We start from the raw sequence: 119,768 nt of genomic DNA, 5'->3' as shown, positions 1-119,768 counted from the left end.
CTGCAATTATAGAAGGAGTCACCATCATGAGCTTTGCTCTGTCAAATGTTTCCCTCAAGTCCAGGAACAGTGATCTGCCAGGTGGATGAGGGTGCGTTTGACTCCATTAATATTGTGCTAACTAACTGAAGGACTCAGGTGAGGGCCATCGTTTCGTGCAGTCTGTGCAATTGAGACATTTTATCACACATGTATTTAATGTTAATGTGTCAGGGTTCAACTTTATATTGAAGACCTTTGACCAGTTCTCTTGAAAAACAGATTCTGTCAATGAGACTAACCTGTATGAAAAAAAAATATATATAATTGTAAAAACTATAGCTCAAGACAAAGTCATAACTTAACATTATGCGTGTCAGGCAATCAGACAACGGACAGTACCATGACAGAATAGTTTGGGGCAAGTCATTACCTGGGAGCAATGTGCAAAGCTGTCATCAAGACAAAGGGTCGCTACTTTGAAGAATATCAAATATGAAATATATTTAGATTTGTTTGAACACTTTTTTGGTAACTACATGATTCCATATGTGTTATTTCATAGTGTTGATGTCTTCACTATTATTCTACATTGTAGAAAATAGTAAAAAATAAAGAAAAACCCTGGAATGAGTAGGTGTGTCCAAACTTTTGGCTGGTACTGTATGTCACTCATTTGTAGATAATAATCAAAAGTGAACTTTTGTATTTGTAGTGTAAATCACACATATTTGGGTAGGCAAGTCATCTGATCCCAATATTAGACATTCAGAAGCACACAACCAGTGAGTTGATGGCTAACCAGGCTAACTAACAGAGTTCATGTAGCCTATTAATACACTAAACATGTAGGTTAGAGGCACATAGCTCAGGGTTGACTGCTCTGACCGGGTGGTAAGCAATAACTTTAAGTAAATAGAGACCAGCTTTAGAAGGAAGCTCCTCCTACTTTCCAGTAAAAAAAATCCTTCCCTTCTCATCAGCCACTCATTGCTTCATATTTATGAGTTACCATGCGGTCTGACATTGGTCCGTGGGACATTAATCAAACACTCCATTACAGTTGGCTGATATTGATTTAATCACTCTGCAAGGTCTAGTGTTAATCTAAGCAGATTTTAAAGGAGGAAGACCTTTCCTGAGTTCCTGGTACAATAACAATACGTTTGGTAAATACTTATATTGAACCATTTCATGATTGGCCTATGCTTTATTTTGGTAATTATATTGGGTTATTATTTTTTAATGGGGTTATATTAATGTGTTGGAATTTTACTGAATCAATATTAATGACATAATTGATATTTTTTCACTAATTTGTAGGAATAACTATCAGTGTTGGCTAGAGAACTGATTCCTCTAAACTACTGGTACAGTAGGTACCATTGTGAAATAAAGCTATGATTTTTTACACCCATAGAAACATAGAAGGGCATATTTCCTCTATGTTAAATTACAAAACAACCCCACATAGTAAGGAAATATTTACGAGTCAAGGAACCCTGCCAGATATGAATGTCAGTGATGGCGATGCACCTCAGAAAAAGAGGTCAAGATCAAGATAAAGACAGCAGTCTAACAGACTGACCAATGAATTACAAACATCATAAATTAACCCCTCCAGCAGAAAGAAGGCATTCATTACCTGAAGTTTGAAAGGGTTAGTCGCAATTGCTGGTCTCCAGGAAGCATTCCATAGCCTAAGTATATGCCACCCAATGTATACAGTAAACAAAGTGGAGGCTAATGGAATACCTTAGACATTTTGTTATCAGAAAATACGATATGCCACAGATAAAAAATAAAACAAATCCAGAATCTTTATTGAGAAAAGCAACGGCTTCTGAAAATAAAATGTTTTTATTTCATGTTTCATCAGTTGGAATTATTCAAAATATCATAAAACATTGATAAAATACCAAACTTACTGTAGGCCATAGCAGGGGTTCCCAAACATTTTCACTCTGGGCCCCTCTTCCAGCATTGGGGAACATCCCATGCCACGTCTCTTTCTATGGGCACAAGCACTGTTCATGACACAAACTGTTCAAAGTCCTCTTGTTGGTGAATAGAAGTTTGCAGGTTTAAAGCTCATTTCCTGCAATTCCACACATTTTGTCATGGGGTGCAAATAACATTTAGCAGTTTTAAAGCTAATTCACTTGCAATTCTATACATTTTGCCATGTCTAATGTGTATTCAAATTACAACAATATTTATGGGCTAAAAAAACGACAAAAAACATTAGCTGACATGAGCTAGCTGATCTGGACATTTCTGACAAGTTATAAATAGCTCTCTAAGGTATGCTATGACTAACATGAAAAGCAGAAGTGATGAGGCACTACCCAATTTTGAAATTGCACCTTGTGCATTCTACTATTACAACTTTCAATAGTAAGTTTAGTTTGCCCCAGGGAGCGCGCCCCACAGTTTGGGAACCATTGGCCTATAGAACAACAGTCAAAGGGTTCACTGGTTCACTTTGATGAGATGTCAGAATATGTCATCCACGACAATCAGATATACATTTTCTTAAATATTGGCAAAGAAAGTGTTGGCTGATAAGTCAGGTGTAAATATAATGAAGCAATAACTCTGAAGCCAGTCAATATTTATTCATTACATAAATGTTTACTCCCTTCTTGTCACTGGATACAATTTTACTAAAACTATTTGTGGTGTGGGAATAAAACTTGATATATTTCCCACGTGAAGGGAATGCCAAAACAGTGAGTTACCGTTGGTTTTGTAGTATAAATGAAGGATTATGAGGACTTGGGGGACTGTACTTAACAGCCATGAGCAGAGTACTGTGTCTTATGAGGGTTAGTAGAAACATTCAGTCATGAGAATTAGTATGCAAGAGGATTTTCATCTCAGTCAAGGAAGATGAAGCAGTTCAGTCCCTTGTGTAAGGCATATCAACACGTCAGCTGGTCTTGAACAGATAACAGCATCACCTCCACTAACAGGTACAGCTAAACGTTTTTAAAAGATGTATCTTTAAATGTACTTTAAAGGTTCTCCATTGAGCATTTTAGCACATAAATAGGTTTAAATCTGGGTCCTTGAAATAGCCCCCTAGAATTGCATATCCTTTTTTAGTTTTGCTATGGAAATTTGAGCATTTCACTTCCCAACACCACAACAGATCAGGTGGTGAGCATGCCAGAACTAACATAGAGTCCGTGTTGAGAAATATCACGTTCAATTGGAATTTCCTCATTTTATTGCCCACAAATAGAGAACTATACATAATGGGCAGGAAATTATTGGTTGTTGGTATTCTTCATCTGGTTGCTTTTTGCCGATATTATTAATACTTTGCTGACTTCTACACTAAAGCCTAACTTGAAAGATGCACACTGTTGGACCATTCTTCACTGCAAGCATGTTACTATTCAACCTGTAATAATCAAGACAGTGATGGTAAACATGGATGTAAACATCAAATCAAATCACATTTTATTTATCACATGAGCCGAATACAACAACCTTACAGTGAAATGCTTACTTACGAGCCCCTAACCGGCAGTGCAGTTTTAAAAAATACGGAGGTAGAGTTATTAAAGTGACTATGCATAGATTACAACAGAGAGTGGCAGTGGTGTGGAGGGGGGGCATGTGAATAGTCTGGGTAGCCATTTAACTAGATGTTCAGGAGTCTTATGGCTTTGGGGTAGAAGCTGTTTAGAAGCCTCGGACCTAGACTTGGCGCTCTGGTACCGCTTGCCGTGCGGTAGCAGAGAAAATAGTCTATGACTAGGGTGGCTGGAGTCTTTGAGAATTTTTAGGGCCTTCCTCTGACACCGCCTGGTATAGAGGTTCTGGATAGCAGGAAACTTGACCCCAGTGATGTACTGGGCCGTTCGCACTACCCTCTGTAGTACCTTGCTGTCGGAGGCCGAGCAGTTGCCATACCAGGCAGTGATCCAACCAGTCAGGATGCTCTCGATGGTGCCGCTGTAGAATCAAACATGTATCCATAGACAAGAGTGTCATGGCGATATTTCACAAATCCCTTCTCTTTGCTTTGAAACAGAAATGTGTGGGTAATGTTGGGCACAGACACATAAATACTGGGTAACATCAGAGTGAAATCCATTTTCTCCCTCCCTATTACCTCTAGTTGTAATTGAGGATTGAAGGACGTAAAGAGGAGACTATAGTCAAACTTCAAATGATAAAGACCTAGAGAATGCAATAGAATGCAATCTTGTCATTTGTTAAACTTGACATATTTTTACATTCCTTTACAGATCCAAAATGTACATACACACAATGATTCTACTGGGCTTTGTGTGGTTTAGTCCACCACTTCTTGTGATCCTTGCCTCACCAACCCCTGCTTCAAATGATAAGAGAGGCCCCTGTCAAATCTACAACTCTGGTCGCTCCGCAAACTGCCTTGGTCAGCGACTGGATCATGTTCCATGGAAGCACCTCCCTTCCACGCTTGAAAGGATAGATCTCTCCTACAATGAACTTCATACCATTCATGTTAATTACTTTTCTCGCCTACCTCATCTTCGTGTCCTTGAGCTGCAGTTCAACAACATCTCTGTGATTGAGGACCGTGCCTTCCACAACAACCCCCTCCTGGAGCATCTTAACATCTTTAACAACTCCCTAGAGGAAATCCCTGCCAATGCCTTGCAGGACCTCTTTAATCTAAGGGAACTCCTTATGTCGAATAACCTTTACACCCAGGCTACATTGTCAGCTGATGTTTTCTCCAGATTGACCCACCTTAAGGCCCTGTCCATGGGCGGCCCCTTGGTCAAGGGTCTAAGGAAAGGGGACTTCCAGGCATTGAGGAACATTCAGTTGCAGGACTTTGCCATTAAAACTTCATCAAATATCAGTTACTATGAACCGGGTAGTCTGAAGGTAATCCAGACAGGTAGAATGGGTTTTGACATGGCCATAGATCAGAAGCCGAATTTCCTACCTTTGATTCTACGAGACTTGGCCAACAAGACTTTCAGTCTCATCCAATTCAGGAACCTCTTTGAGTTCATGTATTACTTGGGAGATGAGGATATTTTCAGAGGCTTGCAGGACATCAAAGTAGATTCGCTCATTTTTCACCGTGGAAAATTCAATGAGAACCTTATGAGGATGGCTCTGTTTAATCTACAAATCACAACCCTTAAACGTCTGACACTTCAATACATTGACTTTGCTCGCTCGCCCAACTTTGTGGATAATGGCTTGGGCTCCAGTATCAAAGACCTTGCTCTGAGTAGACTAAATCTGTGGTAAGCATATCTTATTCTACTATTCTATTACAAAAGCACTATGCAGACATTTCTACCCAGAAGATACAAATAGGTTCAAAAAGGTTCAAAGTTATAAGTGTATTTTTTCATCAATTGAAATCTGTTTCTATATCTATGTAGTGTGAAAGTACCAATTATGTTATCATCTTGACCACATGTTTTTTTTCATGCTTACATGTTTTGTCTCCATTACTCCTCAGGCACATCAGCAATCCAGATATTTTGCGATTCGACTGGCGCTTCACATGGTTCAACAAAGTCCGACTGTTGTCCATTCAGAATGTCAACTTCAAATCTGTGCCTTGCGATGCCTGGCTTAATATGGAAGGCATGGAGGTTTTGGACATATCAAACAACCGCCTGCAGGACAACATCCTCTTCAACCAGAGATGCGACTACAGGGGCACCATGCCGGCTCTTCGTTCCTTCAATGTCAGCACCAACCAACTGACAAGCCTTAAGGACTTAGCCTCCCTGACCAGGGAGTTCAAACAGTTGAAGGTCCTGGATGTCAGCCACAACATGCTTGGCTCTGCTGAGAAGAGTCGCAACTGTAACTGGATGCAGAACATCACCCAGGTGATCGCTCACCACAACCGATTCGAAAGTGGTGCCGTCCAGTGTCTGCCCACCACAGTACAATTCCTGGACCTCTCGTACTGTGACCTGGACCAGCTGGACATGGCCTACTTCCAACAAACCATCAGCCTCAAGGAGCTCCTGCTCAATGGGAACAAGATCAAGTTCATCCCCTCTGGGTGGAGAAGTCGCTCCTTGCAGTCACTGGCTCTGGATGGGAACTCCTTTGGGCTCATCAGCATGGGCTCCTTCCAGGACATGCCCCAGCTTTCTCGACTGACAGCAGGGAACAACCCATTCCACTGCACATGCGACCTCCACGCCTTCATCCAGGACACAATTTCCAAGAGGAAGGTCAACATCACTGACTGGCCAGAGAACTACAAGTGTTACCACCCAGAGGCCCTGCTCAATACCGCTGTGGCAAATTTCTTCCCGGGTCACGTGGCCTGCGATATCAGACTGGTCATCATCATCTGTGTGGCTACTACTGCTGCTGTGGTTTTAGTGTTGATGCTTATATGCTACATATTCAATGTTCCCTGGTACACCAAAGCCACATATCAGATCCTCAGAGCCAAATACAGGGCTCATCAGGAAGGAACATCTGGAAAATCACAAATCTATGCTTACCATGCATTCATCTCCTATAGCCACCCGGATGCAGACTGGGTCAGGGACCAGTTGTTGCCCTGCTTGGAGAACAGCAAGCCCCCCTACCGACTCTGTATCCATGAGAGAGACTTCATGCCAGGAAAATGGATAATCGACAACATCATTGAAAATATTGAGAGCAGCGAAAAGGTAAGGTTGAGGACCCACGAAGACAAGTTAGAGGTGTTTTAACAAATAAATAGTAACAGACTTTTGAATATAAATGGTCAATTGAACAACCCAAAATGGCAGATGTATGTTTTGTTTAGCTTTGTATCCTAATTCCTGCACTGTGCATTTGCCTAAATGAATACACCCTATCCTCTGAATTTTTTGTTTCCAAATCCAGGTCATATTTGTGTTGTCACACCACTTTGTGAACAGCGATTGGTGCAACTACGAGCTCTACTTTGCCCAGCAAAGAGCCATCAGCAAGACCTTCAGTGATGTTATTCTGGTGGTTAAAGAACCCATCGACCCTGAATCTCTGCCCAGCAAGTATTGTAAGCTCAAGAAGATGCTGAACACCAAAACGTACTTAGAGTGGCCCCAGCAAGTCAAGCAGCAGACCTTCTTCTGGGCTCAACTTAGGAGCTGCCTGGGCAAGCCCACAGTGACTAGAGAGCAGGCTCTTAGTGGTAGGAGCAGCAGTGTATCCTCAGTTGGCGCTGTGCCTGTGATAGAGATTCCTCTAGAGGATGAGAAGCCAGCGATAGCTATGCCAAATTTAGACAGAGAAGCAGAGCTCCACAAAGTAGTTCCTCAGGAGATCAAAAATCTTTTCAGTGAGAAGTGCAGAGTTTTGTGGGCAAAGACTGATCCCTGTAGCCGTGGCATGAGACAAAATAAGCCAAGCATGTAGCTTGTAATGTGCAAAGTGTCCCAAGACCAATCTCTCTCTGAAGTGCTGAGCTTGAGTGACTTCTTGGCCATGCTGTGGCAGATAATGTGTTTCCAAGCTGCTTGTGGCATTAGCAAGTGTTTCATAATGATGACAGTGCATAACATGATCCGTCTGCCACCCACCCTTCTGACATGTACAGTGCTTACTCCCCCTTGAACTCTTTACATTTTCTTGCGATACAAAGTGGGATTGAAATAGATTTAATTGTAATTTTTTTGTCATTGATCTTCACAAAATACTCCATAATGTCAAAGAGTTATACAAATGTTTACAAATGAACACAAATGAAATATTAAATTAAAAATCATCTTAACAAATCTCATAATAAGTTATATGGACTCACTCTCTGTGAAATAATAGGGGTTGATGGGATTTCTGAATGACTACTATCCTTTGTCTCCCACACACACACACGCCACACACACACGCGCACACGCACACGCACACGCACACAACATCTGTAAGGTCCCTCAGTCAAGTCTTGAATTTCAAGCACAGATTTAACTACAAGGACCAAGGAGCTTTTTGAAAGAAGGGAAGTGATTGGTAGATGGGTAACAATAACAAATCAGACATTGAATATATGTTTAAGCATGGCCAAGTTGATAAGTATGCTGTGGAGGATGTATCAAACAACCCAGACACATCAAAGAAACAGTCGTCCTTCTGAACTGAGCTGCAGGATAAGAAGGAAACCGCTTAGGGATGTCAACATAAGGACATTGCTGATTTTAAAACAGCTACAGAGTTCAATGGCTGTGATGGGAGAAAACTGAGGATGGATCAATAACATTGTAGTGACTTCACAATAAATGACAGAGAAAAAGAATAATACAAATACACAGAATATATATTTTCCCCAAAACCTGCATATGTATGCAACAAGGCACTAAAGTAATACTGAAAGAAAAAGAAACAAGGCAAAGGAATACAGTTTTTTGGACTAAATGCAAATCACTGAGTAACTGCCTCCTTATTTGCAAGCACGGTGGTGGCTGCATCATGGTATGGGTATGCTTGACATCGGCAAATACTGGTGAATTGTTCAGGATAAAAAGAAACAGGATGGAGCTAAGCACAGGAAAAACCGTAGAGAAAAACCTGCTTTAGTCTGCTTTACACCAGACACTGGGAGAGGAGTTCACCTTGAAGCAGGACAGTAACCTAAAACACAAAGCCAAATCTACACTGGAGTTGTTTACCAACAAGACAGTGAATGTTCCTGAGTGGCCAAGTTACAGATGACTTAAATCTGCTTGGAATTCTAGGGCAAGTCTTGAAAATGACTTTCTAGCCATGATCCCCAACACCTTCCCAGAATTTTGAAAAGAATAATGGGGAAATATTGCACAACACAGGTGTGCAAAGCTCGTATAAGACTTACCCAAGAAGACTCAGAGCTGTAATCACTTCCAAAGGTGTTTCTAACATGTATTGACTCAGGGGGTGACAATGTATCTAATCAAGGTGTATGAACGTTTTATTTTTCAATTATGCTAAAAAAAACTTTGACAGAGTATTTTGTGTAGATCGTTGACGAAAAAAAGACCATGAAATCAATTTGAAATCCAGTTTGTAACACAATAAAATGTGAAGAAATTCAAGGGGGGTGTAGATAATTTCTATAGGCACTGTAAGCTCTCTGCCCCATGTGCTCTCTAAGCGACCCAGGCCAAGGGCCCTGCTGACAGGTGTTGATAGACCACAAACTCAACAGCTCAAATGGGATCTCCCGTGTCACACTTCAGATAACAAGCAAGGTGCCAGGAAGATATGGTGACAGGTGTCATGCAGCGTGGTTACACTCCCAACACCACTCGGCCAATGATCACAATTACTGTAACACAAAATGGATGCCATTTAGCAGACATTTTAATCCAAAGCAAATGACATTTTATGTGCACGTGCCACATACACATGCCATGTAGAATCTGCTCTGGGTATGCAAGCCACAAATCTCATATGAAAGAGGGAACCAGTGGGGACTGCATGTTAAATGACAGTTGTTTAGAATGAAAAATGTAGCTTATGCAATGTATTCATGTCCAGTAATTTTGAGAAAAATGTGATCCAAATATTTAAAACAATATAAATACATTATAATAATGAAATATAGTTTCCTAAATATGTTTTACTTTTCTATACTCTTTACATGCTTTAATGTACATGTGAATGTTATTGTTAATGTGAATGGTATTTACTAATTAAGTAAATAACAAACAAGTTAATTGCTTATCATAACATTTTTCCTAATGCAAATGCATTTAAGCCAATAACTCTAATAAAACAGTGGTGTGTTTTATACTTGACTGTTGAGTGGGTATTTAGAAATAGGGATGTGTTAAAATGCAGTGTAATTCTGTTTTACAATATCAGTGTGAAGGGCTACTTTGTGAAACAATAGATGACACCCTTTTACATTTTCTGGAAGTCACATTTATTTGATGTGTGTGTGTGTGTTTTGAGGAAGAGATCCGACTTATATCACAGACACTGGCAGATGTCAGACATGATATAACAAACAGCATCTGCCTGTAGTTATATGCCCAGCAAGACAACAAACATGACATAATGCCACAGGGGTCACATGAAGTTCAGATTGATTCTGGGAAGAATATGCTGAGATCCTTTCGCATGGGATATTACTATCTGGGTGTATATATATTTTTTATTTTATACCATTTTGATATCTTGCAATGCTTCCAGATTCAATATCCAAATATTTGAACGTTGATTTGATGTACATCATTAAATATGGCTGTTCCTATTCTAGTACGTCTCCTTTTGTGTTTTTCCAATTGTTTAATGAGAAAATTGCTACCCAGACTAAATCCAAATGTATTATGTGCTGAGCACAGAACATAAGAAGAAAACATGGTATCACTCTATGCATTTTTCAATCCCATGTGCATTATCATTGCTACCTGTATTGTCAATATTCTGGAATAATATGTGTGAACTGTGTTTATCAACAAGATAATTGAAGGTACGATTAAGTTGAAGATTGCACAGGCTGTAAGAGATTCTAACAGTTGGTTCTGCTTCTCTGCACAGTAATGAGAGACGGTGGCTTTAGTTTCCCACACAAAAGGGAAAGGTGAGTGCTCTTTTTCCGGGTCACTCAGGTTGACATCTACTTAAGTGAGATCACCTCGGAAACGCACTCCACACAGCCCGCTTTTGTGGCCTCGACATGGCCAAGCCTCGATGAATGACTTCCACCAGACTTGGAGCTGGAGCTGTCTAATCTTGGAAGGTTAAGCAAAGTATAGCTATAGCCTATAAAGTAATACACAAAGTAAATGACATGTGAATACTTATGACAGAGGTCTGTATTCTGACAACATGGACAGTTAACACATATCAGGCCTAACACCTTTGCCAAGATATCCTATAAACGACGGCTTCTCGGGCATTATCACTTAATTGACCCCTTGGTTTTGTATTCTGCAAATATACTTCTGAAGTAGTGTTTGTTTTATTGCGTGTGTTCATCTAATCTACCATAGTCATAGCATAAGAGCATGTAATCTTGAAAAAGGACAGAAGGACAGACACTGCATGCCAATGTGTACATTAGCATATGAATGAATTACAATCTCATAGAATATAGCATGTGTGATGAAAGATGGCTCATTCATCAGCTACAGCTGATTTGAATTTGGTAGTTAGCGTCTGATATGAGCGCAGAAGGACAGAGGGAGATTATTTCCATGTGATGTCATTTGAGGTGATAAATGCTGGCAAACCATTTTGGGTGCCCAGCAAGGGACAATGGTGTGTTAGAGAGAGTGAGTGTGGCACATGTCCTTCGCATAGAGTTGATCAGGCTGTTGATTGTGACCTGTGGAATGTTGTCCCACTCCTCTTCAATGGCTGTGCGAAGATGCTGTGCGGTAATTGGCAGGAACTGGAACACGCTGTCGTACACGTCTATCCAGAGCATCCAAAACATGCTCAATGGGTGACATGTCTGGTGAGAATTCAGGCCATCGGAGAACTGGGACATTCCAGGACTTGCGTACAGATCATTGCGACATGGGGCTGTGCATGATCATGCTGAAACATTAGGTGATGGCGGCGGATGAATGGCACGACAATGAGCCTCAGGATCTTGTCGCGATATCTCTGTGCATTCAAATTGCCATTGATCAAATGCAATTGTGTTAGTTGTCCAAAGCTTAGGCCTGCCTATACCATAACCCACCCACCACCATTGGGCACTGTTCACAACGTTGACGTCAGCAAACCGCTCGCCCACACAACGCCTGCCATCTGCACGGTACAGTTGAAACAGGGATTCTCCAACCTATCTCCTGATTCTGCCTCCTCAACCCTCCTCTACTCCCTTTCTGCATCCTTTGACTCTCTATGTCCCCTATCCTCCAGGCCGGCTCGGTCCTCCCCTTCCGCTCCGTGGCTCGACGACTCATTGCGAGCTCACAGAACAGGGCTCCGGGCAGCCGAGCGGAAATGGAGGAAAACTCGCCTCCCTGCGGACCTGGCATCCTTTCACTCCCTCCTCTCTACATTTTCCTCCTCTGTCTCTGCTGCTAAAGCCACTTTCTACCACTCTAAATTCCAAGCATCTGCCTCTAGCCCTAGGAAGCTCTTTGCCACCTTCTCCTCCCTCCTGAATCCTCCCCCTCCCCTCCTCCCTCTCTGCAGATGACTTCGTCAACCATTTTGAAAAGAAGGTCGACGACATCCGATCCTCGTTTGCTAAGTCAAACGACACCGCTGGTTCTGCTCACACTGCCCTACCCTGTGCTCTGACCTCTTTCTCCCCTCTCTCTCCAGATGAAATCTCGCGTCTTGTGACGGCCGGCCGCCCAACAACCTGCCCGCTTGACCCTATCCCCTCCTCTCTTCTCCAGACCATTTCCGGAGACCTTCTCCCTTACCTCACCTCGCTCATCAACTCATCCCTGACCGCTGGCTACGTCCCTTCCGTCTTCAAGAGAGCGAGAGTTGCACCCCTTCTGAAAAAACCTACACTCGATCCCTCCGATGTCATCAACTACAGACCAGTATCCCTTCTTTCTTTTCTCTCCAAAACTCTTGAACGTGCCGTCCTTGGCCATCTCTCTCAGAATGACCTTCTTGATCCAAATCAGTCAGGTTTCAAGACTAGTCATTCAACTGAGACTGCTCTTCTCTGTATCACGGAGGCGCTCCGCACTGCTAAAGCTAACTCTCTCTCCTCTGCTCTCATCCTTCTAGACCTATCGGCTGCCTTCGATACTGTGAACCATCAGATCCTCCTCTCCACCCTCTCCGAGTTGGGCATCTCCGGCGCTGCCCACGCTTGGATTGCGTCCTACCTGACAGGTCGCTCCTACCAGGTGGCGTGGCGAGAATCTGTCTCCTCACCACGCGCTCTCACCACTGGTGTCCCCCAGGGCTCTGTTATAGGCCCTCTCCTATTCTCGCTATACACCAAGTCACTTGGCTCTGTCATAACCTCACATGGTCTCTCCTATCATTGCTATGCAGACGACACACAATTAATCTTCTCCTTTCCCCCTTCTGATGACCAGGTGGCGAATCGCATCTCTGCATGTCTGGCAGACATATCAGTGTGGATGACGGATCACCACCTCAAGCTGAACCTTGGCAAGACGGAGCTGCTCTTCCTCCCGGGAAGGACTGCCCGTTCCATGATCTCGCCATCACGGTTGACAACTCCATTGTGTCCTCCTCCCAGAGCGCTAAGAACCTTGGCGTGATCCTGGACAACACCCTGTCGTTCTCAACTAACATCAAGGCGGTGGCCCGTTCCTGTAGGTTCATGCTCTACAACATCCGCAGAGTACGACCCTGCCTCACACAGGAAGCGGCGCAGGTCCTAATCCAGGCACTTGTCATCTCCCGTCTGGATTACTGCAACTCGCTGTTGGCTGGGCTCCCTGCCTGTGCCATTAAACCCCTACAACTCATCCAGAACGCCGCAGCCCGTCTGGTGTTCAACCTTCCCAAGTTCTCTCACGTCACCCCGCTCCTCCGCTCTCTCCACTGGCTTCCAGTTGAAGCTCGCATCCGCTACAAGACCATGGTGCTTGCCTACGGAGCTGTGAGGGGAACGGCACCTCAGTACCTCCAGGCTCTGATCAGGCCCTACACCCAAACAAGGGCACTGCGTTCATCCACCTCTGGCCTGCTCGCCTCCCTACCACTGAGGAAGTACAGTTCCCGCTCAGCCCAGTCAAAACTGTTCGCTGCTCTGGCCCCTCAATGGTGGAACAAACTCCCCCACGACGCCAGGACAGCGGAGTCAATCACCACCTTCCGGAGACACCTGAAACCCCACCTCTTTAAGGAATACCTAGGATAGGATAAAGTAATCCTTCTCACCCCCCCCCCCTTAAAAGATTTAGATGCACTATTGTAAAGTGGCTGTTCCACTGGATGTCATAAGGTGAATGCACCAATTTGTAAGTCGCTCTGGATAAGAGCGTCTGCTAAATGACTTAAATGTAAATGTAATGGATTCTTCCTTGTAGAACACACTTCTCCAGTGTGCTAGTGGCCATCGAAGGAGAGCATTTCCCCACTGAAGTCGGTTACAATGCTAAACTGCAGTCAGGTCAATACCCTGGTGAGGAAGACGAGCACGCAGATGAGCTTCCCTGAGACGGTTTCTGTCAGTTTGTGCATAAATTCGGGAGGTTATTTTTCGTGGACAGATTTTGGGCAGAGTAAAACCTCTTGCTTCGCCTCTTCCTCTCTGCTTACAGTCGGTCCCTGTCTTGGGTTCTCCGCAGATGGTATGGAAGACAGCTGGCTCCATGTGAATTACAATCCTGACGCTCAGTTGAAACATTTAGAAACGTTAACAATCCTCCCTTGCGATACGGTTTTGGAAACATAAAGCCTTTCACTTTCACATCAAAATAATTTCACAAATGCAAAACAAATACTTACTGTACACTGTTTTAACCGGTTTTAACACAGTTGCAGCCGACAGTATTTTTCAGTTACAACACTATTACACACAAATGTTAGGAGATGCTTCGATAGCTAATTAGAAGAGGTGGTCACATCTTCTTCTCTTCATCATCTTCTTCTTCTTCTACAAATTTGTATTGGAGGACCGCAACAAACTGAAAGGTACATACACCGCCACCTAGTGTACTGGAGTGTGAGGCTGGTCACAGCCTACCTATTTATCTATTTCTCTTATCTAGGCCTGTGTTTCCGCCTAATATTCTGGAGTGTGAATTCATTACACTTTGTGACACAAAAAGGGAAGGGGACGGGGAAAAGGGACCAACTAACCTTATACCCATTTAAAAACCTCACCACCTTTCCACTACTTGGCTCTATCTGATCCGACACCAGGCCAACAATCCTGGGAGGACGAGACACTATCATTAAACACACCATGTAAATCTTCTGCAGTAAAATCTCATACACCCAAGTACTTCTCTGCAGCTGCCACCACAACATATTTTTTTGTGATTTGCGTTCCATTTCTGTGGTACAGTTGATAACCATGGCTATGCCTCACTCTCTGTTGGCCTCAGCCTCCTCACAGGGATACTCTCTGGATCTCTAGCCCTGTACCCATTTTCCTCTCCTACTCTCTTCATTGTCTCAGCATACCACACCTTCTGTACTACTCTGATCCTGGCAACTTCAGTCTGCCTTTCTCTCACTGGAAACTTCTGATCCTCAGCATCATGGGTACCCCCACAGTTAACACACAACTGTTTCCACCGATACTACATATTCCTTTGTTCCATGCCCTCCTGCACACTTCTTACGGTTGCCTCTGTCTTCCGTGGGCCTAAACAAGCGCTATAACATGGAAATATGGCCGCCCGGAATGGGAACTCTAATCCTAAAAATGTGTGTAGTCATTTAACCGTTTGTATTTATTTTTATAAATACTTTCTCACAGACGTGAAAGTTATTCCAAATCTTTCCAAAACGGTATCCTTCGTGCAAGGCATAGGCCTATTTGCATTTAGACAGAGCATTTGGGAAGCGTCATGGCATTTCCCTCAGAAGACAGTCTGATGGCTCACGTGATGCAATAGAATAAGTGTTACATGGGGTATATTCATTCACTACGTTCATTCTGTTGCAAGTTTCTTGAGAGTTTCTATTGGCCACATTTAGTTAGGTCCCATTCCCGTTTCCTTTGTTTCCATCAGTTTGGTTCTTTAACCGTAAACGGTTTCCGTTGCAACTTCAAAACGTAATGAATACAAACCTGCTAATAAACTCGGAATGGAAATCCGTCGTTTTAGTTGCTTTAAACCACAATAGGCCCCATCATTTGAAGACGTCGTTGTTAAATACAGCCTATACGATAGTATACTGATACTGTATTGTTTATGCGGTAGGCTAATACATTATGTATAATAATTGTAATTAGTAGTTGCACCGCCAAATGTAACCTTACATGGTCAAATTAATTTGGTCTACCCGTGTCATTTGTATCCGTGATGTTGCAGGTTTCACCGGTGGGAGGCGCCTGATTAGAATTTTCTCACAGGTGAGATGCATAAAACAGGTAAGATGAGGATCGACGCCACTTCTGCTTCGTTTGTCATTGGCGTTGAGGTGAGTAGTGAACGTGTTTGTGGTCAATAGATTTTTAACATAACCTGCATTCCTATTTCTTGTTGAGCATATGTATATTTCTGTGCCATGCCAGCCTATAGGCTACCTGGTGAGAGAAATCATATTTCCTTTTTTTTGTGGGTGGGGGGTAGCATTGAGTTTATTTTATAGTGCTTCTCTTGATTATTGCACATTTTGCCATCTGTTTTCTAATTGCCTACATTAGGCCTGTTGATAACTATACAGTGTACAAAACTTTAGGTACATCTTTTACCCTAAGGGCCTCAATTTGTTGGGGCATGAATTCTACAAGGTGTCAAGTGCTTCCCACAATTGTGTAAAGTTGGCTGGTGGGCCATTCTTGATACAAATGGGAAACTGTTGTGAGTGGAAAAACCCAGCAGTGTTTCAGTTCTCGACGCACTCAAACTGGTGCGCCTGGCACATACTACCATACCTGGTTCAAAGGCACAAATCTTTTGTCTACCTAACATTCAGAGGGTGAATGTAGTCTAGTAGTTAGTGTTGGGTCAGTAACTGTAAGGTTAATCTGTCGTTCTGCCCCTGAACAAGGCAGTTAACCCACTGTTCCTAGGCTGTCATTGAAAATAAGTATTTGTTGTTAACTGACTTGCCTAGTTTAATAAAGGTAAAATAAAATTAGGCACCCCCCCCCCAGAGCTTGAATTACTAGGATAGCTGCGCTCATCACTTCCCCACCGCACACAAAAGACTGAGCTTCATTATTTATGCATCTCTGGGGGTGACAATCAATTGCTTGGAAACCATCTAGAAAGTTACTGAGATACCTGATCGTTTTGCGGTTTATACTGGACCCATGAGAACCACAAGGTCTGACGGTTTCCTCTGTGTAGGCCCACCAGGGCTGTATTGGTGACGTGTGCTCACCTGGGCAACCAATAGCAATGTCTCATTCTCCTTTGGATCAATATTTTTCAATTCTAGTTGCTGCTGGAGTCAATATTATTTAAACATTTTAATTCATGGGTTGCTGGTTATTGGCTGCCTGTATCTAGATCATAGTTTAGCATGTACTTTGTTTTTCAAAGAGAATTTGAAAGGTGGCTAGATTTTAACCTACATGATCATTTGGAACTGGATGAAATGAAAAGACAACTTTCCCCAGTGGCTTTTGCATACAGTTTACAATAGTCTACACAGACAAATGTGTTAAAATAAACAAGAACCAGTAAGTGGTTCACTTCATGCAAATTGACTTCTACTGTGAAATCTAATTGTCCATACAGCTTATACACTGTTGTGGATTGACCTATCCCTTTTTTTTTAGGTATCCACAGCTCTGTAAAATGGGTTCCAAACTCGAGAGTGCAATGGAGGGGCTAATTCGAGTGTTCCACTCATACTCTTCAAAAGAAGGGGACAAGTACAAGCTGAGCAAAGTTGAGCTGAAGAATCTGTTACAGGGGGAGCTGAGTGACTTCCTGGCGGTGAGTTTGATTCCTAATGCTGTCGAGGGGAGGGATATGTGTGGTTTCAATATGACATTCTGCTCAATTACATTTTTATGGACATAAACAAAATTAACTTTCCCAAAGCAAGTCATACAAACAAGTATTGGGGAAGTCTTGATTTATTGAACAGTTGTGGGACCCATCACCTTCAAGACATATTCTACTAGAATAATTTAAATAATTCTATGGCCTTGAAACAACGCTTATCACCTAGACATTTCTTAAATCTGAAATTATTTCACGGGTATAACAATATGGCATGACATCGATCTTTCCATCTGATTGGCTTTGCAATTTTCTGTGTATTGCCTATTCCAATTATTTCATATCTACAACTGTTCTAAGAGTCATGTGGCTGCTTCTGGTCTGGACCTACATTTCATTAACCATTCCTACTCTTCTCCCTCAGGCAAGTAAGGACCCTATGGTAGTAGAGAAGATCATGAGTGATCTGGATGAAAACAAAGATGGTGAAGTGGACTTTCAGGAGTTTGTCATCTTGGTTGCTGCGCTGACCGTGGCCTGTAACGAGTTCTTTGTAGAGAGCCTGAATGAATGAGTTTGGAAACAGTCTGTGACCTCTGTTCAACTTGTTAATAAAACATGTATGCTTTAATTTAAAAAAATAATTTTTGACAAACCCACAATGGTTTCAATATTGTCACATAATGGTTATTTCTAACAGGCTCTTTTGACTTTTGTAAAATGATTGCCGCTGTTGAATCCTGCAATGAACTGACCACTTTCAGTGTACTGTCATTGCACTAGTAGTTAACATTCTGCTCAGATCAATAAAGGTGATTGCTGTCTAAATATGTTAAACTCAGCTCATCGTAGACTTGAGTGCACATTACCGGTACATGCCTTTTGCATGTGTAATCTGGGGCAGTATGAATAAATTCCCAGGAGTGCTGATTTAGGATCAGTTATGCCTTTTAGATCACAATGACAAAGATTACATGGACAGTAGAGACCTGATCCTAGAACAGTACTTGTACTGAGACTCTTCATATGGCCCCTGGTCTGCTACCTATGCTTAAACATGGCAAACTGCACCCAACGTTATCGTGAAGGATTTGCACTGAAATGCATAACTCCTTCTGTTTGGCTAAAAACAAACAGTTCCCACACAGCAGACTGATTAGAATGCAGCCAGCCAGCCAATCTTAATTACATGCAAGGCTTGCTATAAATCTGTGTGTGACGATGTGTTGGCAGCAACAGAACACTGGCGTCTGAGGCCCAAGTCAGGATGCTTCAGTCATGTGTTAAACACGCCCTGTAACAAACTCATGTGTGGTGCAGACTGTAAAATTCAAACTATTTTTGGTTCAATAGAGGTACATCAAGATACTGTCCATATGGCACATTTGTGGTCATGAGTCATGGACACAAGTAGGATACGACCAATGGTATGTGGCGACTGTTCTTATAAAATGTGACTGATCACAATGTACTTGGTGTAACTCTAGCGGGTTGAATAAATTGAACAATAGCACCAACACACAAGGTCTGTGGATAAGGTTGCGACGTCTAGAGCTTGCCGGCTTAAAATGAGCGTGCACTGAGCAACAGGTTTCATGTATGGCTGCTGTGTAAAATACATTGGCTACGTTGGACTAATCCTTCAAAACTACAGGTCGATTTTGAGTGTCAGTGACTAATGTGTCAATCCCTGAAAAAATTAATGAACAATGACTACTGGAAACAGGCTTTGGAAAATAACAATTCATCTGAAGTCTAAATACTAGTCTTTATTCATTTACACAATTTGAAAGGGGCACATTCCATTAAAGCAAGTTTGTCCAGACATGAATATGAAAAAGCAATTGCATTGTGTATGGTTGCGTGCCCTTCACTTCTTTCCACATTCTGTGATGAAAGTCATTTGACTCTGGCCATGTCTGAATACCCATACTTGCATCCTAAATATTTTGATTATGCAAAAAAAAGTTTTATAGTATGCAACATTTTGAAAATCAAGTATCCTTTAAATAGCCAGATCCTTATTTCAGCTTTGACAACCAGATATGGGGATGTGCTACCAAAATCAACCAATAACATGAAACAATGCAATTTTGCATGACGAAATTCTGAGTATGGGAAAACAAAGTTTTATAGTATGCAATTTTCAAATATCAAGTATGGTTTAAATGTTACTCATTTCAGCTCATCTAGTTGAATTCAACGCACATTTTTCCACAATGCATTGGAAGAGGGGGGCTGTGAGTGATTGGCTACTTAGAACTAGGGCCTAACAAAATTAATCAACTTAATTAGGAAGATGCTGAATAGCAACGCTTCTGCAGTGGTGTTCAAATGTAATGTTGGCCAAGTAGCTTTTTGTTCTCTTTAAAGTGATCATGAGTGTAGTGTCATAGGCTACATCTTTTGAATTTTTATATTTCCCAAAGTGGATTTCTGTTCTCAGTGTTCTGATGTCATTCCCAATGATCAGTGCTTTAGTTATGTTGCTGTCCAGCAGTTTTGAATTTGCGATGCACCTGACTACGTTTTTTTTTGTCGATTTGAACATTTGAAAAGTTTGTGTGTGTACTAGGGTATTTGATTTAATTTATATATGCAACTATAACTCCATTACTATTCTATTCAGACAGTACGTGCAAAATAGTTTGTGACAATGAGTACATAGTATACAGTTGAAGTATGTAGTACGCTAGTATGGATATTCAGACAGCTACTCACTTCTAAACTTACACTCAAGTCCTTGAGCACCAATGAGTAAGGGTGTAAACTCTGAACACAACACACGTTTCTAGAGGTGTCCTTGGTTACGGAAGGGTGCACTCAGTCTCTTCGTCCCTTGTCGGCTGCTTCAAAGCCATCAGTACCAGGTTTCGGGGAGAGAACGCAGGGTCAAAGAGTGGCACCAGCTGACTCTTTATACCTACAACAATCAAGCAATAACAAATAACACCTTTACTGTTAGCACTGGGCCCACAAGAAAAGATGTATGGAATCCAGATACAATATCAGTATACATTAAGATCTGATAATACACAGTCTCTGTACATTTCCTCACCTTTCTCCTGCAGGTATAGCATCCTGTCCAGCAGCACCAGTGTCTCCACCACCGGTGCCAGTAGCAGAGCCAGGCTGAAGTAGACCACCACACGACCCTCCTGCCTCAGCATGGCCCCCACTCTGCAGGTGTCCAGGGGCAGGTCAGGGGGCAGGCCAACGCGGGGCAGACCCAGACGGGCATACCTGTGGGTACATGGTGAGAGGGGTTCAAGGGTACATATAAGATAGATGATCATGTTTGATCTAAAAGCGATATAGAGAGAACGCAGATATTGAATTCCTAAATGTGATCATCAAAATTCTCCTTATACACAAGGATAATACCAAATAGTTTCTGAGACATATGCAAATGATGTATTTCTTAAGTTTTCATCCTAACATACAGTGAAAGCTGCTGCCTGATGATAGACTGAAGAGAGACTGAAGAGGTATGGATACAAACTTGGGTAAACACTCACTCTGTAAAGGGTAGTAGATGTGCTTTCTTTATTGCCTGGACTCCCGGCCTGCGCAGCTCTGGCTTCGCCTCCCTGATAACTGTCTCTAGGGTTGCCCGATAACAGTGCATCCTTAGCAACCCACTCTCCTCCCGCAGCCTGTGCATGTAGTCCTCTATGGCGTGACATGCCCCCTCCCGCGCCTTATAGGACAGCTGGTGTCCCGGCAACCCCTGCACCCAGGAGCTCATTGGGTAGCCAAACTCTAAGTGAGATGCCTCACTGGTGGGCAAAGGGGATAGGGGAGGGGCTATGAGGCCAGGGGGGTTGGGGTTCTCACTGGTGGTGATCTTCATGTAGCAGCACGCCACGGAGGTGATGCCACGAACGTGAGGGCAGCTGGCAAAGTGGCGAAGGAGGGTGGCACTGAGGTCCCCGCAGGCATGGAGGCCCGTTAGGATAAAATCTGGACATTCCTGCCCCTCTTCTACAGGGCAGACAACTTCTGTGGATGAACTCTCTTGGCAGAGTGGGTGGACATATGGGCCTTGCCCGGCTTCAGTGTTGCATTGACGTTTTGGAAACAAGAGTGAGTTAGACCGGGGTTCATGTTTTACACTAGTAAAAGAGTTTGTACATGTATTGTCATTATTCTTGAGTGGGGATGCAGCCTGGCCATTGTCTGAACAACCCAGGAATTCTGATTCTGTAGTCAACACAGGATGGTCTCCGTGACCATGTTGCTGATCAGGTTCTGACATGGACTCCCGCTGTCTCTTCTTACTGGATCCAGCCGGAGCGGTCTGATCCTCACAGACACATTTACCATTTCCTACCTGCTTGACGAAGTCTTTCCATGATGCTTTGGGGTTGACCCAGCCAGCCACATGGCAGGGTGAGGGGCCAGATCTAGAGATCGGAGGTCCATTCTGAAAGAGTAAGAGCAGTATAAATATTTAATTCTTCATTACATTGCATATTAGCAATATTCACCTAATTTCTTAACTCTGGTTTTACAAAAAATGCCTAGTCTGAGCCAATCAATTGTGCCTTTTTTGCACTTTACTGAGTGTCCTGGTGCATTACCTTCCTCTGCCGCTCCTTCTCCAGCATCCACAGAAGCTGTCCATCATATTTGGATGCCATGGAAACTAGAGTGGGATCAGCCTCAATTCCAGTCACAGACAGACCAAGCCCAAAAGACAAGAAACGAGTCAAATGGCCCTAGGGAGACCAGTAGGGATACACAATCATGTAGCGTGACAAATCTCATTGTTAGGCAGATTACAAAAAGTAATAATGTGTGACACCTAGGTCTGATCACAAGACTGAATATTAGGTTACCTGTCCAGAACCCACATCCACCACACTATTGCAGTCTGTCAGGTCACAAAGCTGTTTCACCAACTGTGGAGAGAGATGAACAGATCAGTATCAACAACAACTGAAATGCTTATTTAAATCAACAGCATATATAAAAAAGCAGTATGCACATCCATATTTATGCAAATGAGTATGCACATCTTTACCGTTCCCAGACTCCGGATCTCATGCTGCTTCTTGGGTTTCACATGTTTCCTAAATATGTGTCCCAGCAGTGAGCTCTGACTCTTGTTCTCCAAGAACTCCTCTGGCTTCAGCATGCCCACTTCATGTCTCCGCTTGCCCTGGGGTGTCCTGGGGAATGTCAGGGCATGCGCGGTGGCCCGGAAAGCCAATAGTGAAAGAGGCCATACACAAGAGTAGCTGAAATAAAAAAGTAAAATTGTACAAGTTATTTCAAACTGTTTTATGATATAGAATCCAATTCAAATTGAACAAATACACTGGTATGACCGAATACCTTCTATTCACATTCAATCTGTCCAATAGGAGGTCAGCTATTTGTGGGGGTGACAGGTCACAGAGGATCTGTTGCCATCTGGTAGGCAATGTAGCCCATAGATCCTCGCTAAAGAATTCCTATGGCAGGAGAAAACATGATCAATAACACATTAATTGAAGAGTAGCTAGAGAAATCGATTCAGGGGCCCTTTGATCCAGGGATCCAGCTTCATCGGAGCGTGTAGGGTGAAGTTGCCTCTAGACGCTGACTTTTGGTCAGTTTAGCATTTTTCCAAATAATGGTTTTAGGTCAGGATTGAGGGAGGGGAAGTTAATCCTAGATCTGTAGGGGAAACTTCAACCTGGAGCAGAGGACGTGATCATCTTATAATCAAATAACATTATAAAAATCTGCAGCAACGTAACTTAGAAAACAGAGAAATATAACGAGTTGTTTGCTACGTACAATTATGAAGGAATCGGAGATGTGTTTGTATGTCGACAGAAAATATGTAAGCTTTCTTGCCAACTCTCTTTGCTGCTCTTCTGATAGTGTCGGTAAGCACATCATTCGACCGTCAAATTGGCAACTGACCGGTTATAAATTGTGAACATTAAACATTTCAACAATACACTATTACAACCGATTGAAAGAGTTTTATATAACGACGATAAGTAGTGTCTGTTTGTAGCTCTTCCTCACAACACGACCTCTGAACCGGAAATAGTCGATTGTTTGGCTGTTAAGGATGTCGGAAGCATGGTGCTTTGTTTATAGGTTGGTGTATATGTGTAATTTGTTGTTTAACGATGATTTGTTCACCATATTATCAGGACACAATATAAGTTTAGACATACAGTTAAATTAGTCTGTCTGGAGAATAAAGTTGAATTCCTAGCTAGCTAATGTTCGAGTCACTGTTTCGGGTAGCTTAGCATCAGAACTAGCTAGTATTACTGTAGCTTGATAGCAAGCTAGCCAAGGGCCCAATGCTAGCTCGCCTAAGCCGTATTTTCTACTGTAATATCCTGACAGCTATCTAGCAAGCTAACATTTACACCTCACGGATTACACATACTTTTCGAAAATACCTAAAGTTAATTGTGGCTAGTTAGTTACGTGGCCTCAATGTGTTTCATGCTAAGCTAGTACCAAACTAGCTAGATTATATAAACGGCGAACTAACTGGCTAGTTAACTTCTTTGTTGGTCATGACTAGAACGTTTTCCCACAATTTCAGACATACCAGCTGATTTGTTAACATAAATCAATTTTCTTTCTGTCCAGGTATCACAATACCGCTTCAATTGATGTCATGACAATTGGGTCAGAATGACATTTGATTAAAACAAATATTTGAACCTAATTTTGCACAGCAGTGAAGGCCTTTATGTCCAGTTGGAGGGAGTGGGACGTCAACCGTTTTAGTCCAAGACCAAACCTAGCCCCAGCTGAGGAAGATTCCCCTCCAAGATGTCGGACATTATGTTAAACCTGGACTGTTCTGGCAGTAGAGGGCCCTGTAAGGACTCATCGGGAAGCAACAAACACAAGGCATTTGACGATAGGTGGCGACTCTTGGAGAAAAAGGGTTACCTCAACAAGAAGCAGAACCAGCACAATAATAGACAGGGGAATAAACATCAGGGCCCGCCTCCCTGGGCCAATCGGCCATCTCAACCCAATGCTGCACACAACAAAAGCTCTGCTCAGACTCAGAATACTCACAGTAAAAGTTCATATCACATACCCAGTTCAGAGCATGCCAGAGGTGTTGCTTCCAAGCCTGCAGCATCCACAAGCAGCTCAACATCCTTGACCAGTACTGTGAAGAATTCCACCCATCCTGAGCAATCCACTTCAACTATCACCCTGGGGCACCAACCCCCACCCACCAGGACTGTTGCCCACTGCGCCCCTGTCCCAAGAGGGTCAGCCCCCTTTTGTAACCCCCTGAAGTACCTTGCCATGGACTGTGAGATGGTTGGCACGGGCCCCAAGGGTCGCAACAGTGAGCTAGCACGATGCAGTATTGTCTCCTATGATGGAGACGTGGTGTATGACAGGTACATCAAGCCCACCAACGCAGTCACTGACTACCGGACTCGTTGGAGTGGCATCTCCTGGCATCAACTGGTCAAAGCCATGCCATTTCAACATGCCAGGAAGGAGGTAAGAAGCCTCCCGGAGGAGAATGTTCGAAAGAGGATGAAAAATGTTTTTTTCCACCGAAAAGGACCTATGAGCATATCAAATTCGGTGTCAAATGAAAGCAGAGTCTATATTTTGAAGGCATAGCTACATTTTTCAACCATTTTCTATCTTGAAAATGTGATATTAGCAAAGGCTTTGATTTCTGGATAAACAGATGGAAAAGGGGCCTTAGAAAACATATGCTAAAAAAAGCATTTAAAAGGTATCAGAAATACATCAAAACATAGTAATGTAAAGACCCCTGCCAATTAATATCAACACTTATATTTAGTTTTGGGTGAGTTGTTTACCTCCTGTAAGTTTAATAAATATTGCCTTGTAATTCCATTACCAAAGCCCACATGTTTAAAATATGAGGAGGGAGGATAATTAAAGTTCACAGTAGTAACAAGTAATGGTAGACCTACCAATAAGTTATAGTGATTTTACTGACATAAATATTGTTTGAATTATTAAGTGATTCAAACTCATTCTGTTACCAAATCCGTTACGGAATTACTGCAACTGAATTGGCTACAATGGGAAATCATAAGTCACAAAGTGTTAAAACAGTCTGGATAACTCTCACTCTCTCTCACCATGAAGCAGTGTCATTCATTTTGAACTGGACTGTTATGTTTCACTATATTGGATCACTCCAATATATTGGTATCACTCCGCGGCGGAGGGATACATCCGTGAGGAGTTACAGATTTTCTCCAGTGTACACCTGTGTCACGGCTGGGGTCCGCCCCTATACATAGACCCCATGGCCGCGACATGTTGTCTTTCATTTTCTCGGCGGATGTCCGTATGGTTTGAAGTACAAACTTTCTGAAGTTCGCTTGGTAAGTCACTAGTAAATCAAATCAAATGTTATTTGTCACATACATATGGTTAGCAGATGTTAGTGCGAGTGTAGCGAAATGCTTGTGCTTCTAGTTCCGACAATGCAGTAATAACCCACAAGTAATCTAGCTAACAATTCCAAAACTACTACCTTATAGACACAAGTGTAAGGGGATAAAGAATATGTACATAAAGATATATGAATGAGTGATGGTACAGAGCGGCATAGAGTAGATGGCTTTGAGTGCAGTATATACATATGAGATGAGTATGTAAACAAAGTGGCATAGTTAAAGTGGCTAGTGATACATGTATTACATAAGGATGCAGTAGATGATATAGAGTACAGGATATACGTATACATATGAGATGAATAATGTAGGGTATGTAAACATTATATTAGGTAGCATTGTTTAAAGTGGCTAGTGATATATTTTACATAATTTCCCATCAATTCCCATTATTAAAGTGGCTGGAGTTGAGTCAGTGTGTTGGCAGCAGCCACTCAATGTTAGTGGTGGCTGTTTAACAGTCTGATGGCCTTGAGATAGAAGCTGTTTTTCAGTCTCTCGGTCCCAGCTTTGATGCACCTGTACTGACCTTGCCTTCTGGATGATAGCGGGGTGAACAGGCAGTGGCTCGGGTGGTTGTTGTCCTTGATGATCTTTATGGCCTTCCTGTGACATCGGGTGGTGTAGGTGTCCTGGAGGGCAGGTAGTTTGCCCCCGGTGATGCGTTGTGCAAACCTCACTACCCTCTGGAGAGCCTTACGGTTGTGTGCGGAGCAGTTGCCGTACCAGGCGGTGATACAACCCGACAGGATGCTCTCGATTGTGCATCTGTTTGTGAGTGCTTTTGGTGACAAGCCAAATTTCTTCAGCCTCCTGAGGTTGAAGAGGCGCTGCTGCGCCTTCTTCACGATGCTGTCTGTGTGGGTGGACCAATTCAGTTTGTCTGTGATGTGTATGCCGAGGAACTTAAAACTTACTACCCTCTCCACTTCTGTTCCATCGATGTGGATAGGGGGGGGTTCCCTCTGCTGTTTCCTTAAGTCCACAATCATCTCCTTAGTTTTGTTGACGTTGAGTGTGAGGTTATTTTCCTGACACCACATTCCGAGGGCCCTCACCTCCTCCCTGTAGGCCGTCTCGTCGTTGTTGGTAATCAAGCCTACCACTGTTGTGCCGTCCGCAAACTTGATGATTGAGTTGGAGGTGTGCGTGGCCACGCAGTCGTGGGTGAACAGGGAGTACAGGAGAGGGCTCAGAACGCACCCTTGTGGGGCCCCAGTGTTGAGGATCAGCGGGGTGTAGATGTTGTTGCCTACCCTCACCTCCTGGGGGCGGCCCGTCAGGAAGTCCAGTACCCAGTTGCACAGGGCGGGGTCGAGCTTGATGACGAGCTTGGAGGGCACTATGGCGTTAAATGCCGAGCTGTAGTCGATGAACAGCATTCTCACATAGGTATTCCTCCTGTCCAGATGGGTTAGGGCAGTGTGGTTGAGATTGCATCGTCTGTGGACCTATTTGGGCGGTAAGCAAATTGGAGTGGGTCTAGGGTGTCAGGTAGGGTGGAGGTGATATGGTCCTTGACTAGTCTCTCAAAGCACTTCATGATGACGGACGTGAGTGCTACGGGGCGGTAGTCGTTTAGCTCAGTTACCTTAGCTTTCTTGGGAACAGGAACAAGTGTAAGTGTAATATCTTGCGTGGAAGTATACTCACTGGCTGTTTGCAGCCTGGAGCAGCTGGCCACATGGCCAGACCCTCTTGAGTGCTCCACTCCCGGTTGATCTGTATTTTCTGCCCGTGGTTTGTCGTGCTTGGGTTTCGTTAGCGTTACACTACGACTCCATGTGCATTAATATATTGGTGCCTCTTGCTGCCACAAACTGTAATTTACCTTGCACGACTTGCCGACTGACTTGTACAATGTGTGTGTTGTGAATTGCTTTTTTCATGCTGATCCCCGCGCCTTTGTTAGTTATCTTACAGGGTTTTCTTCTTGTTCTTTCCCCTGCAGAGTGCGAGTATTATGGAAAACTATGTTGAGACATTAACTTTGGGTTCCTTAACGGGTGTTACTCCATATGGTGCTGTTTTTACCGCTTGAATATTAAACCGGTAGGTAATGTTGGAGTAAAACAAATAAATCAATCCATTACCAGGTTGCTGTTTTTTTTGTCTGCCTGTTTTCCCACAGGGGTCTTTCCCTGTGTTTGCAGAGGTACTGGGTAATTTATCCCTCACAGGGTTCCTATTCCTCCAAGCAGGTCATGACATACAGTGGGGCAAAAAAGTATTTAATCAGCCACCTATTGTGCAAGTTCACTCTCAGGATACATGACCCCATTCATTCTTTCCTTTACACGGATCAGTCGTCCTGGTCCCTTTGCAGAAAAACAGCCCCAAAGCATGATGTTTCCACCCATGCTTCACAGTAGGTATGGTGTTCTTTGGATGCAACTCAGCATTAATTGTCCTTCAAACACGACGAGTTTAGTTTTTACCAAAAAGTTATATTTTGGTTTCATCTGACCATATGACATTCTCCCAATCTTCTGGATCATCCAAATGCTCTCTAGCAAACTTCAGACGGGCCTGGACATGTATTGGCTTAAGCAGGGGGACACATCTGGCACTGCAGGATTTGAGTCCCTGGTGGCGTATTGTGTTACTGATGGTAGGCTTTGTTACTTTGGTCCCAGCTCTCTGCAGGTCATTCACTAGGTCCCCCCGTGTGGTTCTGGGATTTTTGCTCACCGTTCTTGTGATCATTTTGAGCCCACGGGGTGAGATCTTGCGTGGAGCTCCAGATTGAGGGAGATTATCAGTGGTCTTGTATGTCTTCCATTTCCTAATAATTGCTCCCACAGTTGATTTCTTCAAACCAAGCTGCTTACCTGTTGCAGATTCAGTCTTCCCAGCCTGGTGCAGGTCTACAATTTTGTTTCTGGTGTCCTTTGACAGCTATTTGGTCTTGGCCATAGTGGAGTTTGAAGTGTGACTGTTTGTGGTGGAGTGCCCTACTGGAGCGCCCTACTGGATGCCTGTTTTGTGTGGTGTTCTCAGAACGCCTGCCCCTGGCGGTTGAAGGCCATGCACGAGTGGGTCGGTCAGGCTTGGGCTCAGGCTGGGGACAAGCTTCCTCCCCCAGGAGTGTTGCGGCAGCAAGCTGTTAGTCTGGGCCCAGTACCCCTCCCAGGAAGCGTGGCCAGAGCCACCGCAGGCAGAGCTGGGACCACCTTGAACGGAGAGCACATGCTCTTCGTCAGGAGGTTGATAGCTTCGGTGGCGGCAACAGCTGTTCCCTGTTGGCCAGTGATAAGCTGTTCCCGGAGGACAATGCTGGCACTGTTCACCACTGTGAGCGGGGCTACCAGGCTGACAGGCCATCAGAAGCCACCAGCAGGGCTTCATCGCCCCCAGTAGCTCGAGAGGCTATGAGGAGCCTACTCACTCGTGCCACTGCCCGACCCAGGTACTCTAGGCACCAGAGGAGAGGCGGGCCCCGGCAGGACACCTGATACACCCTTCCCCGGCCTTGGCGCTTCTCCAGGTCTCAAAGGGTGAAGTGGGAGGAGGGTGTGGAGTCCCCCTGGGTGTTACCACAATGCTCAAGGGGCACTGATTCTGGTTCCCGGCCACCTTCGCGTCACCATACCCCCCCACAGAAGTAATCCCTGCCGCTGGAGATCTCCTCACTCCTGGACAAGAGTGCCATCTGCAGGAGCGAGACATCAGTATGACTAGGTAGGTTTCGACCGATTCTGGACCTCCGCAACCTCAATGGGTAGAAGGTACTGAGGTTCCACATGCTGTCCCCAGCCTCGTGTTGCAGACCACGATGTGGTCCAGGGACCAATGGTTTGTTGCGCTGAACCTGAGGGATACGTACTTCCTTGTTCCTATTCACCCAGCTCATTGGCAGTACCTCCGATTAACTTTCGAAGGTACAGCTTACAAATTCATGGTTCTTCCCTTTGGGCTCTCCTTGGCACCCCACACTTTCACAAAGTGCATGGACGCTGTCCTGGCACCTCACACATCCCGAGGATTGCTGATCCTCAATTGCCTGGATGATTGGCTGATTTGTGCCCTGACCAGGACCCAGGTCCTGCCAGACAGACATGCTCCTGACCCACATCGGCATGCTGGGCATGACTGTAAACGGCAAGAAGAGTCATCTGACGCTCACCCAGAGGGGGGCCTTCATTGGCATGGAACTGGACTGAGTCCTCATGAGGCGATCCATCTTGCCTTGACCACTTTCTGCAGTGGTGGGTGGTATCCGCCCTGACCTGCCAACGTCTGTTGGGCTTGCTGACGGTGTCCTCATTGCTGATTCCCCTGGGCCTGCTCCATCTCTGGCCTTTTCAACGTCCACCGGCTGCACCCAAAGCACCACCGTCACTGCCAGCTGCAGGCCTCAGGGCATTGTTGAGGTGGCGCTGTCGCTCCTTTTTCTCAAGTGGGGTGGAGATGCTGAGGATGTGCCGCCGGGAGCTGGTCAACACCGACGCCTCCCAGATTGGCTGGGGGGTTGTGACCAAGGGCAGGTCGGCCAGCGGCTGTTGGCTACCCCCTTGGAGCAGCAAGCACATCAATACACTAGAGCTCTGAGCTGTACTGCTGGCCTTGCGGTCTTTCCTTCCATATCTGAAAGGAAGACGTCCTGGTGAGAACGGACAACACCACAGTGGTGGTTTACATCAACCATGAGGGTAGACTGAGGTTCCACCGCCTTAAACTTATAGCGTGGGAGCTCCTTCTCAGGGCTGTCTAGCGTCTCTACGCGCAGCACACGTACCTGACATCTTGAGTGTGGCAGCGGATATGCTCTCAAAGGAGGGTCCACCACCTTGGGACCGGCGTCTACATCCCCAGGTGGTGCAGCACCCGTGGGGCAAGTTCGGGAGGGTGCATGTGGACCTGTTTGCCTCCCTGGAGAATGCACACTTCCCCCTGTGGTACTCCATGTCGGAGCCACCAGGGCCTCTGGGCTTGGATGCTCTGGCTCACGATTGACCAGAGCTAGAGCCCCCATTTTCCTCTGATCCAGGCTATGCTGGACAGGACCAGAATGGCAGAGCATCGTCTGCATCCTTCTCCTGTCCCTGTTGTCTGGGACATCCTGGCAACTTTCCCCGAGAACGGACTTGCTGTCTCAGGCTGGGGGATCTCTGTGGCATCCTATGGCTACACCGCCTTGGTCTGTGTGCTTGGTCACTGAACGGCACCAATGATCCATGTTAGGAATACAGGAGGGTTTAATGAACACCATGCAGAGCGCAAGGGCGCCGGCTACAACCGCAGCATACCAGTTGCGTTGGTGGTTGTTCTGCTTTTAGTGCACTGGTATTGAGGTTGTGCCCGAGTCATGCGGGGTGCAGTATGTCCTCCAATACCTGCAGTCTCGCTTGGATGAGGGCTTGACAGCCTCTACACTGAGCGGGTACTTGGCTGCTATATCTGCCTGCCATGTGGGGTGGATGGACAGGCCAGTGGGGCGCCATCCCTTGGTCTACAGGTTTATGAAGGGGGTTCGTCACCTGCGTCCAGCTAGGACCCGCTCAATGGCAAAGCCGCCTTTCGAACCGTTGGAGTCTGCCTCCCTGAAACACTTCCATGCTCTTTCGGTAAGTTCTGAGTGGTGGATTGACCCCGGGGGGAGGAGTATATCACTCCGCCCCAACCCTCCATTCCCCCTGCAAGGTTCTGTCAGACAGGCATGTGAACATCCCTTTTGCATTGTCAACGTCCGGCACCGACAGGGATGGCCGCCTTGCTTCGCGTTCCTAGGAAACTATGCAGTTTTTTTGTTTTTTACGTGTTATTTCTTACATTAGTACCCCAGGTCATCTTAGGTTTCATTACATACAGTCGAGAAGAACTACTGAATATAAGAGCAGTGTCAACTCACCATCAGTACGACCAAGAATATGACTTTCGCGAAGCGGATCCTGTGTTCTGCCTTTCACCCAGGACAACGGAATGGATCCCAGCAGGCGACCCAAAAAAACGACTTCGTAAAAGAGGGAAACGTAGCGGTCTTCTGGTCAGACTCCGGAGACGGGCACATCGTGCACCACTCCCCAGTATACTTCTCGCCAATGTCCAGTCTCTTGACAACAAGGTTGATGAAATCCGAGCAAGGGTAGCATTCCAGAGGGACATCAGAGACTGTAACGTTCTTTGCTTCACGGAAACATGGCTCACTGGAGAGACATAACCGAATACAAACAGTGCAGCTATTCCCTCCGCAAGGCAATCAAACAAGCTAAGCGTCAGTATAGAGACAAAGTAGAATCTCAATTCAACGGCTCAGACACGAGGTATGTGGCAGGGTCTACAGTCAATCACGGATTACAAAAAGAAAACCAGCCCAGTCACGGACCAGGATGTCTTGCTCCCAGGCAGACTAAATAACTTTGCACACTGCCCTAACCCATCTGGACAAGAGGAATACCTATGTGAGAATGCTGTTCATCGAATACAGCTCGGCATTTAACACCATAGTACCCTCCAAGCTCGTCATCAAGCTTGAGTCCCTGGGTCTCGACCCCGCCCTGTGCAACTGGGTACTGGACTTCCTGACGGGCCACCCCCAGGTGGTGAGGGTAGGCAACAACATCTCCTCCCCGCTGATCCTCAACACTGGGGCCCTACAAGGGTGCGTTCTGAGCCCTCTCCTGTACTCCCTGTTCACCCACGACTGCGTGGCCACGCACGCCTCCAACTCAATCATCAAGTTTGCGGACTACACAACAGTGGTAGGCTTGATTACCAACAACGACGAGAGGGCCTACAGGGAGGAGGTGAGGGCCCTCGGAGTGTGGTGTCAGGAAAATAACCTCACACTCAACGTCAACAAAACTAAGGAGATGATTGTGGACTTCAGGAAACAGCAGAGGGAACACCCCCCTATCCACATCGATGGAACAGTAGTGGAGAGGGTAGCAAGTTTTAAGATCCTCGGCATACACATCACAGACAAACTGAATTGGTCCACCCACACAGACAGCATCGTGAAGAAGGCACAGCAGCGCCTCTTCAATCTCAGGAGGCCAAAAGCACTCACAAACTTCTACAGATGCACGATTGAGAGCATCCTGGCGGGCTGTATCACCGCCTGGTACGGCAACTGCTCCGCCCACAACCGTAAGGCTCTCCAGAGGGTAGTGAGGTCTGCACAACGCATCACTGGGGGCAAACTACCTGCCCTCCAGGACACCTACACCACCCGATGTTACAGGAAGGCCATAAAGATCATCAAGGACATCAACCACCCGAACCACTGCCTGTTCACCCCGCTATCATCCAGAATGCGAGGTCAGTACAGGTGCATCAAAGCTGGGACCGAGAGACTGAAAAACAGCTTCTATCTCAAGGCCATCAGACTGTTAAACAGCCACCACTAACATTGAGTGGCTGCTGCCAACACACTGACTCAACTCCAGCCACTTTAATAATGGGAATTGATGGGAAATTATGTAAAATATATCACTAGCCACTTTAAACAATGCTACCGAATATAATGTTTACATACCCTACATTATTCATCTCGTATGTATACGTATATACTGTACTCTATATCATCTACTGCATCTTTATGTAATATATGTATCACTAGCCACTTTACCCATGCCACTTTGTTTACATACTCACCTCATATATACTGTACTTGACATCATCTACTGTATCTTACCTATGCCGCTCTGTACCATCACTCATTCATATATCTTTATGTACATATTCTTTATCCCCTTACACTTGTGTGTATCAGACAGTAGTTTTGGAATTGTTAGTTAGATTACTTGTTGGTTATTACTGCATTGTCGGAACTAGAAGCACAAGCATTTCGCTACACTCGCATTAACGTCTGCTAACCATATGTATGTGACAAATAAATTTGATTTGATTTAGATTTTATCCTGTCTGCTTACGACCCCCCCCTCCCCAGACCAGCTCTTTGCTATGGTGAGAGAGTCCTGGGGGCTGGATCGTGGCTCCAATATAGTGAAACATAACGAAGTTGCGTATGTAACCACAGTTATGTGTGCTATATGGATCACTCCAATCCTCTACGGTGCTAGAGGCACTTAAAATGATGTAGAGAACTTGTCGCGGCCAAAGGGTCTATATATAGGGGCGGACCCCAGCCATGACACAGGTGTACAAGGGAGTAAATCTGTAAATCCTCACCTCGAATGTATCCCTCCGCCGCGGAGTGATACCAATAGCTCACATAACCATGGTTACAAACGTAACCTTTGTTTTTACAGCATGAGTAGATGCGCTTGTTTTGAGGTCAAAGTGAGAGTTACATGCAGTGGCGTGTGCATATTTGTTCATATCCTTTGCTAGTTAGTGAGTTACTAGCCCAATTATTGATAATTTGTAGTCAGCAATGGGGGATTTATTGCTGCATAGAAGAGCACAAACATGAGCATTTTCTTTTGAAAAGTGAGCCAGGTAAAGAAAAGGGGCAGTGTTGGCCAGTGTTGTATTTTGAGACAGGCTTGAATAAACTAAGTAGCCAATAGGCAGAGGGTAGCATAATTTGTCTGATTCTCTGTAATGCTTTCGGAATAATTATGCATTTTATTTTGTAAAGTGGTTTCTTGCATCAAACAATATAATTTTAGTCACCTTGTCTGAAGGTCAAGTGGATTAACAGGTTAATGTCAAGCCCTGCATGTTTTTTTCCAAATCTCTTGTAATGTAGGCCTACATTGAACACACATTGGCTGTTGTTTTTGATGGTTGGCCACTCTGATAGAACTACATTATGATCAAATACTCACAGTAGCCTAATTGACCACTGTTTAAACTTAGCTAAAGCGGGTACAGCATCAGTGTTCACAGTAAACGTGCACCGGAAGTTGCACTGAATTTTCACAATGTTCAAGTTTGCTTGCACTTAGCAGACCTGAAATTTGCTCAGTGATTAAAAAATGATGGAACATTGGTTGTATGGTTTGTTAAACTTTGAAATCAATGGTTTTTGTTTGGCATACATTTTCAAGTGAAAAACTGAGTCAAAGAGTAAATCCGTTACTGTGGAATTGCCCCTTAATTGATTCTTTTTGGACCTTTACTTTACTGAACATGACCATGATATCATTTGATCTCTTATTTGTATTCCCCCCTCCTATAGATTCTGAAGATCCTTGCAGGAAAGGTGGTGATAGGGCATGCTGTCCACAATGACTTCAAGTCCCTAAGTTACAGTCACCCTGCTGTCTTAACGCGGGACACCTCCCGCATTCCTCTCCTCAACCAGAAGGCTGGCTTTCCAGAGAAAGATGTTGCCTCACTGAAAAGACTCACCAAGGCCCTGTTCAACCGCAACATCCAGGTGAGAAGAGACTTCTGATTGAAACGGGATTGATTCAGTCTGAGTTGTTCTCGACAAAAGTCGTAAGCTAATAAACCTCTTATTGTGTAGCTTATGTTATTTGTAGTAACAAGGAATTCCCCTTGTGTTCTCAGACTGGGAAGAAGGGGCACTCGTCTGTGGAGGATGCCAAAGCCACCATGGAACTGTACAAAGTTGTGGAGGTGGAGTGGGAGAGGACCTTGGCCTCCAAATAAATAAAAAAAGCCAGTGAAAGCCTGTATGACTGACCTGGTGAAAGGGTTGAGCGATGGTATGGACGTATCATGTTTAACATAATTTTAACATTCAGAAATCACTATCAGGTCTTCCACTTCTCACCTCAGCCACTTTTGTCTCTTTTTCTACTTCTGTTTAAAAAAAAGAACTAAAAAAACAGTTGCCTTCAGGGTTGCAGTTGTTTATTTTGTGGTGGATAACCTATGCCACAAGCTGACAGTCCTCTGCCACAAGGGTGCAGTCTATTTTCTTGGTTTAATTAATTAATTCCTAATACAGTACTGTGATTTTTAAAAATGAATTTGAATTGTCTAGAGTTATTTGTTCAGACACTTCTAATTTTATATATTAAATTGTTAACATACAGCATTTCAGTACATGTTAATTTTGACGGGTGGAAGTAAAATCGATTTTAATGCAACTGCAGTATAATGATTAAATTGGTTTTAAACAAGCATTGTAATGGCAAACATGGGGGGGGAAAGAAATAAATGACCAATGCAAACTTTTAAGCCTACATTACTTATTGATAATAACCATTACACAGAGGCAATTGTATGTCTGTCCAGGGACTTGATATTTCTAGAATCTTTCCTGAGGGGTTCTTGTGAAAGTAGACTGTGGTCCTATTGACTCACAACTGTTACCAAGACACCATTCAACACAACAGTGCCAGACTGGTGTGATTAGACTACAGCTCCAGTAGTCATTAAACAAACATCATGCATTGTCGTCCAGTTTCTTTTCAGTGGATAATTTAGCGACGCATTAGCTTAATGGCAATACTCAATTAAAAGCATTTGTGTCAAAACTAAAAAAGATTTCAACTAGAAATCCCATTGATTCATGTTGCTGTTGTTGACATCTGTTGGAGCTGACTGTGGACTTATACTTCAGTGCTGTGGGACCCATAAAGAGAGGCCCCTGTTGTATCTTCTCCTGCCTTGGTCAGGGTGTGAACTGTGCTACTGCCTTTGGCTGTTTTGTTTTCCCCCTCCTTCTGTGAAGACCTATGCTAGGTATTCAAAGAGAACCGTTCTGTTCTTCTCATGTCAGCCTTGGCCTAACCTCTATTGACTGAGCAGGCAACTGAAAACCACGGTATCGCTGGTGCCAGAGCTCCTGATGGCTAAATCCAGGACATTACACCTTCTCTCCAGAATGTATCAGTGATTCTGAGAGGGCACGCCACTATGCCAGTCTTCCCGGCTGCCATCCATTCACTGGTTATGTGGACCCTTGTTTTATCTTGACGGACATCTTGACTCTTCACAACTATCCACTGAGGTTAAAAGACAATTCATTTCACACATTTTTTTTTTTGACTTGTTGGAGCTTTCCATTGTTTCCTCTTGTCAGATGTTTTTTACCATTTCATGTCAAGAAATAAATTGTGTCTCATGCATATTTACTTTGAACTCCACTCCCACTTGTGTAGGCACCGCAGAGTGGACCTTTACAAATGGCAGAGAAGCCTGAGCTCTAAATTCTGCCACAAAATGCCTGTAGGTGCCGTGCAGAGAAGTCATTGCGTAAGGTTGAGAAATGACCTTATACCAATGCATTCATCAGTGACACAGCGGAAGAGGTTTGCAGCCTGAGAGATGAGCCAAACAGGTTCTCATTAATGTTGATTTGAAAAGGCAGTAAAGTATTATAGCAGTGGAACAATCAGGTCAGTGATCAGATTTAATCGCAGGTGGAATGCATTTCTTTGTGCCACGAAGGGATATAGCTGAATGAATTGAGAAATGTTGCCTGGAATGAGAGTATGTCCAGAGCAAGTTAAAGTTGTAACATACATGTGTTTTCTACAATGATGTTTTGGCCCTCACAACATTATCAATTTATAACATTGAGATGGATGGTGGCAATAACCAATAATGAACTAGACTGGGGGTGGGAAGTGCATGGCAAAAATATTGGTGACTCTCTCTGAGCCAGCCTACAATCATACCCATACCTCTGGGCCTGCAGTCCAACAGCGGTGTCCGTTCCACTGGCTTCCCAGCACCCATGTTGACCATCCCGCACCATGCCTATATGTTAAATTCCTTCACAGCCTGCCACTCAGCCGCAACTGTCAGCTGAGCAAGGCTATGCACAAAGCCGTATTCACCCTCCCCTCTTACCAAGACCTCTTGCTCAGCACTACTACTATGCTACACTCACTTTTCTAACTTCTGTCTGTTTATACTGTTGGGCCATTAAAACCTCTGTGGGTGGCCAGCATCCACCCTCTGTCCACAAGTGGTGAGCATAGCAGACATGAATCACGACTCTGACTCTGCAGCCTGTCCACGAGAAAGCAAGGTCCTGCTTTGTGTCTAGTTGGAAATCTGTACATAATCGTTTCCCACGTACTTTCAAGCTGTATCATGTGTTTGACTTTTATAGGAAACGGTTAACTCTGATAGCTGTGAAAGGACAAATAGTTCCTCCACACACTAATATTGTTGTGCAAGTAATCCAATACAGGTCTTGATGAATCCATAGAGATTTAGTTCAATTTGGAACTGAAATTGCATAAGCATCCAAATGGAACTCAAAGCAATGTGATTGTGACACTTTGTTTGGCCTTTCATGTCGACAGGTTGAGCAAAAACATCTGCTATCATCCACGTTAGTCAAGATTATCCCAGATTACTAACCCTTAATCAATCCCTTTGTGCAGGGGCACATAATGAGGATAATGTTAGATTGTTCACCATTAGCTGTTAACCCTCAGTCTTGCATGATTTACTAATTTCTTGAGAGTTTTGCAATATTTCAGGGGAGCTTGTAGGAGGAGTATTTTAATGAAGATTCCCTCTCGCCTTTTTATGAGTGATCAGCGATGGTCATAACTGGTTATATTCTTCATGACAGGCAATGAATAGGCCTAATCAAATCATCATGATATGTTCTCTTCTCAATGAATTTGCATCATGGAAACAAATAATTTGTGGTTTACAAGTTTGGTTGATAAATTTAAACATTTATGCAAGATTGCTCTAAATAAAAATTGAAAGATTGAAAAACCAGCAGACTGAAGTGCTGTTTTCTTTTAATTGTAGTTTCGGTAACTGGAGTATGTGAATGGGCGCTGCTGGTAGCCTATAGGGCTCACTTCAGCATTCTCAGTGGTGCCCTCTGCTGCAAGATGGTGTGGGATCATGCTTTTCACATGTGTTGCTTATCGGACCGCAAAGCATCCTGAGTTGTGCTTTGACAGACTGACTTGCAACTTTGAATTCAGGCTATTGACTTCTGATATTATTTTCCCTTAAAGTGATTCCTTCAACCTGCATCCTTGTGAGTGATTGATTTGTCTTTTCGTTATCCCCCCACATCCCCCTTTCTCCATTGTCCCGCAAATGGGAAAGTGTTCTTTTGTCGGAGGAAGAAAGTGGGCTGTTCAAGATTTTGGTGTGCATAATTCTCTGCCCCCCAATCCCTCTTTACTTTGCTTCCTTCGCTGGCGGACGGAGCTCAAATCGTTCTTTAGCTTTTTCAATTCAACGTGGGGAATCCTCGTACCTGACAACTCACTGTCTAATTTCATTCAAATTTGCTGGAAAAATATTTATTAGAAGTTGCACCTGTCGAGTCTGCTTCAAAATACAAAGGTACACAGAAATGATCTTTTGAGTGCGTCGTTTAAATGAGGTAGGTGATGGATTTGTAAATCATATATTTTTGGCATGTCCTTAATAAATATAATAATACATTTCTGTCGCAAAATAACACGTTTTGCTCATCAATTAGCCAACAAATGTTTTTTAGTTGTATAAGTCAAACATAAAATCCTCAATACATTTTGCCCAAATTAGAGCAAATTACAGACATTTTCGAAAAACGTTTTAAATAATACAGCCTATTTTTCGTCAAATATATATTTTAAATATTTTCTATTACCTCTTTTATCCTACTGTTAATGCTATTCTGTAGGTCAAAAGGACCATTTTATGGAAGTTTTTGTTATATATAAAGTTATTTTGACTTACCATTGAACCCACAATCCCAATTATTCAATGTAAAAAAAACATTTCCTCATGCATTGTTTTCTGAGCACAGTTAAGCAGGATCCAGACAGATTGGACCTGCTATAGTGCTGTGTAAGGATACCCTCCAAACTGATTTTATTAAGTAAATCATAGGGGGCATGGGGCAATGCGCACTGTTGTTGCAGGCCTACTTGTACCTATAGAAATACATGTTGTACTGTACTCCAAACTGGCTACATATGGACATTCTGTGACAGGGAATAAAGCTTATTTTCCCCAACCAACTACTGTATTGACATTAATACCAGTGGCTTTCTTTAAAAATATGGATTAAGACATACAGATCTCTGAACTGGAAAGGGAAAGGGGGATACCTAGTCAGTTGTACAACTGAATGCATTCAGCTGAAATGTGTCTTCTGAATTAGAGAGGTGCAGGGGGCTGCCTTAATCGACATCCACGTCATCGGCGCCCGGGGAACAACTGGGTGTCAAATGCTTGGACCTTTTGATGCCAGGTGATATTTGAGTGGGTTAACACAGATGTTTTGTGGAATGGCAAGTGATAGTTACGTTGGAACAGGTAGCTAGCTAATTGCTCTACACCTGTCACAGTCAACATATATATTTTGCTAGTTTTCGTCATAGTAAGGGGCACTTACAATGTTTTGGCTATTCCAAGTGATTGGGTTCCACGCATGACATCTCAGTGTTGATTTAAAAGAACATCGACCCATACAGTACGTTAACCTCGTTTAGTACTATGCCCCAATCAGGACCTGTCTGATGCAGTATGTATATCAACAAGCCTTGTACTTTTACAAGATGCTTTGATGATGTGGTATCTGGGTTATTCTTCTCAGTTTGACTAACCTTGCAAATGTGACTGTCCATTGCAAATGTGATATCACTGGTTTCTAAATAGGTCTTTGTGTTGTTGACTGAAGAAAGTGGACTGATTTGGTGACCTCCTGTGAGAGTTGCCAGAGTTTGCCTTGACAGTCTCCCATAAGCCCTTAAAGCGCTCAGAAGCCCTACATTTCTGCCTAATCAGCCCGTGGCACAGGCTACAAATGGGCCAAGGCCCCTGCCCCCCCCATCCACCTCCATGAGTCAGTTCCTTTGGCTGGAGTGGCTAACGGCTAACACTAATAGCAATATGGCTAAAACCACTCCTCAGCTGGACCTTCTGTTGTGTCCTGCCCTGCTGGAGGGGCACTGCTGAATCACACCAAAGCTTCCTTCCTGCTGACTTTTTCTCTCTGTCTCTGTCTTTCTCCTCTCTTAGTGCACTCTGTACAGTTTTGTCCCCCTATCTCTCTCTCCCTCATAGCCCCTTTCTTTCTCCCCCCTCCCCCCTCCCCAACTTTGCTTCCTGCCAGCCCGGGCCTGTGAGGGGGTATGGGTTGCCCCTAGAGATGGGCAGATGGAGTCATTCGAGGTAACGTGAGGCAGGATTGGAGGGTGGGTGTGGTGGTGGGGTGGAACGAGGCTGGGTAATGGAGGGTGGCAGACTGGCAGAGGTGGTGGTGTGTGTCGAAAATAATGACTAGGACAGCTGGTGTTTGATAAGCTACAGAGGAGAGAGGCTGTGTGTGTCAGGTGTGTGTGTTGATGTTCACAGTATCTCATTCTATTTGACCACAAAAAATGACGTATCATACCATTACATAAGCCAAAATAGTAATAATCTGTTACTAACCCTCATTGATTCAGTTCAAGAAAGCATAAGTCCACTTACAGAGGTACTTCCACACTCACACACTGTATACTGCAGTCCTTCAGCCTGAAATTACCTTTCTTGGTCAGACCAAGGTGAAGTCATTGGTTATTCCAGCCACTTGTGATGCATGTCTGAGGTTGCCTGGGATGCATCCTCCCCTCTCTCTCTCCCCAGAGGAAGCCCTCTCCCTCTCTCCTTGGAGTATGGAAATGTGGTTGTGGCTAAGGGTCATGTGCCCAACACAGCAGGGAAGAAAACTACTGTGTGTGTGTGTGTGTGTGTGTGTGTGTGTGTGTGTGTGTGTGTGTGTGTGTGTGTGTGTGTGTGTGTGTGTGTGTGTGTGTGTGTGTGTGCGTGTGTATGTTTCCGTGTGTTTATGTGTGTGTGTGTGTGAGAATTTGGCTGTATGAACAAAAATCCATATCATGATACATTTACTGAATTATCATGATAAGTTGAACGGTAAGTTTACAACATTAATGTGCACTAGTTTTATATTACACTTAAAACGACTTATATCTCTTTGAATGTTGTGGCTACCATTGTGCCGTTTAATTTCAAACTTCACATTCCTCTAGTAAAGGCTACTTATCATTATTATCGATAGCAGTAAAATGCCCTCGAGGAACGGTTGGATCGGTCTGTATCGATCATTTTGGGGTTTATTTGTGTGTGTGTGGATATTGGGGGGGATGTTTTGGGTGTTGGGAGAAATGAACACATATCAGTGCTGTCTGCTTATATACTTCATTAACAGTCAAAGGATTGAGGAAGATTGAATGGAGGGTAAATTGAGGAACCGGACAAAAAAGACTTCATTCTCCTAGAAACCGGAGCTGAGACAAGTAGGGGAGGGAAGGCTGACAGGATGACGGTTCATTTGCTTGTCCACATTCTCACCATCTACTGTTATGGATACTGCCACAGATCCATCAGCTCCCCAATTTCATTTCAACCGACAGTTATGATGTGGATGATTTACCCAATGATGTTCTTCACAGGTTCCAGACAGTTTCGTTCATGTGCAATTGACCCACTCTTCTATCATCACCACTCCTCTACTGTACTAGTCGAGATCACACTCTGACAACCCCCATGTTTACTAATGGATTTACAGTTTATATTATGCAACAGGTCACTGAACTTCAAACTTTGAAAACAGAGTTTTACACTGGAACTTTGGGTAATTGATCATAAAGCGCCGTCGGATTACTACAAAACCAACAATAATTACTGCCTTGATTTTGAGTGAATTTAGTTCTTGATTCCAGTTCCTGATGTGATTTTCCAAAATATCAAGATTCTATATAAAAGGGAAGCAACAATCCAGACAGGAAATGTAGTGTTGAGATTCTCCTCCTCTAACCTCATCACTGGTTGCTTGTAAAATAGCTTGTAAAAAAGAATAAAGGGTATGGATGTGACGTTTACAATAAATCAACAATCTACTGTGGGCTGTCAGTAGACATTTCATCACTTCCTCCTTAGACAAACTTTAGGACATCAAGACATTTGAACTACAGGGATATATCAGCAGATAGAATAGTCATTATAAAGATAAATGGCCTGATGATACATGAATGCCACCTACTGTGCGAGATAGTTTAGGTTGAATAAATCATTCACATTGACTATATAGCCGAAGTTAGACTTGCATTTGAATAAAGGCAATGTACTGTAGTGTACAAACCATTAAGAACACCTGTTCTGGCCATGGCATAGACTGACCAGGTGAATCCAGGTGAAAGCTATGATCCCATATTGACGTGTAGACAATCAGTGTAGATGAAGAGGAGGAGATAAGTTAATTAAAGAAGGCTTTTTAAGCCTTGAGAAAATGAAGACGTGGATTGTGTATGTTTGCCATACAAAGCGTGAATGGGCAAGACAAAAGATTTAAGCGCCTTTGAACGGGGTATGGTAGTAGGTGCCAGGCGCAGCGGTTTGTGTCAAGAACGGCAACGCTGCTGGGTTATTCACGCTCAACAGTTTCCCGTGTGTATGAAGAATGTTCCACCACCCAAAAGACATCCAGCCAACTTGGAACGCTTTTGACACCTAGTAGAGTCCATTCCCCGGCGAATTGAGGCTGTTCTGAGGGCAAAAGGGGTCTGATCAATAATAGGAAGGTGTTCTCTAATTGTGAGTGATCACTAAAGTACCCAGTGCACTGGGTTTGCAGCGTGACTGCGCAGATCATTCACCAAGACATCCTGTGGGGGGGACTCTATTCACGTTACATTTTTGCACCTTCTAAGAAGCGCACTGCTTATTTGAATACAGTGGCCTGCTCAGAATGGGTAATGTGGCGGTCCTATCGAGTCAGTGGGGGAAATGTGTAGCTGTGTCTGTGTGTCTTTGGTGCGTGGGTAATGTTAATGGGGTGGGGGTGGTTGGGATTTAACATTTAGGTTGCTAAAAGGGATATAACGATGATAAAGCAGTGGAGTTGGAGAAAGGGCTTTGTGCCATGCCATCCTGGGGGAATTTGTGGGACATCAGAATTCTGCTCACACTCGAGAGCTCTCAAAGGCTGACTCATGCCAGCTGGATAACACCAAGGCCACATAGACAGTTACTCTCTAACACACTTTAGTTGACTGATGCAAAAAGGCACATGCAGTGCACAGCTACTTCACACACACACACACACACACACACACACACACACACACACACACACACACACACACACACACACACACACACACACACACACACACACACACACACACACACACACACACACACACAATCTGACTTAAAGAGATTTATATACACATGCAAAACACAAAACCCCACAAAGACATCCATAGACTCATCAATTAACTTATTGGAAGCTCAACAAAATTCTGCAGAACTAAAGAACAATCCCTCATACTTGTCATACAAATCAATTTGTCAAAATGAAGAATGAATATTTGTTATTTCAAAAGGACTTCAGCTTGATCAGGACTGACGTTGCATGTGATGGATTAACACACCATCCTATCCGTTCTCAAGGTCTCTGCTAAATGACAGCGCTGAGATCTTAGCCACGGCTTTTACTTTACTGTCGTAGCGGCTGAGGTGGTTGGTGAAAGCTGGCCACTTGCCACTGTCTAGTAATATACTCTGAGGTTGATGAATGACTGTAAGCATGAATCAATATTTGTAAATGTCTTATCTTGTCTCCAGGTATCCAAAGAGGCCACAGGACCCTCTGAGAGTTATTGAGGGAGTCATCCCTACCTCTTTGCCTCTTCTCACTTTCTCTACAGCACTTCTCCATTTGTCTATTAAGCTTTCACAATAATGATAATGTCTTTATCTCTTTGTGTCTCTCTCTCCCCCCCCACCTCTCTACTTCTCTCTATTGCAGATTGGAGATGCTCCTGTCTTTGCTGCTGTGTGCCATCTGTCTGCTCATCCTACCGTCCTCCTCTACCCCCAGCCAAGCCTCAGGTGCGTGACCACCCTCCGTCAGCCTCGGCTATACTGACATCCATTCAATGATCTCTGACATTTAACTTCTAAGGGTATAGGGGCACTTTCTAATCACTCCCCGGTCATTCATCATTTTTGCTGACACACACTCTGGAAACTATTTTAGATGGTGTGACTTTAATGGCAAAAATCAAGGTTAACTGATGTGCACAGGTCTGAAGAGGAAGTATCTCATCCAGTATTTGTTTCAACAACACCATGACGGCAAATGGCAACTGGCAAGACTTAAATGGGTTCCAGACTTTAACAAATGACATCAACTGCAACCTGAGACAACCTGTGAACTTTTTGACTGTATAAAGTCAGCAATTGAACCCCTTTGGTCTGCTCTCTCCAGATGACTCCAGACTCCTACAGGTGACCATCCCTACGACCCCTCCCTTATCTGCTGTCTTGGGGGGCTCTCTTACCCTACCTTGCCTGGTGTCTCTGTCCCACCCGCCCCCCAACATGAATGGCCGCCACGCCGTCCTCTCCCTACCCAGGGTCAAGTGGAGCATGCTGTCCCAGGGGCACGAGACTGAGATCCTTGTGGCCCGAGGGGACAGGGTGAAGGTCAGCGAGGCCTACAAGGACAGAGCCTCCCTGCTCCATTACGCTTCCTCCCCGGCCGACCTCACCCTGAGGCTGGATGGCCTGCAGTACAACGACTCTGGCTTCTACCGCTGTGAGGTGCAGCAGGGCCTGGAGGATGCCGACGGTGTGGCTCAGGTCAAGGTCAAAGGTGAGGCCAGGGGTTGAAGTCATAGATGTTGGGGATAAGCCAGAGTTCCTGACCTATGACAGTAACAACTCAGGAGTGTGTGTCTCAATGCTTGTATCTCAGCAGGCAGTGAGCCAGTCAGAATTGTCAGTCACAGGATGGTTCTAGGAGAGACAGAGAATGTCCTATAAAACACAGCATAGACACTGACTGTACATTACCACTTACACTGAGTATACAAATCATTAAGAACAGCTGCTCTTTCCATGACATCGACTGACCATGTGAATCCAGGTGAAAGCTATGATCCCTTATTGATGTCACTTGTTAAATCCACTTCAATCAGTGTAGATGAAAGGGAAGACTCAGATTAAAGAAGGATTTTTAAGCCTTGATACAATTGAGACATGGATTGTGTATGTGTGCCATTCAGAGGGTGAATGGGCAAGACTAGAGCAGTTTATAACCTAATGAATAAGATATAGCCTATGCTTGTGAATGTAGCTGTAGTTCACACAAAATACTGAATCTGAAATAACGGCAAGACTGTGGACCTTCAACAGGGGTGGTGTTCCACTACCGGGATGCTTCCAGTCGCTATGCCTTTACCTTTGCGCAGGCCCGGGACGCCTGTGAAGAGATCGGGGCTCACATCGCCACCCCAGAGCAGCTCTTGGCAGCCTACCACAGTGGCTATGAGCGGTGTGATGCGGGCTGGCTCTCAGACCACTCAGTGAGGTAAGGGCCACAGGCAGATAAAAGACCACTGTGAATGTTCTCTCATATCAAGTGGACACAGATAGAGAGATGTTTTCATCCACTTCAATAGACTTTCCCCTTTGTTAAAACAGTTGTATAACACTATGTGATATCAACACTCTTCTCCACAGATATCCCATCCAGATGCCACGAGAGGGATGTTTTGGAGACATGGACGGGCATCCTGGAGTGAGGAACTATGGGCTGCTGGAACCTGATGAGCTGTACGATGTATACTGTTATGTGGAGAACATAGAGGGTAGGAAAATATGTTATTTATTGGAGTGTTTCATAAATTTGATCAAGTGCAGATTATTACAACCTGACTTCTCCCTCCATGTCTACAGGGGAAGTGTTCCATGGCTCTTCCCCCCGAAGTTTCACCCTGTGGGAAGCTAAGGCCTATTGTCTGGCTCAGGGAGCAGAGCTGGCTACCACAGGTCAGCTGTATGCAGCCTGGAATGACGGACTGAATGCCTGCAGCCCGGGGTGGTTGGCTGATGGGAGTGTACGCTACCCCATTGTCACTCCCAGGGAGCGTTGTGGTGGAGGGGAGCCTGGGGTCAGGACTGTCTATCGCCATTTGAACCAGACAGGCTTTCCAGAGGCACACACTCGCCATGACACTTACTGCTTCCGAGGTAAGAGGTTTTGAAAGTATTGCTGGGCTTCAGTAGTGACATCCCAACGCAGTTCCTACGGTATTCTAACTCATCCTCTGGCCTAACTTGGATTCGTTGCCCTTGCATCTGACAGGCAACAGCAACACTCACACCGAATCTCCCCATGATTACCTGGCAACAGAGCCAGAGGACATCGGCCAGGACATTGTGACGCTGTCTGAACCTCTGGAGGAATTCAGCCTGGGTCAGGTGACGGAGCAGGTGATGAGCGAAGAAGTTCAGGGCTACCTGACTGCACTCCCTATTCCAGCGGAGCAGCACCCATCAGAGCATATAGAGGAGCAGGGGGCTGTCCCTGGGGAGCAGTACCCAGAGCAGGGGGCTGTCCCTGGAGAGCAGTACCCAGAGCAGGGGGCTGTCCCTGGGGAGCATGGAGAAGAACAGGGGGTTGTTCCTGGAGAACACGGAGAGGAGCAGGGGGGTGTTACTGAGGAGGTGTACATCAAGGAGGACGGAGGGGAGCAGGAGGCTGTGCCTGGGCAGCACAGAGAGGAACAGGGGGTTCATCATGGGGAGCAGTACCCAGACCAGCCTGGAGAGGAGCAGGGGGCTGTCGATGGCCCGGGCCCTACTGTAGTCTATCACGAGGAGCTACCCTTTCCGGTTGAACCCCAAGACTCATTCACCCCCACATCCTTCCCCCAAGACCTAGAGCCCACAGAGGACACCCGGCAGCTGGTGAAAGAGGTCAGCAACCCAGAATCATATCAGCCTGCCCCTGAGGAGGTAAACTTAGATTCAAACTACCCAGTCACACCCTATGATGAGCTGAATGCAAACCCAACACTGTATCCACCTTCTCCCGAGACAAATTATGAATCAGATGATCTTACAACTGCTCATGAAGACAACATTGGTATCCCCGATCCCTACCAGCCCTCGTTAGAGTCAAACATGGAATCAGGAGAGCCCTCTATAGAGAGTGTACCAGGGACTGCTCTGGAGGCCCCCGTGCCCACCACAGCATATGAGGAGGTGGACAGGTCCAGTGATCCACATCCCATGCCTGGCACAACCCCTGAGAGTAGTGAGTCTCAGTATGGTATTTCAGAGGAAAGCCATCTGCAAACAGGGATCACCCAGGAGACCGAACACTACACTTTTACCTCTGAGACCACAGGCTCTAATGTATCAGGAGTTGAAGCCACTACTAGTTCTGACAGCTCTCCAGAGGAGCAACTGGAAAGCGGGCTGCCCATACCTCCTGAGGAAGACCACTCCGGAGATGAGCATGCCATCCAGGTGGAGCATGTCACGGACCCGGTCTACCCAAGCACCTCTTATGACCTCTCAGGAGGGTCCATCAGGCCTGAGGGAGCCATCACTGGGGGTGTCGAGGATACATCTGTATCTTCCACTTCACCTCATGAGGAAACGGAGCTCTTCCCTGACCAGTCCACCACTCAGCCTCCATACTGGGAGAACACACCTGAATACCACCGAACCAACTCTGTGGACCACAGTGCCAGTGTCCTTCTCCCTGAGGAGCATACCACATCACTGGACTCATTGGTCCTCCAGACAGGGGAGAACAGTGGCTCTGCTACTGCTGAGTCAGGAGACCTGGCTACCCTAAGCCCAGTGGAGATGGACCCCTATGAACTGATCCCTACCTCTGAATATGGTGAGTCCATAGAGAAGCCTTTTTGTGTCGTTTTTTTTTTTTACACTTTTCTTTATGTAATGTACTGAAGATTTAGTGCAGTAAATATTTAATGGTATTGAATGACATAAAAAGCATGAGCTGGCGCACCCCCAAAAAATGTGGTGGAGGTGCTGACTAACGGCGAGTAAATTGTACTCATTTAATTTGATGTAGCCCTTATTTTACCAGGTAAGTTGACTGAGAACACATTCTCATTTCCAGAAACAACCTGGGGTATAGTTACAGGGGAGAGGAGAGGGATGAACGAGCCAATTGGAAGCTGGGCATGATAAAGTGGCTATGAGGGCCAGATTGGGAATTTAGCCACTGGGGTAACACCCCTACTCTTACGATAAGTGACATGGGATCTTTAGTGACCACAGAGAGGACACCCGTTTAACGTCCCATCTGAAAGACAGCACCCTACACAGGGCACTATCCACAATCACTGCCATTGGGATATTTTTTTAGACCAGAGGAAAGCATGCTTCCTACCAGCCCTCCAACACCACTTCCAGCAGCATCTGGTCTCCCATCCAGGAACTGACCAGGACCAACCCTGCTTAGCTTCAGAGCCAAGACAGCAGTGGGATGGAGTGTGGTACTCTATAAAAGGCTATAAAATTATAGGCTATAAAAAAAAGTGTTTTTTTAAAGAGAGTCGCACAGACTATATACCAGCTCCAAGTAACTTATTGGATAAACCAGCAACATTTCAGCATCACTTTGCCTTCAGGGTAATGTCATGAATGCTTGAACGTGAATGTCTACATAACCTGCTTCAAGCATTCATGACATTACCTTGAAGAAGGCACAGTGATGCCGAAACGTTGGTGGTTTACCCAATAAATTACTGGAAGCTTGTACAGTATATAGACTGTGCGACTCTCTTTTAAATCAAATCAAATCAAATGTTATTGGTCACATACACATGGTTAGCAGATGTTAATGCGAGTGTAGCGAAATGCTTGTGCTTCTAGTTCCGACCATGCAGTAATATCTAACAATTTTACAACAACTACCTTATACACACAAGTGTAAAGGAATTAATAAGAATATTCTTATTAATATGTATATATAAATATATGGATGAGCGATGGCTGAACTGCATAGGCAAGATGCAGTAGATGGTATTGAGTACAATATATACATATGAGATGAGTAATGTAGGGTATGTAAACATTATATAAAGTGGAATTGTTTAAAGTGACTAGTGATACATTTATTACATCCAATTTTTAATTATTAAGTGACTAGAGATTTCAGTCAGTATGTTGGCAGCAGCCACTCAATGTTAGTGATGGCTGTTTAACAGTCTGATGGCCTTGAGATAGAAGCTGTTTTTCAGTCTCTCGGTCCCAGCTTTGATGTACCTGTACTGACCTCGCCTTCTGGATGATAGCGGGATGAACAGGCAGTGGCTCGGGTGGTTGTTGTCCTTGATGATCTTTTTGGCCTTCCTGTGACATTGGGTGCTGTAGGTGTCCTGGAAGGCAGGTAGTTTGTCCCTGGTGATGCGTTGTGAAGACCTCACTACCCTCTGGAGACCCTTACGGTTGTGGGTGGAGCAGTTGCCGTACCAGGCGGTGATACCGCCTGACAGGATACTCTCGATTGTGCATCTGTAAAAGTTTGTGAGTGTTTTTGGTGACAAGACAAATTTCTTCAGCCTCCTGAGGTTGAAGAGGCACTGTTGCACCTCATTCACCACGCTGTCTGTGTGGGTGTACCATTTCAGCTTGTCCGTGATGTGTACGCCGAGGTACTTAAAACTTTCCACATTCTCCACTACTGTCCCATCTATGTGGATAGGGGGTGCTCCCTCTGCTGTTTCATGAAGTCCACGATCATCTCCTTTGTTTTGTTGACGTTGAGTGTGAGGTTATTTTCCTGACACGACACTCCGAGGGCCCTCACCTCCTCCCTGTAGTGGTAATCAAGCCTGCCGCTGTAGTGTCATCTGCAAACTTGATAATTGAGTTGGAGGCATGCATGGCCACGCAGTCATGGGTGAACAGAGAGTACAGGAGAGGGCTGAGAATGCACCCTTGTGGGGCCCCAGTGCTGAGAATCAGCGGGGTGGAGATGTTGTTTCCTACCTTCACCACCTGGGGGCGTCCCATCAGAAAGACCAGGACCCAGTTGCACAGGGCGGGGTCGAGACCCATGGTCTCGAGCTTAATGATGAGTTTGGAGGGTACTATGGTATTAAAGGCTGAGCTGTAGTCAATGAATAGCATTCTGACATAGGTATTCCTCTTGTCCAGATAGGTTAGGGCAGTGTGATTGCGATTGCGCCGTCTGTGGACCTATTGGGGCGGTTAGCAAATTGGAGTGGGTCTAGGGTGTCAGGTAGGGTGGAGGTGATATGATCCTTGACTATTCTCTCAAAGCACTTCATGATGACGGAAGTGAGTGCTAGATAGTCGTTTAGCTCAGTTACCTTAGCTTTCTTGGGAACAGGAACAATGGTGGCCCTCTTGAAGCATGTGGGAACAGCAGACTGGGATAGGGATTGATTAAATATGTCCGTAAACACACCATCCAGCTGGTCTGCGCATGCTCTGAAGATGCGGCTAGGGATGCCGTCTGGGCCGGCAGCCTTGCGAGGGTTAACACGTTTAAATGTTTTACTCACGTTTGCTGCGGTGAAGGAGAGCCCGTAGGTTTTGGTAGCGGGCCGTGTCGGTGGCACTGTATTGTCCTCAAAGCAAGCAAAGAAGCTGTTTAGTTTGTCTGGGAGCAAGACATCGGGGTCTGCGACGGGGCTGGTTTTCTTTTTGTAGTCCGTGATTGACTGTAGACCCTGCAACATACCTCTTGTGTCTGAGCCGTTGAATTGCGGCACTACTTTGTCTCTATACTGACGCTTAGCTTGTTTGGTTGCCTTGCGGAGGGAATAGCTACACTGTTTGTATTCGGTCATGTTTCCAGTCGCCTTGTGTCACGTTCTGACCTTTTTTTTGTTATGTCTTTGTTTTTAGTATGGTCAGGGTGTGAGTTGGGTGGGTAGTCTATGTTCTTTTTTCTATGTTGTGGTTTTGTGTTTGGCCTGGTATGGTTCTCAATCAGAGGCAGGTGTCGTTCATTGTCTCTGATTGAGAATCATACTTAGGTAGCCTTTTCCCACCTGTGTGGTGTGGGTGATTGTTTTCTGTTATGTGTATGTCACCTTACAGAACTTTTTCATTTTCGTTCTCCTTTGTTATTTTGTTGAGTGTTCTCTGTTTACTAAACATAATGATGAACACTTACCACGCTGCGCTTTGGTGCTCACCTCATTCCAGCGACGAACGTTACACCTTGCCCTGATTAAAAGCAGTGGTTTGCGCTTTCAGTTTTGCGCGAATGCTGCCATCAATCCACGGTTTCTGGTTGGGGAAGGTTTTAATAGCAGCAGTGGGTACAACATCACTGATGCACTTGCTAATAAACTCGGTCACCGAATCAGAGTATACATCAATGTTGTTGTTCGATGCTATCCGGAACATATCCCAGTCCATGTGATCGAAGCAATCTTGAAGCGTGGAATCAGATTGGTTAGACCAACGTTGAACAGACCTGAGCACGGGCATTTCCTGTTTTAGTTTCTGTCTATAGGCTGGGAGCCACAAAATGAAGTAGTGGTCAGATTTGCCGAAAGGAGGGCGAGAGGAGGGCTTTGTATGCGTCGCGGAAGTTAGAATAACAATGATCCAGGATTTTGCCAGCCCGGGTTGCACATTCGATATGCTGATAAAATTTAGGGAGCCTTATTTTCAGATTAGCCTTGTTAAAATCCCCAGCTACAATAAATGCAGCCTCGGGATATGTGGTTTCCAGTTTACACAGAGTCCAATGAAGTTCTTTCAGGGCCGTCGAGGTGTCTGCTTGGGGGGATATACACGACTGTGATTATAATCAAAGAGAATTCTCTTGGTAGATAATGCGGTCGCCATTTGATTGTAAGGAATTCTAGATCAGGTGAACAAAAGGACTTGAGTTCCTGTATGTTGTTATGATCACAACACGACTCGTTGATCATAAGGCATACACCCCCGCCCTTCTTCTTACCAGAGAGATGTTTGTTTCTGTAGGCGCGATGCGTGAAGAAACCAGGTGGCTGTACTGACTATGATAACGTATCCCAAGTGAGCTATGTTTCTGTGAAACAGAGAATGTTGCAATCTCTGATGTCTCTCTGGAAGGCAACACTTGCTCGGATTTCGTCTACCTTGCTGTCAAATGACTGGACATTGGCGAGTAGTATACTCGGGAGCGGTGGGCGATGTGCCCGTCTACGGAGCCTGACCAGAAGACTTTATTAAATGACATAAAACATTTGTGCATATGTAATGTGTGCTACATTTTTTTTAAAGAGTTGAACACTCAAGTGTGGACAGGGTTACACTAACTGTAGGCTTGAATAATGTTTGTGATCTGTTTCCTGGCAGCTTATGACCCCACTCAGGAGCAGTCTGGTGTCACGTCACCCGACTCCTCTACCCTAGATGACCATGTGGAGCAGGAGGCAGGAGGCACAGTGGACTCATTACCAGAAGTTTCCAATGGTTCCACTGACCAGGATGAGCACACTGACCTGAGTTCAGTTCCAACTGACGAAGTCCTTACAGTTATTTATGACACTGACTCTAGTGAAGCCTCTGGGGTCCACAAGGGAATGCTTGACATTACCCTTTTGACATCCCCCATACCTATAACCTATTCCCCCCCGACCCAGCGTTCCGTGGAAGCAGGGGCCAGCTCCCCAGGTGACTTCATAACCGTCATCCCAGAATCCAGCGTTCCATCTGGGTTTGAACCCCTGGAGGAAGGGCTGGAGAAGGTGGAGCAAGAGGGGTTGGGTGAAGTCCCAGAAGTAGTCGAAACTACTACCCCAGAGACAGCTTCTGGTGAGGAGGTGAGTGGAGAAGAGGAGAGTGGTCAGGAGGTGAGTGGAGAAGAGGAGAGTGGTCAGGAGGCGAGTGGAGGCAAGGAGAGTGGTCAGGAGGCGAGTGGAGGCAAGGAGAGTGGTCAGGAGGCGAGTGGAGGCAAGGAGAGTGGTCAGGAGGCGAGTGGAGGCAAGGAGAATGGTCAGGAGGCGAGTGGAGGCAAGGAGAGTGGTCAGGAGGCGAGTGGAGATGAGGAGAGTGGTCAGGAGGCGAGTGGAGGCAAGGAGAGTGATCTGAAGGTGAGTGGAGATGAGGACAGTGACCAGGAGGTGAGTGGCCAAGAGGAGGTGGAGTCCGGCCTAGGATCAGGATCAGACGAGGAGCACTCTGAATCTGCTGAATCTGGAGAAAGCTCAGGGATCCTTGAACCAGAAGTCCCATACATGAATGAAACTGTCATTCCCATCAATGGCACAACTGTAAACAGCACAGATGAAAGCGAGCCTGAGTCGAGCACAGATGCGCCTTCTACTGATATGGAAATCACGCTGCTCTCTGACTTGTCCCAGACCCCCCTGCCCTCCCCCACCATACCCCAAGAGTCCCGGGCTGATGTGAAACTGGAGTACAGTGGGGAGACCTCACTCACTGAGGACCCTGACTCCTTTACTCCACTCACTAATGAGCCTGAGGAGACCCCCAGCCCGACGCCCACCACAGAGGACTACGATGACCAGACTACGACGGCAGCACCCCTATATCCAAAGGACGTTGATGAGGAGAAACTGATTACCATTCCTACTACTCCAAGATTTGGGAACATTTCAGGTAACGTTCAATGTAACTCAAACCATGACAATTATTTGAATGCATGTGTTAATGCAAATCATAATTGCATAGTTTCTACCATATACCTCACCTTAAATTACTCACTTGACTCTTGTATTTATTTTATGGTCTCATGCCTCCCCCACTCTGCTTAGTCATTAGAAAGTTTTTTTTAAATGCATTCACATGGCAGTCAGAGTAAACAACTGACTCAGCAAAAGAAGGGGATTATCATTGTTTCTGTTGGAGGTAAACACACAGCAGGAGGAGCTGTGTCTGTTCATAGCAGCAAAGGATTGGGAACATAATATACAGTGAGCTTCAAAGGTATTCGGAGGGTGACATTTTTTGTTTTTGTCTTGGCTCTACTCCGCCACCTTGGATTTGAAATGATGCAACGACTATGAAATTCTAACCACTTCTACATTCATGTGGATGCTACCATGATTACGGATAACCATGAATGAATTGTGAATGATGATGACTGAGAAAGTTACAGAGACATAGATAACATACCCCCCCCCAAAGAAAAAGTGACTCCAAAATGACACAATACATTATTTATCATTCATTTGTATTGGGCACAAAATAATCTGAAACTCAACCAAAACAAATGCATCCAACAAGTTTGTAGGGTCACAAGCTTGATGTACTGTATTTAGTCATTGGGTGCTCGGAATATGGGACCAAATACTAAACTTTAATACACAAGTGAATTTGTCCAAATACTTTTGGTTGCCTAAAGTGGGGGGACTATCTACAGAAAGTGCTGTAAATTCACCCTATATTGACGAGATGACCCTTACATTAAAGCTTAAAGTCTGCACTTTAAGCTCACATTCATTGTATATATTCAAAGTGCTGGAGTACAGAGCCAAAACAAAAATAAATAAAGGGGCAGTGCAGTCAAAACATGATTTCCTGTTTTTTTGTAATGATATTTCCACACTATTAGGTCAAAATAACACTCTGAAATTGTAAAAAATTATGATAATTCCATTTTAGTGGAAGAGCTTTTTGAAAAGGAATAAACCTTTTCAGGTGGGTGGGAGTTTTTGGCCCACAGCATAACATCACAATCTGATCTGATTATTCTGACCAATGACCAGTCATCTTTTATTTGCATATGTATCCTCTTACTTTGAAGGGGCTCTAGAGTCTAGACCAGGGGTGGGAAATTCCAATCCTAAAGGGCCTGATTGATGTCACAGTTTTTCCCCAGCCCCTGCTAACACACCTGACTCCAATAATCACCTAATCATGATCTTTTGTTTAGAATGCAATTTGATTAATCAGCTGTGTTTGCTAGGGATGAAGAGAAGGTGTGACACCAATCAGGCCCTTGAGGACTGGAGTTTCCCACCCCTGGTCTAGACAATCATATCCGCCAAGCAGGGCTGTATATGTAAATATATTTCAATTTGTATCAACACGCTCACACAATCATACTGGGCATTTTAATGGCAAAAGGAGACTCAGGGACTTATTTTCATGAAATAAACACAGTGATTTATTAGACATACAGTGATGATTTAAAAAATATATATTTTTAAAGACTACATGGGGGCATTGACAAAATGGCATGGTAAAAAAGAGCATGGAAGCATATGTGCTGAAAACATTTGAAAAGGTCACCTATGTCTAAAAGTTCCTCAGCACAGCGGCTTGAATAGGTCAAATTATATTTTCTGTAAACTGAACTCTATAGTCAGTCAGTCTGATGATGAGTACTGTTGGTATAATTGCTCCCTCCAGTGGCAGTCAAATAAATTCCCATGTAAATCAACAATAAAGTGATCCCATCATATCTGTCCTTTACTTTGACACTATAAAGAGGGGATTCAAAAATGGAACACACACACACACCAACAATATTTTAGATACGTTGTTACTGCATTTACATTGGTGTCAATAGTTGTTCTCTCCTACCTTTGTCTCAGATTCCTGCCATGAGAATCCTTGTTATAACGGGGGAACATGTGTTGACAGTGGGTCTTCAACCAAGTGCCTTTGCTTGCACACCTATGGAGGAGACATGTGCCAGACAGGTACAGTAACAGATTTCATGTTTTGTTTTCTCAAAGATGTTAAAACAATTAACATATCACTCCCCCTTGTGTATATTTTTGTCTCCTCTGTGTGCATCTAACCTCTTCTTCGTCATGTTGGTCAGACTTGGAGGTGTGTGAGCCGGGTTGGGAAAAGTTCATGGGCTTCTGTTACCGACATTTCACCAAGCGCCAGGGCTGGGAGGTGGCAGAGCAGCACTGTCGTATGTGTGGCGGTCATCTGATCTCGGTCATGACCCCTGAGGAACAGGACTACATTAATGGTACAGCGGACCTGAAAACATGTCATTGATCTTGTAACAGACAGCTCCAAGTGCTCTGCATAACCTGACCTCTGTAACCCTCATCCGTGGATTGTTAAAACGGTGTAATTCAAACATTTAAATGGGGAAATGTGTTAATTGAACTCTTTGTCGTAGCTTTATTCAGTGTGAACAGAACTTACAGTCCCAAAATGCATAAACTGAATGCGCAATGAACCCTCTGTAACCCCAGTACCATCTGTGAGGAATGTTTTGTAAACTAAAAACAATTGTTTAAACAGATGGCTTTGACTGTTTAAGGTTGTATCGTCCAGAGAAGATGCAACGTTGTCTTCTTTCATGTTTTACCTGCCATTCACTCATTTTACTGTGAAACATGGGAGGGCTTGGATGCCAGTGTTAGTATTATGTCTGGAAATATGGAGGAGATTATCTAGCATTCCTTAGTTGTTTCCCATGGCCTGTAGACTGACACTGACCCCTATCTGCTAGCGAGCGAGTGTTTGCAGGCCCAAAGTTACAGTGCGCTCTCTCTTTCCCTTTAGATAAGTACAGAGAGTACCAGTGGACGGGACTGAATGACAGGACCATAGAGGGAGACTTCCGCTGGTCTGACGGGAATCCTCTGGTAAATCTCACATAGTCTGTGTACCCATGAAATATGTCTAGGTTCTCCATAAACATAATGTTATTTGCATGAACGTGCCTCTGGGATGGTATCCTATTGGTATACAGAACATCCTCACTTATGGTTTGTAAGACCTGATGCAAAAATAACCTCCTCCTGGTATGTGATCTGCTTCTTATACTACTTCTCAGCTACTTTAAATGTCAACTAACATTATTAAAACTCCCCTACTTCTTCATCCTACTTCCCATCTTTCTCTGCCAGTTGTATGAGAACTGGTACCGGGGCCAGCCGGACAGTTACTTCCTGTCTGGAGAGGACTGTGTGGTGATGGTATGGCATGACGGGGGGCGCTGGAGCGATGTGCCCTGTAATTACCACCTCTCCTACACCTGCAAGAAGGGCACCTGTGAGTACATAACCAAAACCACCACGGTAGTGTAGCATAGAAGTTGTCCTCAATATCTCAGTATAGTTTTAATGTATTTGTACTCCTAACCTCATTATTTCTGTTCAGCTTTCTGTGGCCAACCCCCCATCATTGCCAATGCCAAGGTGTTTGGTAAGTCGCGTCTGCGCTACGAGACCAACTCCAAGGTGCGCTACTACTGTGAAGAAGGATTCCTCCAGACACAGAACCCCGTAATTAAGTGCCTATCCAACGGCCAATGGGAGGAGGCTCTGATCACCTGTCACCCTGGTGAGGACAGACATTAATTCTATTGACTGACATACAACTAAATACATGTATGATGTGTGTGATAGGTCTCTAATGATATCATTGTATGACTCGCTTAAGTTATTTTATGTTCACTGTGATAATGACATGATGTACCTGCTATGTTTTTCCAGCCCTGACTAACTTGGCAGAGGGAGAGCAGAAGGTCACGACGCCACCCTATCAGAACGAGGGGGTGGAGGTGGTGGACACAGCCACGGAGAAAGCCACTTCAGAGTTCTGGGACATCAAGTGGAACTAATAAGCTCATCAAACTCAATATGCCCCTTCCCTCTGCCCCCTTCCCTGGAATCCTATGTTCCACTCAAAGACTGTCCAACCTTGTCCCTCCAACAAGGTGGAGCCTTGTAAAATAAATGTTCTCCCTGAGAACGAGTCATCACATTCCTGTCACCAGCTCTTTCCAGAATAAACCCATTTAGAACATCAACAGACTTGATCGATCACACTTACAATAAGAGTACATCCCAACATAAGGCCACTACTAGAGGAAATTGATCACATTTGCACAGTACAGTGTGTCATTGGAATGAGCTTTAACGAAGATGTCCCATCCATCATTGGGCTTGTTTGTTGCATGTGATTGTTGACTAGTGAAATACTTCAATGTCCACCTGTGTTACAACACTGTTGCATTACTGTATTTGACTGCCAGTAACATGTATTATGACATGTTTATGATGGTATACAGTATGATTTTGATGGAGAGTTTTTGTAAAGTGCAACCTAAATCTCAACCTCAGCTGGTCTGACATTAACTGAAGCCACTTTCCCACTCTCTGCCACAAAGACAGAATTAAGATTTCCACTTTTGTATGCTTTTGTATAAGAAGATCTCCTTATCAATCCACATCTTCTCAATTCCCACAACCCAAAGCATTTTCTCAACATGTCCTCTTATGTGCTTCTTTGTTTTTCAGGTGTCTTAAACTTTAGACCCAATATTAGAAGCCGATATCCACTTTAAAAGTACTTGGTTTGAGAATAGCCAGAATCCAAAGTTTGTTATTTTAAAACGTAATCCCTAAAATACTAGGAAGAACATGTGAAAATGTCCACAATGGTATTTCAATTTTCATGCATCAATTACATCATTGTCTTAGTTCCAGTGGAAGTACTACTTTACGTTGGTAGTGTTTAACTGTAATCAAATAATTCTAATTGCTAATCCCATTTGTGACTGCACAATTACACAATGAACTTGTTATGAAAGAAAAAAAGGTCATTGTAAAACGAATCACAACTTAATTTTGTTAATGTAGTCTGAGTTATTGGATAATAGAAAATAAATTACTAATAAAACGATTACAATGTATTTATCCATGTGAATATAGTTGCATTTGAATAATATTTTAATGCCATTGATCAAATACACTTTCAAGATCTTTTATTGTATTACAGTTATGGTCAATGCATATACTTTCTCCCATTCTGCTATTCACGCATTCTCTTACATCAGATAAGAAGCTAGCAGCATTTTATGAATTTGTCATTGTGTAATAACTTTCCTGTTACATTAGAATAGTGTAAAAAAGCCTGTTACACAAACGCAGGGAAACATGTACAGCAGTTGTTACCTGTAGCAGTAAAGCTCAAAAAAGTGGCAGGCTTTTATTGATGTGTCCAATGAAAAAAAGGTGTTAAACCTTTCCTGTAGTAACATATTGTAGTATTGCAGAAAAGCGTAATGAAACCTGTAGGGGACACTGGTAGTCTTCAACAATGGCTGCGTCTTGGATCTATGAAGTCAGTGGATGTAGGCTCCACACGCTATGGGTCTCATGAAAGCTACCTGTAGCAGTAGGCACCATAGAGACGCAGGGTCTTGCTGGGGTACCCAAAGGTGCGCACCCCAGCCTCGGGAATACCGCCACAGCGCTCTCTAGGGGTGGTGATAGGGAAACGCACACTGCCGTCCTTCAACCAACCTCCATTACAGCGGTCATAGCTCAGGAAACGCCAGGCTGAATAGAGCTGTCCAACCAGAGCTAACTCTCCTCCCTCACCCCTGCACGCCTGCACTGCCTCCCCAAACGTGAGTGGCCCTCCAACGAAGAACACAAAGCCTGGAAGAGAGGAAGGGGAATACAAGTTCTTTAACCTGCTATAGCAGTGTTCGCCAACTGGCGGCGCGTGGTTCTATTAGGCCTGCGGGTGACTTTATTTAGCCCCCCAAGTATGAGCCTTTTTATTTTATTGTTGGACATAAAAGACTGTAAAAACATCAGCAAATCAGCTCCAAGTGTTTTCAATTTTGGAAATCTGTGATCATATACAAATGTAAGCAAGGTTCAAAATGATTATGTTTTAGTCAAATGTTATACAGTATCTGTTTGGGCTTCTTGCTGTCAATTGTTGCAGAACACAAATTATTTGTAAGTATGTCCCGGCACCCTGACCATCCGCTCAAGAAAAAAAAATCCTCCCTCTGCTGAATCTAGTTGATAACCCCTGTGCTAAAGCATTAGAAGGCATTAGTTGTCTCAGTCATTCTGGATCTGAAGTGTTGACATGCACTCACAACAATATCTTTACTCTTATTTAAGGTAAGTATGGTGCTGTATCCATCCCTATATGGCAGTGATCATCAACTAGATTCAGCACAGATTTTTTTTAAATAATTATAAGTCCAACCAGACATTTGACTGAAACATAATAATTTCAAACCTTGCTTATATGATCACATACCTGTATATCTCTCTATTATGTGTGGGAATACTTTCAAACATATTTCCTAAATTAAAATGTACAGTCTTTTATGTCCAACAATAAAAAAATGTAAACTTATTAGCGAACCGTGCTATATGGTAAAACCACCCACTGTCGTTATAATTCAACATTTCCACTGAGGTTTGTATTTTCAGATTACAGTGGATGTTCTAATGTCACTAAAGGGCAACTAGTTTCTCACAGATGGACTTGTTCACAAGTGGGCCTGAACAACAGCCTTTAATTGTCCATCCTCATCCTCTCAGGACCATTAACGAGCCCACTCCTATGTATCGCCAAAGGTCACCCTGTTGCTATGAAAAGTTTACAGTCAGAATAACATAAGACTGTTCTGAACACAGTCTTTTGCCAATACTATAACATAATTGCAATCTTATTCATGTTTGATTAATATGTTGGTTCCAGACTATTTTTAAAATGTACCACATTGACCAAATCCAATTGAACTCCTTTTATTCATTTTCAATAAGCAGCATCCCGAATTAAAAGGGGTGGAACTAATTTGGCACATGAAGACTGTACTGACATTGCTATTTGACAGCTTCACAAAGCACCAAAACCCACTCAGCTGACCTGTGGTTCTAGAGGTGAAACAGAAGGCATCAAAGTGGTCCCGGATCCTGTCCCGGGGGCCATAGCTGCGAATGCCAGGTAGCAGCCCCCCCCCACATTCTGCTCGTGGGTGCAGGATGGGGTAGTGGACTGTCCCATCGATGAGCCATCCTGCGTTGCACCAATCCAGACCCTCTGTCCAGGCTACACAATGAGAATGTGTTACTGTTTACTTTGTGAAAGTTAGCGGTACATAAACCTCTATGGCATCAGCAAAGTTACAGAGTAAACTGTCAATGTTTTACTGATTGAATATTGAATACCTCTGTATAGCTGCTTGAATGTGGCCAATGTGCCATCCTGTTCAACACAGGCCTCCTTAGCTTCCTGGTAGGTGAATTTGTAGCGGCCGTTTTTGCTCTGATATGGAAACACCATCCCTAAAAGTAAATAGAAGTTGTCTCTTTTTATGTTGATGTTAAGTCACACAACATATCAAGAACTTTGTCTGATTTTCCTTTTTTTTCTCCAAATATATTTTTGTCTGAATAGCAAGCAATACGGTTTCGTTACAACATTTGAAATGTTTAGAAAGGTTACAAGAATCATCTAAATGTACCTTCTATCCCCAATGTAATGATGACACTCTCATCCTTGATACCGTTGATCAGCTCACAGCGATATCTACCACCGTCTTCTAGTTCCAGGTTGCTGAGTCGTAGTGAGGCATCCATGGCATGAGCCTTACGAAGCGAGGCCCGTGGCCCAAGCAGGCCATAGGGTTTGTGGGCTGAACCGTTTGTGATCATGACAATGTTCTCGCTTCCATGACGAAGTGGTTCCAGTTTTGTCCATTTCACCTTGTAATGGCTTGGTTTGAATCGCAGTACACATGGCAAAGTGGCATTTCCTCCCCGAGGGCTGGTTACTTCGGCATAAACAGGTGGCTCAAGCAGATACTTCAATTTCTTTGTTGCTGAGGGAATTAAAACAGCTTCCTTGTAGACTATTCCTCCATCATTCAACAATGAAAGTCACATACATTACATTGAGTTATTATTTTATGGTCATCATTAAGCAATGTCACTGACCTATAGCTAGTGGCCTAAATTGAACAGATTCAATAGATGGATGCAATTCTGCATACTCTCCTGTCATAAGCTAAAATACCTTTTATACTCAGAAAATGATAAATACCTTGTCTGTTTGGGAGATAAATAGCAGACGTCCAACTGAAACAACTTGTGGTTAGTATCAAAATAGCAGCACAGTTCATAATGAAGCAAGTCCCCCTCCCTGTCCCTGCAATAGAATAACGACATTATCTGATTTAGAATGGTTACATAATGTGGTAGAGCATTTTTGATTGTACTCAGAAAAGCAGTTTTATACATAGAACATTTGCCCCTAGGAGGACCACAACAGATCAACAGACACCAAAAGAAAATCCCAAAGCTCTAACCTGCAGCAGTTGATGAGATGAGGATTTATTTTTCTCTTCAAAACAGTGGTGACTGATCACCTTTGAGGGTTATTCAGCCTTTGAGGGTTATTCTCTGAGACCCTTTCTGCCACTGCAATTTCTCCCTCCTCCCTTTGACCTTCAAGGTCTCTCTCTCTCCCCCTCTCTCTCTCTCCCTCTCTCTCTCTCTCCCTCTCCCTCTCTCTCCCTCTCCCTCTCTCTCCCTCTCCCTCTGTCTCTCTCTCTCTCTCTCTCTCTCCCTTCTTCCCTCACCCTCTCTCCCCCTCTCTCGCTCTCTCGCCCTTCTTCCCTTGCCCCCTCTCCCTTCTTCCCTCCCTCGCCCTCCGCTCCCTTCTTCAAGCGCCCTCTCCATCTCCCTTCTTCCACCCCCCCTCTCTCAGACCCTGTAAACAGGGTTGTTCTCCTTTCTGCTCCAGATGTTAATGAGGATGTGATCTGACAGGCTGCCATTGTGTCTCTCTCTGCCTCCATCCTCTACTTGTCAATAAGGGACACATGAGAGGAAGTGAGGAAGAGTTGCCCATTTTCAAAGGGTTTGAAACTATGTGTCTTACTGTATTTATGTAATAGAGAAACAGTTAGAGAAAGGGATATTTATACATGTTAGTTTTGAGCCTGGTATTGTCTATGGGTAAAACAGCAGCATAGCCCCATGGAAGTAACCATGTTGTAGTCCATGCTATGACTTTCAGTAGCAAGGATGTAACCTACTGCTAGCTCAACCACTGGCGTAGCGCAGTTTCTCTGAACCCCAGAAAAGTTGGAGTCTTCAGAAAATCTCATGCGAAGTTTAGACTACTTACTGATCGCTGTCCATGGTTCTTAAATTGCGACGTCTCCACTGCTGCCTATAGCTTTGCTTTAATGGATTCATGTTTACTTTTATTTGGTCTGCATTTTCTCATGTTAAGCCGAACGTTTATGTTTCACGAAGCTATAGGCCTACTGTGTCTGCTATTTAGAATGATGGCTGGCGACAATATTGTATGTACTTGTTCAGCAATTAAAGTTGGAAATTCAAACATTGCAGATTGTAAAATGAATTTTCCATGTAACAGCCCAATGTAGATTGACAACACAAACACTTTGCTTGCTACATGTTGACATTGAAAAGGAGGGTTACTGTCAAAATTATTTATCAAAAAATATAATAACATTTAGACATACTGTAGGTGTGAGATGATGGGCGCATGGGCACCCAGAGCTCATGGGACCCCCACCTTGCGGGGGCTACTAGGGTTTCCCCTACGCCAGTGAGCTCAATTTATCATCCCAAAACCCTATTGATCGCAAGTCTGCCTTTACGCTGAGGACCTTTCCATCTTGCAGAGAGGGAGGAAGCTGTGTGAGTCCTGGCTTACTCTGGCCCTGTGGCCCCAGACACAAGGGCTGCATTGTGAGAGCCACAGTCTCCTTTCCCCCCCAAAGACAACAGGCGGCGGGCTGACATACAAACACGAGGAGAAGGGAAAAATGAAATAATAGAATTCCTCTGCTTCCCCTGTCCCTTCTCCATTGTGCTCAGCCATCAATGGAACTCTTTCTGGCTCTTTAGTTCACAGCAATTAGTATTCATCAGGACACTCTTAAGTGACAACTGTCAGTCTCTGTCCTTCCCTCTTTCCATGCAGCTCTATCTCTTTCTCTCACTCCCTCTCTCACTGTACTTCAACCCCAGCTCTCCATGTATTTTCTATCATACTGTATGTGTTGGTCTTATTGATACACTGCTCAAAACAATAAAGGGAACACTAAAATAACACATCCTAGATCTGAATGGATGAAGTATTCTTATTAAATACTTTTTGCTTTACATAGTTGAATGTGCTGACAAAAAAATGATCAATGGAAATCAAATTTATCAACCCATGGAGGTCTGGATTTGGAGTCACACTCAAAATTAAAGTGGAAAACCACACTACAGGCTGATCCGACTTTGATGTAATGTCCTTAAAACAAGTCAAAATGAGGCTCAGTAGTGTGTGTGGCCTCCACGTGCCTGTATGACCTCCCTACAACGCCTGGGCATGCTCCTGATGAGGTGGCGGATGGTCTCCTGAGGGATCTCCTTCCTCCCAGACCTGGACTAAAGCATCCGCCAACTCCTGGACAGTCTGTGGTGCAATGTGGCATTGGTGGATGGAGCGAGACATGATGTCCCAGATGTGCTCAATTGGATTCAGGTCTGGGGAACGGGCGGGCCAGTCCATAGCATCAATGCCTTCCTCTTGCAGGAGCTGCTGACACACTCTAGCCACATGAGGTCTAGCAGTGTCTTGCATGAGGAGGAACCCAGGGCCAACCGCACCAGCATATGGTCTCACAAGGGGTCTGAGGATCTCATCTCGGTACCTAATGGCAGTCAGGTTACCTCTGGCGAGCACATGGAGGGCTGTGCGGCCCCCAAAGTAAATGCCACCCCACACCATGACTGACCCACCGCCAAACCGGTCATGCTGGAGGATGTTGCAGGCAGCAGAACGTTCTCCACGACATCTCCAGACTGTCACGTCTGTCACATGTGCTCAGTGTAAACCTGCTTTCATCTGTGAAGAGCACAGGGCGCCAGTGGCGAATTTGCCATGCTCTGGACACTACGCTGACAGACACAGCAAACCTTCTTGCCACAGCTCGCATTGATGTACCATCCTGGATGAGCTGCACTACCTGAGCCGCTTGTGTGGGTTGTAGAATCCGTCTCATGCTACCACTAGAGTGAAAGCACCGCCAGAATTCAAAAGTGACCAAAACATCAGCCAGGAAGCATAGGAACTGAGAAGTGGTCTGTGGTTATCACCTGCAGAACCACTCCTTTATTGGGGGTGTCTTGCTAATTGCCTATAATTTCCACCTGTTGTCTATTCCATTTGCACAACAGCATGTGAAATTTATTGTCAATCAGTGTTGCTTCCTAAGTGGACAGTTTGATTTCACAGAAGTGTTATTGACTTGGAGTTACTTTGTGTTGTTTAAGTGTTCCCTTTATTTTTTTGAGCAGTGTACATTTGAGTTAAGTTCAGGGGTTAGATCAGGGGCGCCAAACTCATTCCACGGAGGGCAGAGTGTTTGCTGGTTTTTGTTATTTCCGTTCAAATCAAAGTCAGATCAAAATGTATTTGTCACATGCACCGAATACAACAACTGTAGACCTTATTGTGAAATGCTTACTTATACAAGCCCTTAACCAACAGTGCAGTTCAAGAAAGAGTTAAGTAAATATTTACCAAATAAACTAAAGTAAAAAAAAGTAACACAACAAAATAACAATAATGAGGCTATATACAGGGGGTATCGGTACCGAGGTACCATTCAGTAGCGGCGTGTGGGTAAAATCACTGAGGAAGCCAAGCCAAGCCAGTAAAAAGTCAACTACACATAAATTCAACTACACATACGTTTGTTTCATCACAAACCGGAGAGCAACATCTGTCTGGTGAAGTCCACAAAGCAAATATTGCATGTAACAAACTGTTATATCACGTGCAGAATGGTCAAGCAAGTTAATGTTTGACAGTTTACTAAACAACTAATGATTTAGAACCACAGAGTTATCGCAAATCTGCACAAAAGCAACAGGAGCACTGCCTCAGCTATTTCAACACTATTTCAACAAACATTTAAACATCGTCAAATCAACAGCTTAGTTTGCACATGGTTAGTTTCATACACTGAAAACAAACGTAAAGATATAAAAACGATTTAGTCAATGTTGTGTGTGTGCATGTGTGTGAGTACGTGTGCGAGCAAGAAAAATCATTTTTGGACTCACCCTACTTGTAGACTAGTTGCACGCCAATGTCATCCTCCTCTCTTTTATGTTGGCAAAACGATCCATGGCTCTGTCATACAGTAAGTAAGCTTTTAGTTTTCGTTGTCCTAGGCTACCTAGCTAACATGCTTGCTAGCCTAACTTCCCCGCATGGGCAAATATTGACCAGCTAAATTAGCTAGCTAGTTAATTTTTAGCCTAAAAGGGCTAGACTACATCAAGACTACATATTGAACTTCAATCTTCTCAGGCAAATTGCACAGAATATTCATTTATGGTTACATCAGAATCACATCATAATCATTGACCTGTACAGAGAATTAAGTCAAAACCACAAGTAACAAATCCCCATCTCCATCCATGGATTAGGAAAGGGCCGATAGCTACTGCAGGACATCAACACAAGAAGACCAATTACATTTTGCTTAGGGTGAGATTTGACTGGGGTGAAGCTAAATCCAAACTGGCCTCACTTTGGGGGCGTTTTGATGTACCAGGACAACCCACTGTTGAGCTCAGGTCAGCACTAATTGGCAAATTATCTTAAATTTGTTTTATTAAAGGCCAAATGATTGCTGGCATCAATCAATCTAATGCTACAGGCGCAACATGTCATACTCTTTTTGTCCAGACAGCATCAGATACATTGGCTACACACACTGAGACAGTGTACATGGGCTACACACACTGAGACAGTGTACATGGGCTACACACAATGCCATCCTTCTCTTTCATGATGCAGAAACAATCTATGACTCTGTCATACAGTACACGATTTTAGTTTTTGTTGTCCTAAACTACCTGGCTAAAATGGTTCATCACTAGCCTAACTTCCTTTCATGGGCAATGATGTGCCAGGCCAGCTAATTAATAACATTAGCCTACTACATCTACCTGCATGTTGAACTTCCATCCTGTCATTGTATGAATTTAAGGTTGGATCAGAATCGCCGTTATAATCATTGGCCGGTAAGGATAATTTAATAAAACCACAAGTCCAAATCTCTATCTCCATCCATGGCTAATTTGGGAAATTTATCATTTTAGCTAGCTAGATGCAAATGCAACAATTCAAGTTATTTCTGTCAATGACGTTTGGCTTCTAATGTGATTGGTTTGAAGCCAAGTCCAAACTGGCTTTCTGACTTCCCTGTGGTACTCTTTCTGCTGTGGTACTCTTTCTGACCAGACAGCATCAGATAGATGGGCTACACATACTCAGTCAGAAGGGTACTGTTTCGTTCGATCTGATGATTTCTCCGGTGAGATACATTCAGCCTCTTGCAAATTGAAGGAAATGTACGAAGCACAGAGAGATGTCTGTATTTTTTGTATGTTTTGTTCTTGGTAAAGTTTTGGAAGAAGCCTGGTTTCCCTTGCCATCCATGAATACTCACAACTGTCATTAGGGTCACGAGGGTAGATTGACTAACACAAGACTAACTGACAGGTTTTCTCTGTGTTTTCTACTAGTGTACTGTATGTACTCTGTGAAGTTAGCACAAATGTATCGACCCCTCTCTATATTGCTTCTCTCCGTTCTCGCGTGTTCCCATTCTCATTATAAACATTTTTACTCTTACCCTCACAATTTCTCTTGCCCTTGGGTAAACAGTACTAAATATCCTGACTCAACTAAAGACATGTTCAGATATTTCATTTCAATTTGATTTATGGACTTTTTTGTGGCTTCTTGTAAATAATCTTTGTGGTAAACCGACAGGTATTTCAAGAAGCTAGGGTCATGAGTATCATGGATATTACAGTGGAGCTGCAGTACTTATATAGTGTACGCTAACTAACCATGAATGAATGGATGTACAGTAAAAAGGTCACTTGTTTTCTTTACCTAACTAGACATTTTAGTGTTATTTAGCTCTTCACTTCTAGAAGTGTGAAGAAATATAGTTTTACATTATAGATTTAAAATATAGTCTGTAAACCTATTGTACAAAAAGTTAACATGACATTTTATATTTGGGGGGTGTCAGTTGAGCTGGAGCTTTCGAATGACCTTTTCTTTGCCTATATCATAGATAAGAAAGAATGATAAAGAGCAGGTTTGGCCGACCATCCCTGAAGCCCTTATGTAGTATCAGTTTACTGGGATCACCAGTGCATGACAGTGTTGATGAAAGCTTGACACACACATCGCGGCCATGAAAGGTTTTCAAAGCCAAAGGTACGATATTCTGACAGGTCTGTATCAACTTGCAAGAGGCCCTTTCCCTCCAGTTAAATACATGCTCCGGAACTTTGGTAATTACTAAGTCATTTTACAACCTCCCGCTTTGGACTGGATGTGTCAATGTGCAGTTCATACATGCATAATCTATGAGCAGAATTACTGTCTTACTTAAACTAGCCACAATATACTTCATTTGAAAGCGACTGTTTACTGAAAGCTGTGTGGTTGACATTTTCCAAAATGGTCACCCACTTGGGCCAGCCCCCTGCCAATTTGAGATCAAGACAATGAGCTTCAGCCAGTGGATACTCCTCAGAGGAGGTGTCAATGGCGTGCGTACTGGGCGCGGAGTCAGGTGCAGGAGAGCAGAGAGTTGTGAACAGGCGCACACTTTATTGAGGCAGGAGAAACCAACAGACGGACGCCACTGCGTTGAAACCTCCAGCCAATGAAAAAGTGCAAATGTGCAAACAGTCACAATAATATTGTATAAACACAATAACATACCTCATGAAATAAAACGCATACCAGTAAAGCGTGTCAACATAGACATGTCTTCCATCTACCCTCATTATCCCCTGTGTATTTATACCTGTGTTCTCTGTTTGTCTGTTGCCAGTTCGTTTTGTTCGTCAAGCCTTCTCCTTGCTCCTGTCTTTTCTAAAGTTTCTGTTTTCTAGTTATCACGGTTTTGGCCATTCTGCCTGCCCTGACCCTGACCCTGAGCCTGCCGTCCTGTACTTTGTCCCACCACACTGGATTATTGACCTCTGCCTGCCCTGACCCTGAGACTTCCTGTCATTCTGTACCTTTTGGACTCTGATCTGGATTACTGACCTCTGCCTGCCCTTGACCTGTCGTTTGCACATCCATAATCTCCTAGCCTACCCCAGTGTCCTGAGAACCCCGCTTACCTTCTCTGGAGCGCTTCGCTGGAGATTCCGGAACCTGCCGGGCTTTTCTCTCCCAGTGCTCCTTAATTTTTGAGCTGCAGCCTCTTCGTTCCCCTCGGACCACTCGAGGATAGCGTACATCATTATGCTGATGTCCGGGAGGTCATGGGCATGGGCTACGGCGGTGTGGGAGCAACAGTCCACCGTCTGCCTCAGTCTCAGTCTAGAGGAGTTTGTGGCGGAAGTTCGGAAGGTATTTAATTCTCTGTTGTCCAGGAGAGAGGCTGCTGGTAAGCTGCTCCAGCTACATCAAAACTCCCGTAGTATGGCAGACTACACAATAGATTTTCGCTCGCTGCCGGCAGAGAGTGCCTGGAACACGGAAGCATTGTTCGACATGTTCCTTCACGGATTATCGGAGGTGGTCAAAGATGAGCTTGTAGCCTGGGAGCTACCCTTGGACCTTGACTCCCTCATAGACTTGACCAACCTGGATCGATGAGCGGCTTTGAGAACATAGAAGGGAAAGGGAATCTGTGCCCTGTCATCCTTGTTCACCCTCGATTCCCACCCCACCTCCGAAGAATCCTGGAGACCCCCGAAGTCTACATGTCCGAGTGACTTCGATGTCGTCCGAGTTCTCTTGGGAATCACTGAGGGCTGCCGACTCACCTCCTTCGGAGTCCAGGCACCTGGGCAGGGCTAGATTGACTCTGGCTGAGCGCTTACGCCGACTCCACACCTAGAGCCGTCTATATTGTGGACCTACGGGACATTTCGTAGCTACCTGCCCATTAAAAAACAAGGCTCATCAAGAAGGGGAGAGTACTCTAGTCGGCCTTATGGAGAACTTTCCCTTTACTCACATCCCTTTCCATTCCATCCTGCTCTGGGGGAATCAGTCAATCCTCTGGGTACTCAATCTCTCCGGGTGCCCAGCTCTGACGCAACCCTGGCATCCGAGCTGGGCATCCCCACTCAGCCCCTTTCCATTCCCATGGACGTTAGAGCGCTATACGGGCGCTCTATAGGCCGGGTCACTCACAATACCACTCCCATCAACCTATGAGTGTCAGGGAACCACAGCGAGGCAATCCAATTTATGCTAAGGTTCCCAAGGTATTGGGATTCTTTTGGCTCTTTTGGGATTCTTTTGGCTCAAGCGACAATCCCATCATAGACTGGACAGCTGTGCCATTCTGGGCTGGTGCCCGTTCTGCCACGTCCATTGTCTGAAATCAGCACAGCCTGCCCTTGGACGTCTTCCTGAAGGCTCGGAAGTTGGCCCGGACCTCTCCGCCATTCCCACGGAGTACCAGGACCTCCAGAAGGTGTTCAGTAAGGCCTGGGCCACTTCACTTCCGCCGCACCCACCTTATGACTGCAGGATTGACCTTCTCCCAGGCATCACTCCACCCCAGGGAGGACTGTACCCTTTGTCGGATCTGGAGACCAAGGCTATGGAGACCTACACTGAGGACTCTCTAGCTGCAGGGTTCATCCCTCCTTCTGCTTCCCTTGTCAGCGCAGGGTTCTTTGTGGAGATAAAGGAAAAAAACCTGCGCCCGTGCAGCGCCTACCTCTTATTTCCTCTGCCTGGTGCAGATACAGGAACTATGAGTATCTCTCATGCCATTTGGCCTTACCAACACCCCTGCTGTGTTCCAGGCTCTGGTTAATGATGTTCTCCGCAACATATTGAACCAGTGCATATTTGTCTACCTCGACGACATCCTTGTCTTCTCCCACTCCGCCCAAGAACACATACTCCACGTCCGACAGGTTCTCTAACACCTCCTGGTGAACCAGCGGTCCTCTGCTCGGTCCTGGAATGGGCCCACTCCTTCAGAATTGCCTGCCACCCAGGCTCCCGGAGGACCTTGACCTTTGTGCGACAACGCTTTTGCTGGCCTACCATGGTTCCCGACGTCTCCGCATTCGTCGCCGCATGCACGATCTGTGCACAGAACAAGACTCCTCTGCAAGCTCCGGCTGGTCTCCTTCAACCTCTGCCTGTCCCTCACTGTCCCTGGTCTCACATATCCCTGGACATTGTCACGGGTCTCCCCCCAGTCTGATGACAACACCAACATCCTGACCGTAGTGGATCGGTTTTCCAAAGCCGCCCACTTCATTCCTCTCCCCAAGCTACCCTCTGCCAAAGAAACGGCCCAGCCCATGGTGCAGCATGCCTTCTGGATCCTAGGACTGCCAGTGGACATGGTCTCTGACCGAGGTCCTCAGTTCTTGTCCCGGCTCTGGAAGGCTTTCTGCACACTCATTGGGTTGTCGGCCAGCCTGTCCTCCGGGTTCCACACCCAGTCCATTGGCCAGTCAGAGCGAGCCAACCAAGACCTGGAGATGACTCTGCGCTGCCTGGTCTCTGCCAACCCCACCACCTGGAGCCAGCAACTAGTGTGGGTCGAATACGTTCGCAACACCCTTCCTTGCTCTGTCACGGGTCTATCGCCCTTTGAGTGTTCCCTGGGGTATCAGCCCCCGCTCTTCCCAAAGCAGGAGGAAGAGGTCGACATACATTCGGCCCAGATGTTTAACTGCCACTTTCATCGTACCTGGAAGAGAGCCTGGTCGGCCCTTCTGAAGACCACCTCCAGGTATTGACGACAAGAGGATCACCACAGGACCCCAGCTTCCCTATATGGTCTCGGGTAGAAGGTATGGCTGTCCACCCGGGATCTGACCCTACGGGTGGAATCCCGCAAACACTCCCCCTGGTTTATCGGCTCTTTACCCATCTCCAAGGTTATGTGCCCCTCTGCTGTTCGTCTTCTGTTGCCCCGTACCCTCCGTATAACTCCCACCTTTCATGTTTCCAGAATTAAACCCATGTCTCACAGCCCCCATGTCTCACAGCCTTTGTCTCACAGCCCTTTGTCGCCTGTCTCCCGTGTTCTCTGTTTGTCTGTTGCTAGTTCGATTTGTTTCACGAAACCTACCAGCATTTTTCCCTTGCTCCTGTCTGTTCTAGTTCCTGTTTTCTAGTTTTGACCATTCTGCCTTCCCTGACCCTGAGACTGCCTGCCGTTCTGGACCTTTTGCGCCCTATCTGGATTACTGACCTCTGCCTGCCCTTGACCTGTCGTTTTGCCTGCCCCTGTATTAGTTATAAACTTTTGAATGGACTTGAATTTGCCCTTTAACCCTAAACAGTGCAAACAACCACCCTCCCAAACTCTGTAAACAACTTTGTCCTAAAAACATTTTTTTCAGGTTTGCACGTTGTGCAGCATTTTATTTTCATCTTTCATGCTATCTACAGTGCAATATGTTCCTTAGGCTATGATATAAATATGACTTGGCACTGACACTAATAGTGTAATAGATGAATGGTTAAGTAATTAAAGCATATCAAACATAATTTAACTGTTGGTTCACTTCCAACTGGGCACACAATGGTTGAATTAACGTCATTTCCACATCATAGAAAGGAAATGACATTGAACCAACGAAGAACAGATGTTGAATTGACGTCTGTGCCCAGTGGGTTGGTTGTTGTTGTTGGAATAAGTCTTTACATTGTTGTTGTGTAATCGAAGAAATGCCACAAACGTTTGTATCGAATTGCCCAAAATTGTACTTGTAATCTATTTTTTCTTATAGGAACCTACAGTAGATCACAAGATACATTTTGCTTTGCTTTCCTTCGTGAGTCTTTCATATGAATGTTAGTCAGGTGAACCTAAAAGGCATGCTGACCTGACAAAAAGCACTCTACATATGTTAGTTTGTTTTGACTGTCTGCCTCTCTGCACTTTCAGTTGGGCGTTTGACTGCATTATTACTTCACAAACTGCCATTGTACAGGGAGAACTGATAAAGGGTCTACACACATACCTGAGTGAATGGTTGTGTTTTTAATTTCAGTTTTTGGGTCTACTGATGGTTGTCTAAAATGTGTCATGTGATGTTCTGGTATACAGATTGCCTAGGGGACAACCAGATGCTTCTCCCAATCACACATAGCTTGTATGGATTGGCTCATTCAAAACTCTGCTGAACCGGTTCTATTGAGGCTTATCTCTGTGCTCCCTTGTAAAAGCTGATATGTTCATTATTGTCATGAGCCTTCTCCCTCAATGAGTTACCCGTGCCATTATATTGTCTCTCCAAAGATATTGCATGCATAACTGTACTCATCACACCTGCAACCTTCATGAAAAAGAAAAGCCAAGCTTCTATATGTGGTTTGTAGATATGCCTAGGCCTACTGTTCCATGTGTAGCGCACAGCAAGGCATCTCTTACTTAGACATTATTATCAGGGTAGCTTATAGTGATAACACTGATTCACTCACTATAGTGAACCTAAGCTCTGGAGGTTAGGTGAGACGCTATCTCTTCATCTCTGTTATTTCTGACCTGTCGCCCAGGGGTCACTCCCCCCCATGGTGACAACAGCATACTGGATAACCCTATAGATTCTCAGTCTAGTTGGTTTTGGGGCATGTGTGCTCCTCATTTGATGGGCAGTCACATAGGCAAAGATCAGAGAGGTCTCAGGTATAGGACTGTTTACTATCTCTTTCTCGCTCCGTTTCCCCTGCAGCTACTCCACACCTCTCTCTGCTCTAGCAACACACTGCATGAGAGAGAGAGTGAGGAACTGTCATTTGGTTTGGAATGTAATAACAAAAATACCTTCCGAAACACACATACTTGACTTGCACACAAGCGTAATCACTTATTCTCAGATCACTTGTGGAAGAGGAGTTAATAGGCGCGCTCTCACATCTACAGTCTTCGATGGAGTCCCCCACTTTAGAATTTCTCTCCGAGCCTCATTACTAAGCATGGAAGCACAGTAGTACTATAACGTTCCGTAACAGACACACCTCCACACACACAGGTTTACAGGCTATGTGTGAAGTACCTGTATGGTGTATGTTATCGTAGGTTGTATAAAGGACAGGTCCTTTCTTGTGCTTATCGCATCGGATCAGGTGCCACGGCTCCAGTAGCCGGTTCTGTTACAGCGCACGTCCCTTATTTGAACCCCTCCCTACACAAGCAACTCCCCCGTCGCCACATGTCCCATCAGCCATGCCTGATGGCCAGATTGTCTTATCTGAGAGGCCCAGGAGCCAGCCTGTAGATGGAGTGACAATAGAACACTTCATTGCACAAATCTTGCACGCATATTTGTGGTAGTGCAGCTGCTGGAATTCTACAGTTGATGCCTGTGGGGACAGGGGTGGTTGACAAACTGAGGGGTGTGTGTGTGTGTGTGTGTGTGTGTGTGTGTGTGTGTGTATATATTATGTTATTTATTTATTTGGATTGTGTGTCTATGCTAATGAAAAGTAATTATTCAAATGTTAATGGGCCTTTATTTGAGGTGGAATCTGTGGTAAAACTTGAACAGTCTTGAGATGTTTCAATACATAGGCCTATTGGAACTGCGTTATGGCATATCACAATGTCTAGTGTTCATGTTTAATAGATGAAATATGTTACAACGTTTGAGACTCTTAGCAGAACAAAGGAAATGACAACAGAGATAGTGTTTGTACCAGCACGGGACAGGCTTGCATCTGGCTTACAAAAACTGTTGGGACACCATGTGTGTCTCCCCACTACGCCTGGGTGAGTGTGCTGGAATGACAGGGATTCCTGGCATCTCACAGGCATCCGGCATAGCCAACCTAATCCTGTATCGCATTTAGGTCCATATCGCACATCTCTAGCCCTGGTTACAATCGCATTAACATGTGATTGTCGTCATCTGATCAAGGGGCGCCAGGGTAGCCTAGTGGTTAGAGCATTGGACTAGTAACCGGAAGGTTGCAAGTTAAAATCCCCAGATCTGTCGTTCTGCCCCTGAACAAGGCAGTTAACCCACTAGGCTGTCATTGAAAATAAGAATTTGTTCTTAACTGACTTGCCTGGTTAAATAAAGGTTTTTAAAAAAAGATGAACTGATCGAGATTTGTTTTGTCTACACATAAAGTGGGGCAAAAAAGTATTTAGTCAGCCACCAATTGTGCAAGTTCTCCCACTTAAAAAGAGGAGAGAGGCCTGTAATTTTCATCAGAGGTACACTTCAACTATGACAGACAAAATGAGAAAATAAATACAGAAAATCACATTGTAGGATTTTTAATGAATTTATTTGCAAATTATGGTGGGAAGAAGTATTTGGTCACTTACAAACAAGCAAGATTTCTGGCTCTCACAGACCTGTAACTTCTTCTAAAAATTGTAGACCTGCACCAGGCTGGGAAGACTGAATCTGCAATAGGTAAGCAGCTTGGTTTGAAGAAATCAACTGTGGGAGCAATTATTAGGAAATACACATACAAGACCACTGATAATCTCCCTCGATCTGGAGCTCCACACAAGATCTCACCCCGTGGGGTCAAGATGATCACAAGAACGGTGAGCAAAAATCCCAAAACCACACGGGGGGACCTAGTGAATGACCTGCAGAGAGCTGGGACCAAAGTAACAAAGCCTACCATCAGTAACACACTACGCCGCCAGGGACTCAAATGCTGCAGTGCCAGACGTGTCCCCCTGCTTAAGCCAGTACATGTCCAGGCCCGTCTGAAGTTTGCTAGAGAGCATTTGGATGATCCAGAAGAAGATTGGGAGAATGAAACCAAAATATAACTTTTTGGTAAAGACTCAACTTGTCGTGTTTGGAGGACAAAGAATGCTGAGTTGCATCCAAAGAACACCATACCTACTGTGAAGCATGGGGGTGGAAACATCATGCTTTGGGGCTGTTTTTCTGCAAAGGGACCAGGACGACTGATCCGTGTAAAGGAAAGAATGAATGGGGCCATGTATCGTGAGATTTTGAGTGAAAACCTCCTTCCATCAGCAAGGGCATTGAAGATGAAACGTGGCTGGGTCTTTCAGCATGACAATGATCCCAAACACACCGCCCCGGCAACGAAGGAGTGGCTTCGTAAGAAGCATTTCAAGGTCCTGGAGTGGCCTAGCCAGTCTCCAGATCTCAACCCCATAGAAAATCTTTGGAGGGAGTTGGAAGTCCGTGTTGCCCAGCAACAGCCCCAAAACATCACTGCTCTAAAGGAGATCTGCATTGAGGAAAGGGCCAAAATACCAGCAACAGTGTGTGAAAACCTACAGGCCTCTCTCATCTTTTTAAGTGGGAGAACTTGCACAATTGGTGGCTGACTAAATACTTTTTTGCCCCACTGTATATAAAATGTCTCGAGCTGCCCACTGTGTCTATATTGTGACCAGATTCTCTGGTCCCTTCCTTTATGCAAATTAATCCAACCTGCCTTGAACCTTGCCTTATGACACAAGCTGTAGAAATGAACAGAAAACAGCCGACTTAAAGTCAAACGTTTATACTCTCATCATTACAGCCTACCTTTGTTATCCAACGATTTAAGACTGGGTATACAGTCGTGGCCAAAAGTTTTGATAATGACACAAATATTAATTTTCACAAAGTCTGCTGCCTCAGTTTGTATGATGGCAATTTGCATATACTCCAGAATGTTATGAAGAGTGATCAGATGAATTGCAATTCATTGCAAAGTCCCTCGTTGCCATGCAAACATGTCAGTGATTCTCTTGTTAACACAGGTGTGAGTGTTGACGAGGACAAGGCTTAGTCAATAAGATTCTTGCTACGTAAGCTTAACTTTCTGAACATTCGAGACGTGTAGTCCACTTGTCATTCCAATCTCCTTGCATTAGCGTAGCCTTTTCTGTAGCCTGTCAACTATGTGTCTGTCTATCCCTGTTCTCTCCTCTCTGCACAGACCATACAAACGCTCCACACCGCGTGGCCGCGGCCGCCCTAATCTGGTGGTCCCAGCGCGTACGACCCACGTGGAGTTCCAGGTCTCCGGTAGCCTCTGGAACTGCCGATCTGCGGCCAACAAGGCAGAGTTCATCTCAGCCTATGCCTCCCTCCAGTCCCTTGACTTCTTGGCACTGACGGAAACATGGATCACCACAGATAACACTGCTACTCCTACTGCTCTCTCCTCGTCCGCCCACGTGTTCTCGCACACCCCGAGAGCTTCTGGTCAGCGGGGTGGTGGCACCGGGATCCTCATCTCTCCCAAGTGGTCTTTCTCTCTTTCTCCCTTACCCATCTGTCTATCGCCTCCTTTGAATTCCATGCTGTCACAGTTACCAGCCCTTTCAAGCTTAACATCCTTATCATTTATCGCCCTCCAGGTTCCCTCGGAGAGTTCATCAATGAGCTTGATGCCTTGATAAGCTCCTTTCCTGAGGACGGCTCACCTCTCACAGTTCTGGGCGACTTTAACCTCCCCACGTCTACCTTTGACTCATTCCTCTCTGCCTCCTTCTTTCCACTCCTCTCCTCTTTTGACCTCACCCTCTCACCTTCCCCCCCTACTCACAAGGCAGGCAATACGCTTGACCTCATCTTTACTAGATGCTGTTCTTCCACTAACCTCATTGCTACTCCCCTCCAAGTCTCCGACCACTACCTTGTATCCTTTTCCCTCTCGCTCTCATCCAACACTTCCCACACTGCCCCTACTCGGATGGTATCGCGCCGTCCGAACCTTCGCTCTCTCTCCCCCGCTACTCTCTCCTCTTCCATCCTATCATCTCTTCCCTCTGCTCAAACTTTCTCCAACCTATCTCCTGATTCTGCCTTCTCAACCCTCCTCTCCTCCCTTTCTGCATCCTTTGACTCTCTATGTCCCCTATCCTCCAGGCCGGCTCGGTCCTCCCCTCCCGCTCCGTGGCTCGACGACTCATTGCGAGCTCACAGAACAGGGCTCCGGGCAGCCGAGCGGAAATGGAGGAAAACTCGCCTCCCTGCGGACCTGGCATCCTTTCACTCCCTCCTCTCTACATTTTCCTCCTCTGTCTCTGCTGCTAAAGCCACTTTCTACCATTCTAAATTCCAAGCATCTGCCTCTAACCCTAGGAAGCTCTTTGCCACCTTCTCCTCCCTCCTGAATCCCCCCCCCCTCCTCCCTCTCTGCAGATGACTTCGTCAACCATTTTGAAAAGAAGGTCGACGACATCCGATCCTCGTTTGCTAAGTCAAACGACACCGCTGGTTCTGCTCACACTGCCCTACCCTATGCTCTGACCTCTTTCTCCCCTCTCTCTCCAGATGAAATCTCGCGTCTTGTGACGGCCGGCCGCCCAACAACCTGCCCGCTTGACCCTATCCCCTCCTCTCTTCTCCAGACCATTTCCGGAGACCTTCTCCCTTACCTCACCTCGCTCATCAACTCATCCCTGACCGCTGGCTACGTCCCTCCCGTCTTCAAGAGAGCGAGAGTTGCACCCCTTCTGAAAAAACCTACACTCGATCCCTCCGATGTCAACAACTACAGACCAGTATCCCTTCTCTCTTTTCTCTCCAAAACTCTTGAGCGTGCCGTCCTTGGCCAGCTCTACCGCTATCTCTCTCAGAATGACCTTCTTGATCCAAATCAGTCAGGTTTCAAGACTAGTCATTCAACTGAGACTGCTCTTCTCTGTATCACGGAGGCGCTCCGCACTGCTAAAGCTAACTCTCTCTCCTCTGCTCTCATCCTTCTAGACCTATCGGCTGTCTTCGATACTGTGAACCATCAGATCCTCCTCTCCACCCTCTCCGAGTTGGGCATCTCCGGCGCGGCCCACGCTTGGATTGCGTCCTACCTGACAGGTCGCTCCTACCAGGTGGCATGGCGAGAATCTGTCTCCTCACCACGCGCTCTCACCACTGGTGTCCCCCAGGGCTCTGTTCTAGGCCCTCTCTTATTCTCGCTATACACCAAGTCACTTGGCTCTGTCATAACCTCACATGGTCTCTCCTATCATTGCTATGCTGACGACACACAATTAATCTTCTCCTTTCCCCCTTCTGATGACCAGGTGGCGAATCGCATCTCTGCATGTCTGGCAGACATATCAGTGTGGATGACGGATCACCACCTCAAGCTGAACCTCAGCAAGACGGAGCTCCTCTTCCTCCCGGGAAGGACTGCCCGTTCCATGATCTCGCCATCACGGTTGACAACTCCATTGTGTCCTCCTCCCAGAGCGCTAAGAACCTTGGCGTGATCCTGGACAACACCCTGTCGTTCTCAACTAACATCAAGGCGGTGTCCCGTTCCTGTAGGTTCATGCTCTACAACATCCGCAGAGTACGACCCTGCCTCACACAGGAAGCGGCGCAGGTCCTAATCCAGGCACTTGTCATCTCCCGTCTTGATTACTGCAACTCGCTGTTGGCTGGGCTCCCTGCCTGTGCCATTAAACCCCTACAACTCATCCAGAACGCCGCAGGCCGTCTGGTGTTCAACCTTCCCAAGTTCTCTCACGTCACCCCGCTCCTCCGCTCTCTCCACTGGCTTCCAGTTGAAGCTCGCATCCGCTACAAGACCATGGTGCTTGCCTACGGAGCTGTGAGGGGAACGGCACCTCAGTACCTCCAGGCTCTGATCAGGCCCTACACCCAAACAAGGGCACTGCGTTCATCCACCCCTGGCCTGCTCGCCTCCCTACCACTGAGGAAGTACAGTTCCCGCTCAGCCCAGTCAAAACTGTTCGCTGCTCTGGCCCCCCAATGGTGGAACAAACTCCCTCACGACGCCAGGACAGCGGAGTCAATCACCACCTTCCGGAGACACCTGAAACCCCACCTCTTCAAGGAATACCTAGGATAGGGTAAGTAATCCTTCTCACCCCCCTAAAAGATTTAGATGCACTATTGTAAGTGGCTGTTCCACTGGATGTCATAAGGTGTATGCACCAATTTGTAAGTCGCTCTGGATAAGAGCGTCTGCTAAATGACTTAAATGTAAATGTAAATGTAAATGAGATCACTCTGTCATGCTGATTGAGTTCGAATAACAGACTGGAAGCTTCAAAAGGAGGGTGGTGCTTGGAATCATCGTTCTTCCTCTGTCAATCATGGTTACCTGCAAGGAAACATGTACCGTCATCATTGTTTTGCACAAAAAGGCCTTCACAGGCAAGGATATTGCTGCCAGTAAGATTGCACCTAAATCAACCATCAAGAACTTCAAGGAGAGCGGTTCAATTGTTGTGAAGAAGGCTTCGGGGCGCCCAAGAAAGTCCAGCAAGCGCCAGGACCGTCTCCTAAAGTTGATTCAGCTGCGGGATCATGGCACCACCAGTACAAAGCTTGCTCAGGAATGGCAGCAGGCAGGTGTGAGTGCATCTTCATGCACAGTGAGGCGAAGACTTTTGGAGGGCAGCAAAGAAGCCACTCTCCAGGAAAAACATCAGGGACAGACTGATATTCTGGAGAAGGTAGAGCGATTGGATTGCTGAGGACTGGGGTAAAGTCATGTTCTCTGATGAATCCCCTTTTTTTGTTTGGGGCATCCGGAAAAAAGCTTGTCTGGAGAAGACAAGGTGAGCGCTACCATCAGTCCTGTGTCATGCCAACAGTAAAGCATCCTGAGACCATTCATGTGTGGGGTTGCTTCTCAGCCAAGGGAGTGGGCTCACTCACAATTTTGCATAAGAACACAGACATGAATAAAGAATGGTACCAACACATCCTCCGAGAACAACTTCTCCCAACTATCCAGGAACAGTTTGGTGACGAACAATGCCTTTTCCAGCATGACGGAGCACCTTGCCATAAGGCAAAAGTGATAACTAAGTGACTTGGGGAACAAAACATCAATATTTTGGGTCCATGGCCAGGACATTCCCCAAACCTTAATCCCATTGTGGTCAATCAATGGATTGTGGTCAATCCTCAAGAGGCGGGTGGACAAACAAAAACCCACAAATTCTGATAAAACTCCAAGCATTGATTATGAATGAGTGGGCTGCCATCAGTCAGGATGTGTCCCAGAAGTTCATTGACAGCATGCCAGGGCGGATTGCAGAGGTCTTGAAAAAGAAGGGTCAACACTGCAAATATTGACTATTTGCATCAGCTTCATGTAATTGTCAATAAAAGCCTATGACACTTATAAAATGCTTGTAATTATACTTCAGTATTCCATAGTAACATCTGACAAAAATATCTAAAGACACTGAACCAGCAAACTTTGTGGAAATTCATATTTGTGTCATTTGTTTTGTTAGACTAGCGCAGATTTGGACATTATCAATCATGATCTTCAGGCCTAAGGGTTGAACTAGCAACTCTGCATTAACATGGCGAGAGCACTAGTTGTGCCATTAAAGGTTCAGACCTCTTGAGACTTGACAGTGAACACACTAGGCTGCACTCATAAACAGGGATGCTAGAAAATTAGGACTTGTGAATGGGATGCAAGACTGAGTGGAATTAACCTATACAATTAGCCCAGGCTAGACTAATTATTCTCCCTCTTGCACCAAAAATCCTAATTTGAACAGCGGGACCACATCGGTAAACCCACTGCTACTACCAGGAGTGGGATTTATCGGGATTCATCTACTTTTGGATAGATGCAAGGTACACTAACAAATAGGCTAGCTAGTTACACAAGTATATCATAATTAAGTATATTATTTGTATTGTTATTTGTAAACTTTGGCATGAAATGAGCAGCAGCAGTACAGAACCTTCGCTAGACCGGCACATTAGATTCCTCACTGTGTCACGTTCATCATAGTGAGGAGACCAAGGCGCAGCGTGATACAAACACATCTTCTTTAATTAACACGAAGAATACTAAACAAACTAACAAAAACGACCATGAAGCTAATACAACGAGTGGTGACATGCAACTACACAGACAATAACCCACAAAAACAAAAAGGTAAATGGCAACCTAAATAGGATACCCAATCAGAGACAACGATAAACAGCTGCCTCTGATTGGGAACCAATTCAGGCAACCATTGACCTACATTTACCTAGACATACCAAAAACCCCATAGATGTACAAAAACCCTAGAGAAGACAAAACACACATACCCCCTCGTCACACCCTGACCTAACCAAAATAATAAAGAAAACTAAGATAACTAAGGTCAGGGCGTGACACACTGACTAGAGGCGCAATTAAAAGGGATTTTTAAAATTTAGTTGTGATTTAACAATTGACTCAGAACATCCAATGTCCTTGTTTCTCTATTAACAATTGTAATTTTGAGAGTGAAAAACAAAACAAAATCTAAAACCAGGAAAAATAATACAGATAAAACATAATTTGGGAAAATATAAAACATAATTTTTTGGAAAAAATCACAGATTTTATAGGGCCCACTGAGTTGTTTATTAACCACTGTTTTACCAGGTATATCTTCTACACTAAAGACCTGGGGAAGACTTACAGGGAGGAGGAGAAGAATGTGCATATTTGAAAACTAGAAAAAAAATGTATAGCTCGTGACTTTTTTAAAAAGTAGCTCTCGTGCTAGAAAGGTTGGAGACCCCTGATCTACAGAATACACTTTCAATGGAATCTGTGAGTTTTTGGGGATTAGCTAGCACACTGGGTAGCTAGCTAGTTTTCAAACCTTGACTCTCCAGCTAGCTAGATACCTCCCTAAAGCTGGCAATTATGGTTTTGTCTGTACTCGCTAGTTAACTAGCTAGCTAACGTTAGCTGGGCCCAATGGCCTTATTTTCCTTGAACATTGTTCTCAGGGAATCCATACCCCAAGGGTATTACGTGAGACGCACTTAGCATGTTAACTTTGCTTATCGTAGAGAAATTAACATTCAATTCATTGGCAACAGCTCTGGTGGATATTCCTGCAGTCAGCATGGCAATTGCACACTCCCTCAAAACTTGAGACATCTGCGGCATTGTGATGTTTGACAAAACTGCACACTTTTTAGTTGCCTTTTATTGTCCCCAGCACAAAGTGAGCCTGTGCAATGATCATGCTGTTTAATCAGCTTCTCTATATGCCACACCTGTAAGGTGGATCAATTATCTTGGAAAAAGAGAAATGCTCACTAACAGGGATGTAAACACATTTGTGGAGAGAATTTGAGAGTGATAAGATTTTTGTGCGTACGGAAGAAATCGGGGATCTTTTATTTCAACAAATTTTTGTTCAGTGTAATAATTTGGGAAGTCAATCAATCCACCAGCATTGCCACATTGGAAAAATCGAATGATTAATTATTGAAATGTTAAAATTGCATGGTGACCGAGAAACTAATTGGTACAATTTAAGGCCAAGTGGAAAACAATATTGCAAGCACTAGAGATGGGGGTGTGAGCATGGGGGTCTGGGCAGATGAGATGTCATATTTTTTTGCGTGTGTCTGAACATTTTGTTTGTATATATAAATCTGTTTTTTGGGACTTAAAAAATGTGTGAATTTTGTGGAAACTTGCCCATTTGTAACAAGCATGGTAACAAGCATTTGTTGTTACACCTCTGTAATTACAGACTACATTTACCACCAGTTACAAATTGTTATTACAGTTTAACTATGAGTTACAATTAACTGTAATACTTGTAATAAGGACCCCTTAAAATGAAGAGTTATCTTGTTTTCATATCAGGTAGAAAGATGGCCGCCAGTGTTCCTCCAGTTTATTGAGAAGCTAGGCTACTTTTAAGTAGTTAACCTTCAAGCTTTTCCTATTGAATTAGCTTAGCCAAATCATTGAGTGGAAAGTAACCAACATTAAAAAATAAATTAAACAAGTAGGCTAAAGTAGCTTGAATCCGTGGTTGGGATCTAACATTGAATATGAATAATGTAAATGCCAGCAGGAGTTCATTTGGGGGGGGGGAGAAGCTTTATGTATGAAATAGTATGAAAGAATTCATAAAAATTTGCACAAAAGCAGTCAGCAATTGGAGGAAATTGTGTAATGTACATCGGGCTCTCCCCAACTAAAAAAAATCTTGGTCAAACGAAAGTCGTCTTTTCTTTTGACCAATAGATTGTGTATTTTTCAATGTATAGACACACCCTATGTGTTTTAATAAAATCAGCTACAGTTGAAGTCGGAAGTTTACATACACTTTAGGTTGGAGTCATTAAAACTAGTTTTTCAGTCACTTCACAAATTTCTTGTTAACAAACTATAGTTTTGGCAAGTTGGTTAGGACATCTACTTTGTGCATGACACAAGTCATTTTTCCAACAAATGTTTACAGACAGATTATGATTTATTTAACTTATAATCCACTGTATTACAATTCCAGTGGGTCAGAAGTTTACATACACTAAGTTGACTGTGCCATTAAACAGCTTGGAAAATTCCAGAAAATGAGGTCATGGCGTTAGAAGATTCTGATAGGCAAATTGACATCATTTGAGTCAATTGGACGTGTACCTGTAGATGTATTTCAAGGCCTGCCTTCAAACTCAGTGCCTCTTTGCTTGACATCATGGGAAAATCAAAAGAAATCAGCCAAGACCTCAGAAAAATAATTGTAGACCTCCACAAGTCTGGTTCATCCTTGGGAGCAATTTCGAAACGCCTGAAGGTACCACGTTCATCTGCACATACAATAGTATGCAAGTATAAACACCATGGGACCATGCAGCCATCATACCGCTCAGGAAGGAGACGCGTTCTGTCTCCTTGAGATGAATGTACTTTGGTGTGAAAAGTGCAAATCAATCCCAGAACAACAGCAAAGGACCTTGTGAAGATGCTGGAGGAAACAGGTACAAAAGTATCTATATCCACAGTAAAAACCAGTCCTATATCGACATAACCTAAAAGGCCGCTCAGCAAGGAAGAAGACACTGCTCCAAAACCGCCATAAAAAAAGCCAGGCTACGGTTTGCAACTGCACATGGGGACAAATATCGTACTTTTTGGAGAAATGTCCTCTGGTCTGATGAAACAAAAATATAACTATTTGGCCATAATGACCATCGTTGTGTTTGGCGGAAAAAGGGGGACGCTTGCAAGCTGAAGAACACCATCCCAACCGTGAAGCACAGGGTTGGCAGAATCATGTTTTGCATTAAGATAAATTACCATAACCAAAGTAACAAACATTGTATATTTAAGCAATAAGGCACGAGGGGATGTGGTATACGGTCAATATTCCCCAGCCAAGGGCTGTTCTTATGCACGACGTATCACAGAGTGCCTGGACACAGCCCTTAGCCATGGTATATTGGCCATATACCACAAACCCCAGAGGGGCCTTATTGCTATTATAAACTGGTTACCAATGTAATTAGAGCAGTAAAAATAAATGTTTTGTCATACCTGTGGTATACGATCTGATATACCACAGCTGTCAGCCAATCAGCATTAAGGGCTCGAACCACACAGTTTATAATATAAATTATACAACAGGTGGGTCTAATCCTGAATGCTGATTGGTTAAAACCGCATTCCAGCTGTTGTCTAATCCACAAATTACCACTGGCTAAATCTATTAAGTTAAAATGTCCACATTTTCAGATCAAGCATAAATTGGCTTTTAGTCTAGGTCTCAGCAATGGATTCGTTCACCGAGATGAGCGAAGATATACAGTGTATATATATTTGTTACTGCTCGACTAAAACACTTGGTCAACCAACAGCCTAACGATCAAACAATCGACCAGTCAACTAATTATGGTCAGCCGTAAATGTACTCAATAAAACACTGACCTCCTTTATAAATGACCAAAGGGATCCCTTACACCAGGCTAACCTCTGTCAAATTGATATTTTGCCCATGAGCCAGGGCTTTTGTTTGTCGACTTCAAAAGTCACATTAATCAAGATGGCGAGACACTATGTACAGAACATGGTCGATATGTTATCCTCTCCGCCCATCAATCATTGTCCCAACCTGAGCAAGCAGGTCATTTACTAATCTGAGTATATGCTATCAGTTTAGAGAAGAATGCTCCTGAGTTAAACTATGGGGCTAAGTAAGTGAAACTCAATTGTTTTGAAGGAGCTGATGATTTAGATGTGCCCTGTAGTCTACCCTGTCAACGTACCGTGGGGAGAAATGGTAGTGGGTCTCACAGAAAAGGCAGGATGAAACATGTTAGGAAAACAACAGTTAACTTATTTACAGTTGAAGTCAGAAGTTTACATACACCTTAGCTAAATACATTTAAACTCAGTTTTCCACAATTCATGACATTTAATCCTAGTAAAAATTCCCTGTCTCTAGGTCAGTTGTGATGGCCACTTCAATGCCTTGACTTTGTTGTCCTTAAGCTTTGGAAGTATGCTTGGGGTCATTGTCCCTTTGGAAGACCCATTTGCGACCAAGCTTTAACTTCCTGACTGATGTCTTGAAATGTTGCTTCAATATATCCACATCATTTTCCTCATCATGATGCCATCTATTTTGTTAAGTGCACCAGTCCCACAACAAAGCACCCCCACAACATGATGCTGCCAACCCTGTGCTTCACTGTTGGGATGGTGTTCTTCGGCTTGCAAACCTCCCCCTTTAACCTCCAAAACACAACGATGGTCATTATGGCCAAAAGGTTATATTTTTTGTTTCATCAGACCAGAGGACATTTCTCTAAAAAGTACGATCTTTGTCCCCATGTGCAGTTGCAAACCAAAGTCCGGCTTTTTTATGGCGGCTTCTTCCTTGCTGAACAGCTTTTCAGGTTATGTCGATATAGGACTCGTTTTTCTGTGGATATAGAAACTTTTGTACCCGTTTCCTCCAGCATCTTCACAAGGTCCTTTGTACAGATGAATGTGGTACCTTCAAGACTTTGGAAATTGCTCCCAAGGATGAACCAGACTTGTGGAGGTCTACAATTATTGATTTCTTTTGATTTTCCCATGATGTCAAACAAAGAGGCACTGAGTTTGAAGGTAGGCCTTGAAATACATCCACAGGTACACCTCCAATTGACTCAAATGATGTCAATTAGCCTATCAGAAGCTTCTAAAGCCATGACATAATTTTCTGGAATTTTCCAAGCTGTTTAAAGGCACAGTCAACTTAGTGTTGTAACGGCGTTCTTCGTTTGTAGAAAGAGAGTCGGACCGAAATGCAGCGTAGTGGTTACTCATGACTTTAATAGAAAAAGTGACACATGAAATAACGATACAAAATACAAAACAACAAACGGAATGTGAAACCTATTACAGCCTATCTAGTGAAACTACACAGAGATAGGAACAATCACCCACGAAATACAAAGCGAAACCAGGCTACCTAAATACGGTTCCCAATCAGAGACAACGAGAATCACCTGACTCTGATTGAGAACCGCCTCAGGCAGCCAAGCCCATACAACACCCCTACTCAGCCGCAATCCCAATAATACAAAAAACCCAAAATACAACAACATAAACCCATGTCACACCATGGCCAGACCAAATAATTAAAGAAAACACAAAATACTAAGACCAAGGCGTGACAAGTGTATCTAAACTTCTGACCCACTGAAATTGTGATACAACGAATTATACCGGTAAGTGAAATAACCTGTCTGTAAACAATTGTTGGAAAAATAACTTGTGTCATGCACAAAGTAGATGTCCTAACCGACTTGCCAAAACTATAGTTTGTTAACAAGAAATTTGTGGCGTGTTTGAAAAACAATTTTGAATGACTCCAACCTAAGTGTATGTAAACTTCTGACTTGAACTGTACTTATAGCTCTGCCTACTCCAGACGAGTTGTTTTTCAAATTAAATATTTTAAATGAATATTAAAGCATTAAACCTCTCACGTAGCCCTTTTCTGCAGTCAAATGACCTAGTGGTCTCATGGATGGAATGTTGTTAATATTTTTCATAAATTCATAATAAAATAAAAATAAAACATGTTTTTTTTAATCTGCCAAAAATGTGAAGTTTCGATTTTTTTTATATTTCGGTCTTCTGTGATATATATAAAGTGCAATATTGGTATGCAAACTCAAAATAAATACATTTCAACTCTATATCCTTTCGTTCCAGTTCTCTGCTGCCTGTGACTGGAACGAATTGCAAAAATCGATGAACTTGGAGACTTTTATCTCCCTCACCAACTTCAAACATCTGCTATCTGAGCAGCTAACCGATAGCAGCTGTACATAGTCCATCGGTAAATAGCCCACCCATTTTTACCTACCTCATCCCCATACTGTTTTTATTTAGTTACTTTTCTGTTCATTTGCACACCAATATCTCTACCTGTACATGACCATCTGATCATTTATCACTCCAGTGTTAATCTGCAAAATTGTAATTATTCGCCTACCTCCTCATGCCTTTTGCAAACAATGTATATAGACTCCCCTTTTTTTCTACTGTGTTATTGACTTGTTAATTGTTTACTCCATGTGTAACTCTGTGTTGTCTGTTCACACTGCTATGCTTTATCTTGGCCAGGTCGCAGTTGCAAATGAGAACTTGTTCTCAACTAGCCTACCTGGTTAAATAAAGGTGAAATAAAATGTAAAAAATAAAAATATCTGACATAATACACGTCTTATTTTTTCTATGCCCATCAAGATGTGTGTGAGGTGTATACTTTTGTTTCAAAGTAGATTTGTTTTAAGACGACCAAGAACAACTTTGTGTGACGCTGATTTAGCCCACCGCAGTAAAAGGTTATTAAAGCGTCAGTCAGACAACAGGTAGAATGAATGGCTTATTATTGCCCTTTTTCTTTATCCAGAAAACAATCTTTCTGTTTCGGTTAATTGAACATGTACAGTTTTCCTCTTGTTATAGGTCACTGACTGACAGTCACTCATATCATATCAGTAAAACAATTCATTGGTACATTTGTTAGTCTAGTCAGCTATCTAAACTTGTAGTAATCACATCTGAATTTCCGACATGCTCGCAGGGCACATGGCCAGAAGGGCTCAATTCGAAACGAAGACAGTCAAATCAGGAAATAAACTTAAATACCCCCTGTTTTTACAAGTATCATGTATGTGAAAAAATATATATACACATTTAAGTAACTTTTGTCCTCTGAAGTGTTTGATGGGCCAGTAAAATCCAGAGTTACTGTAAGTTCTACTTTCATTTTGCTGTGGCTTAGCTACAGTAGCCCTACAGTATGCCATCAGTCATCATCATTAGTGGAATTCGTCAATTCATTCAATTTTAATTGACCTTCATTGACTGAATTAAATATGAAATGACCCCAACTCTTCAGACAGTCAAACAGGCACGTAGGTAGGCAGGAAGCTTGACAGACGATCAGGATTCAACTTCATAGATTGGCTTTGTGCCTGTGGTAGGCTTTTAGTTGAGATTCTCTAAACCATAACAGCATTCCTGCTAGGTGCTCTTCTCTAAAGGAGAAAGATAGTGGACATAGTGAGTGATGGCTGCTCCTTACAGGAGAAAGATGTGCACAGACCTGCCTCCATCCCCTCTCACACCCTACTCCCCCAAAACCTGTCTCAACACCCCCACCCATCTATCCCAAACCCAATGTCCCACAACCTTTCCAGTTGCTCCAGTCCAAACATCTCTACTACAGGCTCTTTTAGCTTTTTAACATTGTGACAATAAATTGTGTGTGTGTGTGTGTGTGTGTGTGTGTGTGTGTGTGTGTGTGTGTGTGTGTGTGTGTGTGTGTGTGTGTGTGTGTGTGTGTGTGTGTGTGTGTGTGTGTGTGTGTGTGTGTGTGTGTGTGTGTGTGTGTGTGTGTGTGTGTGTGTGTGTCTTGGCACGTTATCACACCTGGTTGCACAAACTATTCTGATCCCAAGATATTTTTATTTTATTTTACTTTTTGTCTGACTTTGAGGAGTCAATGGCATAACGGAGAGACAGCAATATGTTAGATCCTATACATGTGCAAGCCTGACTCTCTGCATGTATCTGTTTGTGTTTTTTAATTCACCATGGGCCTTGAACCATTAACCTAATGTTTCACCGTAGATCATGTAGGAAAAAGCTTTTTTTCAATATGAAGGGTAACCCCATGAAAATAGTTTTTAATGGGTCATTTTTCTTCTTCTTCTATGAATCTAGAGGAGTAACTGATCATTTTAAGGAGTCCTACCTCATTTCAGACCACCTTAACAGCAGCAATAGTGAAGGGGAGGAGCTGAGGTTATCTTGCAGCCTATGATTGGAGGCATACAGAAAGGTGGTGGGCATGAACATTTGCAACCAAAACGCACTAATTAAGTCAGACCAACTCATGTGTCAGCTTGAGTCCTCACTCCCTGCACTCCCACTCTCACATCGCATCACTGCAGCCACCAGTGCTTGTGAGTGTTAGTGTATGTTGCTGTGTTCCCCGCTCTGGAGCTGAGTTGAACTTTTAACCATTCACCCCTAAGGCCATAGTGCAGAGCCAGGAGAACACCCAGGTAACCCCACAGCCATGATGAATTCGGCAACTAACTTGCGGCTGAAGCTGCCCATGGCCTGCATCATCCTGGAGGTGATCATCATCATCCTCTTCGGCACTCTGGTGCAGTACGACGATGAGACAGACGCCAAGCTCTGGCACAAGGAAATCGCCAATGGCTCTTCCAACTACGACAACGACTTTTACTACCGCTACCCCAGTGAGTGACCGCAGCGAGAGGGGTAGGGTTGGGGTAACGAGACAGGTGGGGTAGTAGACATCCCTAACCACTGATACAGAGTCAGATACGTTTTCATCCTTTAAATGGTTATGGTTATGGTTAGGTAGTATGATGATCTGACCCTAAATCTGTGGATAAAGTTAACTATTTCCCTGTGAGGGTGGAGAGGATGGGGGATGTGGAGTCCATCTATAGAAGTGAAAGGATTGTTCTTATCCTTCTTTGTTATGCTTTGTCTATGTGTCTGAGACTTGCATGGTAGCAGAAGCAGATCTGTTGGTTGTTTAGGCAAGTGTCTTGTGTCATTCATGCCATACATGTATGTCAAGACAATGAACATGACAGAAAAGTTGTCTGAAGCTCAAACGAATCTGACGACTAAATCGGAAATAATTTATTTTCCTTTTGTGTTATGCCACATCTTGCTCCAAGGCTGTGTTTGGATATTGTCTTCCCACCTAGGGAGTCTAGCCCATCTGGCTTTCTTTGGGATGTTACGTACTTACAATATGGATGTGTGGAGGAGATTGGAGGTGGGTGGGAATGGTCATGAGAAATTGAGGTGAGCTGTTTGTAAGGGTTTGTAGAGGGGCAAAGCAACTCTGTTTTACGTTTGATCTGTGCTCAATGCTGTAGATTAGCATTCCCACTCCGAGACCCTTTGATATATAGGGCAGAGTGGGGTAAGATGAGCCAAAGGGGTAAGTTGAGCCACCCTTGTTTCTAGGAAACCATAAAATGAATAATATGACCAAATATTTAGGAAGAGGTCATGGGTTATGTGAAGGAATAAACCACATGGAAAAGTCATAGTGCATCCTTGTAGCTGTGTGGGCTAATATAGTCAAAATGTTTGTCCTTTGGTAAGTTGAGGGAATGGCCATGGGGTAAGTTAGGCCAATGGTTGAGCCTATTGCAGGTAGAGGAAACAGAGCCTGGCCTATGTTAAAAGTGTTTGTTAGGCGTTAAGCCTGTGTTAAAAGTGTTTGTTAGGCGTTAAGCCTATGTTAAAAGTGTTTGTTAGGCGTTAAGCCTATGGTAAAAGTGTTTGTTAGGCGTTAAGCCTATGTTAAAAGTGTTTGTTAGGCGTTAAGCCTATGTTAAAAGGGTTTGTTAGGCGTTAAGCCTATGGTAAAAGTGTTTGTTAGGCGTTAAGCCTGTGTTAAAAGTGTTTGTTAGGCGTTAAGCCTATGGTAAAAGTGTTTGTTAGGCGTTAAGCCTATGTTAAAAGTGTTTGTTAGGCGTTAAGCCTGTGTTAAAAGATGCTTGAAATGATTCAAATACAAAAAAGCGATTGTGACTGTGTTTAAATTTGTTCGGGAAATAAAGGTAATATTGTGGTAATATTTCATTCAGTACAGAAATTTGTAGGTGGCTTAACTTACCCTATCCCGGGGTAAGTTGTGCCAAGAGACCACATAGACCAAGCTATGTTTTCAGAAATGTAATGTTTACATCAATTCAGATTATTTCCAGGGATACACAACATCCTTGGTTGCCAAATGTTTTTGGGTGAACTTGTTTTACTTTCTGTGACAGTGCACTCCAGTTCACTGATGTACCAAATACATCATTCTCATTGTCAGTTTTATACTTGATATGCTCCGTTTTGCTTTGTGTTGTGGTGTACAATATACATCAACAGTCAACACAGTACATATTGGAGACATACGGAGACCTGAAAACAGACAATGTGCTTAAGTGATTGCATTCCGTCTGTCTGCGGTCCACTGAAAATAACTGGAAACTAGAAGCTCTTTGTCAAGTGGGAGGAGAAGGAGAGTTAAGTTCTCCAATGTCAATATGGAAACAAATCCGGCATGGGGAGAGATTTCTGTCCTTTGATTTAACCGTTTAGTATCTCAGATCTTTATGTCAATGTTTTTTTGATTAGCGTCAAAACCCTCTAACTCATAGGCTAATTTGAACAGCAAGAGGGAAGGAAATGTGGTCTCTGAATAGGTTATAGCATGTCTGTTGTAGTGGGTGTCCAATCAGTCACCAAGGGCAAAGGTATACTTTTCCTCCTCTGAACGTTGCTGTTCCACCTTAACAGATCAGTAATGAAATGCAATGGAAGACTGTTGGGGGGAGGTGGTGGAGGTATTGGGTGTGTCCAATTCTTAGCCTTGTTGAAAGTTCCTGTGTGCAACTAGTCCTACCTGTCACCACACCTTGAGGCTTTCCCAATACTGTCCCTATACTGTGTCATGCAGGTGGATGGTTGCAGGGTATCCCCAGGGTAGAAAGAGTATGAGAATGTCTGATATACAGACATGGGAATGTGTAGGAGGAATGTTTAATTTTCACATTCCCCCCATCACTGTCTAATTAGTGAACGGCCAGGGGGATAGGGGCTTCTGCGTGAGAAAGGGGCACCGGGGGGAGGAACGTGAAGGGAAAAAGTTGAGTGGGGAACAGAAGGTGGGAGAGAGGGTTAGGAGGGAGAGAGTGATTGTTTTTAGACAGAAGGAAATGTTTGCTTTGGCAGTCTGATTTGTGTTTATTGTCATGCCAGCAAGGCTTGTCATATGGATGTATATACACAGAAAGAGAGTTAGGGAGAGCGAGAAAGCAAGAGAAAAAGACTGTGTGGCACAAAAAGGTAATTAAGGAACCAAGTTGAGCTATCAGCCACTTTGGCTAGTAGCATGGTTTGCAGTTTTCCCTTGTTAAGGCTGGGGAGTCATGGCCTGGTCAATCATATTGACCACTGTGGTCAGTGTGGTTGACCAGGCTACGGGAGTCATGGGAAACTATGGGAGTTTAATTACATGAATCTCTGAGAGTTGGATCATGTGACTTTGAATTCAATTCAACTTTGAGGTTGAAGTCTGTGACTCTTTTGAGCTTTCAATCAATTGAGCACATGCAGATTGGACCTTCCCTTAAGCAGGTGAAGCTGCTTATGCATGTTATGCCAGGCTCACTATTTATGCTCTTGCCTCAAGCTATTGAGTGATTGAGTACACTGATTTCGACAAAGTAGAAACCTGTTCAAGGTTGGGAAAATTTGAAAGAGGAAGCACTAAAAGTCCACCAGAAGTAATTATTTCAGATCTTTAACCCGTCAGCTTCACTGCTGAATGGAAAATCACCTTCAAGAATGAAACTCACATACAGTAACAGGTGCACATCTGACTACTCTCATTGATCATGTCCTGTTTGGAACTTCAAACGTTTAAGGTGTAGTAAAACAAATTACGGGGGTTGAGACATGAGCTCCCCTAACTGCAACAAAAGTCACACTTTGGGGGGACTCTAATTGAACCATTCTCCTATTGGTTTAAAATACAATTTTGTACTGCTAAAATATATTACATGTATACATATTAAAATGGAAGCTTATTCGAAATGAAAGGAACACCCCCACCTCTCTGTCATGGTTTAAACCAGTGATAGTTGGTTCAGGTTCTTTCAACCGCATTCATCTTTCACATATTGCCTATCTGCCATGAGATTTCGCTAGCAAACTTGCAATATGGTATCGACTGGGTCCAACCCTTTAGCGAACTTGCAACATTGTTTCAACTGGGCGCTCAATTTCCCTGCGGATGAGCTCGGGACAGACACAACTGTATTTGCTTCCCCATTTGTCAGCAATACGCATCATTTAATTCAGGCTACAAGAGTGTAGGCTTAATGACAATCACCAAATATCATTAGACTTTTCGGTGTTTTGTAACAGGGGTGCACAGGGCAGTGTTTGGATCATGAATGATTTTGGAGTGGATGTGCAGGTAGCCTACTTTTGAAGGTGATTTGTTTGATAAGTGAAAACATCATCACTGGATGTGTTCATGCCATATTAAAAGGTAATACATGTTTACTGTTAAAATTACATGTCTTTACTATTAGCCCCATGGTAAGTTTTGTGCAGCAATAGGAAGTCCCGTGAATAAAATTGAGACCACCAAATGTCACGATATAATTCTCCCTCTGCTGCTCTATATATTGTCTGGGTGTGTAGGTTGACCTCATTGCTGTGAGATAAGAGATTTGCTATGGCATGTCAACATGTAGTAGAAGCCTACCATCTCCCTTAGAATTATGGCTGCTCCACTTGACACATGTCTAGAAAGAAAATGATCTCTTGATTGAAAGATACAGTCAGAATTAAGAGAACTGTAAGGTAGTCATTAGGTTAAAACTGGTCTGTATGTTGGCTCATGAGCACAGGTAATAGATTACCTTTAGGTCTTTTACAATAAATGTCAATGTGTGCAATTTTTTAAATAATTTATTTACCTACTCACTGGTGTTGCCCGTGTGTGTGCATGTTACATTTTCTCACCGCTCTGTAGGCGTCCTTCTAGGGGGAGTATTTGGGCCAATCTGCCAATGGGGAGTTGGGCAGTGGAAATATCATCCATGCCAATGATCAGTTGCCAGGCAACGACCAAGAGATATTGTCCCTACTCCCCAGTGCCATGTGGATGAATACGTCCAGTGGGCAGAGGGAGGTGTAGTAGGCTGGGTTAACAAGGCCAGAAAGCAGGTTGAATGGAGCTATCAGGCACAGGGTAACTTCTCTGTGTCCTTCTATGTAGGCCAACTGAGGTTCCCAAAGCCCCCTGTCCCGCTCAATTTAAATCACAAAATGTTGACTAAAAGGGATTGTTGGTGTTTTGTGGAGAAGTCACCAACTTAGAAAGATACTGCTATACTACTGTCATAAAATAAATAGTCTTTCTCACCAAACCATAAGAAGGGGATTGTTAATGTGTTTACGAGACTGACCACACAGGCAGTTGAATAGTGACAATGTGCATAAAATAATAAAATAAAAAATAATCTATAATGTGTTCTCTTCCTTTGTTCAGGCTTTCAGGATGTGCACGTGATGATCTTCATTGGCTTTGGTTTCCTCATGACGTTCCTGCAACGTTATGGATTTAGCAGTGTGGGCTTCAACTTCCTCATTGCGGCCTTCGCTCTGCAGTGGGCAACTCTCATGCAGGGCTTCGTCCACGGCATGCATGGGGGCAAGATCCACGTCGGAATAGAGAGGTAGGGCTCATGCACACACTAACCTACATTTCATTACTACAATAAACACAACACACCAGCAGATACATGTGATGTGTATACGTGGCATATCATACGGGTGTAAGTGTATACTGTAGTGCATCCCATAATAAACCCTATCATTAAGAGCTGTTTGTTCCTCCTGCAGTATGATCAACGCTGACTTCTGCACAGGCTCAGTGCTCATCTCGTTTGGGGCGGTCCTGGGGAAGACCAGTCCAGTCCAGCTGCTGGTCATGTCTGTGATTGAAGTCACCCTGTTCGCAGTCAATGAATTCATTGTGCTTACTGTTCTGGGGGTGAGTGAGTGTGTGTGTGTGTGTTTAGGTGTACCATTAAATGTACAATTCATGTCTTCCTGTATATGTCTGTATACAAACCTACAGTAAAACTGCTTTTTTACGTACTATTATGCCTACTCTCCTATTAGGCTTTCTCATCACTCTTGAATAATGTACTTTAAGACAAAGCTTTTTACACCCCTTAAATTAGACAATTTCCACCTTTAGGCCAAGGATGCTGGTGGCTCCATGACCATCCACACCTTTGGAGCTTACTTTGGCCTGATGGTGGCTCGTGTTCTCTACCGCCCCAACCTGGACAAGAGCAAACACAAGAACTGCTCTGTCTACCACTCTGACCTCTTCGCCATGATTGGTAAGAATACCTCCTGCTCGTTGTAAGCAGGAAGCCTGTACATTAGATACAAATAGCCACCATCAACAAGTCGGACAACTTAACCTTCATTTTCTGAAGATGCCAGTTGTGTTTTGACTGTACATACAATGCATGCCAATGTATGGGAATCTGTGTCATAATTAAGAGTACATCCACCTCCCCAGGAAATAAACCTTACCTGTAAGCTTGCTAAACTAAAGGACTATATTACATACCGGTATGCTAATACTTATTTTTCACTGACTGCTCAGGCACCATCTACCTGTGGATGTTCTGGCCAAGCTTCAACTCTGCTGTGACGGCCCACGGAGACGACCAGCACCGCACGGCTATGAACACCTACTATTCCCTGGCTGCCTGCACCCTGGCCACCTACGGCCTGTCTGCCGTTGTGGCTCATGATGGCAAGCTCGATATGGTAAGGGGCCGAGTACAGTGTGGGGACTTAAGAGGGAAATCAGGTCCCTAAAAGTAGTATAGGGCTAGACAGGTGATGCAGACTTGGGGAGACAAAGTAGGGAGAAGTAGGATTCTACAGGGACTATGCAGTGGAAACGAGGGGCTTAAAGTGGTCTTCCCAGATCATTTCAAGTGGGAGTTAGGGACTAGGCATGGTAGGGGAAGGAAGATTTTTCCCTGTGTTTGTTGTCAATACAATCTGGTTCAACTGTATTTTGCGTCATAGGCCTACTAGATATACTGTAACCCTATTAGATGTTATACATGTAAGTAAATATTTGGAATGAATCATGACTCCTTTGGGATTAAATCCTTATTGGCAAACTGAAGCATCATGCAGTATGTTTGCATATACAGACAGGTATTTCAACTCTTAAGTCGCTCTGGATAAGAGTGTCTGCTAAATGACTTAAATGTAAATGTAAATGTTGTCAACAGCTGTAGTCAGACGTGCTTGGTGAAAGTTTAACACAACTCTAGATTTCTTACATACTTACATTATTATCATTATTGTCATATTTACTCCCCTCGCTCTAGCACTTCAATGATTTAAGATATTAACATGAAACGTCCAAATGTGCAGACTGCACCAACATAGATGGCTTGAAAAACGTTTTGATAGTGTTTAGCTCACCAACAGTAACTCTTGAACCGTTCAAGCTAGACACCAAGTCAACTTTCACATGTTCAGGCTATCCTACCAATCAATCAATCTTTTAATCTACCCACGTTTTCAACTATAACCAGTCACTACCATCACTACCACTTCTGTAACTTATTTCAAAAACATAAATGCTTTAAAACAAGCACACACATTTTCTTCAGTAAATATACTTTTCTAGTTTAGATTTGATTGATCTATTCTAAACTATCAAACTATGAATCCTCAAACTTTCTCACAAGATACGATTTAAGAATTGGAAACCATCCCCACAAAATGCACGCTGAAGCATCACACCATAGTTACTATCTACCTTTAGAGCATACAGTCATGTGAGCCAGACAAAATATCTAGTTGCTATGTCCCTTGAGGACATGGCTGTCATCTACATCTCGTTCTGAAATCAAGACGGTACATTCCTGTCTAGATGGCAATCAATCTGAAGTTGTCTTTTCTATTCAATGGAGGGAGTCAGTGAACATAACACATGACCTGGTGACAGTAGTACCGTTCGAATCAGCTCAGATTATCTCATAGTTGGTGAAAGGGTAGTGTGTCCGCAGCATATCATCAAATCTGTCTGCAATCTGACAAGATTTTCACTACACCCGCAATAACATCTGCTAAATATGTGTATGTGACCAATAAAATTTGATTTGAACTCTACACACTCGCACACCCCCACTTTGCATGATGGCGATACCAAATTGTCACACAATGCTGCATTGGTTGGGATTTTTTTATTATTCAAGTATTACATCATTCATCCTACCTTCTCGTTCCTTGACATTGGTACTGTGCAAAATTTGAGAATGTGATAATTAATAATTAACATAAACGTATGACTGGACTCTGACAATCAACCATTTTGAACAGCATTTAAAAAACGTCTCTCTCCTCTCTTTAGGTGCACATCCAGAACGCTGCCCTTGCCGGGGGGGTTGCTGTGGGAACTGCTGGTGAAATGATGCTCACTCCTTTTGGCTCCATGATTGTGGGCTTCCTGGCTGGAACCATCTCTGTGCTGGGCTTCAAGTTCCTCTCGGTAAGACCAACCTGCCATTAGTAAGACAGGATATAGGACAGAAGTGTATGGAAATGAAAATGTATTATCCTCCTGAGACCTAGCAATAAAACATATCTGCAATTAAAAATCAATTATATTACATAAGAAGTGTTTGGGATGAAAAAAATGTTTTACAGAAAAAGAAAACAATTAACATTACAGTAAATGAGTACAGTAGGTACATTTGTTTTACAGAGGACATAAGTAAGCTATTATTTGAGAAATTAGTGCACTGCTCTGAAAACTCACCAAACTATTCCTGAGATATTTACTTACTATAAGCAATTGAATATCAAACTCACAAAAAAAATGATAATTACACAATTACACACACATAAAATGTGATAATTGTGTTGGCAGCCATTTTGACAAACAAAGAGAAAGTTATCCAGGTCACACTCCCACATGAGAAATCATTGAAAAGCCCAGAATGTCCTCTCAAGGGGTATCAGTAGGATATGACCGTTAATGATGCCAACAGAACAAGCGTATCTACTTACAACATAAACAGTCATGTTGAGAAACACATCCACTTAATATGTATATGGCACCTTTTGAAGGACATGAGGGTGCTAGGGGTACATAGACATCACAAACGCCCGCACTCATGGCACTGACAACTTTCCACCCCTGTCCTCTCAGCCTATCCTGGAACAAAAGCTGAAGATACAGGACACATGTGGCGTCCACAACCTGCACGGCATGCCTGGAGTCCTGGGAGCCATCGTTGGAGCAGTTACTGCTGCTCTGGCAACCAAGGACGTCTATGGAGATGGGTTAGTCTGCCTTTTTTTGACAAGTTGGGAAAGTGTGCCCTCTACTGGTTTTATGGTGAAGCTCCCACTATTGCGCAACAGACAGACTCCCGTCAAAGCGTGCATTCACACAACAGTTTCATTCAATACTCTACTCTCTGTGATGCAGGATGGCTGATGTGTTCCCTGACATCCAGTCTGGTGAAGTGGAGGCCTCGTTCCAGGGCATACGACAGGCCATCTCCCTGGCTGTCACCCTCTGCATTGCCCTCCTGGGCGGTCTTATCACCGGTATGTAGAGGGACTAGCTAGAGGATAAGGGGATTTAAATATTACCTGCGTGTTGTAAGCACATATAGTCATTGTCTTGACTGGTTTGTTTCACAAATGCATGGTGATATTAGAACTATGCTCTTTTGTCCCTGTATATTGTCCCTTGTGTCTGTGTGTAATTGTATCATGTCCTTTTTCTTGTAGGTTTTATTCTGAAGCTGCCAATCTATGGTGCTCCTCCTGACACCATCTGTTTTGAGGATGGCATCTACTGGGAGGTAAGTTTAGCTACTACACCCAGTCACTTTGTATGGATGAATGGACACACAGGACTCACTGATTTGTACATAGTGTTTGTGTGAGAGTGCAGGGCCATTCAGGCCCATGAAGGGTTAAAGATTGCCAACGATGGCATGCAGTTGGGCCCAATGTTATGCAATATGATATGTGGCCACAAGGTGTCATGCTTGCATTTGGTTACTGAACTCAAAAAACTGCTTTTCATCATAAGCAAAGCAGTCACCCTCAGAACACCAGGTGGTGCCATTTCACATGGTCAATGCATGCATAATCAGTAATTGACGATTCTCTTGATTTAAAAAAATATACAGATTTAGGAATGTCTTGAAATTAGTTAGGAAATAGGTATACTTGCATTTTTATGACTCGATAAGGTGAAAACATGGTCTAAATAAATCATCCACTACATAATTTTCTCTTTCCATTTATCTCTCTCTCAGCTGCCTGGTGAGGAGGGCTCACATGAGGAGTTGACCACTGTCAGGACACCGGACGAGGCAGAAAAGCTCAACGCATAAACACACACACACGCACGCACGGACACACACACACACACACACACACACACACACACACACACACACACACACACACACACACACACACACACACACACACACACACACACACACACACACACACACACTCACTTGAGATCCACACATAGTAGATTGTACAACCAGGATGTGGCAGCACATGGTGCTTGTGTATGTCTGCCATTTTTCAATGTGCCAATGACCATATCTGATTCACTAATATGGTGGTAGTGTGTGTTCAAATACTCCAGACCATCAGCAGAAGTGCGTTTCACTCTCAGAAGAAAACAATCTCAAGGTAACCCATAATGTGTTTACACCAGACAGAAGCATGCTATCCTCCAAGCAGCATGGGCCATGGACAGTCCATTGCAATATACCTCCTACCAGCTGCCTTATGTTATGTTCCTAGATGATCCTATGAAGCTACAGTATATGACAGAGCTGTAGACTTGAATCATGGTCTGAGAATTTGGATAGGACTCGTGAAACCTGTTTGATGATGCAAAAACAATGGATTAAGCTCATTTTAATTTAGTGTTTTTAAGATTTTGGGGGGCTTCTCCGCTCTTCTAAGAGATGTTACATGCACCAATGTTCAGGGAATTACACGTTGAACCATTTTTAAACATCCGATTGACTAAGGGAAAGGCAAATTCGCAGTAGGCCTCTGTGTTGTAAATTCTACATTAAAACCAAAGAAAATTGTACCTGTTATTAATGTAGATCGCTGATGTTTTCATGAATAGACAATCACTTTTATAGATGCAAGTCCATCATTAAAAATGTTAAGTATTCCAGACTAAAACTATGCGTAGATAGTTGAGTTTTGACGATTGAATATTCATTCTGGGTCAGGATTCTCCTTTTCTTCTATTTCTATACTATGCAATGTATTGGGTAGAGTTAGAGTTGCTATTGTACAATTATGTACAGTTGTGTATTGTACATAAATGTTTAGACAACATAAAATGTGATATAATTTAAACGACTAGCTTTCACCACTACAGACAAACCACTGAATCAAACGGATTATCTGCTACAGGGGACGAAATGGTGCCGACTTTGTTACACTGGAGAAAATGTAATTGCTGTGAATTTAAATGATAATTGAATAATACTTGTAACGCATTTTGGGAGAAATAAATCTTTCAAATGTGATATATATATTATTTTACATGTTATTATTTTATCTTGTTCATTGGACATTTTGAGTAGTTTTGTTCCTTTAATCCGTTCCTGAATATTTAATTGAGCCCGTAAATACCTCAGCGTTTTATGCCCGAAATTAGAATGTTTTTTTCCTTCATATACCACATGATTAACACTTTCTGGGATCAAACAGCCTAGGGAAGCAGCTGTCTTCGGCTGCATTTAGACAGGCAGCCATATTCAATTTTAATCAATCAGATCAGCTGAAAAAGAGCTGTTGTGAAAAGATCTAAACCGTCAAAAAACCAACTAGTGGAAAAGCAGATCCGAATTGGGCTGCCTATGTAAACGCAGCCTTTAACATGTGTCTTACATGCCTCGTTAAAAGTACCTGGAGCCAGTTCATTGTATTTGGGTATGCCAAATAAAAATGTGACTCACATTCACTTTTTGTTCTTCACATTTTCAAACAGTACATTTATATTTTCCAAATGGGCTATACATTTTTTTTCTCTCGCCTGAGTAGCCTCCTTTCACTGCCAAAAATAAAATGAAACCATCTAGTGTTCAGCGAAATAACAACACAATGTCAAATACAGGTAGCCAAGTAAAATAATTAACATCAAATCACATAAACCGTTAGTCTCGCGGGAATTCCACCAACGGTCTGAATGTAGCCAAAAGTAGCTGCTGCTCATGTTGGTATCTGTACTTGTTGCGCAAATGCCATGACAGGGAGACATAGTGGAGTGGTAACGCGCGTCCAAGCAGTTACTCCCGACACTTGGGTACACTGCAGCATCCACCGACAGGCTCTTGCTGCCAAGGGAACGTTTTGGACATTACAGTGAAAAAGGTTAACTTTGTTAAATCAAGGCCCCTGAACTGTCATGTATTTTCGGCACTATGCAATGATATGGGCAGCGACCATGTAAAGCTTTTACAACATACAAAAGAAGTGCGCTGGTTATCAAGGGGCAAAGTATTGACACGTTTAGCTGAAAGTTTTCTTTACTGACCATCATTTTCACTTGTCTGATTGCTTGCATGATGATGAGTTTCTCACACGACTGGCCTATCTGGGTGATGTTTTTTCTCGCCTGAATGATCTGAATCTAGGATTCATGGACTCTCCGCAACTGTATTCAACCAAGGCACCTGCAAGTTCCCGGACATTTCTGGGGGAAATGGCCCTAGCCCTCACCCTCTGATCCAACAGGTCCCAGACATGCGCAATGGGATTAAGATCCGGGCTCTTCGCAGGCCATGGCAGAACACTGACATTCCTATCTTGCAGGAAATCACGCACAGAAGGAGCAGTATGGCTGGTGGCATTGTCATGCTGGAAGGTCATGTCAGGATGAGCCTGCAGGAAGGGTACCACATGAGGGATAAGAATGTCTTCCCTGTAAGGCACAGCGTTGAGATTGCCTGCAATGACGAAAAGCTCAGTCCGATGATGCTGTGACACCGCCCCAGACCCCCCACCTCGAAATTGATCCCCCTCCAGAGTACAGGCCTATGTAATGTGTAATGCTCATTCCTTTGACGATAAACGCGAATCCGACCATCACCCCTGGTGAGACAGAACCGTGAATCGTCAGTGAAGAGCACTTTTTGTCAGCCCTGTCTGGTCCAGCGACGGTGGGTTTGTGCCCATAGGTGACGTTGTTACCGGTGATGTCTGGTGAGGACCTGCCTTACAACAGGCCTACAAGCCCTCAGTCCAGCCTCTCTCAGCCTATTGCGGACAGTCTGAGCACTGATGGAGGGATTGTGAGTTCCTGGTGTAACTCGGGCAGTTGTTGTTACCATCCTGTACCTGTCCCGCAGGTGTGATGTTCGGATGTACCAATCCTGTGCAGGTGTTGTTAAACGTGGTCTGCCACTGCAAGGACGATCAGCTGTCCGTCCTGTCTCCCTGTAGCGCTGTCTTAGGCGTCTCACAGTACTGACGTTGCAATTTATTTCCCTGGCAACATCTGCAGTCCTCATGCCTCCTTGCAGCATGCCCAAGACACATTCACGCAGATGAGCAGGGCCCCTGGGCATCTTTCTTTTGGTGTTTTTCAGAGTCAGTAGAAAGGCCTCTTTAATGTCCTATGTTTTCATAACTGTGACCTTAATTGCCTACTGTCTGTAAGCTGTTAGTGTCTTAACGACCGTTCCACAGGTGCATGTTCATTAATTGTTTATGGTTCATTGAACAAGCATGGGATACAGTGTTTAAACCCTTAACAATGAAGATCTGTGAAGTAACTTCGTAAAAATCCAATTATCTTTGAAAGACAGGGTCCTGAAAAAGGGACATTTATTTTTTTGCTGAATTTAGATGACAGATGACGCTAAAGCAAAAAAGCAAGTTGTAAATAAATAATTATAACAGTCATGGGAGCCTGGGATCCGATAAACTACATGCAACGAGTCAAAGAACAGAAGCCGAGGGGTACACTAGCTAGAACCAAATATCTTTATAACTAACACAAGATAAACCACAGGCTGTCATTTCCAATGGGAACAAATGAGTCACAGTGGGCAGAACAAGCAAGGAGGGGGGCAGAGTCAAATGAGTCACGAGCTAGCAAGATTCTATTGGCGTGTTTTAGCATGTATTTGCATATTTCCATTAGGAAAATGCCTACTCTGTGAAGTGTGCGTGTGCAATAACTCAATTTGCCCTTGTACCTCTACTAAACAATGCCATTTTTGGAAACCTGGAAAAGGGTAAAGTCTACAAAAGCTAGTCCACTCTGTTCATAACAGATTCTAGCTTTGGGAACAGAAAACTGTATTGAGATCAAATCTTTCATCGATGAGAACATTTGAAGAATGTAGGCCAAAATCCATCTGGTTCCAGCTTCTCCCACTGCCAGCCACGGGGCTTCCTCTCACCAGCATATGTGGTAGTGAGTGGAAACGCCAAGCGGTTGCTTCACATTTATACATTCGGTGAAATGTCCGTCTCATTGTTTTATTTGTGCTAAAACCTTTCCATTGCAGATCTAGTAGGACAAAAGAGCATGGCCAATTTTGTTTCACTGTACATCTACTGTAAGTGACAGGGTGAAATGCTGTGTGGACTAAAACAGCATAAAACCGGGTGCATCACAAAGCATAATCAAATTGATTAGCCAGTTACAGTCATTTTGAAACATTGAGAAATAGTTTGGTAAAACCCTTTTTTGTCAAATTAACCAGTTATCTACCTTTGATAAGCAGTTAGCTAGCTAGCTATAGCTAATTGGTACCCTTGCTAGCCAATTAGCTCCCATGCCAATTTCAAGTCTTTCTTAGCTAATATCTGACTAACTCTGAAAATGTTATTTCAGAATGAAAGTTTACTGACTAGTGCATCATGCTTTGTGACATTATGTTAGCTAGCTATACCCAATAAGATAATGTTTTCACTTTGCATCTGCGTGCTTGTAGCATTCTCCCTGGTTTCCACTGAGTGCTTGTAGCGTTCTCCCTGGTTATCACAGCCACAAAGTCGACATTGGCTATCGTTCATGAAAACAAAAATGCATTTAAGGTTGGGCATAAGGTTGGCAGTGTGGTTAATTTTAGGGTGAAGGTAAGGTTCAAAATCCAATTTTAAGAAGATAAATTGTAGAAATAGGCAGATTTGATGAATTTCTAGCTGTGGTAACTAGTGATGACCAGTCACCCAATGCTGCTTGTTCTAAATAGTATAATCTGTTCAAAACAGTGGCAGCATGTGCAGCAGTGGTCACTCAGTTTTTGACGTGCAAAAGTGAAAGAGGTGTGTTTATGCTGTTGTTCAAATGCAGAGATAATTTTCCTTTACTGACATGCTACAGGGGGAAACACAATTAGAATTCACTAGAATTATGAACAACACTAAACACTCCAACAAATAATAAGCAGGGGAAAATTCCCAAAGGAGAATGTAAAACTCTGAGGACTTTATTAACTCATTATGTTCTACTTTAGATTGGGGTCGAGGGGATCTGACATCAGTTGAGCGCCATAGGAGGCCATAGCTGGCTAGGACCCCTAACCTCCAAAGGGCCCTGATGGTCACAATATCGTTCCAACAACCTGGTAGCCAATGGGCAGAGGCCATGATAATTTTACCCCAATAATCTCACTCTGTCCAAATGCCTGCAATTAACATGTTGGCCTATTATTGAATTTTATTGTAATATTATTGTTAAAACTTCCACGTTTGTTTCTCTTAGCTGTATTTTTCGTCTAAATGTGTATTAATTATCATATTTGAAGCTTTCCATAATCCATCAGTTTAAATTATATTAATCCAGATTTTGAGTGGAATATTTTGGTGCTAAAAATAAAAAATCATTATAAATCATATCTGCATTGGCAATTGACTGTGATCCTTTGAATGTGGCCTTTGATTCAATGTCATCAAACTTGATTTGCATGTGCATATGCAATTATTTTTTCCAAAGGTATTACTAACCATGTTTCTAGAAACGGTGGAAAATGAAATAGTTAGGCTACCATAATCATAATCATCATAATTACTTTCTATATTTGAATCGGCACAATAAAGCTCAATCATGTACTTCAGCATTAGCGCCTATTCAGTAAACAGCTGTCCACCTGTCCCCTACTTCCTGGGATAAGACCATGGTGCCTGTATATGTCGAGGCACCCTCACCAAATATGGGGCTACATGGGAAGAATTAAGAACAGTGCTGCTGAACCAAAGCCCAAGTGGGCTGTATGTCACAGTCAGGGTGTGTAATTCCCTGCAGACAAATAAATCATGCAGTTGTTAGGGTGTCCAATCAAAAATGCATCTTTTGACCAATGACTAAAATAATATATTAATTGTGTATATAATCCTCAAAGAACACCAATAGTCCAAACCTCATGTTTCCATCATAATCAGTTCAGAAGTTATTGGAGTTTTTACTAGGGCTGGGAAGATTCCAGTATCGCGATACTCAATTAGTATCGTGACAAGGAAACAAAACATAAAGTGGATTTAACTTCTATAGGAGAACAGCCTTGATGTTGGAAACAAACATCATTATGTTGTCATCCAGAATCACATTTATTTATTTGCAAGCTGTAGCACACAATAGTTTACATACAGCAGGTTTTTAAAGGACTAAAGAGTCTGCTTCATGTTTTCATTTTTGCCATGGGAAAAATATTGTGATACTGGTATTGTCACAGCCATAGTTTTTACCCTTGTAGTATGACCAGAATTAGAGTGACTAAATCAATTGAGGACAGAGAAGAAAGGTGGTCACAAATCAGGAAAATTGCATCTCGTCAGCTAGGCTGGATGCTGTGTAATAATTAAAGCTACTGGCTACCTGACAGACTCGCTACAGCTGAACTGGTCATCTTTCTTCTTGAATCCGCCTGACATAAAACAATATAGAGGTAAGATTGATATGGATTTTGAGACATGACATGTCGTATTTTTATATTTAATTTATTTTCATATTATTTAAATTCCTCACAAATTCCACTGTGAAATGACAACGGAGTACTGAGCGTATAGGCAGTGGTGTAAAGTACTTACGTAAAAATACTTTAAAGTATTACTTAAGTCATTTTTTGGGGTACCTGTACTTTACTTTACTTTTACTCAAGTATGACAATTGGGTACTTTTCCCCCTACTGTGTATAGGCCAACCAAGCTTTTCATTTTCAAAGCCTTGTACATTTATTCAGCTTGTGTCATGCTAATTTTGCATATTGCGATCGTAAAATCCTCAAAAGTTATGAAAACCTGCATTGTTATGTCAATATACTGTAGCTCAGTCTTATTATTGGATGTATTAGGTTACGAAATCTGACTTTTTGGATATAATGCTAATGCAAGGTGACCGGAAACATGACCAAGTACAAACAGTGTATCTATTCCCTCCGCTAGGCAATCAAACAAGATAAGCGTCAGTATAGAGATGAAGTAGAGTCGCAATTCAACGTCTCAGACACCAGAGGTATGTGGCCACGGTCTACAGTCAATCATGGACTATAAAAGGAAAACCAGCCCCATAGCAAACCAGGATGCTTGCTCCCAGACAGACTAAACAACTTCTTTGCTTGCTTTGAGGACAATACAGTGCCACTGACACGGCCCGCTACCAAAACCTGCGGGCTCTCCTTCACTGTAGCCGACGTAAGTAAAACATTTAAACGTGTCAACCTTCGCAAGGCTGCAGGCCCAGATGGCATCCCCAGCTGTGTCCTCAGAGCATGCGCAGACCAGCTGGCTGGTCTGTTTACGGACATATTCAATCAATCCTCATCCCAGTCTGCTGTTCCCACATGCTTCAAGAGGGCCACCATTGTTCCTGTTCCCAAGAAAGCTAAGGTAACTGAGCTAAACCACTATCGCCCCGTAGCACTCACTTCCGTCATCATGAAGTGCTTTGAGAGACTAGTCAAGGATCATATCACCTCCACCCTACCTAACACCATAGAGCCACTACAATTTGCATACCACCCCAATAGATCCACAGACGATGCAATCGCAATCACACTGCACACTGCCTTAACCCATCTGGACAAGAGGAATACCTATGTGAGAATGCTGTTCATTGACTACAGCTCAGCATTTAACACCATAGTACCCTCCAAACACGTCATCAAGCTTGAGACCCTGGGTCTTTACCCCGCCCTGTGCAACTGGGTCCTGGACTTCCTGACAGGCCACCTCCAGGTGGTGAAGGTAGGTAACAACATCTCCACCCCGCTGATCCTCAACACTGGGGCCCCACAAGGGTGCGTTCTCAGCCCTCTCCTGTACTCCCTGTTCACCCACGACTGTGTGGTCATGCACGCCTCCAACTCAATCATCAAGTTTGCAGACAACACTACAGTGGTAGGCTTGATTACCAACAACGACAAGACGGCCTACAGCGAGGAGGTGAGGGCCCTCAGAGTGTGGTGTCAGGAAAATAACCTCAACAACTCGTCAACAAAACAAAGGAGATGATCATGGACTTCAGGAAACAGCAGAGGGAGCACCCACCTATCCACATCAATGGGACAGTAGTGGAGAGGGTAGAAAGTTTTAAGTTCCTCGGCGTACACATCACGGACAAACTGAAATGGTCCACCCACACAGACAGCGTGGTGAAGATGGCGCAGCAGCGCCTCTTCAACCTCAGGAGGCTGAAGAAATTAGCCTTGTCACCAAAAACACTCACAAACTTTTACAGATGCACAATCGAGAGCATCCTGTCGGGCTGTATCCCCGCCTGGTATGGCAACTGCTCCGCCCATAACCGTAAGGCTCTCCAGAGGGTAGTGAGGTCTGCACAACGCATCACCGGGGGCAAACTACCTGCCCTCCAGGACTCCTACAGCACCTGATGTCACAGGAAGGCCAATAAGATCATCAAGGACAACAACCACCCGAGCCACTGCCTGTTCACCCCGCTATCATCCAGAAGGCGAGGTCAGTACAGGTGCATCAAAGCAGGGACTGAGAGACTGAAAAACAGCTTCTGTCTCAAGGCCATCAGACTGTTAAACAGCCATCACTAACATTGAGTGGCTGCTGCCAACATACTGACTCAACTCCAGCCACTTTAATAATGGAAAAATTGATGTAATAAATGTATCACTAGCCACTTTAAACAATGCCACCTCATATAATGTTTACATACCCCACATTACTCATCTCATATGTATATACTGTACTCTATACCATCTACTGCATCTTGCCTATGCAGTTCAGCCATCGCTCATCCATATATTTTTTTTAATGTACATATTCTTATTCATTCCTTTACACTTGTGTATATAAGGTAGTTGTTGTGAAATTGTTAGGTTAGATTACTCGTTGGATATTACTGCATTGTCGGAACTAGAAGCACAAACATTTCGCTACACTTGCATTAACATCTGCTAACCATGTGTATGTGACAAATAACATTTGATTTGATTTGATTTAATGATGTGGTAAAGACCCCACTGAACAATTCATAATGTGAATAATCATATTTGGCCTTGTAAAATGTATTTTATAACATAAGGAAGTTACATTTCCATCACCAAAGTGCCTTTTCACCCAGTCTGGGCAGAGTAGATGGACACCATAAAGTAAATGCAAAGGAAGTTGTGATACTGTGTACGGTGTGCTCAGTTCATAACTTACTGTTTTAAATATTGCTTGAATAATCTTCATATTTTTCTCTCTTTCAAAAAAAAAACCCAGACTTCTTACAGCGTGTATAGTTCCCTTCACCTACGATGAGAATCCAGGTGAATCACTTTGCCGATGAGAGACACATCCAGCTCTTCCTGGACGGAGAGGAGCTACTAACTGATGAGCTGGAGGGCATCTCCATCTGATTTTTTCAAGATTGATCATTAGCAAGATTTCAGTCATTCAAGCTTCGTCAGAACCAGCTGGATGGTAGTGCCAAAGACAGCAGTAAGTCTAGTGCTGGACTTAGGCAGGAATCACCGGAGCTGAGTACTGGCACCTCCATTTTTTTTACAGCTTGAGTTCCTGCACCTCTTATATAATCCCCCAAAGTATTGTGGAGTTCTTGCACCTAAATATAAACATTACCTGCACATAAAATTATTACCGGCACCTATTTCAGTCCAAGTCAAGCACTGAGTAAGTCTTCATAAGCCTGGTGGCCTATAGAAAGAGTGAGCTGCTGTGTGTTTGGTGCTGATACTCTATAGGTTTAGATGGGGGATGGAGAGGTTTGGACACTTGAATGAATGGGAAACTACCTTGGTGCTCTAGGAGTACTTACAGTAATTTACTTGAATTTCCTCCCGGAAAGGGCTAGCAGTGTTAATGGGAAATCAACAAAAGTACGTTGTTTTCATTTCTGTCCCACCACGTAACTCAGTGTTTAATTCAGAGAATCAGAATGTTAAATTCACAGGTTCAGAGTGTTTAATAGTCACATGTACAGGGTTGCAGGTGTGATTGCAGAGCACAGTGGAAATCTTACATGCTGACTACACTGCTCGCGTTACGTGCGCAGCTTTGCGAAATACATTTACACATACATGTTATTCAATCCTTTCATCCAAACTTTCTTCCATGTTTATATCCCAGGACAAATAGCTAGCAACAGCAAGGTAGCCAGCTAAATGGCCACAAATGTGTCATGTGGTTCCACCTGTCCCCAAATGAATATAGTTGGTTCAGAGTTCTTTAAAAAATATATATATTTCAACCTGCGTATCCTGATCGCGTCTGGTGGGATGGACAAAATCAACAAGCATGCGGACACATGCACATGCAGTCAGCATGTTAGACTTGGAGCTCCAACATGCAGGACTAAGTGAAGTAAAATAATGAAAGGGCACTCGGGGACAGGACACATCTCTTCAGCAACCTGAGGTTGAAGAGTCACTGTCGTGCCTCCTTCACTACAGTGTCTGTGGGGTTAGACCATTTTAGCTTCTCTGAGATGTGTACGCGGAGGAATTAGAAGTTATTGACTTTCTCCACGGCGGCCACGTTGATGAGGATGGAGGCGTGTCCGGCCTGGTTCCTCCTGAAATCCACAATCAGCTGCACTGTTTTGCTAACATTGAGGGAGAGGTTGTTTACCTAGCACCATGCTGTCAGTGCCTACCTCCTCCCTGTAGGCAGTCTTGTCGTTGTTGGTAATCATGCCTACCATTGTCGTGTTGTCAGCAAACTTCATGATGGAGTTGGAACTGTGTGGGGCCATACATTTGTTGGTATACAGGGAGTACAGGAGGGGACTGAGGATGCACACTTGTTGGGCCAATGTGTTGAGAATCAGTGTCGAGGAGGTAATGTTGCCTACCTTCACCATCTGGGGGCAGCCCCTCAGGAAGTCCAGGACCCAGTTGCAAAGGGAGGAGTTCAGACGCAGGGCCGTGAGCTTTGTAAATGAGCTTATAGGGCACTATGGTGTAAGTCTGAGCTGTTGTCGATGAACAGCATCCTCACATATGCGTTATTTTTGTCCAGGTGGGTAAGTGCAGTGTGCAGTGCAATGGCTACTGGGTAGTCCATGGATCTGTCAGAGCGAGTATATTTTAGAAATTACATTTACTTTTGATACTTAAGAATATTCAAAACCAAATATTTGTTGTATTTTACTGGGTGACTTTCACTTTTACTTGAGTCATTTTCTATTAAGGTATCTTGACTTTTACTCAAGTATGACAATTGAGTACTTTTTCCACCACTGCGTATAGGCCTACCAAGCTTTTTATTTTCAAATCCTTTTCATTTATTCAGCTTGCGAAACAACTTTGAAGACAACGACCACAAAATGTAAAATCCTCAAAAGTTATGAGAAACGTATCTGCTGTTGCTAAAGAATGTGGATGTGTGAATGCCAAGAGGTCTGTCAACACCTGCCCCTTTCATTGATGGTAGTTTAGTATGAAGATGGTATTTATTATACTGTAATGATAGTTATAGAAGAAAAACAGGAACACGCTCGCTTTGCACAAGTGTCAATTAAACGTATACTCCACGTTGGTTCAACATCATTTCTATGAAATTACATCAAATCAACATTGATCCCGCCAATGTGTGCCCAATGGGACACTGATGCAATAACTTAACAAAATAAGTTTAACTATATGAATAAATAAAATGGAAATTGAAATGTTTTCGAATATAATTCAATATTCGCTTATGAATATGAATATTAGAGATCACATTTGGGAGAAATATCCTATTCTCCAAGGAATTGATAGGTCACCTGGATGTAGTTTATCACCCTGTGTACTAACAGGCCTCCAACTGAAACCTGCACAACTGAAAACCAACAAAGCAATTTATTACACACTCCCCGTGAAAGACAGGGGCAAGCTGGACATAAGGGGAACAAAACCACTGACCACCCCTCCCTTTGCTCCGCCCCATCCGCATGCACGCCTATAGCGGCACAGCGACATTGTGGAGGTGCGTGACCTGGGGTCACCGGAGGTCAAGAGAGGTTAGCATTCATGGCCAGTTAATTGAATGGGTCCATTCAGGGCACATGTGGCTCTGCAGGGGCATCGCTGAGTCTCCATGGGGCTAAGTTGGCTCTGCTAATAGAGAAGGTCATAAGGAAGTCATGCCATGAGTCTCTCCGTCCGATCTCAATTCCACCACACACATGCAGGCATACACACGCACACACAGACACACATGCACATGGACCCATCAACCACTCTTGCTATGTTTTACACTTTTTTGGGAGCACTGCTGAAATTGAGAGCTGGCTGGAATTATGAGCACCGTGGAATTCCATTGAATTATGACAGTACAATTAATGACATTTTTCCCCCTCATTCAAAGCTTAGGCGGCAGCCAGTTGGGTTAACAACCTATTAAAAGTCACAACAGGAGAGCCCTACACGGAATGGAGGTCACTAGAGCATTGTATAAGCCCACTGCACTGTATTGCATTCAAATCAGATAACTCTTACATGTACACTCAACTTGGCTATTGATTAATGGAATCCACCTCCACTTAACTGAGGTGGCTGGAATTACACAGACGTAAAGCATAATCAATGAAGGGCTATGGAGTTTTATAGTTGGAGGGAATCTGAATTCTGGGAGATGTAAATGAATGAATGGTACTATGAAAAGTGAAGAATTCTGTGGATATCTCAAAATGTGAACATTCTGTGAAATGATGGAGTGTGTGCATCATCAGCAAAGCAAATCATGGTGCTGTAGTAAACTATGTAGAATAAAAGGGAACGCAGCGGTGTGTTGGTTCCTACTAATTCCATAGCTAACGTTTAAACATGAAATGTTCACTATCTGTGCTGGTCCTGTGAGCTAACTGAGACAGAATTTGACACCACTCCCTATCCTCCTACCCCCATACCAACACTAGTTCAGTCTCATCAGTAGAAGAAGAAAAGAAAACCGATAATGAATGAAAAAGACGATACAACCGAGAGATGATAATGAGAATAAAGATGGGGGGGCGTGCCTTAATTAACCAGTGACTAATCTCAACCAAATGAATAACCGGGTCATGGCTGTGAGGAAAAGGGTGGAAGAAAACAAGGGAGAGAATGAAAAAGGAGAGAGAGGAATGCAACGTAATGGCACCCAGGTCCCTCCGATGGGAATTTAGTCCCTTTCCTTTCCCCATAACCCCTCCCAACCTCTTCTATTCTCCTCTGTGCTCCGATCACAAACAGTCTTTGTGGCTCTCAAACCTTTATCGGATGCCAATTTGCATGAAGGCAACAAGCAGCCACACTGTTTTGTGCGATAGGACAGCAGCTGCACCTCCCCTCACTGAACACACTGCATGTCCTCTTGTTTTAAGACCCCTCGAATGCATTCACACACACACACATACCAAATACACACACTTGAACTAGCGCACATGCACACATGATTCTGCTTGTTTTACAATTCTCTGAACATACGCATGTACACGCATACAAACACACATAGACACACACACACACATTGCCCGTGACCCTTCAAAAACGTTCACATACACAGCTTACACACAAACTTGATCGTGGCGCACATACACACGGCACCCTTTTGAGCGTAAATAAAACAGGAGGTGCCTACACAATACTCTTTTGTCTTAGGGGAGAGCAGAGGGAGGTGTGGCCAGGGCTGCTGCATATTAATTAGGAGACTGTAGTGTAAGAGGGAATCAGGCGTATTAAACAGATGACATACTGGGACAAATATGGCACTACTTTCTCTCTGTTCTCCCACGGTGGCGCAGGGATACAGCATGCGCAGAGTGACTTCCAGCCATGGCATGCAGCCAGCAGTTGGAAATTAGCAGCAGGCACTGTGAGAATTAATTAGCAGCATGAACAGTGAATGCATGAAGCTGTGCTCAAGCCCCTGTGCTGGAAGTAGAGAGGTATGAGTCGATTCAATATTTGAGCACTAGGTGGAATCATTGAGGCATGAGAGGTGGGAATCTGATTCACTTTGGTGGTCTGACTGGCATCATCCTCGCTGTGTGATTGTAATTGAATGCATAAATTGATGTAGAATAATTCAAAAGATATATTTGTGATAATGAAAAACTTTAAATGATTCCAAGTTGGCAGCCATTCAATATTTAGTTTGCGTTTGCTTCTCATTAGCAGAGCACTGAGAATTCTTAGACAAAATGAATCTAACAAAAATTACACATTGAATTGATTGTAACCCTGTCTTAGCAAATTACCCCATTGAAATATATGAATCTCCTTGATGACGAAAAACATTATTTCAGATGTTCATTCCAGTCTCACCACATCTGTCTGGCCATTTGCAACACAGAGAGAGTTCTGACTAGGGACAGGGCAGTGAACAGTTGACAGGCCATACAGTGGTGAATACCTCCATGTTCCTGGACTTTTATTCCTAAGGGGCACCCAGCATCAACCAGCTCTTCGTGGGCGTTTTGATCCTCAACGGCTTTCTCTTTCTTTCTCTGTATCTTTCTCCCTCCATTTCTCTGTATTGCCCCTTGCTATCTTTGTGCCTCTCTATTTTCTTGTTCAATCTGTTTTTATTTAGTCCAACCCTGTCAATCTCTCTCTTTCTCTCCCAGTCTCCTATTCTATCCATCTCACTCACTATCACTGTCTCCCTCCATCTTTCTCATTTTCTTTGTCTGTCTGCATATTTATCGCTCTTATGCTCACCCTCTCTTCCTCCCTCCCTCTACCCATCTTTCTCTCTTTCCCCCTCTCTCTGTCGTCCCACTGGCCATCCTTCTCTGCCACTTCCTCGGTGGGGCATTTACAGCCCTGTGTTTGAATCTCCGCTCCTGGCACCTAGTTCTAAGCGGCCGGCTCTGCATGGGAGGAGGAGACTGTGTGTGAGCAAACGGGTGCCCATTCCTGCCCCTGGCGCCACAATGGGCTCTTTATTCCCCCTCAATGGGCTCCATTAACGCCGGGCCCTTTGCCTCTGGAGGGGATGTCAGGCTTCCCGACATGGCACACAGAGACGGCCATTAGAGGCAGGAAGCCGGGGGCAGGGGCATGGGAGAGGTGCCAGGGCGAGGGGGCAAGCGGGTAGAGGCAACGTTTGTGTAGAACACACACAGAAAAGGACACATTCACCCAGTCACACAAATACTTGTGCACACGCATGCACGCACACATACACACACACACATTTGCTCACAAAAATGTGGGAACACACACCAATCAGAAGAGGACTGGCAAGCCCGAGCCTTTGTGCAGCTCTCCTTTTTCCCATGCTTGCCACCAATGAACATTGCTGTGTCGATCCTCCATGGACAACCTTTCAATTTCTACTGTCTTTACGAAAGTTAAAACTCAAGACACCATAATCAGAAAAAGTTTAAGAGAAGTGTATGTGTTATTTAACAAACATATTGTAGAATGAACATCAGAGACCAAGATATGGATATGGGGTAGCAGTGGTACACTACTCTGAGGCAGATTACAACTGACACTGTTATGGTGGTGACGTCTGCCTGGGTGTGAAAGGAGTCAGGTCGGCTTCTCAAGACCTGAGACGGCTCCACAGGACAGAAAGGGGAGGGTCTACACCACAGGGCTGCATCGTGAGAGCAGGTGGGGTGGTGGTTTGTGAGGGTGTATGTGTTTGTACGTGTATGTAAGGGAGTGTGTGGGGGGTGGAGGGGGGGTTCGTGGGGATGGACAACATTCAGTGATCTAATGACGGCCCAACTTCTGAGCGTTGTCGAACAGAGCCGGCTCCCTTTGCACAGGGCCAATTAACTCCCAGGGTGGGGACAGTTGATGGACAAGTCTATTATTAGCATCCGAGGAGCGCTGCCATGACTCAAAGAAATCAAAGAAGGAAAGTCCTGAAGGAAATAGCAAATGCAAAGTGAGTGAGCGTGATATGGTTCATTGGCTCAATTGTGCCCACGTCGCTTTCTTCTCCTGTCCACCTATGTGCAAAAATACACCTGAACTCTGCAAATGATGTAATTTGTGGCTATGTGGAGCAGTAGGATCCTCTGGAATATTCAATTATGTCTCTGTGGAAAAAAATGGTATTCATTCAAATAAATAAATCAAAGCTGCTAGTCCTACCTATCTTTGTCTTCAAGACCATATTGCTTACACATTGATTGGGCTCTATTTCAAACATATTTGCATATTGCAAAGAATCTAAAGCACATCATTATGGAAGCCAGGCATATGCTATCTACTTTTGATGTTCCTGAATGCCACACTAAATTATCATTTTCTTTTTTAGACAGTTGTGCATGTTTCAGAAAAGTCTCAAATTGGTTTATATACATAAACGAAAACTGAGTTCAAATAACTAGCTCCAGAGAAAGAAAACATTAACACTGTACAGACAACCATAAAGCAATGTTTCAAAAATGATCAAACACTAACACAAAACTATCAAGACAGTGGATTACGCAGTGACAGAGTAAATCTTACATGAACAATGGTCTTAACATCCAAGCCTATATCAGATGGTGTAATTCTGGAATCTAACGTTATGTTGTATTCATATTCACCAATAAATGGCTTTAGCAACTTCTAAATAATCAATTCATTTCTTTGTTTTTAATCGCAACTTATTCTTAATGTCAGCACAGTGGATGCAGACATATGCAACGATTAAAATGTTTGACACCAAATGTTAATTTGTAGCCTACTAACCCAATAGCCTACTGAATTATTATGGTATTGTATTTAAACCATTCAATTCAGTAAGAATCTCCCAATAATATACATCAGAAACCTACCAGACACAAATATTTCTTAAAACAATAGTCAATTTGTCAGTCATTTTTAAAAATTAATATTTTAGACAGGTTGTATTTTTTTAATCCTCAGAATATGTTCCTATCATTGAAGTATTAATTATATAGAGTAATTTACCAATTTACCAAAATGCCCCCAAATACCAAATCCTAATAAGTACAAACAGATCCTATAAGCATTGATATACAGTAGACCCTTGATATCTTTAGATTATGTATAATAGATCAGATCCTCAAAAGGTTCTACAGCTGCACCATCGAGAGCATCCTGACTGGTTGCATCACTGCCTGGTATGGCAACTGCTCGGCAAACGACAGCAAGGCACTACAGAGGGTAGTGCGAACGGCCCAGTACATCACTGAGGCCAAGTTTCCTGCCATCCAGGACCTCTATACCAGGCGGTGTCAGAGGAAGGCCCTAAAAATTGTCAAAGACTCCAGCCACCCTAGTCATTGACTGTTCTCTCTGATACCGCACGGCAAGCGGTATCAGAGCACCAAGTCTAGGTCCAAGAGGCTTCTAAACAGCTTCTACCCCAAAGCCATAAGACTCCTGAACATCTAGTCAAATGGCTACCCAGACTATTTGCATTGCCCCCCCTCTCCCCCTCTTTACACCACTGCTACTCTCTGTTGTCATCTATGCATAGTCACTTTAATAACTCTACCTACATACTACCTCAACTAACCGGTGCCCCTGCACATTGACTCTGTATCCGGGTATACCCCCTCACTATTGTTATTTTACTGCTGCTCTTTAATTACTTTAATTACTTCTTATACATATTTTTTTTTATCTGCATTGTTGGTTTGGGGCTCCTAAGTAAACATTTCACTGTAGGGTCTACTACAGCTGTTGTATTCGGTGAAGGTGACTTATACAATTTGATTTGATTTGATTAATAGCCTAACCCTTAACATGCACCTTGATCCCAATAATGACGAAGCCAACACTGCTAATACGTTGTGATTGACTAACACTCATTAATTCGTTCAGTCATTCCTTCACTTACTTATTCATACACATAATGTCTTGGGTGCTTCAACCTGTGACTGTGAATGACTAAATTGATTTAAAACCCCAAGGTGATGTCTCCAATAAACTAGTCTTTAAATAAGTATAAAATCGAAAATAGTTTTGAAAACGTCAATCGCCCGACCAACACTATACAAAAACACTGATAGGAGTTTTGAGTTCAGAGTTAAACGAGGAATAGTCTCACGCATCCTACAAGCTAAATTGAAAGATTTGAGACCATCTCGGAAATATGACAGTAAGGTCTACTTGCCGAGGAAAAAAGAGATGTATGGTTTTCTGTCATTTGCGGGAATGGAGGAGGCATAAAATAGGCTAATCTTTCGGCGTGTTGCAATTCATGACTCCAATCCACTTCCCCGCTCCCAGCTGCCAGTTTGCTCTTCCACTTATGCAGCTATTCATGAGAAAGGGATGTGAAACAACAAAATGCCAATGGCAGCTGTTTGTTTACGCTTTCCCACGACTCCATGCCAATTAGCCATCGTCATTCCGTCAGCCGCTTGTCTTCCCTCATTAGACACCCCTCAACAGACAAGTGAGGCCCTGGAAAGGCGGGCCCACGCAGGGATAGGAAGCATGCGGACGCCTTTACTCGTCCGTTTCTCTCTCCTGAATCCACAGCCTCGATTTCTAGGTGTACTTGGTACAAAGAACCAGACTGCATCACCGATAATTCCAAATGTGCATGCGTAATGACGCACGTTCGCTATTTCTGGATACCTTTCATTGTGAAGCACTTAGCCTATATCAGGTGTGGGCCTAGCTTATAAAGATCTTGAGATAAATAGGGTTTGAAACATTTTCTCCTTTTGTTACCCACAAGGTGTTGGATTACAGGTTTCATAAATAACAGCAGAGCACCTCTATGCCCACTAGTTAAATTCACAAGATGAATGAATCCTACTGATTGGTGTTTGTCTGCCCCACTGGCATGCATTCACTACACTGTTCAGTGGCTGGGGAAAAAGGAAACTTCCAAAAAGTTTGATTATGCTTATGATACATTTTTTTGACCAATGAACTTTAGTCCTATGAACTCCCTGAAATAAATACATTATTCAAATGCATTTAAATGCTATTATTAGTAGTATTATTGTTATTATTATTACTACTACAACAGCAATAAAATAACAGCAATAAACAGCAATAAAATATTGCAACAGCAATTACAGAACAACAATGTATAATTAATCCGCATGGAGTTGTGGATTCAAAATATGAAACGTGTGTTTGGAAATGTGTTTGGTTTGGTTTAGAATATTGTGTGGTGACTGTGGTCATAGCTTCTGCGGTTGGGTTCGCTCATTACTGAATGGACATGTTTCCTTTTACATGCAGCCGTGCAGATGAATTGATTCCAC

At 43.8% G+C, this 119,768-nt stretch overlaps 7 protein-coding genes across 10 annotated transcripts; 5 read left to right on the top strand and 2 right to left on the bottom strand.

The window, feature by feature from the left end:
* The first annotated feature begins 5,346 nt into the window (after positions 1-5,346).
* Positions 5,347-10,159, top strand: LOC118364051 (toll-like receptor 1). Its single transcript, XM_052489590.1, has 2 exons — positions 5,347-6,647; positions 6,847-10,159. The coding sequence occupies exons 1-2, from the start codon at positions 5,586-5,588 to the stop codon at positions 7,357-7,359; spliced, it is 1,575 nt and encodes a 524-aa protein (XP_052345550.1). The 5' UTR covers positions 5,347-5,585; the 3' UTR covers positions 7,360-10,159.
* Positions 10,160-15,863: 5,704 nt separating this feature from the next.
* LOC118364443 (protein S100-A1) lies at positions 15,864-18,284 on the top strand. The gene is made up of 3 exons (XM_035745980.2): positions 15,864-15,972; positions 17,282-17,441; positions 17,875-18,284. Exons 2-3 carry the CDS (start codon positions 17,301-17,303, stop codon positions 18,022-18,024), a joined length of 291 nt encoding a protein of 96 aa, XP_035601873.1. The 5' UTR covers positions 15,864-15,972; positions 17,282-17,300; the 3' UTR covers positions 18,025-18,284.
* Positions 18,285-19,199: 915 nt separating this feature from the next.
* Positions 19,200-23,376, bottom strand: LOC118364441 (methyltransferase-like protein 25B). The gene is made up of 8 exons (XM_035745978.2): positions 23,238-23,376; positions 22,791-22,909; positions 22,477-22,693; positions 22,292-22,354; positions 22,034-22,171; positions 20,969-21,876; positions 20,509-20,693; positions 19,200-20,373 (listed from the first exon to the last, which is right to left on the bottom strand). Exons 1-8 carry the CDS (start codon positions 23,340-23,342, stop codon positions 20,258-20,260), a joined length of 1,851 nt encoding a protein of 616 aa, XP_035601871.1. The 5' UTR covers positions 23,343-23,376; the 3' UTR covers positions 19,200-20,257.
* Positions 23,377-23,426: 50 nt separating this feature from the next.
* Positions 23,427-35,944, top strand: LOC118364442 (interferon-stimulated 20 kDa exonuclease-like 2). The gene is made up of 4 exons (XM_035745979.2): positions 23,427-23,549; positions 24,060-24,944; positions 34,974-35,174; positions 35,309-35,944. The coding sequence occupies exons 2-4, from the start codon at positions 24,246-24,248 to the stop codon at positions 35,408-35,410; spliced, it is 1,002 nt and encodes a 333-aa protein (XP_035601872.1). The 5' UTR covers positions 23,427-23,549; positions 24,060-24,245; the 3' UTR covers positions 35,411-35,944.
* Positions 35,945-38,817: 2,873 nt separating this feature from the next.
* On the top strand, positions 38,818-59,137 carry LOC118364439 (brevican core protein-like). 3 transcript variants are annotated; one of them, XM_035745977.2, is made up of 15 exons: positions 38,818-39,080; positions 44,502-44,584; positions 44,964-45,350; positions 45,893-46,067; positions 46,220-46,347; positions 46,436-46,729; positions 46,845-48,395; positions 52,850-53,316; positions 53,857-54,115; positions 56,056-56,163; positions 56,289-56,447; positions 56,993-57,075; positions 57,340-57,484; positions 57,593-57,775; positions 57,928-59,137. In XM_035745977.2, the coding sequence occupies exons 1-15, from the start codon at positions 39,076-39,078 to the stop codon at positions 58,053-58,055; spliced, it is 4,155 nt and encodes a 1,384-aa protein (XP_035601870.1). In that variant the 5' UTR covers positions 38,818-39,075; the 3' UTR covers positions 58,056-59,137. The 3 variants fall into 3 exon arrangements, with proteins under 3 accessions (XP_035601870.1, XP_035601868.2, XP_035601867.2); XM_035745975.2 differs by having other exon boundaries at positions 38,818-39,040; positions 52,850-54,115; XM_035745974.2 differs by having other exon boundaries at positions 52,850-54,115.
* Positions 59,138-59,186: 49 nt separating this feature from the next.
* On the bottom strand, positions 59,187-66,495 carry LOC118364050 (hyaluronan and proteoglycan link protein 2-like). 2 transcript variants are annotated; one of them, XM_052489589.1, is made up of 6 exons: positions 66,349-66,495; positions 62,294-62,398; positions 61,716-62,072; positions 61,420-61,536; positions 61,118-61,300; positions 59,187-59,880 (listed from the first exon to the last, which is right to left on the bottom strand). In XM_052489589.1, the coding sequence occupies exons 2-6, from the start codon at positions 62,370-62,372 to the stop codon at positions 59,603-59,605; spliced, it is 1,014 nt and encodes a 337-aa protein (XP_052345549.1). In that variant the 5' UTR covers positions 62,373-62,398; positions 66,349-66,495; the 3' UTR covers positions 59,187-59,602. The 2 variants fall into 2 exon arrangements, with proteins under 2 accessions (XP_052345549.1, XP_052345548.1); XM_052489588.1 differs by lacking the exon at positions 66,349-66,495 and adding an exon at positions 62,559-62,724.
* A 23,872-nt stretch (positions 66,496-90,367) lies between these two features.
* On the top strand, positions 90,368-101,703 carry LOC118364438 (ammonium transporter Rh type B-like). The gene is made up of 10 exons (XM_035745973.2): positions 90,368-90,765; positions 95,610-95,796; positions 95,963-96,113; positions 96,324-96,471; positions 96,744-96,910; positions 98,520-98,657; positions 99,321-99,454; positions 99,603-99,724; positions 99,911-99,984; positions 100,447-101,703. The coding sequence occupies exons 1-10, from the start codon at positions 90,579-90,581 to the stop codon at positions 100,522-100,524; spliced, it is 1,386 nt and encodes a 461-aa protein (XP_035601866.2). The 5' UTR covers positions 90,368-90,578; the 3' UTR covers positions 100,525-101,703.
* Positions 101,704-119,768: the final 18,065 nt, after the last annotated feature.

The sequence above is a fragment of the Oncorhynchus keta genome, chromosome 31 (genome assembly GCF_023373465.1).
Source record: "Oncorhynchus keta strain PuntledgeMale-10-30-2019 chromosome 31, Oket_V2, whole genome shotgun sequence".
Taxonomy (NCBI): domain Eukaryota; kingdom Metazoa; phylum Chordata; class Actinopteri; order Salmoniformes; family Salmonidae; genus Oncorhynchus; species Oncorhynchus keta.
This window is presented reverse-complemented; position numbering and strand designations above follow the sequence as displayed.

Coding starts and splice junctions, on each gene's coding strand:
- LOC118364442 (XM_035745979.2), top strand. CDS start 24,246: ATGTCGGACATTATGTTAAACCTGGACTGTTCTGGCAGTAGAGGGCCC. Junction 24,945..34,973: donor TTCAACATGCCAGGAAGGAG/GTAAGAAGCCTC, acceptor CCCCTCCTATAG/ATTCTGAAGATCCTTGCAGG. Junction 35,175..35,308: donor TGTTCAACCGCAACATCCAG/GTGAGAAGAGAC, acceptor TTGTGTTCTCAG/ACTGGGAAGAAGGGGCACTC.
- LOC118364051 (XM_052489590.1), top strand. CDS start 5,586: ATGGAAGGCATGGAGGTTTTGGACATATCAAACAACCGCCTGCAGGAC. Junction 6,648..6,846: donor ATATTGAGAGCAGCGAAAAG/GTAAGGTTGAGG, acceptor TTCCAAATCCAG/GTCATATTTGTGTTGTCACA.
- LOC118364441 (XM_035745978.2), bottom strand. CDS start 23,342: ATGATGTGCTTACCGACACTATCAGAAGAGCAGCAAAGAGAGTTGGCA. Junction 22,355..22,476: donor AGATCCGGAGTCTGGGAACG/GTAAAGATGTGC, acceptor CTCTCTCCACAG/TTGGTGAAACAGCTTTGTGA. Junction 20,694..20,968: donor CATCTACTACCCTTTACAGA/GTGAGTGTTTAC, acceptor ATGTACCCACAG/GTATGCCCGTCTGGGTCTGC.
- LOC118364443 (XM_035745980.2), top strand. CDS start 17,301: ATGGGTTCCAAACTCGAGAGTGCAATGGAGGGGCTAATTCGAGTGTTC. Junction 17,442..17,874: donor AGCTGAGTGACTTCCTGGCG/GTGAGTTTGATT, acceptor CTTCTCCCTCAG/GCAAGTAAGGACCCTATGGT.
- LOC118364438 (XM_035745973.2), top strand. CDS start 90,579: ATGATGAATTCGGCAACTAACTTGCGGCTGAAGCTGCCCATGGCCTGC. Junction 95,797..95,962: donor ATCCACGTCGGAATAGAGAG/GTAGGGCTCATG, acceptor TTCCTCCTGCAG/TATGATCAACGCTGACTTCT. Junction 99,725..99,910: donor CCTGGGCGGTCTTATCACCG/GTATGTAGAGGG, acceptor TTTTTCTTGTAG/GTTTTATTCTGAAGCTGCCA.
- LOC118364050 (XM_052489589.1), bottom strand. CDS start 62,372: ATGAACTGTGCTGCTATTTTGATACTAACCACAAGTTGTTTCAGTTGG. Junction 61,537..61,715: donor CATTACATTGGGGATAGAAG/GTACATTTAGAT, acceptor ATTTACTTTTAG/GGATGGTGTTTCCATATCAG. Junction 59,881..61,117: donor TTTCACCTCTAGAACCACAG/GTCAGCTGAGTG, acceptor CCTCTCTTCCAG/GCTTTGTGTTCTTCGTTGGA.
- LOC118364439 (XM_035745974.2), top strand. Junction 46,348..46,435: donor TTATGTGGAGAACATAGAGG/GTAGGAAAATAT, acceptor CCATGTCTACAG/GGGAAGTGTTCCATGGCTCT. Junction 56,164..56,288: donor AGGAGACATGTGCCAGACAG/GTACAGTAACAG, acceptor CATGTTGGTCAG/ACTTGGAGGTGTGTGAGCCG.